Source organism: Saccoglossus kowalevskii, chromosome 20 (genome assembly GCF_978046115.1).
Source record: "Saccoglossus kowalevskii chromosome 20, keSacKowa6.1, whole genome shotgun sequence".
In the NCBI taxonomy this organism is placed as follows: Eukaryota; Metazoa; Hemichordata; class Enteropneusta; family Harrimaniidae; genus Saccoglossus; species Saccoglossus kowalevskii.
In genome coordinates this window covers 30,943,322-31,087,500 of record NC_140660.1, presented here as the reverse complement: position 1 = coordinate 31,087,500, position 144,179 = coordinate 30,943,322, and the positions used below count along the sequence as shown (strand labels likewise).

General features: G+C 38.0%; 1 protein-coding gene, 1 long non-coding RNA gene and 2 pseudogenes across 4 annotated transcripts; 2 read left to right on the top strand and 2 right to left on the bottom strand.

Annotated features, from left to right (window-relative positions):
* Positions 1-28,089: 28,089 nt before the first annotated feature.
* LOC146730211 (uncharacterized) lies at positions 28,090-107,986 on the bottom strand. Its single transcript, XR_014927927.1, has 2 exons — positions 107,763-107,986; positions 28,090-28,130 (listed from the first exon to the last, which is right to left on the bottom strand). It is a non-coding gene; the product is annotated as an uncharacterized LOC146730211 (long non-coding RNA).
* On the top strand, positions 30,151-35,912 carry LOC146730212 (uncharacterized; annotated as a pseudogene).
* On the bottom strand, positions 49,810-84,521 carry LOC102806629 (disheveled-associated activator of morphogenesis 1-like; annotated as a pseudogene).
* An 8,355-nt stretch (positions 107,987-116,341) lies between the features above and the next one.
* On the top strand, positions 116,342-143,786 carry LOC102808245 (bifunctional purine biosynthesis protein ATIC-like). 3 transcript variants are annotated; one of them, XM_085494329.1, is made up of 8 exons: positions 116,342-117,814; positions 118,134-118,210; positions 118,759-118,825; positions 119,472-119,560; positions 123,027-123,086; positions 123,578-123,731; positions 124,450-124,545; positions 142,052-142,096. In XM_085494329.1, exons 2-5 carry the CDS (start codon positions 118,165-118,167, stop codon positions 123,071-123,073), a joined length of 249 nt encoding a protein of 82 aa, XP_085350455.1. In that variant the 5' UTR covers positions 116,342-117,814; positions 118,134-118,164; the 3' UTR covers positions 123,074-123,086; positions 123,578-123,731; positions 124,450-124,545; positions 142,052-142,096. The 3 variants fall into 3 exon arrangements, with proteins under 3 accessions (XP_085350455.1, XP_085350457.1, XP_085350456.1); XM_085494331.1 differs by lacking the exon at positions 123,578-123,731 and having other exon boundaries at positions 142,052-143,786; XM_085494330.1 differs by lacking the exon at positions 142,052-142,096 and having other exon boundaries at positions 123,578-123,715; positions 124,450-124,535.
* The last annotated feature ends 393 nt before the right edge of the window (positions 143,787-144,179 follow it).

Below are 144,179 nucleotides of genomic sequence, written 5' to 3'. Positions count from 1 at the left end.
GTAGACATATGGCTGGCTAAAATGATTGGCATGCAGTTGACTGGCATAAATGACAGGTAGACAGGTGGCAGGCTAAAATGAGAGGCAGCCAGTTGGTTGGCATAAATGACAGGTGGACAGGCGGCTGGCTAAAATGAGAGGCAGCCATGTGGCTGGTTAAAATGACTGGTAGACAGGTGACTGACTAAAATGATGGGCATACAGTTTGTTGGCTATAAAATGATGGGCAGACAGGTGGCTGGCTAAAATGACAGGTAGACAGGCGGCTAGCTAAAATGAGAGGCAGCCAGGAGGCTGGCTAAAATGACTGGCAGACAGGTGGCCGACTAAAATGATGGGCAGATAGTTAGCTGGCTATAAAATGACAGGCAAACAAGTGTCTGACTAAAATGACAGGCTAGCAGGTGGCTGGGTAAAATGACGGACAGACAGTTGGTTGGCTATAAAACGATGGGCAGATAGGTGGCTGACTAAAATGACAGGCCCACAGGTCGCTGTCTAAAATGACAGACAGACAGGTGGCTGGCTAAAATTTCAAATAGATAGGTGGCTGGCTAAAATGACAAGCAGGCAGGTGGCTGGCTAAAGTGACAGACAGACAGGTGGCTGGCTAAAATGACAGACATACAGATGGCTGGCTGAAATGTCAGACAGACAGGTGGCTGTCTAAAATGACAGGTAGACAGGTGGCTGTCTAAAATGACAGGTAGATAGGTGGCTGACTAAAATGACGGGCGAATAGGTTTCTGGCTGAAATGACAGGCAGACAGTTGACTGGCATAAATGACAGGTAGACAGGAGGCTAGCTAAAATGAGAGGCAGCCAGGTGGCTGGCTAAAATGACTGGTAGACAAGTAGCTTGCTAAAATGATTGGCAGACAGTTGACTGGCATAAATGACTGGTAGACAGGAGGCTAGCTAAAATGAGAGGCAGCCAGGTGGCTGGCTAAAATGACTGGTAGACAGGTGGCCGACTAAAATGATGGGCAGACAGTTGGTTAGCTATAAAATGATGGGCAGACAGTTGGCTGGCATAAATGACAGGTAGACAGGTGGCAGGCTAAAATGAGAGGCAGTCAGTTGGCTGGCATAAACGACAGGTAGACAGGCGGCTGGCTAAATTGTGAGGCAGCCAGGTGGCTGGCTAAAATGACTGGTAGACAGGTGACTGACTAAAATGATGGGCAGACAGTTGGTTGGCTATAAAATGATGGGCAGACAGGTGGCGGGCTAAAATGACAGGCGAATAGGTGGCTGGCTAAAATGACAGACAGACAGGTGGCTTGCTAAAATGACAGGCAGACAGGTAGCTGTCTGAAATTTCAAGTTGATAGGTGACTGGCTATAATGACAGATAGACAGACACGTGGCTGGCATAAATGAATGCAGACAGGTGGCTGTCTAAAATTACAGGCAGACAGTTGGTTGGCTATAAAATGATGAGCAGCTAGGTGTCTGTCTAAAATGAAAGATTGACAGGTGTCTGGGTAAATGACAGGCAGACAGGTTGCTGGCTAAAATGACACGCAGCCAGGTGGCTGGCAGAATGACTGGTAGACAGGTGGCTGGCTAAAATGACAGGTAGACAGGTGGCTGTCTAAAATTTCAAGTTGATAGGTGGCTGGCTAAAATGACAGACAGACAGGTGGCTGGCTGAAATGACAGACAGACAGATGGCTGGCTGAAATGACAGACAGACACGTGGCTGGCTAAAATGACAGACAGACAGGTGGCTGGCTAAAATTTCAAGTTGATAAGTGGCTGGCTAAAGTGACAAACAGACAGGTGGCTGGCTAAAATGACAGACATACAGATGGCTGGCTAAAATGACAGACAGACAGGTGGCTGTCTAAAATGACAGGTAGACAGGTGGTTGGAAAAAATTACAGGCAGTCAAGTGGCTGGCTGAAATAACTGGCAGACATATGGCAGGCTAAAATGATGGGCAGACAGGTGGCTGGATGAAATGACAGGCAAACAATGAGCGGGCTAAAATGATTGGCAGACAGTTGGATGGCATAAATGACAGGTAGACAGATGACAGGCTAAAATGAGAGGCAGCCAGTTGGCTGGCATAAATGACAGGTAGACAGGCGGCTGGCTAAAATGAGAGGCAGCCAGGTGGCTGGCTAAAATGACGGGTAGGCAGGTGACTGACTAAAATTATGGGCAGACAGTTGGTTGGCTAAAAAATGATGGGCAGACATGTGGCTGGCTAAAATGACAGGCAGACAGGTAGCTGTCTAAAATTTCAAGTTGATAGGTGGCTGGCTAAAATGACAGATAGACAGACAGGTGGCTGGCTAAAATGAGAGGCAGCCAGGTGGCTGGCTAAAATGATGGGCAGACAGGTGGCTGGATGAAATTACAGGCAAACAAGTAGCTGGCTAAAATGATTGGCAGATAGTTGGCTGGCATAAATGACAGGTAGACAGGTGGCTGGCATAAATGACAAGTAGACAGGCGGCTAGCAAAAATCAGATGCAGCCAGGTGGCTGGCTAATATAACTGGTAGACATGTGACTAGCTAAAATGACAGGCAAACCGGACGCTCTCTAAAATGACGGGCAGACAGTTGGTTGAATATAAAATGATGGGCAGATAGGTGGCTGACTAAAATGACAGGTCCACAGGTCGCTGTGTAAAATGACAGGCAGACAGTTGGTTGGCTATAAAATGATGAACAGCTAGGAGTCTGTCTAAAATGACAGGTGGACAGGTGTGCTGGGTAAATGACAGGCAGACAGGTTGCTGGCTAAAATGAGACGCAGCCAGGTGGCTGGCAAAATGACTGGTAGACAGGTGGCTGTCTAAAATGACAGGCAGTCAGGTGGCCGGCAAAAATGAAGGGCAGATAGTTAGCTGGCTATAAAATGACAGGCAGACAGGTAGCTGTCTAAAATTTCAAGTTGATAGGTGGCTGGCTAAAATGACAGATAGACAGACAGGTGGCTGGCATAAATGAAAGGTAGACAGGTGGCTGGTTAAAATGACTGGTAGGCAGGTGGCTGACTAAAAAGATGGGCAGACAGTTGGTTGGCAATAAAATGATGGGCAGACAGGTGTCTGTCTAAAATGTCAGGCAGATAGGTGGCTGGGTAAAATGACGGACAGATGGTTGGCTATAAAACGATGGACAGATAGGTGGGTGACTAAAATGACAGGCAGACAGGTCGCTGTCTAAAATAACAGGCAGACAATTGGTTGGCTATAAAATGATGAGCAGCTAGGTGTCTGTCTAAAATGAAAGATGGACAGGTGTCTGGGTAAATGACAGGCAGACAGGTTGCTGGCTAAAATGACACGCAGCCAGGTGGCTGGCAAAATGACTGGTAGACAGGTGGCTGGCTCAAATGACAGGTAGGCAGGTGGCTGTCTAAATTTTCAAGTTGATAGGTGGCTGGCTAAAATGACAGACAGACATGTGGCTGGCTGAAATGACAGACAGACAGATGGCTGGCTGAAATGACAGACAGACAGGTGGCTGGCTAAAATGACAGACAGACAGGTGGCTGGCTAAAATTTCAAGTTGATAAGTGGCTGGCTAAAATGATGGGCAGACAGGTGGCTGTCTAAAATGACAGGTAGACAGGCGGGTGACTAAAATGACGGGCGAATAGGTGGCTGGCTGAAATGACAGGCAGACATGTAGTGGGCTAAAATGAGAGGCAGCCAGTTGGCTGGCATAAATGACAGGTAGACAGGCGGCTAGCTAAAATGAGAGGCAGCCAGGTTGCTGGCTAAAATGACTGGTAGACAGGTGGCTGTCTAAAATGATGGGCAGACAGTTGGTTGGCTATAAAATGATGGGCAGACAGGTGTCTGTCTAAAATTACAGGTAGACATGTGGCTGGCAAAAATGACGGGCGAATAGGTGGATGGCTGAAATGACAGGCAGACAGGTTGCTGGCTAAAATGACACGCAGCCAGGTGGCTGGCAAAATGACTGGTAGACAGGTTGCTGTCTAAAATGACAGGTAGACAGGTGGCTGTCTAAAATTTCAAGTTGATAGGTGGTTGGCTAAAATGACAGACAGACAGGTGGCTGGCTAAAATTTCAAGTTGATAGGTGGCTGGTTAAAATGACAGGTAGACAGGTGACTGACTAAAATGTTGGGCAGACAGTTGGTTGGCTATAAAATGATGGGCAGACAGGTGGCTGGCTAAAATGACAGGCGAATAGGTGGCTGGCATAAATGAAAGGTAGACAGGTGGCTGGCTAAAATGACTGGTAGACGGGTGGCTGACAAAAATGATGGGCAGACAGTTGGTTGGCTATAAAATGATGGGCAGACAGGTTTTTGTCTAAAATGACAGGTAGACAGGTGGCTGGCTAAATGTCGGGCGATTATGTGTCTGGCTGAAATGACTGGTAGACTGGTGGCTGACTAAAATGATGGGCAGACAGTTGGTTGGCTATAAAATGATGGACAGACAGGAGTCTGTCTAAAATGACAGGTAGACATACAATGTATGGCTGGCTAAAATGATGGGCAGACATGTGGCTAGATGAAATGACAGGCAAACAAGGAAAGGGCTAAAATGATTGGCAGACAGGTGGCTGGCTAAAATGACTGGTAGACAGGTGACTGACTAAAATGATGGGCAGACAGTTGGTTGGCTATAAAATGGTGGGCAGACAGGTGGCTGGCTAAAATGACAGGCAAATAGGTGGCTGGCTAAAATGACAGACAGACAGACAGGTGGCTGGCATAAATGAAAGGTAGACAGGTGGCTGACTAAAATGATGGGCAGACAGTTGGTTGGCTTTAAAATGATGGGCAGACAGGTGTCTGTCTAAAATGATGAACAGACAGTTGGTCGGCTAAAATGTGAGGCAGCCATGTTGCTGGCTAAAGTGACTGGTTGACTGGTGGCTGGCTAATAGGTGGTGGCTAAAATGACAGGCAGGCTGGTGACTGGCTAAAATGACGGGCAGAATGATGGATGGGTAAAATGACGAGCAGACCGTTGGTTGGCTACAAAATGATGGGCAAACAGAAGATTGACTGCAATGACAGGCAGTCAGGTGGCCGGCTAAAATGATGGACAGACAGGTGGTTGTCAAAAATGACAAATAGACAGCTGGTAGACTGAAATGACAGACAGACATGTGGCTGGCTAAAATAACAGACAGCAGACAGCCTGAGGTGGCTGGCTAAAATGACAGGCGAATAGGTGGCTGGCTAAAATGGCAGACAGACTGGTGGCTTGCTAAAATGACAGGCAGACAGGTAGCTGTCTAAAATTTCAAGTTGATAGGTGGCTGGTTAAAATGACAGATAGACAGACAGGTGGCTGGCATAAATAAAAGGTAGACAGGTGGCTGGCTAAAATGACTGGTAGACGGGTGGCTGACTAAAATGATGGGCAGACAGTTGGTTGGCTATAAAATGATGGGCAGACAGGTTTCTGTCTAAAATGACAGGTAGACAGGTGGCTGGCTAAATGTCGGGCGATTAGGTGGCTGGCTGAAATGACTGGCAGACATATGGCTGGCTAAAATGATGGGCAGACATGTGGCTAGATGAAATGACAGGCAAACAAGGAGCGGGCTAAAATGATTGGCAGACAGGTGGCTGGCTAAAATGACTGGTAGACAGGTGACTGACTAAAATGATGGGCAGACAATTAGTTGGCTATAAAATGATGGGCAGACAGGTGGCTGGCTAAAATGACAGGCGAATAGGTGGCTGGCTAAAATGACAGACAGACAGGTGGCAGGCTAAAATGACAGGCAGACAGGTAGCAGTCTAAAATTTCAAGTTGATAGGTGGCTGGCTAAAATGTCAGATAGACAGACAGGTGGCTGGCATAAATGACAGGTAGACAGGCGGCTGGCTAAAATGAGAGGCAGCCAGATGGCTGGCTAAAATGACTGGTAGACAGATGGCTGACTAAAATTATGGGCAGACAGTTGGTTGGCTATAAAATGATGGGCAGACAGGTGGCTGGCTAAAATGACAGGCGAATTGGTAGGTGGCTAAAATGACAGACAGACAGGTGGCTTGCTAAAATGACAGATAGACAGACAGGTGGCTGGCATAAATGAAAGGTAGACAGGTGGCTGGCTAAAATGACTGGTAGACTGGTGGCTGACTAAAATGATGGGCAGACAGTTGGTTGGCTATAAAATGATGGGCAGACAGGAGTCTGTCTAAAATGACAGATAGACAGGTGGCTGGCTAAAATGAGAGGCAGACAGATAGCTGTCTAAAATTTCAAGTTGATAGGTGGCTGGCTAAAATGACAGACAGTCAGGTGGATGGCTAAAGTGACAGGCTGACAGGTTGCTGGCTAAAATGACAGAGAGACAGGTGGCTGGCTAAAATGACAGGTAGACAGGTGGCTGTCTAAAATTTCTAGTTGATAGGTGTCTGGCTAAAATGACAGACAGTCAGGTGGATGGCTAAAGTGACAGGCAGGCAGGTGGCTGGCTAAGATGGCAGGCAGACGTGTGGCCTACTAAAATGACAGGCAGACAGGTGGCTGGCTAAAGTGAAAGGCAGGCAGGTGGCTGGCTAAAATGACAGGCAGACATGTGGCTGACTAAAATGACAGGCAGACAGGTGGCTGGCTAAAATGACAGACAGACATGTCGCTGGCTAAATTTTCAAGTTGATAGGTGGCTGGCTAAAATGACAGACAGACAGGTGGCTGGCTAAAATGACAGACAGACAGGTGGCTGGCAAAATGTTCAAGTTGATAGGTGGCTGGCTAAAATGACAGGCAGACAGGTGGCTGGCTAAAATGACAGACAGACAGGTGGCTGACTAAAATGACAGACAGACAGGTGGCTGGCTAATATGTCAGACAGACAGGTTGCTGGCAAAATTTTCAAGTTGATAGGTGGCTGTCTAAAATTACAGGCAGACAGGTGTCTGTCTGAAATGACAGGCAGACAGGTGGCTTGCTATAATGATGGGTAGACAGGCGGCTGGATGAAATGACAGGCAGACAGATGGATGGCTTGAATGATGGGTAGACAGGTGGCTGAATGAAAAAACAGGCAGGCAGGTGCCTGGTAAAATGACAGGCGGACAGGTCGCTGACTAAAATGATGAGCAGACAGTTGGTCGGCTAAAATGAGAGGCAGCCAGGTAGCTGGCTAAAGTGACTGGTAGACAGGTGGCTGGCTAATAGTTGGTGGCTAAAATGACAGACAGACAGGTGGCTGGCTAAAATGAGAGGCAGCCAGTTGGCTGGCATAAATGACAGGTAGACAGGCAGCTAGCTAAAATCAGAGACAGCCAGGTGGCTGATAGACATGTGAATAGCTAAAATGACAGGCAAACAGGAGGCTGGCTAAAATGCGAGTCAGCCAGTTGGATGGCTAAAATAACTGGTAGACAGGTGGCTCTCTAAAATGACGGGCAGACAGTTGGTTGGATATAAAATGATGGGTAGATAGGTGGCTGACTAAAATGACAGGCCCACAGAATGCTGGCTAAAACGATGGGCGGACAAGTGGCTGGATGAAACGACAGGCAGACAGATGGCTGGCTAAAATGATATGCAGACAGGTGGCTGGATGAAATGACAGGTAGACAGGTGGCTGGCTAAAATCACTGGTAGACAGGCGACTGATTAAAATGATTATCAGACAGTTGGTTGGCTATAAAATGATGGGCAGACAGGTGGCTGGCTAAAATGACAGGCGAATAGGTCGCTGGCTAAAATGACAGGCAGACCGGTAGCTGTCTAAAATAACAGGCAGCCAGATGGCTAGCTAAAATTATGGGCAAACAGTTGTTTGACTATAAACTGGCAGGCAGGTAGTGGCTGGCTATAATAACAGGCAGACATATGGCATGCTAAAATGATGGGCAGACAGGTGGCTGGATGAAATGACAGGCAAACAAGGAGCGGGCAAAAATGATTGGCAGACAGTTGGCTGGCATAAATGACAGGTAGACAGGTGGCTGGCTAAAATGAGAGGCAGTCAGTTGGCTGGCATAAATGACAGGTAGACAGGTGGCTAGCTAAAATCAGAGGCAGCCAGTTGGCTGGCATAAATGACATGTAGACAGGCGGCTAGCTAAAATGAGAGGCAGCCAGGTGGCTGGCTAAAATGACTGCTTGACAGGTGACTGACTAAAATGATGGGCAGACAGTTGGTTGGCTATAAAATGATGGGCAGACAGGTGGCTGGCTAAAATGACAGGCGAATAGGTGGCTGGCTAAAATAACAGACAGACAGGTGGTTGGCTAAAATGATGGGTAGACAAGTAGCTGGATGAAATGACAGGCAGACAGATGGCTGGCTAAAACGATGGGTGGACAAGTTGCTGGATGAAATGACAGGCAGACAAATGGCTGGCTAAAATGATATACAGACAGGTGGCTGGATGAAATGACAGGTAGACAGGTGGCTGGCTAAAATGACTGGTAGACAGGCGACTGATTAAAATGATTATCAGACAGTTGGTTGGCTATAAAATGATGGGCAGACAGGTGGCTGGCTAAAATGACAGGCGAATAGGTCGGTGGCTAAAATGACAGGCAGACCGGTAGCTGTCTAAAATAACAGGCAGCCAGATGGCTGGCTAAAATTATGGGCAAACAATTGTTTGACTATAAACTGACAGGCAGATAGTGGCTGGCTATAATAACAGGCAGACATATGGCAGGCTAAAATGATGGGCAGACAGGTGGCTGGATGAAATGACAGGCAAACAAGGAGCGGGCTAAAATGATTGGCAGACAGTTGGCTGGCATAAATGACAGGTAGACAGGTGGCTGGCTAAAATGAGAGGCAGTCAGTTGGCTGGCATAAATGACAGGTAGACAGGTGGCTAGCTAAAATCAGAGGCAGCCAGGTGGCTAGCTAAAATAACTGGTAGACATGTGACTAGCTAAAATGACAGGCAGACAGGAGGCTGGCTAAAATGCGAGGCAGCCAGTTGGATGGCTAAAATAACTGGTAGACAGGTGGCTCTCTAAAATGACGGGCAGACAGTTGGTTGGATATAAAATGTTGGGCAGATAGATGGCTGACTAAAATGACAGGCCTACAGGTCGCTGTCTAAAATGACAGGCAGACAGTTGGTTGGCTATAAAATGATGAGCAGCTAGGAGTCTGTCTATAATGACAGGTGGACAGGTGTCTGGGTAAATGACAGGCAGACAGGTTGCTGGCTAAAATGACACGCAGACAGGTGGCCGGCTAAAATGATGGGCAGATAGTTAGCTGGCTATAAAATGACAGGCAAACAAGTGTCTGACTAAAATGACAGGCTAGCAGGTGGCTGGGTAAAATGACGGACAGACAGTTGGTTGGCTATAAAACGATGGGCAGATAGGTGGCTGACTAAAATGACAGGCCCACAGGTCGCTGTCTAAAATGACAGACAGACAGGTGGCTGGCTAAAATTTCAAATAGACAGGTGGCTGTCTAAAATGACAGGTAGACAGGTGGCTGTCTAAAATGACAGGTAGATAGGTGGCTGACTAAAATGACGGGCGAATAGGTTTCTGGCTGAAATGACAGGCAGACAAGTAGCTTGCTAAAATGATTGGCAGACAGTTGACTGGCATAAATGACAGGTAGACAGGAAGCTAGCTAAAATGAGAGGCAGCCAGGTGGCTGGCTAAAATGACTGGTAGACAGGTGGCTGACTAAAATTATGGGCAGACAGTTGGTTGGCTATAAAATGATGGGCAGACAGGTGGCTGGCTAAAATGACAGGCGAATTGGTAGGTGGCTAAAATGACAGACAGACAGGTGGCTTGCTAAAATGACAGATAGACAGACAGGTGGCTGGCATAAATGAAAGGTAGACAGGTGGCTGGCTAAAATGACTGGTAGACTGGTGGCTGACTAAAATGATGGGCAGACAGTTGGTTGGCTATAAAATGATGGGCAGACAGGAGTCTGTCTAAAATGACAGATAGACAGGTGGCTGGCTAAAATGAGAGGCAGACAGATAGCTGTCTAAAATTTCAAGTTGATAGGTGGCTGGCTAAAATGACAGACAGTCAGGTGGATGGCTAAAGTGACAGGCTGACAGGTTGCTGGCTAAAATGACAGAGAGACAGGTGGCTGGCTAAAATGACAGGTAGACAGGTGGCTGTCTAAAATTTCAAGTTGATAGGTGTCTGGCTAAAATGACAGACAGTCAGGTGGATGGCTAAAGTGACAGGCAGGCAGGTGGCTGGCTAAGATGGCAGGCAGGCGTGTGGCCTACTAAAATGACAGGCAGACAGGTGGCTGGCTAAAGTGAAAGGCAGGCAGGTGGCTGGCTAAAATGACAGGCAGACATGTGGCTGACTAAAATGACAGGCAGACAGGTGGCTGGCTAAAATGACAGACAGACATGTCGCTGGCTAAATTTTCAAGTTGATAGGTGGCTGGCTAAAATGACAGACAGACAGGTGGCTGGCTAAAATGACAGACAGACAGGTGGCTGGCAAAATGTTCAAGTTGATAGGTGGCTGGCTAAAATGACAGGCAGACAGGTGGCTGGCTAAAATGACAGACAGACAGGTGGCTGACTAAAATGACAGACAGACAGGTGGCTGGCTAATATGTCAGACAGACAGGTTGCTGGCAAAATTTTCAAGTTGATAGGTGGCTGTCTAAAATTACAGGCAGACAGGTGTCTGTCTGAAATGACAGGCAGACAGGTGGCTTGCTATAATGATGGGTAGACAGGCGGCTGGATGAAATGACAGGCAGACAGATGGATGGCTTGAATGATGGGTAGACAGGTGGCTGAATGAAAAAACAGGCAGGCAGGTGCCTGGTAAAATGACAGGCGGACAGGTCGCTGACTAAAATGATGAGCAGACAGTTGGTCGGCTAAAATGAGAGGCAGCCAGGTAGCTGGCTAAAGTGACTGGTAGACAGGTGGCTGGCTAATAGTTGGTGGCTAAAATGACAGACAGACAGGTGGCTGGCTAAAATGAGAGGCAGCCAGTTGGCTGGCATAAATGACAGGTAGACAGGCAGCTAGCTAAAATCAGAGACAGCCAGGTGGCTGATAGACATGTGAATAGCTAAAATGACAGGCAAACAGGAGGCTGGCTAAAATGCGAGTCAGCCAGTTGGATGGCTAAAATAACTGGTAGACAGGTGGCTCTCTAAAATGACGGGCAGACAGTTGGTTGGATATAAAATGATGGGTAGATAGGTGGCTGACTAAAATGACAGGCCCACAGAATGCTGGCTAAAACGATGGGCGGACAAGTGGCTGGATGAAACGACAGGCAGACAGATGGCTGGCTAAAATGATATGCAGACAGGTGGCTGGATGAAATGACAGGTAGACAGGTGGCTGGCTAAAATCACTGGTAGACAGGCGACTGATTAAAATGATTATCAGACAGTTGGTTGGCTATAAAATGATGGGCAGACAGGTGGCTGGCTAAAATGACAGGCGAATAGGTCGCTGGCTAAAATGACAGGCAGACCGGTAGCTGTCTAAAATAACAGGCAGCCAGATGGCTAGCTAAAATTATGGGCAAACAGTTGTTTGACTATAAACTGGCAGGCAGGTAGTGGCTGGCTATAATAACAGGCAGACATATGGCATGCTAAAATGATGGGCAGACAGGTGGCTGGATGAAATGACAGGCAAACAAGGAGCGGGCAAAAATGATTGGCAGACAGTTGGCTGGCATAAATGACAGGTAGACAGGTGGCTGGCTAAAATGAGAGGCAGTCAGTTGGCTGGCATAAATGACAGGTAGACAGGTGGCTAGCTAAAATCAGAGGCAGCCAGTTGGCTGGCATAAATGACATGTAGACAGGCGGCTAGCTAAAATGAGAGGCAGCCAGGTGGCTGGCTAAAATGACTGCTTGACAGGTGACTGACTAAAATGATGGGCAGACAGTTGGTTGGCTATAAAATGATGGGCAGACAGGTGGCTGGCTAAAATGACAGGCGAATAGGTGGCTGGCTAAAATAACAGACAGACAGGTGGTTGGCTAAAATGATGGGTAGACAAGTAGCTGGATGAAATGACAGGCAGACAGATGGCTGGCTAAAACGATGGGTGGACAAGTTGCTGGATGAAATGACAGGCAGACAAATGGCTGGCTAAAATGATATACAGACAGGTGGCTGGATGAAATGACAGGTAGACAGGTGGCTGGCTAAAATGACTGGTAGACAGGCGACTGATTAAAATGATTATCAGACAGTTGGTTGGCTATAAAATGATGGGCAGACAGGTGGCTGGCTAAAATGACAGGCGAATAGGTCGGTGGCTAAAATGACAGGCAGACCGGTAGCTGTCTAAAATAACAGGCAGCCAGATGGCTGGCTAAAATTATGGGCAAACAATTGTTTGACTATAAACTGACAGGCAGATAGTGGCTGGCTATAATAACAGGCAGACATATGGCAGGCTAAAATGATGGGCAGACAGGTGGCTGGATGAAATGACAGGCAAACAAGGAGCGGGCTAAAATGATTGGCAGACAGTTGGCTGGCATAAATGACAGGTAGACAGGTGGCTGGCTAAAATGAGAGGCAGTCAGTTGGCTGGCATAAATGACAGGTAGACAGGTGGCTAGCTAAAATCAGAGGCAGCCAGGTGGCTAGCTAAAATAACTGGTAGACATGTGACTAGCTAAAATGACAGGCAGACAGGAGGCTGGCTAAAATGCGAGGCAGCCAGTTGGATGGCTAAAATAACTGGTAGACAGGTGGCTCTCTAAAATGACGGGCAGACAGTTGGTTGGATATAAAATGTTGGGCAGATAGATGGCTGACTAAAATGACAGGCCTACAGGTCGCTGTCTAAAATGACAGGCAGACAGTTGGTTGGCTATAAAATGATGAGCAGCTAGGAGTCTGTCTATAATGACAGGTGGACAGGTGTCTGGGTAAATGACAGGCAGACAGGTTGCTGGCTAAAATGACACGCAGACAGGTGGCCGGCTAAAATGATGGGCAGATAGTTAGCTGGCTATAAAATGACAGGCAAACAAGTGTCTGACTAAAATGACAGGCTAGCAGGTGGCTGGGTAAAATGACGGACAGACAGTTGGTTGGCTATAAAACGATGGGCAGATAGGTGGCTGACTAAAATGACAGGCCCACAGGTCGCTGTCTAAAATGACAGACAGACAGGTGGCTGGCTAAAATTTCAAATAGACAGGTGGCTGTCTAAAATGACAGGTAGACAGGTGGCTGTCTAAAATGACAGGTAGATAGGTGGCTGACTAAAATGACGGGCGAATAGGTTTCTGGCTGAAATGACAGGCAGACAAGTAGCTTGCTAAAATGATTGGCAGACAGTTGACTGGCATAAATGACAGGTAGACAGGAAGCTAGCTAAAATGAGAGGCAGCCAGGTGGCTGGCTAAAATGACTGGTAGACAGGTGGCCGACTAAAATGATGGGCAGACAGTTGGTTAGCTATAAAATGATGGGCAGACAGTTGGCTGGCATAAATGACAGGTAGACAGGTGGCAGGCTAAAATGAGAGGCAGCCAGTTGGCTGGCATAAACGACAGGTAGACAGGCGGCTGGCTAAATTGTGAGGCAGCCAGGTGGCTGGCTAAAATGACTGGTAGACAGGTGACTGACTAAAATGATGGGCAGACAGTTGGTTGGCTATAAAATGATGGGCAGACAGGTGGCGGGCTAAAATGACAGGCGAATAGGTGGCTGGCTAAAATGACAGACAGACAGGTGGCTTGCTAAAATGACAGGCAGACAGGTGGCTGTCTAAAATTACAGGCAGACAGTTGGTTGGCTATAAAATGATGAGCAGCTAGGTGTCTGTCTAAAATGAAAGATTGACAGGTGTCTGGGTAAATGACAGGCAGACAGGTTGCTGGCTAAAATGACACGCAGCCAGGTGGCTGGCAGAATGACTGGTAGACAGGTGGCTGGCTAAAATGACAGGTAGACAGGTGGCTGTCTAAAATTTCAAGTTGATAGGTGGCTGGCTAAAATGACAGACAGACAGGTGGCTGGCTGAAATAACAGACAGACAGATGGCTGGCTGAAATGACAGACAGACACGTGGCTGGCTAAAATGACAGACAGACAGGTGGCTGGCTAAAATTTCAAGTTGATAAGTGGCTGGCTAAAGTGACAGACAGACAGGTGGCTGGCTAAAATGACAGACATTCAGATGGCTGGCTAAAATGACAGACAGACAGGTGGCTGGCAGAATGACTGGTAGACAGGTGGCTTGCTAAAATGACAGGCAGACAGGTGGCTGTCTAAAATTACAGGCAGACAGTTGGTTGGCTATAAAATGATGAGCAGCTAGGTGTCTGTCTAAAATGAAAGATTGACAGGTGTCTGGGTAAATGACAGGCAGACAGGTTGCTGGCTAAAATGACACGCAGCCAGGTGGCTGGCAGAATGACTGGTAGACAGGTGGCTGGCTAAAATGACAGGTAGACAGGTGGCTGTCTAAAATTTCAAGTTGATAGGTGGCTGGCTAAAATGACAGACAGACAGGTGGCTGGCTGAAATAACAGACAGACAGATGGCTGGCTGAAATGACAGACAGACACGTGGCTGGCTAAAATGACAGACAGACAGGTGGCTGGCTAAAATTTCAAGTTGATAAGTGGCTGGCTAAAGTGACAGACAGACAGGTGGCTGGCTAAAATGACAGACATTCAGATGGCTGGCTAAAATGACAGACAGACAGGTGGCTGTCTAAAATGACAGGTAGACAGGTGGTTGGGAAAAATTACAGGCAGTCAAGTGGCTGGCTGAAATAACTGGCAGACATATGGCAGGCTAAAATGATGGGCAGACAGGTGGCTGGATGAAATGACAGGCAAACAAGGAGCGGGCTAAAATGATTGGCAGACAGTTGGCTGGCATAAATGACAGGTAGACAGATGACAGGCTAAAATGCGAGGCAGCCAGTTGGCTGGCATAAATGACAGGTAGACAGGCGGCTGGCTAAAATGAGAGGCAGCCAGGTGGCTGGCTAAAATGACTGGTAGACAGGTGACTGACTAAAATGATGGGCAGACAGTTGGTTGGCTAAAAAATGATGGGCAGACATGTGGCTGGCTAAAATGACAGGCAGACAGGTAGCTGTCTAAAATTTCAAGTTGATAGGTGGCTGGCTAAAATGACAGATAGACAGACAGGTGGCTGGCTAAAATGAGAGGCAGCCAGGTGGCTGGCTAAAATGATGGGCAGACAGGTGGCTCGATGAAATGACAGGCAAACAAGTAGCTGGCTAAAATGATTGGCAGATAGTTGGCTGGCATAAATGACAGGTAGACAGGTGGCTGGCTAAAATGAGAGGCAGCCAGGTGGCTGGTTAAAATGACTGGTAGACAGGTGGCTGGCTAAAATGATGGCCAAACAGTTGGTTGGCTATATAATGAGGGGCAGGCAGATGTCTGTCTAAAATGACAGGCGGACAGGTGGTTGAGTAAAATGACAGGCAGTCAAGTGGCTGGCTAAAAAAAACAGGCAGCCAAATGGCTGGCTAAAATGATGGGCAAACAGTTGTTTGACTATAAACTGACAGGCAGATAGTGGCTGGCTAAAATAACAGGCAGACTGATGGCTGGCTAAAATGATGGGCAGACAGGTGGCTGGCTAAAATAACTGGCAGACATATGACTGGCTAAAATGATGGGCAGACAGGTGGCGGGATGAAATGACAGGCAAACAAGGAGCGGGCTAAAATGTTTGGCAGACATTTGACTGGCATAAATGACTGGTAGACAGGTGGCTGGCATAAATGACAAGTAGACAGGCGGCTAGCAAAAATCAGATGCAGCCAGGTTCCTGGCTAATATAACTGGTAGACATGTGACTAGCTAAAATGACAGGCAAACAGGAGGCTGGCTAAAATGCGAGGCAGCCAGTTGGATGGCTAAAATGACAGGCAAACCGGAGGCTCTCTAAAATGACGGGCAGACAGTTGGTTGGATATAAAATGATGAACAGCTAGGAGTCTGTCTAAAATGACAGGTGGACAGGTGTGCTGGGTAAATGACAGGCAGACAGGTTGCTGGCTAAAATGACACGCAGCCAGGTGGCTGGCAAAATGACTGGTAGACAGGTGGCTGTCTAAAATTACAGGCAGACAGTTGGTTGGCTATAAAATGATGAACAGCTAGGAGTCTGTCTAAAATGACAGGTGGACAGGTGTGCTGGGTAAATGACAGGCAGACAGGTTGCTGGCTAAAATGAGACGCAGCCAGGTGGCTGCCAAAATGACTGGTAGACAGGTGGCTGTCAAAAATGACAGGCAGTCAGGTGGCCGGCAAAAATGATGGGCAGATAGTTAGCTGGCTATAAAATGACAGGCAGACAGGTAGCTGTCTAAAATTTCAAGTTGATAGGTGGCTGGCTAAAATGACAGATAGTCAGACAGGTGGCTGGCATAAATGAAAGGTAGACAGGTGGCTGTCTAAAATGACTGGTAGACAGGTGGCTGACTAAAAAGATGGGCAGACAGTTGTTTGGCAATAAAATGATGGGCAGACAGGTGTCTATCTAAAATGACAGGCAGACAGGTGGTTGGCTATAAAATGATGAGCAGCTAGGTGTCTGTCTAAAATGAAAGATGGGCAGGTGTCTGGGTCAATGACAGGCAGACAGGTTGCTGGCTAAAATGACACGCAGCCAGGTGGCTGGCAAAATGACTGGTAGACAGGTGGCTGGCTCAAATGACAGGTAGACAGGTGGCTGTCTAAAATTTCAAGTTGATAGGTGGCTGGCTAAAATGACAGACAGACATGTGGCTGGATGAAATGACAGACAGACAGGTAGCTGTCTAAAATTTCAAGTTGATAGGTGGCTGGCATAAATGAAAGGTAGACAGGTGGCTGGCTAAAATTACTGGCGAATAGGTGGCTGGCTGAAATGACTGGCAGACATATGGCTGACTTAAATGATGGACAGACAGGTGGCTGGATGAAATGACAGGCAAACAAGGAGCGGGATAAAATGATTGGCAGATAGTTGGCTGGCATAAATGACAGGTAGACAGGTGGCTGGCTAAAATTACTGGCGAATAGGTGGCTGGCTGAAATGACTGGCAGACATATGGCTGACTTAAATGATGGACAGACAGGTGGCTGGATGAAATGACAGGCAAACAAGGAGCGGGATAAAATGATTGGCAGATAGTTGGCTGGCATAAATGACAGGTAGACAGGTGGCTGGCTAAAATGAGAGGCAGCTAGGTGGCTGGTTAAAATGACAGGCGGACAGGTGGTTGGGTAAAATGACAGGCAGTCAAGTGGCTGGCTTTTATAACAGGCAGACATATGGCAGGCTAAAACGATGGGCAGACAGGTGGCTGGCTAAAATGACAGACAGACAGGTGGCTGGCTAAAATTTCAAGTTGATAAGTGGCTGGCTAAAATGACAGACAGACAGGTGGCTGGCTAAAATGACAGACATACAGATGGCTGGCTAAAATGACAGACAGACAGGTGGCTGTCTAAAATGACAGGTAGACAGGTGGTTGGGAAAAATGACAGGCAGTCAAGTGGCTGGCTGAAATAATTGGCAGACATATGGCAGGCTAAAATGATGGGCAGACAGGAGGCTGGATGAAATGACAGGCAAACAAGGAGCGGGTTAAAATGATTGGCAGACAGTTGGCTGGTATAAATGACAGGTAGACAGATGACAGGCTAAAATGAGAGGCAGCCAGTTGGCTGGCATAAATGACAGGTAGACAGGCGGCTGGCTAAAATGAGAGGCAGCCAGGTAGCTGGCGAAAATGACTGGTAGACAGGTGACTGACTAAAATGATGGGCAGACAGTTGGTTGGCTAAAAAATGATGGGCAGACAGGTGGCTGGCTAAAATGACAGGCGAATAGGTGGCTGGCCATAATGACAGACACACAGGTGGCTTGCTAAAATGACAGGCAGACAGGTAGCTGTCTAAAATTTCAAGTTGATAGGTGGCTGGCTAAAATGACAGATAGACAGACAGGTGGCTGACATAAATGAAAGGTAGACAGGTGGCTGACTAAAATGATGGGCAGACAGTTGGTTGGCTTTAAAATGATGGTCAGACAGGTGTCAGTCTAAAATGACAGGTAGACAGGCGGCTGGCTAAAATGACGGGCGAATAGGTGGCTGGCTGAAATGACAGGCAGACAAGTAGCGGGCTAAAATGATTGGCAGACAGGTGGCCGGCTAAAATGACATGCAGACAGGTTGCTGGCTGAAATGACAGAGAGACAGGTGGTTGGCTAAAATGACAGGTAGACAGGTGGCTGTCTAAAATTTCAAGTTCATAGGTGTCTGGCTAAAATGACAGACAGGCAGGTGGATGGCTAAAGTGACAGGCAGGCAGGTGGCTGGCTAAGATGACAGGCAGACATGTGGCCTACTAAAATGACAGGCAGACAGGTGGCTGGCTAAAATGACAGACAGACATGTGACTGGCTAAAATGACAGACAGACAGGTGGCTGGCTAAAGTGAAAGGCAGGCAGGTGGCTGGCTAAAATGACAGGCAGACATGTGGCTGACTAAAATGACAGGCAGACAGGTGGCTGGCTAAAATGACAGACAGACATGTGACTGGCTAAAATGACAGGCAGACAGGTGGCTGGCTAAAATGATGGCCAGATAGTTGGCTGGCTATATACTGACAGGCAGGCAGGTTTCTGTCTAAAATGACAGGCAGACAGGTGGCTGGGTAAAATGACGGACGGACAGTTGGTTGGCTATAAAATGATGGGCAGACAGGTGGCTGGCTAAAATGACAGGTAGACAGGTGGCTGTCTAAAATTTCAAGTTGATAGGTGGCTGGCTAAACTGACAGGTAGACAGGTGGCTGTCTAAAATTTCAAGTTGATAGGTGGCTGGCTAAACTGACAGGTAGACAGGTTGGTGTCTAAAATTTGAAGTTGATAGGTGGCTGGCTAAAATGACAGACAGACTGGTGGCTGGCTAAAATGACAGACAGACATGTGGCTGGCTAAAATGACAGACAGACAGGTGGCTGGCTAAAATGACAGACAGACATGTGGCTGGCTAAATTTTCAAGTTGATAGGTGGCTGGCTAAACTGACAGGTAGACAGGTGGGTGTCTAAAATTTGAAGTTGATAGGTGGCTGGCTAAAATGACAGACAGACATGTGGCTGGCTAAATTTTCAAGTTGATAGGTGGCTGGCTAAAATGACAGGCAGACAGGTGGCTGACTAAAGTGACAGGCAGGCAGGTGGCTGGCTAAAATGACAGACAGACAGGTGGCTGGCTAAAGTGACAGGCAGGCAGGTGGCTGGCTAAAATGACAGGCAGACATGCGGCTGACTAAAATGACAGGCAGACAGGTGGCTGGCTAAAATGACAGACAGACATGTGACTGGCTAAAATGACAGGCAGACAGGTGGCTGGCTAAAATGACAGGCAGACAGGTGGCTGGCTAAAATGACAGGCAGACAGGTGGCTGGCTAAAATGACAGGCAGACAGGTGGCTGAATAAAATGACAGGCAGACAGGTCGCTATCTAAAATGACAGGCAGACAGTTGGTTGGCTATAAAATGACAGGCAGACAGGTGGCTGGGTAAAATGACGGACAGACAGTTGGTTGGCTATAAAACGATGGGCAGATAGGTCGCTGTCTAAAATGACAGGCAGACAGGTGGCTGGCTAAAATGACAGACAGACAGGTGGCTGGCTAATATTTCAAGTTAATAGGTGGCTGGCTAAAATGACAGGCAGACAGGTGGCTGGCTAAATGACAGACATACAGGTGGCTTTCTAAAATGACAGACAGACAGGTGGCTGGTTAAAATCACATGCAGACAGGTGGCTGGCTAAAATGACAGGTAGACAGGTGGCTGGCTAAAATGACAGGCAGACAGGTGGCTGGCTGAAATGACAGGCAGACAGGTGGCTGGCTAAAATGACGGACAGACAGGTGGCTGGCTAAAATGACAGGCAGACAGGTGGCTGGCTAAAATGACAGGCAGACAGGTGGCTGGCTAAAATGACAGGCAGACAGGTGGCTGGCTAAAATGGCAGGCAGACAGGTGGCTGGCTAAAATGACAGGTAGACATGTGGCTGTCTAAATTTTCAAGTTGATAGGTGGCTGGCTAAAAGCATGCTGCTTATGTCAATCTATATTCACAATGGAGTTCAGCAAAGTTTGTCAAGTACTTTGTTGTACTGCAAAAGAGACGTTTTAGAAGGGTAACTAAACTAGTTTGTTAATAAAGTAGATTTGTTTAGTAGATCAGAATAATGATGAAACTCCTAAAAGTCTGATTACCGGTAGTTTTAATATAAATGACAATCATGAAATATCTTTAGATAAGGCCTTGCAAAATAAAAGTGTCTGGTCTAATTATTCAGTCAACTTTAAATGACTTTTGAACCAAGGAAGTGAAATGTGCACATTGGAAGATGTTTTTTATTATATATTTACTATTTGACTATTAATATATTAATTAGGGGAACTACCCACATGCTAGAATAGTTTGAATGGGTACGTGCAAGGTACTAGCATTTTTCCTGAATAGTAAAATTTAGAATGGTTTTGTAACTTGCTTCATCAATACACAAAATTAAGAGTCATGAAACATTAATGGTCCAAAGCCATACAGCTGATATAATTAGCCAATTAATATGCAAATTAGATAATTAATATGCATATATTTAAATCAAAAACTACTCAGGTCAGATCATATACCAGAACATTTATGTACCAAGTTTCATTTTAGATATCAGTGGGAGGGACACATACATACCGTTGCACTAACTGCAAAGACTCCCTTCACACATGCGAGTCAACAAGAGACTCAGGACCGTTGCAATGGTATGTTCATCATAACAATGTACACAAGTGTGTATTCCCATGTCAGTAATCTTGTATCTTATTTAATGAGATGCCAATTCACTGACATAGATCCATAATATGACAGAACCCCACACCCTCTCCGTGGCTTTCATTGCGTATGGAAATTATTTTCACAAGTGATGAGGAATATCCTGCGGCCGTGCTTTCACGAGCGAGGCGAGTACAGCAGAATATACCGCATCTCGAATAAAAATAACTGCCATATGCAACGAAAGCCACGGGGAGGGTGTGGGGTTCTGTTATTATTAAAAATATTCCATATTTGATTATTTCATATTAAAGAAAGAACGTGCAACAAACCAGGATGGAATTTAGGTCGGAGAACGCTATTGCCCATTAATATGTTCCAGAATAGTGTCTTGCCCTAGCAACGAGTGTAAGTGTAGAACGTGTGTCACTGTTTGTTATATACCCTATATATAAAATATGTTTTTAAAATGCACTCCCTCACATACGCAAATTCCTCCATAATGTATTCATAACGAAGCCTCTAGATTATGGTCTGGTACTGATCATCAGCACCGGACCATAACGGAGAGCCTCCTGTACTGGACCAGAATAATTGTTCTTCAGTACTGGTCCATAAACTCTTTCTCCTGTACTGGTTCATTATGGAGGGCTGTCATTATGGTCCATAGCTGATGATCGGTACTGGTCCGTTAATGGAGAGCTATCATTATGGACCAGTGCTGGACCATTATGTAAGGTTATCCTTCTAGAAAAAACAGCGCCCTCACACAAAGTGCTCAAGCTCTGTTTACATCAATCCGCCATTTTGAGGTGGCATATTACCGTCTGAACAACAATCGCTCTATGAGATAAAGGGACTGCGTTTCAATCAACCATTCATTCATTTACCGTTGTTTGATTTAGTGGAAACACATATTATTGGTCTACTCCACTCGTCTGAACAACAATCACTCTATGAGATAAAGGGACTGTGTTTCATCCAACCATTCATTCATTTACCGTTGTTTGATTTAGTGGAAACACATATTATTGGTCTACTCCACTCGTCTGAACAACAATCACTCTATGAGATAAAGGGACTGCGTTTCAATCAACCATTCATTCATTTACCGTTGTTTGATTTAGTGGAAACACATATTATTGGTCTACTCCACTCGTCTGAACAACAATCACTCTATGAGATAAAGGGACTGCGTTTCAACCAACCATTCATTCATTTACCGTTGTTTGATTTAGTGGAAACACATATTATTGGTCTACTCCACTCGTCTGAACAACAATCACTCTATGAGATAAAGGGACTGCGTTTCATCCAACCATTCATTCATTTACCGTTGTTTGATTTAGTGGAAACACATATTATTGGTCTACTCCACTCGTCTGAACAACAATCACTCTATGAGATAAAGGGACTGCGTTTCAACCAACCATTCATTCATTTACCGTTGTTTGATTTAGTGGAAACACATATTATTGGTCTACTCCACTCGTCTGAACAACAATCACTCTATGAGATAAAGGGACTGCGTTTCATCCAACCATTCATTCATTTATCGTTGTTTGATTTAGTGGAAACACATATTATTGGTCTACTCCACTCGTCTGAACAACAATCACTCTATGAGATAAAGGGACTGCGTTTCAATCAACCATTCATTCATTTACCGTTGTTTGATTTAGTGGAAACACATATTATTGGTCTACTCCACTCGTCTGAACAACAATCACTCTATGAGATAAAGGGACTGCGTTTCAACCAACCATTCATTCATTTACCGTTGTTTGATTTAGTGGAAACACATATTATTGGTCTACTCCACTCGTCTGAACAACAATCACTCTATGAGATAAAGGGACTGCGTTTCAACCAATCATTCATTCATTTACCGTTGTTTGATTTAGTGGAAACACATATTATTGGTCTACTCCACTCGTCTGAACAACAATCACTCTATGAGATAAAGGGACTGCGTTTCAACCAATCATTCATTCATTTACCGTTGTTTGATTTAGTGGAAACACATATTATTGGTCTACTCCACTCGTCTGAACAACAATCACTCTATGAGATAAAGGGACTGCGTTTCAACCAACCATTCATTCATTTACCGTTGTTTGATTTAGTGGAAACACATATTATTGGTCTACTCCACTCGTCTGAACAACAATCACTCTATGAGATAAAGGGACTGCGTTTCAACCAACCATTCATTCATTTACCGTTGTTTGATTTAGTGGAAACACATATTATTGGTCTACTCCACTCGTCTGAACAACAATTGCCCTATGAGATAAAGGGACTGCGTTTCAACCAACCATTCAATCATTTACTGTTGTTTGATTTAGTGGAAACACATATTATTGGTCTACTCCACTCGTCTGAACAACAATTGCCCTATGAGATAAAGGGACTGCGTTTTAACCAACCATTCAATCATTTACTGTTGTTTGATTTAGTGGAAACACATATTATTGGTCTACTCCACTCGTCTGAACAACAATCGCTCTATGAGATAAAGGGACTGCGTTTCAATCAACCATTCCTTCATTTACCGTTGTTTGATTTAGTGGAAACACATATTATTGGTCTACTCCACTCGTCTGAACAACAATCGCTCTATGAGATAAAGGGACTGCGTTTCAATCAACCATTCATTCATTTACCGTTGTTTGATTTAGTGGAAACACATATTATTGGTCTACTCCACTCGTCTGAACAACAATCACTCTATGAGATAAAGGGACTGCGTTTCAATCAACCATTCATTCATTTATCGTTGTTTGATTTAGTGGAAACACATATTATTGGTCTACTCCACTCGTCTGAACAACAATCGCTCTATGAGATAAAGGGACTGCGTTTCAACCAACCATTCAATCATTTACTGTTGTTTGATTTAGTGGAAACACATATTATTGGTCTACTCCACTCGTCTGAACAACAATCGCTCTATGAGATAAAGGGACTGCGTTTCAATCAACCATTCCTTCATTTACCGTTGTTTGATTTAGTGGAAACACATATTATTGGTCTACTCCACTCGTCTGAACAACAATCGCTCTATGAGATAAAGGGACTGCGTTTCAATCAACCATTCATTCATTTACCGTTGTTTGATTTAGTGGAAACACATATTATTGGTCTACTCCACTCGTCTGAACAACAATCGCTCTATGAGATAAAGGGACTGCGTTTCAACCAACCATTCATTCATTTACCGTTGTTTGATTTAGTGGAAACACATATTATTGGTCTACTCCACCCGTCTGAACAACAATCACTCTATGAGATAAAGGGACTGCGTTTCAACCAACCATTCATTCATTTACCGTTGTTTGATTTAGTGGAAACACATATTATTGGTCTACTCCACTCGTCTGAACAACAATCGCTCTATGAGATAAAGGGACTGCGTTTCATCCAACCATTCATTCATTTACCGTTGTTTGATTTAGTGGAAACACATATTATTGGTCTACTCCACTCGTCTGAACAACACTCACTCTATGAGATAAAGGGACTGCGTTTCTACCAACCATTCATTCATTTACCGTTGTTTGATTTAGTGGAAACACATATTATTGGTCTACTCCACCCGTCTGAACAACAATCACTCTATGAGATAAAGGGACTGCGTTTCAACCAACCATTCATTCATTTACCGTTGTTTGATTTAGTGGAAACACATATTATTGGTCTACTCCACTCGTCTGAACAACAATCACTCAATGAGATAAAGGGACTGTGTTTCATCCAACCATTCAATCATTTACTGTTGTTTGATTTAGTGGAAACACATATTATTGGTCTACTCCACTCGTCTGAACAACAATCACTCAATGAGATAAAGGGACTGTGTTTCATCCAACCATTCAATCATTTACTGTTGTTTGATTTAGTGGAAACACATATTATTGGTCTACTCCACTCGTCTGAACAACAATCACTCTATGAGATAAAGGGACTGCGTTTCATCCAACCATTCATTCATTTACCGTTGTTTGATTTAGTGGAAACACATATTATTGGTCTACTCCACTCGTCTGAACAACAATCACTCTATGAGATAAAGGGACTGTGTTTCTACCAACCATTCATTCATTTATCGTTGTTTGATTTAGTGGAAACACATATTATTGGTCTACTCCACTCGTCTGAACAACAATCGCTCTATGAGATAAAGGGACTGCGTTTCAACCAACCATTCATTCATTTACCGTTGTTTGATTTAGTGGAAACACATATTATTGGTCTACTCCACTCGTCTGAACAACAATCACTCTATGAGATAAAGGGACTGCGTTTCAACCAACCATTCATTCATTTACCGTTGTTTGATTTAGTGGAAACACATATTATTGGTCTACTCCACTCGTCTGAACAACAATCACTCTATGAGATAAAGGGACTGCGTTTCAACCAACCATTCATTCATTTACCGTTGTTTGATTTAGTGGAAACACATATTAATGGTCTACTCCACTCGTCTGAACAACAATCACTCTATGAGATAAAGGGACTGCGTTTCAACCAACCATTCATTCATTTACCGTTGTTTGATTTAGTGGAAACACATATTATTGGTCTACTCCACTCATCTGAACAACACTCACTCTATGAGATAAAGGGACTGCGTTTCAACCAACCATTCATTCATTTACCGTTGTTTGATTTAGTGGAAACACATATTATTGGTCTACTCCACTCGTCTGAACAACAATCACTCTATGAGATAAAGGGACTGCGTTTCAACCAACCATTCATTCATTTACCGTTGTTTGATTTAGTGGAAACACATATTATTGGTCTACTCCACTCGTCTGAACAACAATCGCTCTATAAGATAAAGGGACTGCGTTTCAACCAACCATTCATTCATTTACCGTTGTTTGATTTAGTGGAAACACATATTATTGGTCTACTCCACTCGTCTGAACAACAATCACTCTATGAGATAAAGGGACTGCGTTTCAATCAACCATTCATTCATTTACCATTGTTTGATTTAGTGGAAACACATATTATTGGTCTACTCCACTCGTCTGAACAACAATCACTCTATGAGATAAAGGGACTGCGTTTCAACCAACCATTCATTCATTTACTGTTGTTTGATTTAGTGGAAACACATATTATTGGTCTACTCCACTCGTCTGAACAACAATCACTCTATGAGATAAAGGGACTGCGTTTCAACCAACCATTCATTCATTTACCGTTGTTTGATTTACTGGAAACACATATTATTGGTCTACTCCACTCGTCTGAACAACAATCGCTCTATGAGATAAAGGGACTGCGTTTCAATCAACCATTCATTCATTTACCATTGTTTGATTTAGTGGAAACACATATTATTGGTCTACTCCACTCGTCTGAACAACAATCACTCTATGAGATAAAGGGACTGCGTTTCAATCAACCATTCATTCATTTACCATTGTTTGATTTAGTGGAAACACATATTATTGGTCTACTCCACTCGTCTGAACAACAATCACTCTATGAGATAAAGGGACTGCGTTTCAACCAACCATTCATTCATTTACCGTTGTTTGATTTAGTGGAAACACATATTATTGGTCTACTCCACTCGTCTGAACAACAATCGCTCTATGAGATAAAGGGACTGCGTTTCAACCAACCATTCATTCATTTACTGTTGTTTGATTTAGTGGAAACACATATTATTGGTCTACTCCACTCGTCTGAACAACAATCACTCTATGAGATAAAGGGACTGCGTTTCAACCAACCATTCATTCATTTACCGTTGTTTGATTTACTGGAAACACATATTATTGGTCTACTCCACTCGTCTGAACAACAATCGCTCTATGAGATAAAGGGACTGCGTTTCAATCAACCATTCATTCATTTACCATTGTTTGATTTAGTGGAAACACATATTATTGGTCTACTCCACTCGTCTGAACAACAATCACTCTATGAGATAAAGGGACTGCGTTTCAATCAACCATTCATTCATTTACCATTGTTTGATTTAGTGGAAACACATATTATTGGTCTACTCCACTCGTCTGAACAACAATCACTCTATGAGATAAAGGGACTGCGTTTCAACCAACCATTCATTCATTTACCGTTGTTTGATTTAGTGGAAACACATATTATTGGTCTACTCCACTCGTCTGAACAACAATCGCTCTATGAGATAAAGGGACTGCGTTTCAATCAACCATTCATTCATTTACCATTGTTTGATTTAGTGGAAACACATATTATTGGTCTACTCCACTCGTCTGAACAACAATCGCTCTATGAGATAAAGGGACTGTGTTTCAACCAACCATTCATTCATTTACCGTTGTTTGATTTAGTGGAAACACATATTATTGGTCTACTCCACTCGTCTGAACAACAATCACTCTATGAGATAAAGGGACTGCGTTTCAACCAACCATTCATTCATTTACCGTTGTTTGATTTAGTGGAAACACATATTATTGGTCTACTCCACTCGTCTGAACAACAATCACTCTATGAGATAAAGGGACTGCGTTTCAACCAACCATTCATTTTTTTACCGTTGTTTGATTTAGTGAAAACACATATTATTGGTCTACTCCACTGTCGAGCTAAGTTTAATGTCTTGTACTGCTTTATTAACCTCACTAGATCTTCACTGATTGTGTTAATAGTTTGGCGCTATTTTACGGCCAAGGAGATGGCTATTTATTCGTATAGTAAACCGAATGTGTGGGATTGCGTTAATAAATCATTTTCTGGATCCATACTCCTGACATTGTATTGGCTAGAACCATTGTTAAATTTTAAAAACAATTTTTTCGAGAGACCTTTCGATAAGTAATTGTTATTTTTCAATTGGCATATCAAAATTATGAACAGAACATGTTCTATATTCACCAAAAAATAATGTTGCACACATGAACTTGAAACAAAAGAAACGATCTGATTCAAATGACCTGTATCCATGACATTTATTGTATGCTAGATTATTAATATATACATTACTGATTTATTGAAATTAACAAATTTTAAGGATATTGAGATATTATAAAAATTTAAAATGTTATAAAATTTGATTGCGAAATTTAGGTATAATTATAATTAGATTTACAGTATTTTGTTAATTTTTTTTTGCTCAAAATGAAACTAAATAAATACATTATATTTACATAGTGGGAATGTAACTTTAAATGAACATATACAATTAATCACTAATGGAACCAACATTTCTTTATCTGTGTTCATTATAAGTTGCCACATATCTTCAGTCATAGTGTCTGCAGTGTAATTCTTTCGTGCTCTCCATGCATAATAAATCTGGCAAAATCCTCTGGTTCTAGAATACTCTGGTTTCTTTTTTCCTCCTCATAGATGTTTTTGTGGAATTGTCGCTGAGAATAAAAGGAAGTGAACGTAATGTGAATGATGCACATACACTGTACCTGTATAGCACACTTTTGATCAACAACATTGAAAACGTGTTATGTTCGAGTTAACATGCATAGTGATTAAATAGTTCTGGCCTCACAGTAACTATATTTTGTTTATTTATTGTGTCGTCAATTACAAGATCATATTTTACTATCAAATACATTTCATGTATTTTCATTTTTTTAGATTTTAGATGTCGTGCTCATTATGATCGCCATCTTTTGAAATCCACTCATTCTATGAAAAAAATACGTGATGACGCCAACTTTGAAAATAGTATCCCGGAAAGTTTCGTCAATACCCAGCAAAAACATATTACAGAGAAGTCTGCAGAAACAGCATCTGATGAAACTTTGAGTTGTAATGATGAATTTGGTTATAATGATGATTAAAGCTGTGATGATGAATTTATTTTGCGACAAAGCCAAGATGCACAAATGGATGACGATATGGAAAATGAGCAAGCTGTACAGAATGAGTATGCAGAATTCATGTCAGAAGAGTCTACAACTTTCCCTTTCAGAATGAGTATGCAGAATTCATGTCAGAAGAGTCTACAACTTTCCCTTTCAGAATGAGTATGCCGAATTCATGTCAGAAGAGTCTACAACTTTCCCTTTCAGAATGAGTATGCCGAATTCATGTCAGAAGAGTCTACAACTTTCCCTTTCAGAATGAGTATGCCGAATTCATTGTCAGAAGAGTCTACAACTTTCCCTTTCAGAATGAATATGCCGAATTCATGTCAGAAGAGTCTACAACTTTCCCTTTCAGAATGAGTATGCCGAATTCATGTCAGAAGAGTCTACAACTTTCCCTTTCAGAATGAGTATGCAGAATTCATTGTCAGAAGAGTCTACAACTTTCCCTTTCAGAATGAGTATGTCGAATTCATGTCAGAAGAGTCTACAACTTTCCCTTTCAGAATGAGTATGCCGAATTCATGTCAGAAGAGTCTACAACTTTCCCTTTCAGAATGAGTATGCTGAATTCATGTCAGAAGAGTCTACAACTTTCCCTTTTCCCAGTAAATTATTTTTCTTGTTATACTGTTATGCCAATAACCCACAACGTCCAAAGGTAAGTTCTCATTAATTACCGGGGATAATTGCTGAGATAGTGTGATGCCCATATAAGGGCTTTGATATGTATTTCAATGTTACATGCCCATACTTTTTGACGTTTTACGTTTTCTTTTGATGTTTGGTTGACTATTTAGTTATTTTATGTTGTCCCCAAATAACACTAGTGTAGGATCATTTAAAAACTTTGATGAATCATTATTGCTATTAAAAACCCCAATTATTTCCTGGGTAATTGACGGGTGTTCGTGAATACTCTTAATAGTAATATTCGCCAATAGATTATCACTTGAGTGCTATATTTACATGAAACACTAGTATATCACTAGAAACAAGCACAAGTGTTTGTACGAGTTTGAACCTTTTCACGTGAATTTATTCGTTATAGTATAGTATTGACAATACACTTTAATAATCTATAGTAATCATATATATCTATATATATACATTTTGTTTAACTCAAATTTGACAGATTTCCGCAAAACTTATTATGTTGTGTACAGGTCACGTGATTTGAACACGTACAATACCTTACAGCAACTCCAGGCACTGATTTGACGCCGAAGTAGTGCTAGATGTTGATAACTTACTACAATAGGTTACACACTTTGTTTTCACATTTACATTAGTTGTTACAAATAATGCAGACAGCATGTAGGCAATTTGAAGCTCACCGGAAGGAAAGCTCCGCCCATAAAAGCGGCGGTACATTAGTTTTGAATTTCTCCTCCAATAAACGATCGAGGCTCTCAACTTAGTTTCCTACAATTTGCGTCACGTTTTATTTCAGTGAGAGGGGCGCATAAAGTGGCGGCACTGTAAAGAACGTTAGTTAGAGCATGGTTCTTCTAGTAACCGTGGTTGGAGTTATTTTACAGAACCAGCTGACCGACTGATCATGGCAGAATTATTGATCAAAGTGCATTATTCCTACTATGGAAATATCCGTATCACGCCGATGTATATAACTGAAAGCTGTCTGCAACAAATGTCCTATGAAGACTTCATCCAGTATATCAATAATGAAATTGAATACATAAGTAGAATGGGTGCTATTCGGTTATTAGTTCTTGACGATGAGAACCAAAAGGTTGATATCCCACCCAATAATCGCTTTAAACAGCAACACACGATCATATGGAACAACATTATGTTCAAAGCTATTTGTTGTTGATGGCAACTCGCCGGCAGTAATAAAGGCAAGTGTTTCTGTAGGCGACAGTCATCCACTCACAGCTACTGGTCGAAAACGCAAACTCTGCTTTCAAGAAAAAGATTTAGAACAGATTCCGACAAGCAAAGGTCAAACATTGCTAGACCGAGAAGGCTAACTTAACGAGAAACTTGACGTACTTTCTCAACTTAAGACCGCCGTTGAACGAGAGTTGGCCGATTTAAAATCAACGACGCCACCATTGCCTGTATTGACACTCCCGGGTTTGAATGCTGTGGGGGCCACGTGCGCTCAATGTCACCATAAAGGCCACAAAGAATCTGAAAACAGGAAGAAAGCTGTCTGCTGTTATGAACCCTGCCCTGGATTCATGTATTGTGGGCGTCGTCTTGACAAACATAGAGAACATAGTGACTTGATACGGCAGGTAGATGTAAACATAGAGAACATAGTGACTTGATACGGCAGGTACATGTAAACATAGAGAACATAGTGACTTGATATGGCAGGTACATGTAAACATAGAGAACATAGTGACTTGATACGGCAGGTGCATGTAAACATAGAGAACATAGTGACTTGATACGGCAGGTACATGTAAACATAGAGAACATAGTGACTTGATACGGCAGGTACATGTAAACATAGAGAACATAGTGACTTGATACGGCAGGTACATGTAAACATAGAGAACATAGTGAATTGATACGGCAGGTACATGTAAACATAGAGAACATAGTGACTTGATACGGCAGGTACATGTAAACATAGAGAACATAGTGACTTGATACGGCAGGTACATGTAAACATAGAGAACATAGTGACTTGATACGGCAGGTACATGTAAACATGGAGAACATAGTGACTTGATATGGCAGGTACATGTAAACATAGAGAACATAGTGACTTGATACGGCAGGTACATGTAAACATAGAGAACATAGTGACTTGATACGGCAGGTACATGTAAACATAGAGAACATAGTGACTTGATACGGCAGGTACATGTAAATATAGAGAACATAGTGACTTGATACGGCAGGTACATGTAAACATAGAGAACATATCGACTTGATACGACAGGTACATGTAAACATAGAGAACATAGTGACTTGATACGGCAGGTACATGTAAACATAGAGAACATAGTGACTTGATACGGCAGGTGCATGTAAACATAGAGAACATAGTGACTTGATACGGCAGGTACATGTAAACATAGAGAACATAGTGACTTGATACGGCAGGTACATGTAAACATAGAGAACATAGTGAATTGATACGGCAGGTACATGTAAACATAGAGAACATAGTGACTTGATACGGCAGGTACATGTAAACATAGAGAACATAGTGACTTGATACGGCAGGTACATGTAAACATAGAGAACATAGTGACTTGATACGGCAGGTACATGTAAACATAGAGAACATAGTGACTTGATACGGCAGGTACATGTAAACATAGAGAACATAGTGAATTGATACGGCAGGTACATGTAAACATAGAGAACATAGTGACTTGATACGGCAGGTACATGTAAACATAGAGAACATAGTGACTTGATACGGCAGGTACATGTAAACATAGAGAACATAGTGACTTGATACGGCAGGTACATGTAAACATAGAGAACATAGTGACTTGATACGGCAGGTACATGTAAACATAGAGAACATAGTGACTTGATACGGCAGGTACATGTAAACATAGAGAACATAGTGACTTGATACGGCAGGTACATGTAAACATAGAGAACATAGTGAATTGATACGGCAGGTACATGTAAACATAGAGAACATATCGACTTGATACGGCAGGTACATGTAAACATAGAGAACATAGTGAATTGATACGGCAGGTACATGTAAACATAGAGAACATATCGACTTGATACGGCAGGTACATGTAAACATAGAGAACATAGTGAATTGATACGGCAGGTACATGTAAACATAGAGAACATATTGACTTGATACGGCAGGTACATGTAAACATAGAGAACATAGTGACTTGATACGGCAGGTACATGTAAACATAGAGAACATAGTGACTTGATATGGCAGGTACATGTAAACATAGAGAACATAGTGACTTGATACGGCAGGTACATGTAAACATAGAGAACATAGTGACTTGATACGGCAGGTACATGTAAACATAGAGAACATAGTGACTTGATACGGCAGGTACATGTAAACATAGAGAACATAGTGACTTGATACGGCAGGTACATGTAAACATAGAGAACATAGTGACTTGATACGGCAGGTACATGTAAACATAGAGAACATAGTGACTTGATACGGCAGGTACATGTAAACATAGAGAACATATCGACTTGATACGGCAGGTACATGTAAACATAGAGAACATAGTGACTTGATATGGCAGGTACATGTAAACATAGAGAACATATCGACTTGATACGGCAGGTACATGTAAACATAGAGAACATAGTGACTTGATACGGCAGGTACATGTAAACATAGAGAACATAGTGACTTGATACGGCAGGTACATGTGAACATAGAGAACATATCGACTTGATACGGCAGGTACATGTAAACATAGAGAACATATCGACTTGATACGGCAGGTATATGTAAACATAGAGAACATAGTGACTTGATACGGCGGGTACATGTAAACATAGAGAACATATCGACTTGATACGGCAGGTACATGTAAACATAGAGAACATATCGACTTGATACGACAGGTACATGTAAACATAGAGAACATAGTGACTTGATACGGCGGGTACATGTAAACATAGAGAACATAGTGACTTGAAACGGCAGGTACATGTAAACATAGAGAACATAGTGACTTGATACGGCAGGTACATGTAAACATAGAGAACATAGTGACTTGATACGGCAGGTACATGTAAACATAGAGAACATAGTGACTTGATACGGCAGGTACATGTAAACATAGAGAACATAGTGATTTGATACGGCGGGTACATGTAAACATAGAGAACATATCGACTTGATACGGCAGGTACATGTAAACATAGAGAACATATCGACTTGATACGGCAGGTACATGTAAACATAGAGAACATAGTGACTTGATACGGCGGGTACATGTAAACATAGAGAACATATCGACTTGATACGGCAGGTACATGTAAACATAGAGAACATATCGACTTGATACGGCAGGTACATGTAAACATAGAGAACATAGTGACTTGATACGGCGGGTACATGTAAACATAGAGAACATAGTGACTTGAAACGGCAAGTACATGTAAACATAGAGAACATAGTGACTTGATACGACAGGTACATGTAAATATAGAGAACATAGTGACTTGATACGGCAGGTACATGTAAACATAGAGAACATATCGACTTGATACGGCAGGTACATGTAAACATAGAGAACATATCGACTTGATACGACAGGTACATGTAAACATAGAGAACATAGTGACTTGATACGGCGGGTACATGTAAACATAGAGAACATAGTGACTTGAAACGGCAGGTACATGTAAACATAGAGAACATAGTGACTTGATACGGCAGGTACATGTAAACATAGAGAACATATCGACTTGATACGGCAGGTACATGTAAACATAGAGAACATATCGACTTGATACGGCAGGTACATGTAAACATAGAGAACATAGTGATTTGATACGGCGGGTACATGTAAACATAGAGAACATATCGACTTGATACGGCAGGTACATGTAAACATAGAGAACATATCGACTTGATACGGCAGGTACATGTAAACATAGAGAACATAGTGACTTGATACGGTGGGTACATGTAAACATAGAGAACATAGTGACTTGAAACGGCAGGTACATGTAAACATAGAGAACATAGTGACTTGATACGGCAGGTACATGTAAACATAGAGAACATAGTGATTTGATACGGCGGGTACATGTAAACATAGAGAACATATCGACTTGATACGGCAGGTACATGTAAACATAGAGAACATATCGACTTGATACGGCAGGTACATGTAAACAGAGAACATAGTGACTTGATACGGCGGGTATATGTAAACATAGAGAACATATCGACTTGATACGGCATGTACATGTAAACATAGAGAACATATCGACTTGATACGGCAGGTACATGTAAACATAGAGAACATAGTGACTTGATACGGCAGGTACATGTAAACATAGAGAACATAGTGACTTGATACGGCAGGTACATGTAAACATAGAGAATATAGTGACTTGATACGGCAGGTACGTGTAAACATAGAGAACATAGTGACTTGATACGGCAGGTACGTGTAAACATAGAGAACATAGTGACTTGATACGGCAGGTACATGTAAACATAGAGAACATAGTGACTTGATACGGCAGGTACATGTAAACATAGAGAACATAGTGACTTGATACGGCAGGTACATGCAAACATAGAGAACATAGTGACTTGATACGGCAGGTACATGTAAAAATAGTTACGTACGATATTTACGCAGTTACTAACAAAAACGCAGTTTACCCGTGTCATTAAGCCGTGTTTATTAAAAGTATTCCCCGGGCAGTATAACGGGACAGAGGGTCGAAGTAGAATGCTCCTTGATGTCAGATTATTGAAAGTAGCACTGAATGGACGACTACCTCCTGTCACCATGGACGCCTACCTCCTGTCACCATGGACGACTACCTCCTGTCACCATGGACGACTACCTCCTGTCACCATGGACGACTACCTCCTGTCACCATGGACGACTACCTCCTGTCACCATGGACGACGACGTCGAATTTCCCCGTTTATTGAAAATGGGAAAACTGAAATCAGGGTATGACGACAAGTCAGTTGATGAAAAACATCATGAAGAATGGTCTCCAGTCAAATCACAGTATGATAAAGACAATCAAATCAAAACTGGAACTACACCACATGCTGCTAACACCCCAACTCGGCCAGAAATCCATCCTGGATATCCCACCGACGTTTATGGTAGGACATTTCCATCGCCTGCAATGTCAACTCCTTATACTCAGTGGTTACCTCCACCCATTTACCCGAACCCATACAAGTATGGTATGTTGCCGGGCTACAATTGTACACCGTTTTCTCCCCCAGGACGAGCTACGGCGACTTATCAACAGCATACGCTTACACCAATGGATGTGAATCCCGATATGAATCGTCCAACTTCGATATATAACGCATTTGAAGCTAATCTACGACCAAGTGAGTATCATTCGACAACAACCCGTACTGAAACAAATCCACTGCCGAGCGTGTATCGTCCTACAACTACCCATAACGCGACTGGGACTAATTCATATAGCGACACACATACACCGGTAACACCGTTAGACTGTATTTATCATCCCCTACCAAAAATGCAAGTGAAGCCAATACACCGCCGACTGTGTACCATGCCAACACTCCGGTCTGTAGTAGCACTGAAACCGGCGTACCAACTTGTCGTGATTGAATTGTCTGTTAGTTTGTTTGTGAAACTATTTTGAGATTTGACTTGTGTTGGTATTTCTTATATCAATTTGTTTTATTCCACACGATGTTGTAAAATTTAATATTTTATCCGAAAACAACTACGATATTTATGTTCGAAATATTTGATCATTTTACGTCCACTTTGAAAACTACCTGATGCTAAAACATTTGATAATTTTGCATGAATCTTTTACATCATGATGATCATGCAGGATATTTAAACAGCACTGCCCAGGTTATCACAATTTGTCGAATTTGTACAATTAAAGTCTGGTACAACATTGCACTTTCTGTGATTGTATAAGCAGGGTATAGATGACGTTATGAACTAAAACAAATACACATTAGCTTGTAATTGAAATAACCCATATGGCGTTTTATTCAACAAGATTATATGGTGCTTTTTTCATGAAGAATACAGTGCATTACAATTTCAGAGATAATCCACCTCTGCTGAATCATTTAGCTCCATGGTTGAATGAAAAGAAAATACAACACATTAAAACACATGGTAGTATAAATGTGTGATTAACTTATACTTGATAAAAAGGTGTAGCTTCACACGTGACCGGCCTCTGTAGTGAACTGTCTACATAAAGTGAGACTGTGATTAACTTATACTTGATAAAAAGGTGTAGCTTCACACGTGACCGGTCTCTGTAGTGAACTGTCTACATAAAGTAAGACTGTGATTAACTTATACTTGATAAAAAGGTGTAGCTTCACACGTGACCGGCCTCTGTAGTGAACTGTCTACATAAAGTGAGACTGTGATTAACTTATACTTGATAAAAAGGTGTAGCTTCACACGTGACCAGCCTCTGTAGTGAACTGTCTACATAAAGTGAGACTGTGATTAACTTATACTTGATAAAAAGTTGTAGCTTTACACGTGACCGGCCTCTGTAGTGAACTGTCTACATAAAGTGAGACTGTGATTAACTTATACTTGATAAAAAGGTGTAGCTTCACACGTGACCAGCCTCTGTAGTGAACTGTCTACATAAAGTGAGACTGTGATTAACTTATACTTGATAAAAAGGTGTAGCTTCACACGTGACCAGCCTCTGTAGTGAACTGTCTACATAAAGTGAGACTATGATTAACTTATACTTGATAAAAAGGTGTAGCTTCACACGTGACTGGCCTCTGTAGTGAACTGTCTACATAAAGTGAGACTGTGATTAACTTATACTTGATAAAAAGGTGTAGCTTCACATGTGACTGCCTCTGTAGTGAACTGTCTACATAAAGTGAGACTGTGATTAACTTATACTTGATAAAAAGGTGTAGCTTCACACGTGACTGGCCTCTGTAGTGAACTGTCTACATAAAGTGAGACTGTGATTAACTTATACTTGATAAAAAGTTGTAGCTTCACATGTGACCAGCCTCTGTAGTGAACTGTCTACATAAAGTGAGACTGTGATTAACTTATACTTGATAAAAAGGTGTAGCTTCACACGTGACCAGCCTCTGTAGTGAACTGTCTACATAAAGTGAGACTGAGTTTTGTAAAGTCGTGAGCTATAACTAATTCTGTGTAATCGTGAACAAATCTATTATTCGGGTTACCTCTCAGCTCTGACTTTAAATGTCTGAAACATAGTTCACATACATTAAACTGATGGTTATAGGGTGGTTGAAATAATAATTAGCTCTGACTTTAAATGTCTGAAACATAGTTCACATACATTAAACTGATGGTTATAGGGTGGTTGAAATAATAATCAGCTCTGACTTTAAATGTCTGAAACATAGTTCACATACATTAAACTGAGGGTTATAGGGTGGTTGAAATAATAATCAGCTCTGACTTTAAATGTCTGAAACATAGTTCACATACATTAAACTGAGGGTTATAGGGTGGTTGAAATAATAATCAGCTCTGACTTTAAATGTCTGAAACATAGTTCACATACATTAAACTGAGGGTTATAGGGTGGTTGAAATAATAATCAGCTCTGACTTTAAATGTCTGAAACATAGTTCACATACATTAAACTGATGGTTATAGGGTGGTTGAAATAATAATTAGCTCTGACTTTAAATGTCTGAAACATAGTTCACATACATTAAACTGAGGGTTATAGGGTGGTTGAAATAATAATCAGCTCTGACTTTAAATGTCTGAAACATAGTTCACATACATTAAACTGAGGGTTATAGGGTGGTTGAAATAATAATCAGCTCTGACTTTAAATGTCTGAAACATAGTTCACATACATTAAACTGAGGGTTATAGGGTGGTTGAAATAATAATCAGCTCTGACTTTAAATGTCTGAAACATAGTTCACATACATTAAACTGAGGGTTATAGGGTGGTTGAAATAATAATTAGCTCTGACTTTAAATGTCTGAAACATAGTTCAAATACATTAAACTGAGGATTATAGGGTGGTTGAAATAATAATCTAACGCCTTGGTGGCTCAATAAATCCGAAATAGACAATTCCACCATAAAACGAACTATATAAATCCCAGATCCATTTCAGTACCGGATGATTAAATTTACATATAATCTGGTTGAACATTGGTTCATAAGTATGTCAGGCAACGGTTTTGTTGTGGTTATTCTCAGACAATTACCGAATACGATAGTGTGACGTCACAATAGTGGTTTAAGTATGTAATAATTCAGAGTGAACTCCATTACTCCTATTTGACTTGCAATATGTCAGCCACACTGAAAATATTAGCCAATCAGGTTAACATATTCTGTTGATATAAATCTAGACACATGTTTTGAGCTTTCTTTAATTGTTCACATATTTACATATTAAATATAGGGCTGGTTGAGTTTAAACCTACACAAGGGAGTTTTGTACCCTAACTTATAAATTTGCTATTTTGTATAATTTTCCATAAATATACAAAGGTCACAAGAATTTATATCTCAATAATGCCCCACATTAGCAAAGTTAGATCGTGCAGTGCTGTATTTACCATGTTATTTATATCTCAATAATGCCCCACATTAACAAAGTTAGATCATGCAGTGCTGTATTTACCATGCTATTTATATCTCAATAATGCCCCACATTAACAAAGTTAGATCATGCAGTGCTGTATTTACCATGTTATTTATATCACAATAATGCCCCACATTAACAAAGTTAGATCATGCAGTGCTGTATTTACCATGCTATTTATATCTCAATAATGCCCCACATTAACAAAGTTAGATCATGCAGTGCTGTATTTACCATGTTATTTATATCTCAATAATGCCCCACATTAACAAAGTTAGATCATGCAGTGCTGTATTTACCATGCTATTTATATCTCAATAATGCCCCACATTAACAAAGTTAGATCATGCAGTGCTGTATTTACCATGCTATTTATATCTCAATAATGCCCCACATTAACAAAGTTAGATCATGCAGTGCTGTATTTACCATGCTATTTATATCTCAATAATGCCCCACATTAACAAAGTTAGATTATGCAGTGCTGTATTTATCATGTTATTTATATCTCAATAATGCCCCACATTAACAAAGTCAGATCATGCAGTGCTGTATTTACCATGTTATTTATATCTCAATAATGCCCCACATTAACAAAGTTAGATCTTGCAGTGCTGTATTTACCATGTTATTTATATCTTAATAATGCCCCACATTAACAAAGTTAGATCATGCAGTGCTGTATTGACCATGTTATTTATATCTCAATAATGCCCCATATTAACAAAGTTAGATCATGCAGTGCTGTATTTACCATGTTATTTATATCTCAATAATGCCCCACATTAACAAAGTTAGATCATGCAGTGCTGTATTTACCATGTTATTTATATCTCAATAATGCCCCACATTAACAAAGTTAGATCATGCAGTGCTGTATTTACCATGTTATTTATATCTCAATAATGCCCCACATTAACAAAGTTAGATCATGCAGTGCTGTATTTACCATGTTATTTATATCTCAATAATGCCCCACATTAAGATAGATCATGCAGTGCTGTATTCACCATGTTATTTATATCTCAATAATGCCCCACATTAACAAAGTTAGATCATGCAGTGCTGTATTTACCACGTTATTTATATCTCAATAATGCCCCACATTAACAAAGTTAGATCATGCAGTGCTGTATTGACCATGTTATTTATATCTCAATAATGCCCCATATTAACAAAGTTAGATCATGCAGTGCTGTATTTACCATGTTATTTATATCTCAATAATGCCCCACATTAACAAAGTTAGATCATGCAGTGCTGTATTTACCACGTTATTTATATCTCAATAATGCCCCACATTAACAAAGTTAGATCATGCAGTGCTGTATTTACCATGTTATTTATATCTCAATAATGCCCCATATTAACAAAGTTAGATTATGCAGTGCTGTATTTACCATGTTATTTATATCTCAATAATGCCCCACATTAACAAAGTTAGATCATGCAGTGCTGTATTTACCATGTTATTTATATCTCAATAATGCCCCACATTAACAAAGTTAGATCATGCAGTGCTGTATTTACCATGTTATTTATATCTCAATAATGCCCCACATTAACAAAGTTAGATCATGCAGTGCTGTATTTACCATGTTATTTATATCTCAATAATGCCCAACATTAACAAAGTTAGATCATGCAGTGCTGTATTTACCATGTCTCGGCACCTGCCGAGATCCCTGATGTGAATGCCACTATTGAATTTATTTCGTTTAGTAGTTTTCCTGTCCTTTGAATTTATGTACTAACCAAATTTTTCCATTCTGAGGTATTGTACACGCTTCAATAACGTTAACGTTATCCAGGAACCACTTAGGACCGACTTGGCTTGTGCCGAAATCACGCCCTCATTCGTCGATCTGTTATTTGGCCAAAACATGAAAAAAAAAATGATACGCATATGATAATTGCTATACTGAAATGATATCCATTTGTTGTTATGGTATTTATTATGAGTCATCGTGCACATAAACGGCAAAGAAGATTGGAAAAACAATTATTTGTTCACGGCAATGTAGCATTTCAAGAAAATAACGGTTGCAGCAGCACATAAATATGCAATGTTGACATGGTCTGCACTCATTTCATTCATTACTATAGCAACCGACCATATATAGCTGCACTCCCCTTCATCGTCTTGTCATACCAGTATGAATCAGTGTATGTTCTCTTAAATTTACCACCGAGGGCGTGATATCGGCTCATGCTGAGTGTTCAGGCAGCAAATCTCAGTAGGTGCCAAGTTTTGGCACCAAGCATCCATCGGGACCGAGATCTATTTTTTTTTGGAACGTGCCGACTCAGTCCCAATCGTTCACACACAAGTTTCGGCACGTGCCGACTCGGTACCAAGTCTCGGCACCTGCCGAGATCCCTAATGTGTATGCCATTATTGAATTTATTTCGTTTAGTAGTTTTCCTGTCCTTTGAATTTATGTAACCAAATTTTTCCTTTCTGAGGTATTATACAGGCTTCAATAAACTTAAAGCCGATTAGTGTTATTTGCTCTATGTCAAATGTGTATTCAAAATAGTAGTTTAAAAGTGTTGATAGATTGTCATGGACATTACCAATACCATAAACAATTATTGTAACTTTTTTTTGTTATCAAATGTCAGGAGACAGATACAACTCCTCTTCTCATTTGTGTTTTCACTCTCAAACTCTTCTGACATTGTATTGCTATAGTATGTTAAAGGGAATTAAAGGCCACTTTGGGGGAGCATAATTTAATAGTAAACACACATTTATAAAAAAAAAACTTGCTTATTTATTGCATAATTTCTCAGTATATTACAAATGTGTAGTAAATTACAAAGGTAACAAAGACCTTAAATAATGGTTGCCTTGGTTACCAATCTTGGTACATGATGGTTTATACATGATAGTACACATGATATATTTTCTTTACCCGGTATGTTCAGATACAAAATGGCTGCCATATTTGACCCCAAAATAGAATAAAAACATACATTTTATATGTGTAGATTATCTTAAAGTTGTGCTGGTCAGTTGCATGTTAAATTGTCTGACAGTTCAAGTCATTAGTTCAGTGAAGAACTGCACTCAAAAAGAAGCATATAAATTTATTAAGGCTATTACTATAATTTTTTGTAGACCTAATAAAAACAACATAGAGTAACTATGACAACTTAGAATTTAGTTATTACAAAAAATAATTCATCTTGATATAGTCAGCAGGAATATGCAGTCACAGGTCAGACAGATAATTCATGATTCTAGCTTTAGTTTGGTTCTCATAATATTAATAATTAAATTTGAATAAATAAGCAATAACATGGTTTTTCATCAATAAAATCAGAAAATGAAGTTAAACAAAATATAATTCATGACATCCATTTGTGAAAATGAGTAGCAAATATTTCATAAATATTTAACTCTTCTGAAATCACTGACATACTGACTTATAAACGTTCATGGGAACTCATCTATAAAATTGTCTTTCTGATGAGAAATAACATATTTCACATTCAGTCTAGGGAGGACATCGAGTTTTTATGGTTTATTTTGGATCATGCTGGCATTCAAAACCTGCCTTCACTTCGAGCAGTTATGAAGTTTAACCAACTTGGCGACGACACCCTGAAACCAAAACAGGTAAGATAGTATTATTTTCAGACAGAATTGGTAAGATATAATCATGCCACATCTAGATTATGTACATTACATACATTAACAACAAGCAATCTTATCATGGGTACTTTATGATAACCGAGGCTTTCCCTTCAAAATGTGTATCTGCAGGGAAAAATATGTTGTACTATATTTAGGCAGAGGGTTCATCGAACCCGCCTATTCACATAGTTCATACCCACCATAGACTTCGGTCAGTCAAAATAACTATTTTGAACTGTAGGCATTAATCAGCGATTCTACCAATGACGGAGAGATAGAATCTAGGTCAGGGGAAGCCCCGTGACCACAAGATTCTTTTTCCTTACGTCACAAACCACGTGACCAAGCCCATATGGCGGCGCCATCAGGGCTGGATATCCACTCTGGTTCTTTTCTCTCCGCATCAAGGACTTAGACCAACGCTACGGAAAGAGTGGGGTGGTTGGTAGGGGACTCAGAATCTATGGTTGGTATGAACTATGTGAATAGGCGGGTTCAGAGAACCCTCTGCCTAAATTCACTACTTTCAATTACCCACCATAGACTCCGGTCAGTCAAAATGACTATTTTGAACTGTAGACAGAGTCAGACGCCGATAGGTGGCGGGTTTTCCGAGCAAACAGAAAATGATGAAAGTCTTTTCCCAGTCCGGGATGAAACAAACTACAATAAACTCAACACCTTAGTTAAGACCCAAAAAGGGTGGTGTCTTACCTTGCCTGTGCTGTCCCCTGAACAAGAAGCCAAAATGCTGCTACAGTGACAGGGTTCGGTGTGCCCGAGAAAGCTAGACCCCAACCCAATTCTGGGGGTAGTAAGCTTTCGAAGTAAAGACCGAAACAGTTCTGCATGAGGGCATAGGCCGCAAAGCGGGACCTGGGAGCTTCCAGGGAGTGCTGATGGTACAGAAATCTGTCCGCAAAAAATGCCGAGACTGACTTATTGCCTATGCGCAGAGGCCCCTGTGGTCGTTCGGGCTGGGTCAGCAAACCAAGACTGACCCACTATGACAGGACCCAACCTAAAGAAACCCTTCTCAATGGATTCGGTGTCTCTTAGGTGGTAGTTGATCAAGACGTTCTGCGTTCTCCAGAAGCCTGCCCTTCATGCGTGCTCTAGAGGGGGGGGCTCCTGACGCTAGCACTAGTGAGTTAGCAATCGCACAGACCTCAAGCGCTGGTACTTTGTGTCTCTGCAAGCTCTATGTCGAGGCAGTTAATGTATTATAGACCTCTAATACAGTTGCAGTAAATCACCTGGTTATGGAAGTTGGGGAGGCCGGCCTATCCTGCCTGCCTGGGCCATAACACAAAGATATGTGCCTGGCACCCCATCCTGAATCCTTAGTACGGTTTGGTAGCAACTCAGTGCTCGAACTGGGCAGAGAAGCAATTCCTCCTGACCCTCCGGGCAGACAAAATTTGACAGCCGGGGGATGACGATTTGGTGAGGATCGTGTCCTGGGATTTGGTTCTAGGCGAGAAACCTGATTCGTGTCTTTAGCACAACTTGATTGTCCATAATGGTGGTACATCATCCGATGCATTATGGGTCGGTCAATCCAACCCAACCGACCCTAAGTCAAAAGTCCCAACTTTAAACATTTCAAAGAAATTGAACAGATGCATTATCGGTCAATACAAACCCACCCAACCCTAGGTCAAAGGTGCCAACTATAAACATTTCACAGAAATTAAACAGATGCATTACGAGTCAAAGGTTTAAAAAATTTTACAAAAATTTAACAGATGCATTTTGGGTCAATACAAACCCAACCGACCCTAGATCAAAGATGCCAACTTTAAACATTTCACAGAAATTAAACAGATGCATTATGGGTCAATCTAAACCCAATCGACCCTAGGTCAAAGGTGCCAACTTTAAACATTTCACATAAATTAAACAGATGCATTATGGGTCAATCTAAACCCAACAGACCCTAGGACAAAAGTGACAACTTTAAACATTTCACAGATATTGAACAGATGCATTATGGGTCACTCCAAATCCACTTGACCCTAGGTCAAAGGTGCCAACTTTAAACATTTCACATAAATTAAACAGATGCATTATGGGTCAATACAAACCCAACAGACCCTAGGACAAAAGTGACAACTTTAAACATTTCACATAAATTGAGCAGATGCATTATGGGTCAAAGGTTTAAACATTTCACAGAAATTGAACAGATGCATTATGGGTCAATACAAACCCAAACAACCCTAGGTCAAAAGTGACAACTTTAAACATTTCACATAAATTGAGCAGATGCATTATGGGTCAAAGGTTTAAACATTTCACAGAAATTGAACAGATGCATTATGGGTCAATACAAACCCAACCGACCCTAGGTCAAAAGTGACAACTTTAAACATTTCACATAAATTGAGCAGATGCATTATGGGTCAAAGGTTTAAACATTTCACAGAAATTGAACAGATGCATTATGGGTCAATACAAACCCAAACAACCCTAGGTCAAAGGTGCCAACTTCAAACATTTCACAGAAATTGAACAGATGCATTATGGGTCAATACAAACCCAACCGACCCTAGGTCAAAAGTGACAACTTTAAACATTTCACATAAATTGAGCAGATGCATTATGGGTCAAAGGTTTAAACATTTCACAGAAATTGAATAGATGCATTATGGGTCACTCCAAACCCACCTGAAGTTATTCCTAAAATGCCCCCCCCCTATAATTCCAAATGAATGAATGAAATTTATTTCACCGAAAAAAAAAAAAAAACAACAACGGTAAAGGTAGAAGTTGCACAGGCAGTAAATACATATAAATAAATAAATAAATAATTAAATAAATAAATAAATAAATAAATAAACAAATAAATAAACAAATAAATAAATAACGATTTCTACTTAGATAACTTTTCTTTTTTTTGGTGGGGATTACAGATATAGTTCATCAGAACTAGTCCGTAACCCCCTGTATATATAATTTCATAGTTTAATCACACAAATCTCCAAATAAAGAAAGAAAGAGAAAAAATATTACAAATCAAATTTTTAAGAGATAGTTTTTTTAATTTTGCTTTGAATATATGTCTCTTAGTGATGGTTTTAAATGCATCAGGCAAAGAGTTCCAATGTTTTGTTGCAGAGTATTTAAGACTGTGTTGGTTGAGTGTAAGATTCAGCTTTGGAGTATAGTTGTTCAAGCTACATGTTAAACGGGTTTGATAATTATGGGACAAAGGATCCAAATAGTTGTAAATATCATGTACAAAATATTTATTGCTGAGATCAAAGACAAATAAACTGGTTTGTAACTTGCAGAGTGAAAAAATGTCTAGTATTCTTAGTTTTTTGAAAAGAGGAGCAGCATGGGAATACGAATCAAAGAAAGTGATGAGGCGTACTATTTTTTTCTGTAAGAGATATATTGGTTGCAGTAGAGTAGCATATGTATTACCCCAGATTTCCAGGCAATATGTAATGTGTGGTAGAATTAAGGAATTGTATAAGAGAATTAGGATATTCCTAGGTACAAAATGACGTAGTTGTGAAATTAATCCAGTTTTTGGTGCGATAACTTCGCAAATTTTATCAATGTGGGCTTTCCATGACATATTCTGGTCAATGGAGACGCCAAGGTAATTGACAACATATACGCCCTTTATCAGTGAGCCGTTAATTTCCAGGCTGCCCTCAGTAGTGACCGATCGTTGTGGTGTTTTAATTATCATGTAATTTGTTTTTTTCAGAATTAATAGTAAGTTTGTTAGCACTGCACCATTCACGAACCCTTTGAAAATCATTATCAATTTCTGAGAGATTGATTTTATTGTTTTGAATAAATTTAAATAGGTTAGTATCATCTGCAAAGAGTCGAAAATGAAAGGAATTGGTAGAGTTGGCTATATCATTTATATATATTAAAAATAAGATTGGGCCTAGAATTGACCCTTGCGGAACCCCGCAGGTAATAGGTCGTGGCAAAGATGAAGTGTTTTCAATACATACAAATTGTTGGCAATTACAAAAGTAGTTTTTAAACCATAATAGAGGAAGACCTCTAATACCATAGTGTTCTAGTTTGCAGCACAGTATTTCATGATTAATGGTGTCAAAGGCTTTTTTGAGATCGATAAAAATACCAAAGGTGATATGGCCGAGGTCCAGTTTGTCAGCTATGTCTGACACCAAGTCAGCCAAGGCAAGTTTTGTACTGTGTTTTTTACGGAAGCCAAATTGAGTATCAATGAGTATGGATTTTTTCTCAAGATATGTAATTAATTGCTTATTAACGATTGATTCGCATACTTTGCTAAAAATAGGTAGAATAGATATTGGACGGTAGTTGTTGACATCATTTGCGGAACCTTTTTTATAAATGGGAATGACCTTCGCTATTTTAAGAGCATTAGGAAATATACCTTGGCGAATTGAACAATTGATAATGTGGGCAAGGGGGTGAGAAATGATATGGCTAGCATGCTTGACAATTTTAGGGGGGACACCATCATGTCCTACTGATTTTCCAGGATCTAGGGCAGTGATTTCATTGAATATATCGCTCTCATTCACAGGACGAAAATAAAAAGAGTCACGATAATTGCCAGTAAAGTCGCCCGGGGCAGTAATGTTATCCCAGAGTTTTGATCCGATATTGGTGAAAAAATGGTTAAACTCTTCAACAATATCTGTTGTTTCTGTCAGGATTTTTTCACAGGGCAACTGACTAAATGAATTTAAAGTACGTGGTGATGTTTTAGTTGATTTATTTAAAATATTATTTATTACTCGCCAAGTTGTGTTAGTATTGTCATGCGCGGACTTGAATTTATTTGAATAATAGCGTTTCTTTGCTGACTTGAGGAGTTTAGTCAAAAGGTTTCTATATGTTCTATATTCCGTTTGTTTTTCAAAGTTGCCAGGATTTTTTTTCATCTTGGCAAATAATTTGTGTTTGGTTTGGACTGATTTAATTATACCTTTTGACAACCATGGTTTAGATGGATGTTTTAATTTCCTTTTGTTTAATTTGACCTGCAAATGCTTACACAAAACCGTATAAAATAAGTCATAAAATGTATTATATGCATCACTAGGGTTGGAGTGATCATACACTGGCTGCCAAGATATCTCGTTCAAGTCTGCAATAAACATGGATTGGTTGTAATTAGTATAGTCATACTTCAAGACCGTATCCTCTTTTTTAAAAGCGTGCTGAAAATTTTCAAAATTACAAAAAACGGGAAAATGGTCACTAATATCTGTGTGAATAGTTCCACTTTGTATAAAATAGCCGGATGCATTCGTAAGAACGTGATCAATTGCAGTACTAGAAGTATCAGTGACCCTAGTAGGTGTGGCAATAATTTGGAAAAAAAATTGTACGAATTGAGAATTGTGTTGTAGTGAGTAACAGGTGGGAAATCAACAGACGTGTCAATGTTCACGTCGCCAAGTATAATAGAATCAATAGCCTTGGCTGACAACTGGTGTAGACCTAGCTCTAAACTGTCAAAATATTCATGATATGGGGTGTTAGGTTTACGGTACTTAACGCTTATGATAATCTTTTTGTTGTTTATGCGGGTTTCCACAAAGATCGATTCACAGTGCGTAATTTTGAATGTGTTAATACGGGTAAAAGACAAGGATTCGTGAATGTACAGTGCTACGCCTCCGCCTTTTGAAATGTCATGGTTACATGTAATTAAATTATAAGACGGTAAATTATACTGAGAGCAGTTAGAGTTTGAATTCAGCCATGTTTCGGTCAGGCCAAGAAAAAGGAAATTATGTTTTATGACGTTCAAAAAAGCAATAAGTTCGTCAAAATGTTTAGATAAAGATCTGGTCTACCCCTGAACAATGTCAACAAGAGAATTATTGTCACCTGACAATGATAATGATATGGTATGTACCGCCATATCAGACAAATATTTATGGGTTTTGGGATCAATTACACGGTATCAAAATGCCCCCCCCCCATAATTCCAAATGGTCTACCCCTGAACAATGTCAACAAGAGAATTATTGTCACCTGACAATGATAATGATATGGTATTTACCACCATATCAGACAAATATTTATGGGTTTTGGGATCAATTACACAGTATCAAAATGCACCCCCCATAATTCCAAATGGTCTACCCCTGAACAATGTCAACAAGAGAATTATTGTCACCTGACAATGATAATGATATGGTATGTACCGCCATATCAGACAAATATTTATGGGTTTTGGGATCAATTACACGGTATCAAAATGCACCCCCCCCCATAATTCCAAATGGTCTACCCCTGAACAATGTCAACAAGAGAATTATTGTCACCTGACAATGATAATGATATGGTATTTACCACCATATCAGACAAATATTTATGGGTTTTGGGATCAATTACACAGTATCAAAATGCACCCCCCATAATTCCAAATGGTCTACCCCTGAACAATGTCAACAAGAGAATTATTGTCACCTGACAATGATAATGATATGGTATGTACCGCCATATCAGACAAAAATTTATGGGTTTTGGGATCAATTACACGGTATCAAAATGCCCCCCCCCCATAATTCCAAATGGTCTACCTCTGAACAATGTCAACAAGAGAATTATTGTCACCTGACAATGATAATGATATGGTATGTACCGCCATATCAGACAAATATTTATGGGTTTTGGGATCAATTACACAGTATCAAAATGCACCCCCCCATAATTCCAAATGGTCTACCCCTGAACAATGTCAACAAGAGAATTATTGTCACCTGACAATGATAATGATATGGTATGTACCACCATATCAGACAAATATTTATGGGTTTTGGGATCAATTACACGGTATCAAAATGTCCCCCCCCCATAATTCCAAATGGTCTACCCCTGAACAATGTCAACAAGAGAATTATTGTCACCTGACAATGATAATGATATGGTATGTACCGCCATATCAGACAAATATTTATGGGTTTTGGGATCAATTACACGGTATCAAAATGCCCCCCCCCCATAATTCCAAATGGTCTACCCCTGAACAATGTCAACAAGAGAATTATTGTCACCTGACAATGATAATGATATGGTATGTACCGCCATATCAGACAAATATTTATGGGTTTTGGGATCAATTACACGGTATCAAAATGCCCCCCCCCCCATAATTCCAAATGATCTACCCCTGAACAATGTCAACAAGAGAATTATTGTCACCTGACAATGATAATGATATGGTATGTACCGCCATATCAGACAAATATTTATGGGTTTTGGGATCAACTACACGGTATCAAAATACCCCCCCCCCCATAATTCCAAATGGTCTACCCCTGAACAATGTCAATAAGAGAATTATTGTCACCTGACAATGATAATGATATGGTATGTACCACCATATCAGACAAATATTTATGGGTTTTGGGATCAATTACACGGTATCACAAGTTTGGTTGCGTGTTCCATGCATACCCCCTTCCCCTAATTGTCACAAAGTTAGTTCTAACAGTCTTGAACTAGGTAGGGCATGCTAAACAGTACAAATATTCAGGACTCACTAGGGAAATGCCAGTTGCTTCCCACATAAATGTATTTCTGAACTTATTACGTCTTGAGTCACCAGGAACAGCACACGATCAAATTTATAAGTTCATGATATTACATGTATCGAATAAAAAATGAGTAACTATGCAAGGAACAATGGAAATGGTCGTATTTACCTTTTTCTGTAACGTTTCAATAATAAAATGTAATAATGTGATACTTCTGTCTATACTTGATTTGGTATCTATTATCTTGTTTGAACTGGATACTTTAAAACCGACAGCATTGCCCCTTTGCCCGCGATTCATGTAATTCCTGACTGCTAATACTACTTCCAATAGTTTATGCAATCTTTTACTTTTGATGACTTCCTTGGATGCATGGAGCACCGCTGATGGAAAAAAAAGAAAAGTTTATGATTAAATTATTTAAGGATATCAGTGTTTAAAATTTTTCAAAATTGTGTACAAGACACCAGGGTAGGTAAGGCCAGACTTTTTTTAGTCCTTGTTTCTCGAGTTTTTATGAGTTAATTTTTTTGAGGAGGGCGAAAAATAAGTAAAATTAATTATTTTTTTCCATTAGATTTGCGTGATTCTCAAAGAATTGTAAGTGAGATCATTGATCGAAGAGAAGAAATGAAATAAATTTTTATTCCATGTATAACCTGGTTGGCAATGTTGCCAATTGGGGCACAATTTTCAGCATTAATGAGTATTTCTCGGTTTTTGACAACAGATTTTCACAGCATGTCACCACAAACAACGCACATAAAGTATAGATCTGCGCGAGACTTCAGTACTTTGATCATGATAGTCCCATAAAAATGCAACTTGGATTTGTTAGGCGGCGGGCGGAAAAAAATAAAGATAAAAATATTTTTTTTAGCAGTTTTTTGCACTCATAAGTCGGCGGGCGCGAGAAATTACGCTGAAATAAAATTTTATTTTTATTTCATTTTCGGCTCTTTTTCATTCGGCGGGTTCGCGAAACAAGGAATAATGAAAGTCTGGCCTAACTTTCAAATTTTACCAGCCGTCAGAAAGTTACCCGCCATGCATTAAAAATCATTTTTAAATACTTTTGTTATCATTTCAAGTAAGCACGACAGAAACTTGGCATTCCACTAATACACACACACAACAAACAATATCAATTTAAGCAATTTTCCCAATTTTGGTTTTCCTAATTTTTATGATAAGCTACAGAGGATAATGTTGTTAAAGTTCAAGGACAGTTCAAATTGTTTATTGAAGAATAGAATGAACAAATTTGACCAGATCAACAACATGCAAGTTTAAATTTTTATTGGCCTGACTGACTGACCCATCAAAATACCCATCTTGGGCATCCATGCAGGCAGTAATTTCAAACACTCAAGATATTTGTGTTGATAAAATTGCCTGAAAGTGATGGTGCCACTCTGTCTCAAGGAACACCAGTCTACGAGCAATTTTCCTTACAGGAATTTGTCTCTTGTGAAATTGAAGCAGACTTCCCCATGAAACTAGACATACATGTAGGACACAATTTGTGCTTTTAACAAATAATAAATGCCATAATGAGGAAAGTTTATTCTATTTAAATTAGAAACTCTACTTTGATCGATGTCAGTCCTACTTGGCAATGCTAGATTACTACCTTAAATACACATGATTGGTTATACGATAATTCAATAAACATTACACTACATTAAAAGAAGCTAACCACATGTCAACTTTGAGGCTTATATTACAGTGGAGAAACTGATCTTCAAAGGACGTGCGCTAAAAATAAATTTGCAGCAATTACACAATTATTAACTCCACAGGGGGATAACTTTAGTTCAATAGCTCAAGAGAGGTGACTCGTAATTATGCCAACTCTGGTAGACACATATCTGTCATTTTATACACACAACGACATACTGCAAAATACAGCGGGGTGCCCGCATTCAGCAAAAATGCTACATTTTTTTTTCAACAGACAGTATGGCTAATCAGACAAATACTATGATGAAGTTGATGATCACTCACCTTCAACTTTAGGTTTACATTCGGCCATTCTTTCTGCAAATTTCTTTTTATAAAACAACGCTTTCAACCGCTGCTCGTAATGTGTTATTCTGAAAAAAGGTGATGGCAATCACAATGTTATTAGAGCCAATTATACCGCAGACTTGTATAAACACATTTTACACACAATCTATATGTGGGACAACCACCACCACCACCACACTATACACCACAACCCTGTAAAAGACTGATAACATCAAATATTTCTATTTTTTAACACATTAGTTTAGAATGACTGATTTACAAAGAGCTACGTTCACAATTGCGTTTATCATGCCACAAATCTCATGAAGACAAATTTGTATGATAATATGTATGAAAATGTTCTAATGCCCATGTAATTAATATGGAACACATTATTAAAACAAATCCTTTGAATATCTTTGTCATAGACTCCAGTATACAAACTGCATAATAAGGACAGAATAAATACAAGATTTTCATAACAAGTCATTGAAAATGACACAGTCCCCGTTAAATTTTTGAAAGTTCTCTTTGTGCTCGTCATATTAAAGCGGAGGGGTTGTCGCGAGCGTGTCCTTGAAACTTGAGTTCCAAGTGGCGTATACAACAGATTGTATATTTACAATATATATCAAAACACGTATTCCGTGTAGTAGTAATATGGCCAAAAATAAAAACAGCCGTTATTCGGCCATCTTTGATCTGATTATGAAACACACTGATATGTACGATGTATGTGCCAAATATGAATGAAAATGGTACTTAAATTGAGAAAATAGTAGTCGTAAGGCCAAAAAGTCAGATGGCTGTCAATCGGCCATCCTTGACCAGATTTTGAAACAAATTGTCATGGACATGCATCCTAACATGTATAAAGTACATGTATGTATCAAATTTGAATGAAAACTGACAGAGCACGTCCAAGATACTGCATAAAAAAAAAACAAGATGCCTGCTAGTCGATCATCTTTGATCCAATTGCAAAATAAATCGTCATGGACATGTATCCTAACATGTATAATCCATGTACCAAGTTTGAATGACAACTGACAAAGCATGTCCAAAATACAACATTTTCAAAAAACAAGATGGCAGCCAGTCGGCCATTTTGAATCGAATCGCTAAACCACTGCATGTGCATATGTCCCACATAAGGAACTAGGCACATGCAAAGAATGAACGGAATCGGTCCACATGATTCTGAAATATGACTCTGGACAGACTGACGCACAGACGGACGGACACACGGACGGACGGACAGACTCAGGAACTCACAGATGGTCGGGGACATGTATCCTAACATGTATGATCTATGTACTAAATTTGAATGAAAACTGACAAAGCATGTCCAAAATACGACATTTTCAAAAAACAAGATGGCTGCCAGTCGGCCATCTTTGATCCAATTGTGAAATAAATCGTCATGGACATGTATCCTAACATGTCTAATCTATGTACCAAGTTTGAATGAAAACTGACAAAGCATGTCCAAAATACAACATTTTCAAAAAACAAAATGGCTGCCAGTCGGCCATTTTGAATCGAATCGGCAAACCACTGCATGTGCATATGTCCCACATAAAGTACTAGGCACATGCAAAGAATGAACGGAATCGGTCTAAGGGATTCTGAGATATGACTCTGGACGCACGGACGCACAGACGCACGGACGCACGGACGGAGGCCAAATTATAAGTCCCCGTTTTCGGACTTCGTCCGAACGGGGACTAAAAAGGCCGCTGTGCAACAATGAAAACTGAGACTGACGCATAATTGTACATACTTGCTTAATTCATACAGGAATCTATCTGCCCTGGCCATCTGATCAATTTCATGCTTGTGTTCTTCTAATAAGCTGACTTCTTCCGCTGTGGGTACATATTTCAGGAGCTGTGCAGACACAATAATATGTCAACTTTGTACATTACACACTACAACTCACTAAGCGGCGTGTCACTGTCAATGCGTTTAAATATTATAAACCACTAAATTTTCATTTCCCAGGAAAGTTCTGGATTTGATTATTTGGAAATGTTTGAGGGGGCTTAAAGACCCAGTGAAATGTTCCCAGACTTGTGAAAATTTGTCTTTTGTAAAATTCACAGTAATGCACATATGCGCAAATGAACACACTAGAATTACACACAAGAATTAGTTTAAATAAGCTCAAAGCAAAACTTGAAAACTAACTCACAGTATGCATTAAAGCTTATTCAATCTTAAAAATAAGTTAAACTGAAAATGATAAATCATTATAAAGATCACAAAAGTACAATACATATGAACATGCACATGGTACATTTTCAGTGTATTGTACTGGTACTAATTCTAACCTGTTCTAGCATATCTATAGGAATGTCTTCCTTCTGGTCCATCAACATCAGGACTTTTGCAATTTCATCATTTGTCATTTTCAATTTGGACAATAAGATGATGCAGTTCTGAGCTCGTCTCCCGTCAATCACTGAGAGTTCCTTAGCTTTTGGTTTGATTATCGTCATTTCGTCATCTTCCACTTTTGTCCTCTGGTACGCCGAAAACGTCTTTTAAAATTCATCAAGGTCTATCACTTTCACAGCCTGTAATATTCAATGCAAAAACATTATCACGATTCTTGGAAAGTTTGCAAGTGAAATCAGGGATGTGCCACAACCATACAAAAACGATGGTCATCAGTATTTTGAGACCAGGAAGTAGAAATGAATTGACCAAATCCTTGTAGTAATACAGATAATTGGTTACATTAGTATAATATAAAGTTGAATATACAATTGATTACGGTTGACTTTGAAGTTGTAACTAACTGGATGGATTGTTACTGTTGATGCACAATTTTGTGTATAATAATGATAAAACATAGAGTTGAGAAAATTTCGTTCCCATAATCAAGACAATTATATTTTACGATGTCACGATGGCATATATGAAAGTGGTTAGAATACATACCTTAGACTCGTCGAGGTCTTGCCATAATGTGCCGACTGCATCTCTTTCTGGCATTTTAGACCAATTGAAAGACTTCAGCGCAGTAACGGGTTTAGGTAGATCTTTTCTTCTTTGTGGAAAGGCATTATTCATCGAGCTGCTATATAACGGAGGGCCACCCGGAGGAGGTGGAGCTCCTGTAAGAGACACAGCAAAAAGCACAATTAAGTTGATTGTACAAAGTTTGAGTAAAACATGAAAGTATTATATGCATTGTAACTTGTCATTGCTTCATTAAAATTGACAGCTCAAAAGATTTACAAAGTTTATACATCAAAATCTAATACACGAGTCAAAATATTCTATATATGCTAATTAGGATGTCCCGCCAACAAACAAACCCAATACGTGTCAACTCAAAATAAACTAAAATGTCAGGGGTTAAACTGTGTAAAATTATTTTTGGTTTCGACAAATTATGGATCAACTGTCATACAAGTTCAATAATAATTTACAAATTTACACATTTAATTTACAAATTTAATTTAAAAATTACGAAAGTTCATAGTTGTTTAAAAAGACTTCTCAGATCTTTATTTGTACGTTCATTGCCATCATTGTCAAAGTCAAAACCCTCAAAGTCCAAGTCGGTGTCACTGTTGCAATCGAACAAAATTACGTCCTAAAGTTCGTTGGGGGTGGGCGTTAGCCCAGGCATAAGCTCTTACCCGAATAAATACAGTAGTTCTGAAAGAGAAACACTACATGAAACTTACCTGGTGGTGGCGGAGGTGGTGGTGCCGCACCAAAAGATGGTAGTGGTGGCGGGGGCGGAGGTGGAGGTAATCCTGTTTGCAGCAGTATTGGTCCAGGTCCAGGTGGTGGTGGAGGGGAGCAGGTTGAAATGTGGGAGGAGGTGGTATTCCACTTTGTATTCCCACACTGCTTTCTGGTAGAGGACCACCTTGGCTAGCCTAATTAGCAATTGCAAACAACACAAGTTATTCATATGAGCCAAATAAACAAAACAAAAACATTATTAACATTACATTAAAATTAATGAGAGATCAAAGCACCCATTTCTCCACTGCTCCAATGCATATATTACACAATCTGCTCCAACGCTTGAAATTACAAAATGTATTTTGTCAACATATTAAGTCATTCTAATCGATCAAGTAGAAAATAAACGTACAATCGAAGGAATAACTTCAAAAGCAAAGATGGTGTTTCATTCTCATCTAAACATTCCACGTTCCATGCACTTTTTAACATTCTGTGGCTACTTCATTTCTATTATTAGTATTAAATCTACGCATTTGTATAACATAATGTCATTTCTAAACTTCAATTAGTAAAACATGTACATTCTGGTTATGTACAAACAAAGTTGTGAATGAATAAATAAATAAAACGTGCAGCATGACACGCGTTTGGGGAGGTCACTTACCGCAACTCTGACATTAGTAAGCTCATTAGATAACAAATCATTCTGATGCTTAGCATCTATTAATGCAGAGGTCTCTCTTTCTAAATTAGCTTTCATTTTATTTGGCGTTCAAAGCATTAACAACCCAACATAACAGTAAGAATGACAAAATCAGTATTTGCTAAAATTGAACACTGAGTTTTGAACAGGATTTGGTTGGCATGCAGATATTAGAGTAAATCACATGCATTAACAACCCAACATAACAGTAAGAATGACAAAATCAGTATTTGTTAAAATTGAACACTGAGTTTTGAACAGGATTTGGTTGGCATGCAGATATTAGAGTAAATCACATGTATTAACAACCAAACATAACAGTAAGAATGACAAAATCAGTATTTGTTAAAATTGAACACTGAGTTTTGAACAGGATTTGGTTGGCATGCAGATATTAGAGTAAATCACATGTATTAACAACCAAACATAACAGTAAGAATGACAAAATCAGTATTTGTTAAAATTGAACACTGAGTTTTGAACAGGATTTGGTTGGCATGCAGATATTAGAGTAAATCACATGCATTAACAACCCAACATAACAGTAAGAATGACAAAATCAGTATTTACTAAAATTGAACACTGAGTTTTGAACAGGATTTGGTTGGCATGCAGATATTAGAGTAAATCACATGTATTAACAACCAAACATAACAGTAAGAATGACAAAATCAGTATTTGTTAAAATTGAACACTGAGTTTTGAACAGGATTTGGTTGGCATGCAGATATTAGAGTAAATCACATGCATTAACAACCCAACATAACAGTAAGAATGACAAAATCAGTATTTGTTAAAATTGAACACTGAGTTTTGAACAGGATTTGGTTGGCATGCAGATATTAGAGTAAATCACATGCATTAACAACCCAACATAACAGTAAGAATGACAAAATCAGTATTTGTTAAAATTGAACACTGAGTTTTGAACAGGATTTGGTTGGCATGCAGATATTAGAGTAAATCACATGTATTAACAACCAAACATAACAGTAAGAATGACAAAATCAGTATTTACTAAAATTGAACACTGAGTTTTGAACAGGATTTGGTTGGCATGCAGATATTAGAGTAAATCACATGCATTAACAACCCAACATAACAGTAAGAATGGCAAAATCAGTATTTGCTAAAATTGAACACTGAGTTTTGAACAGGATTTGGTTGGCATGCAGATATTAGAGTAAATCACATGTATTAACAACCCAACATAACAGTAAGAATGACAAAATCAGTATTTGTTAAAATTGAACACTGAGTTTTGAACAGGATTTGGTTGGCATGCAGATATTAGAGTAAATCACATGCATTAACAACCCAACATAACAGTAAGAATGTCAAAATCAGTATTTGCTAAAATTGAACACTGAGTTTTGAACAGGATTTGGTTGGCATGCAGATATTAGAGTAAATCACATGTATTAACAACCCAACATAACAGTAAGAATGACAAAATCAGTATTTGTTAAAATTGAACACTGAGTTTTGAACAGGATTTGGTTGGCATGCAGATATTAGAGTAAATCACATGCATTAACAACCCAACATAACAGTAAGAATGTCAAAATCAGTATTTGCTAAAATTGAACACTGAGTTTTGAACAGGATTTGGTTGGCATGCAGATATTAGAGTAAATCACATGTATTAACAACCCAACATAACAGTAAGTATGACAAAATCAGTATTTGTTAAAATTGAACACTGAGTTTTGAACAGGATTTGGTTGGCATGCAGATATTAGAGTAAATCACATGCATTAACAACCCAACATAACAGTAAGAATGGCAAAATCAGTATTTGCTAAAATTGAACACTGAGTTTTGAACAGGATTTGGTTGGCATGCAGATATTAGAGTAAATCACATGCATTAACAACCCAACATAACAGTAAGAATGACAAAATCAGTATTTGTTAAAATTGAACACTGAGTTTTGAACAGGATTTTGTTGGCATGCAGATATTAGAGTAAATCACATGTATTAACAACCCAACATAACAGTAAGTATGACAAAATCAGTATTTGTTAAAATTGAACACTGAGTTTTGAACAGGATTTGGTTGGCATGCAGATATTAGAGTAAATCACATGTATTAACAACCCAACATAACAGTAAGTATGACAAAATCAGTATTTGTTAAAATTGAACACTGAGTTTTGAACAGGATTTGGTTGGCATGCAGATATTAGAGTAAATCACATGCATTAACAACCCAACATAACAGTAAGAATGGCAAAATCAGTATTTGTTAAAATTGAACACTGAGTTTTGAACAGGATTTGGTTGGCATGCAGATATTAGAGTAAATCACATGCATTAACAACCCAACATAACAGTAAGAATGACAAAATCAGTATTTGCTAAAATTGAACACTGAGTTTTGAACAGGATTTGGTTGGCATGCAGATATTAGAGTAAATCACATGTATTAACAACCAAACATAACAGTAAGAATGACAAAATCAGTATTTACTAAAATTGAACACTGAGTTTTGAACAGGATTTGGTTGGCATGCAGATATTAGAGTAAATCACATGTATTAACAACCCAACATAACAGTAAGTATGACAAAATCAGTATTTGTTAAAATTGAACACTGAGTTTTGAACAGGATTTGGTTGGCATGCAGATATTAGAGTAAATCACATGTATTAACAACCCAACATAACAGTAAGAATGACAAAATCAGTATTTGTTAAAATTGAACACTGAGTTTTGAACAGGATTTGGTTGGCATGCAGATATTAGAGTAAATCACATGTATTAACAACCCAACATAACAGTAAGAATGACAAAATCAGTATTTACTAAAATTGAACACTGAGTTTTGAACAAGATTTGGTTGGCATGCAGATATTAGAGTAAATCACATGCATTAACAACCCAACATAACAGTAAGAATGGCAAAATCAGTATTTGCTAAAATTGAACACTGAGTTTTGAACAGGATTTGGTTGGCATGCAGATATTAGAGTAAATCACATGCATTAACAACCCAACATAACAGTAAGAATGGCAAAATCAGTATTTGCTAAAATTGAACACTGAGTTTTGAACAGGATTTGGTTGGCATGCAGATATTAGAGTAAATCACATGCATTAACAACCCAACATAACAGTAAGAATGACAAAATTAGTATTTGCTAAAATTGAACACTGAGTTTTGAACAGGATTTGGTTGGCATGCAGATATTAGAGTAAATCACATGCATTAACAACCCAACAAAACAGTAAAAATGACAAAATCAGTATTTGCTAAAATTGAACACTGAGTTTTGAACAGGATTTGGTTGGCATGCAGATATTAGAGTAAATCACATGCATTAACAACCCAACATAACAGTAAGAATGACAAAATCAGTATTTGTTAAAATTGAACACTGAGTTTTGAACAGGATTTGGTTGGCATGCAGATATTAGAGTAAATCACATGCATTAACAACCCAACATAACAGTAAGTATGGCAAAATCAGTATTTGCTAAAATTGAACACTGAGTTTTGAACAGGATTTGGTTGGCATGCAGATATTAGAGTAAATCACATGCATTAACAACCCAACATAACAGTAAGAATGGCAAAATCAGTATTTGCTAAAATTGAACACTGAGTTTTGAACAGGATTTGGTTGGCATGCAGATATTAGAGTAAATCACATGCATTAACAACCCAACATAACAGTAAGAATGGCAAAATCAGTATTTGCTAAAATTGAACACTGAGTTTTGAACAGGATTTTGTTGGCATGCAGATATTAGAGTAAATCACATGCATTAACAACCCAACATAACAGTAAGAATGGCAAAATCAGTATTTGCTAAAATTGAACACTGAGTTTTGAACAGGATTTGGTTGGCATGCAGATATTAGAGTAAATCACATGCATTAACAACCCAACATAACAGTAAGAATGGCAAAATCAGTATTTGCTAAAATTGAACACTGAGTTTTGAACAGGATTTGGTTGGCATGCAGATATTAGAGTAAAACACATGTACAATGAGGGGTAAGTAATGGTGTGTTGTTTGTTGTGGGTATAATTTGGGCTTACCTCCTAGATAGACAGGAAACAGGGTAGAATTGGACAGGAACATACAAGGTAGAGAACACAATACAAATTGAAATAGTAGAAAAGATAGAAAAAAAGAAACAGAATATAAAGGTAAGTGGGTAAGTTATTATTTTATTTTTCTAATAAAAGAAATATAATTAAGTGATGAAATCATGAATTGAATGGTCTGATGTACTGAATATGTGTTGTTGTTGTTTTTAAAATCCATCACATTGCCAGACAGTCACTAGAAACGAATTTGTTCTGGCTGTCATGATTACCTGACACGAGATCACCATACATGTTTTGATTTTTTGACAGTATTTCACTGCTACAGTTGACATGAAATGAAAAAGCTGCATTTTACATTATTGAAATGTCATAGCAACGACTCCGATGGCATGATTCAAATAAAAATAGCATCTCAAGCAGAAGCGCACACAAAAACGAAAAATTGCATTTATTGTATGCTGGATCATCAAAATATAACTTATTTTGATTGTAGACACACCTCAGTCATTTACGTAGATACACACACTACTAATAGAGTAGAATAACGCAAACCCGGAGGATCAATGTGCCCATAATCACGTATGCTGGATCATCAAAACATAACTTATTTTGATTGTAGACACACCTCAGTCATTTACGTAGATGCACACACTAATAATAGAGTAGAATAACGCAAACCCGGAGGATCAATGTGCCCATAATCACGTATGCTGGATCATCAAAACATAACTTATTTTGATTGTAGACACACCTCAGTCATTTACGTAGATGCACACACTACTAATAGAGTAGAATAACGCAAACCCAGAGGATCAATGTGCCCATAATCACGTATGCTGGATCATCAAAACATAACTTATTTTGATTGTAGACACACCTCAGTCATTTACGTAGATGCACACACTACTAATAGAGTAGAATAACGCAAACCCAGAGGATCAATGTGCCCATAATCACGTATGCTGGATCATCAAAACATAACTTATTTTGATTGTAGACACACCTCAGTCATTTACGTAGATGCACACACTAATAATAAAGTAGAATAACGCAAACCCGGAGGATCAATGTGCCCATAATCACGTATGCTGGATCATCAAAACATAACTTATTTTGATTGTAGACACACCTCAGTCATTTACATAGATACACACACTAATAATAGAGTAGAATAACGCAAACCCGGAGGATCAATGTGTCCATAATCACGTATGCTGGATCATCAAAACATAACTTATTTTGATTGTAGACACACCTCAGTCATTTACGTAGATACACACACTAATAATAGAGTAGAATAACGCAAACCCGGAAGATCAATGTGTCCATAATCACGTATGCTGGATCATCAAAACATAACTTATTTTGATTGTAGACACACCTCAGTCATTTACGTAGATGCACACACTAATAATAGAGTAGAATAACGCAAACCCGGAGGATCAATGTGTCCATAATCACGTATGCTGGATCATCAAAACATAACTTATTTTGATTGTAGACACACCTCAGTCATTTACATAGATGCACACACTAATAATAGAGTAGAATAACGCAAACCCGGAGGATCAATGTGTCCATAATCACGTATGCTGGATCATCAAAACATAACTTATTTTGATTGTAGACACACCTCAGTCATTTACGTAGATGCACACACTAATAATAGAGTAGAATAACGCAAACCCGGAGGATCAATGTGTCCATAATCACGTATGCTGGATCATCAAAACATAACTTATTTTGATTGTAGACACACCTCAGTCATTTACGTAGATGCACACACTAATAATAGAGTAGAATAACGCAAACCCGGAGGATCAATGTGCCCATAATCACGTATGCTGGATCATCAAAACATAACTTATTTTGATTGTAGACACACCTCAGTCATTTACATAGATACACACACTAATAATAGAGTAGAATAACGCAAACCCGGAGGATCAATGTGTCCATAATCACGTATGCTGGATCATCAAAACATAACTTATTTTGATTGTAGACACACCTCAGTCATTTACGTAGATGCACACACTAATAATAGAGTAGAATAACGCAAACCCGGAGGATCAATGTGTCCATAATCACGTATGCTGGATCATCAAAACATAACTTATTTTGATTGTAGACACACCTCAGTCATTTACGTAGATACACACACTAATAATAGAGTAGAATAACGCAAACCCGGAGGATCAATGTGCCCATAATCATGTATGCTGGATCATCAAAACATAACTTATTTTGATTGTAGACACACCTCAGTCATTTACGTAGATGCACACACTAATAATAGAGTAGAATAATGCAAACCCGGAGGATCAATGTGCCCATAATCATGTATGCTGGATCATCAAAACATAACTTATTTTGATTGTAGACACACCTCAGTCATTTACGTAGATACACACACTAATAATAGAGTAGAATAACGCAAACCCGGAGGATCAATGTGCCCATAATCATGTATGCTGGATCATCAAAACATAACTTATTTTGATTGTAGACACACCTCAGTCATTTACATAGATACACACACTAATAATAGAGTAGAATAACGCAAACCCGGAGGATCAATGTGCCCATAATCACGTATGCTGGATCATCAAAACATAACTTATTTTGATTGTAGACACACCTCAGTCATTTACGTAGATGCACACACTAATAATAGAGTAGAATAACGCAAACCCGGAGGATCAATGTGCCCATAATCACGTATGCTGGATCATCAAAACATAACTTATTTTGATTGTAGACACACCTCAGTCATTTACGTAGATGCACACACTAATAATAGAGTAGAATAACGCAAACCCGGAGGATCAATGTGCCCATAATCACATATGTTGGATCATCAAAACATAACTTATTTTGATTGTAGACACACCTCAGTCATTTACGTAGATGCAGACACTAATAATAGAGTAGAATAACGCAAATCCGGAAGATCAATGTGCCCATAATCACGTATGCTGGATCATCAAAACATAACTTATTTTGATTGTAGACACACCTCAGTCATTTACGTAGATGCAGACACTAATAATAGAGTAGAATAACGCAAATCCGGAAGATCAATGTGCCCATAATCACGTATGCTGTAAACACACCCAGCAAACAGGTAAGCTATGATGCATTCTGTCACCAGCTGCCAGTGCATAAATTGTATATGTTGCAAAACTGAGACACAGAAGCTTAGTTTATGTAACACATGGATTTATAAATAACAATTCGCTCACACTGTAGAGCTGGGTGTAGTTACCGTATATGTACTACATGAACACCTTCATTGTCAACTAAGAGGCAAGTAGAAAGCCTCTATGGATAACCAACATGAATGGTATATAACACCGTTAGTAGGTGGCATTAAATGACATTTGATAGATAAACTAAATGAATATTTCTCTCTTTACATTACATCTAAGAACCAAAAAAAAATTAGAAAAAAAAGTTGTGCAGCAAGTTACACTGGGTTTAAAAAGGGTATTATATTACACATGTATACCTTTTCTTCTGCTCTTGCCTCACACTCTCTTTTGACTTTTTCCAACTGAGCCCTCATTTCCTCTCGTTCTGTGTAAAGGCAAATATAGGAATAAGTTGCAGTATTATGATAACAGTATACATCAGAATACATATCTTTATTTATATCACTGAAGAACAAAAATCAATGAAAGTCAAATTTAGAAAAAATTATTATTATTTTTCCTATTTTTAGTTTTGCATGTAATTTTATTTTTTGATAAATCAGTCAACTTAAATTTGAGGTTTTCAGTAAAAATAAGTTAAGTATAAAAATCAAGATATCTACACAGTAAACTGGAAATCTTTATAGCATGTATAATACATGTATGATTGCTTACAGATTTTATAAAAATTTGGATAATAGGTTACTTAAACACTTTTACATCGTGGGTATATGAAGTTTGATGACAAAAGTTTTTCATTTACTGAACTGGAAATTTTCTCTTGGCACATAAAATTAACAAATTTTTTTTATTATCTGACCCTTTTCGAATTCTTCACTTTGTTTTTTTCAATACTTCATCCTCATTGGACATTGGTTCCATCAACTGGTTCGTGTTCAATTCCAACGGTGCAACGTCTGGATCTTCACCATTCTCATACTCTAATACGACTTGCTGGACAAGTCGGTCAATCAGCATCCAATAATGCGGACTGCTGGAATTTTCTTCAAAAGAGACAAATAAATAACGTTGATTAAACTGACAGGTGTGAAAAAAGAGATTCATTAAATTCATCCAAACATGATATAAATTCATATTTGAAGTTCATTGACCTCTTCATTGAGGAAATCGCTGTGATTTATTTTTCGATTTTTTATCTATCACGCAGACGTTCCTGTAGTGTTCATTTCAGCTTCTGTCCTTACTGAATGATAATTACAGCAGGAATCAAAACAATCAATCAACACAGCCCGGCAACCAGTATTTCCTATAATGGAACCGTAAGTCATTCGTACTATTGACTTAATCGCATGGTGCAACTTGCCAATTAAACTGGTATACTTACTCGGTAACAGAAGAAAGTGCTCTAATAAGGACAATAGGTGTGGATAGGCAGCGGTATGTGCAAGTTTCTTCCGAAGTAATTCAAACATACTAGTTGCACTTCTGGTATCTATATGAACCTATCAAACGAAAAAAACAAAAAAAAACATTAAGTGCACCTACATATGTTTTCAAATTTATGAAAGTTAATCTAACACGCACACTATATCAACACTATTTTCTCAATAAAATATTGATCAAAGAAAGCATAGAAAGAACTCCCATGTGCTGAGAGTATTGGAAACACATTAAATATAATTCGAAATTACTTAGCTGAAAACTAAATATGCAAATCAGAAAATTAATATGACCAGATTTGAGTGTAAAACTAATGAGGTCTACGCAATGTAACAGAAAATCTATGTCTCCAAGTTTAATTGAAATGTGATTAGAACCAAAAAATTATGAATTATTATGCTTATTAGGGAATTAATATGAACAGATTTTTACCCCAAACTAATTAGGTTTGTACATTGTCCTAGAGCATCTTTGTACTAAGTTTCATTGAAATGGAATAATTAGTACCGTGAAAACTCCAAAATTTCGACCCCTCTAAAAATTCGGTCGCCTATTTATTTGCCGGGTTTCGGTGTTTTATTTACCTCCAAATTTTCGACTCCACTAAAAATTGCCGACTCATTCTTATTCGAAAATTGCGACCAGTTTTAGTTTTCCCCCAAACGAAAAAAACCCCGATGTGAGCGTTCAAACGGGACCTTCCTCGAAGGCATGAATCCGGGTTTCTGATTGACTGAGAGATTTTTATTTTATTGGTAACGAAAATATATTCTAAATCAACGAAGTTTCAAATAAAAACGAACACAAAAATCTCGGCATGCTGCGTTTCTGAATTGTTGATTATTACTGTACTCAGTAGTGATTATAATAATGTACACAAAATAAATTTGTTGAATGGTTATGAAATACAAATAAAAGTCAACTTAGTTTCATCGTAAGCGAATGATTCCGGTCTCGTATAAACGTTTGATGCTGTAGGATATCCGCCATGTTCTCTTAGGTCAAATAGGTCAAATTGCTAATTAACCAATCAAAAAGCTGGATGATGCCAACGTGTTCAAATTACCATAGCTTATTTAAATATGTTAATGTTATTGAACGCAATGCGGAAAAGATTGATGTTGTAGTACGATATTTTGGCTTGGATTTTGATGCGAAAACGGCATGATTTTTTTTAAATAAAAAAATTAGTTGTTTTTAAAAAATAAACTGGTCATCTGAAGAATAATTTAACATTGTTCACAGTGATAACAGCTCATTCTCGAAAGGAAGCTTACCCGCTCACGCTAGTCACGATAAAAATCATACACGTGTACTCTTGAATAGACAGACGTCAATGACTACGGTAAAACTTACTCTATTTTAGCCGGCAGGATTGATTGAAATGTCCGAAAAATGACGCCAAAATACACCTTAAAAGTCCCATTTTATTTTCTTAAATCCCATTTTATTTTTTAATCCAAGGGCGAATTTACGGCAGAATTTGGTCCCTCAAGTAAGGGACACGTGAGCTTTGATTCTAACCGGATACATTGCACTGGGTCGGGGAGATAGTTTGCTAAACTTCCATGTATCTTTTGTCCAATGGGTACCTGTACTTCGAACATTCGCAAGTTTTCCTAGGTAGTGCGAGACAGCTTTGTCTTTTGACCTATTAGTTTTGTGCTGACCTCTTCTCCGCGTCTTGATGTTTTGTTTTGCTTGTCATAATACTCACTGATTGATGACTTTGTTTAGATTTTGAGTTACAACTCGGCCACGACCTTTGCTTTTACCGTGAAACATGAGGAAGTTTACGTCAATTGACGGACATTGCATTTTTTAAAAACTAATGAAGCACACTGTCTATCATCCCCATTTTTTCATTTGCTGATTTCTATTCTGAAAAATTCGACCGTCCGAAAATGCACCTTAATTTTGACTCTAAAAACACGTCACATTTCTAACACCAATTATTTAAAACCGGTCGAAATTTTGGAGTTTTTACGGTACTTTAGATATCAGTGTGAAAGCTTAAAATTGGTTAATTATGCAAATTAGGTAATTAATATGTACAGATTTTAACCCACAATTATTCAGGTCTGTCTATTGTCCTACAGCATCCATGTACATTCATTGATATGTGATGTATAGTACCTGAGATATCAGTGTGAAAGTTGGTTAATTATGCAAATTAGGTGATTAATATGCACAAATATTTACCGGAAACTAATTGGGTCTGCATAATTCTAGATTCATTGAAATGTGATGATTAGTACTTTAGATATCAGTAGAAAAGCTGAAAATTAATTATGCAAATTAGGTAATTAATATGCACAATTATTTACCCTAAAATTAATCAGGTCTCTGCATAGTCCTAAAGGATCTATGTACCAAGTTTCATTGAAATGCGATGATTAGTACTTGAGATACCCGTGGAAAAGCTGAAAATTAACTAATTACGCAAATTAGGTGATTAATATGCACAAATATTTATCGAAAACAATCAATCTCTGCATAGTCCTTGAGTATGTAAGTACCAAGTTTCATTGAAATGTAATGCTAACTACTTATATCAAATGCTGAAAATTAATTAATTATGCAAATTAGGTAATTAATATGTACTGATATTACCATAAAAACTATCAGGTCTGTGCAGTGTCGTATGACATCTATGTACCAAGTTTCATTGAAATGTGATGATTAGTACTTGAGATATCAGTGGAAAAACCGAAAATTGACTAATCATTATGCAAATTAGGTAATTAGTATCCACGGATTATTACCAAAAACTAATCAAAACCTAGCATTAGTTCAGAGCATCTATGTACCAAGTTTCATCACAATCCAATGAGTGGTTGTTTAGATATCAGTGGAACAGTCATGGAACCACTAAAAAATAGCTAATTATCATGCAAATTAGGTAATTAATATGCACGGATTTTTACCAAAAATTAATCAAATCTGCGCATATGTTCAGAGCATCTATGTACCAAGTTTCATCAAAATCCAATGAGTGGTTCTTTAGATATCAGTGGAACAGTCATAGAACAGCTAAAAATTAGCTAATTATCATGCAAATTAGGTAATTAACGAGATTGGATTTTTACCAAAACCTAATCAAATCTGCGCATTGGCCCAGAGCATCTATGCACCAAGTTTCATCAAAAACCGATGTATGGTTCTTGAGATAGCAGTGGAACAGTCGGACACACATACACACACACATACACACATACACACATACAGACACACTAACTGCAAAGACTCCCATTTTGTGCTTCGCACATGGGAGTCAAAAACCAACATTTTCGTTTAATTTTCGACAATTTCTTTGTTAATTTTGACCTAAATAAACAACAATAAGCTGTATGTCTTTATCATAAGTTTCAGGAAAAAAAATAAGTTTTTGTCTCGGGTTGTTTAATACACAACTACACTGAAATACAACATAGACCCGAAATATGGTATACAAGTTTTTGTGTTCATCCTAAACATTCTAAGGCATACAAAGCCAATAAATAAAACAAATGTACTTACTGTATCAAACCTCTTGGATAGTTCCCTCTCATCCTCATTTCAAACCATCTCAAAGAAATTCAAATGCCTAGGGAAAGCAAACAAACATCAAATACATATACTAGATGTATAATAGGAAATAAATTAAAGAAAGTTAAGACACCCATAAAAACACTGCTGTACTGTAATTATATCAGTTTAAGCACATCATCTACTATACAACAGACTTACCTGTCTAGAGTTGTATTTTCATGTTATCCAAGTTTGTCTATTATAGGTTGTATACCAAGCATTAGTAGCTCATATCGGAGGTGAACACCAAACTCTAAGTTATCCTGAAAAGATAATAAAACTAGTCTTATTAGACAAAATTAAAATATCAAACTTATTAGCCCCCACACACGTACATGATATCAAGGCTACAATATTATTAAATTTTACAATGTTAAGGTACAGTTTAAAAGCTCCCTTTGACATCTACTCTTATGGATGGACTTATATTGTAAGTCTATAAAAAAAGGTTGAAGCAAAAAACAAGAAAATATCTTTCAAAAATAAATATTTAAAACCAAAAACTAGAAAACAAGCAATGATGTTCCTACCTCACCAGCACTGTATTTAAGAGCAGCGTTCACAAAAGACATAATAGTGGTTTTGAGATTCACTTTTTCACGATATTTACCAGTGCTCTTGTCTAGATCATTGGTGAGAGTCTATAACAGGCAAAAGGAAATAATACAGTTTTATATAAAAGACACAAGTCCCACACAGGAAGTTGGAGATTCTCATTACCTTCCAGTCTAGTTCCTGTGTCCACCACACAGTTCTATATTGGATGTGACATCAATGTCCGATGGGTGAAATACCTTTGGATGTGTTAATAAGTAAATAACTATGTAAACCTGATTTAATTACATACAAATAATAACATTTACTTCTTGAACTGGCAACCCGGGCAAAGAGGACATATCATAGATTCTCGTGTCTGTGAGATTTGTTTTTCCGGTGTCACAAATGTGGTTGTGTGTTGATGACTCCAAACAGATGGAATGAATTGAAGATTTACTCAGTACAAAAAACTCTTTCTAGAGTACTAGCAAAGCAATTATAAATGTTATCTTTACCTGGAACCTGGTTCTCTCAGCGGCATACTTCTGATAGTGGGATATGGCTTGTAATACTTTCTTATGTCAATTTGGAACAAGGCAAACTGCACCTAATATTTCTAATACTGCAGTCTTGGTTTTGATGCTGTCAGAACTCAGCGACTCGGCTATAGCATTGATACTATGTGGATGTGATAGTACATGTTGTCTCCCATGATGCAAGTGTCATAACTCAGCTACTCAGCTATAGCATTGATACTATGTGGATGTGATAGTACATGTTGCCTCCCATGATGCAAGTGTAAGAAACATTCAGCTACTCAGCTATAGCATTGATACTATGTGGATGTGATAGTACATGTTGTCTCCCATGATGCAAGTGTAAGAACTCAGCTACTCAGCTATAGCATTGATACTATGTGGATGTGATAGTACATGTTGTCTCCCATGATGCAAGTGTAAGAACTCAGCTACTCAGCTATAGCATTGATACTATGTGGATGTGATAGTACATGTTGTCTCCCATGATGCAAGTGTAAGAACTCAGCTACTCAGCTATAGCATTGATACTATGTGGATGTGATAGTACATGTTGCCTCCCATGATGCAAGTGTAAGAACTCAGCTACTCAGCTATAGCATTGATACTATGTGGATGTGATAGTACATGTTGTCTCCCATGCTGCAAGTGTAAGAACTCAGCTACTCAGCTATAGCATTGATACTATGTGGATGTGATAGTACATGTTGTCTCCCATGATGCAAGTGTAAGAACTCAGCTACTCAGCTATAGCATTGATACTATGTGGATGTGATAGTACATGTTGCCTCCCATGATGCAAGTGTAAGAACTCAGCTACTCAGCTATAGCATTGATACTATGTGGATGTGATAGTACATGTTGTCTCCCATGCTGCAAGTGTCAGAACTCAGCTACTCAGCTATAGCATTGATACTATGTGGATGTGATAGTACATGTTGCCTCCCATGATGCAAGTGTAAGAACTCAGCTACTCAGCTATAGCATTGATACTATGTGGATGTGATAGTACATGTTGTCTCCCATGATGCAAGTGTAAGAACTCAGCTACTCAGCTATAGCATTGATACTATGTGGATGTGATAGTACATGTTGTCTCCCATGATGCAACTGTCAGAACTCAGCTACTCAGCTATAGCATTGATACTATGTGGATGTGATAGTACATGTTGTCTCCCATGATGCAAGTGTAAGAACTCAGCGACTCGGTTATAGCATTGATACTATGTGGATGTGATAGTACATGTTGCCTCCCATGATGCAAGTGTAAGAACTCAGCTACTCAGCTATAGCATTGATACTATGTGGATGTGATAGTACATGTTGTCTCCCATGATGCAAGTGTAAGAACTCAGCGACTCGGTTATAGCATTGATACTATGTGGATGTGATAGTACATGTTGTCTCCCATGATGCAAGTGTAAGAACTCAGCTACTCAGCTATAGCATTGATACTATGTGGATGTGATAGTACATGTTGTCTCCCATGATGCAAGTGTAAGAAACATTCAGCTACTCAGCTATAGCATTGATACTATGTGGATGTGATAGTACATGTTGCCTCCCATGATGCAAGCGTAAGAACTCAGCTACTCAGCTATAGCATTGATACTATGTGGATGTGATAGTACATGTTGCCTCCCATGATGCAAGTGTAAGAACTCAGCTACTCAGCTATAGCATTGATACTATGTGGATGTGATAGTACATGTTGTCTCCCATGATGCAAGTGTAAGAAACATTCAGCTACTCAGCTATAGCATTGATACTATGTGGATGTGATAGTACATGTTGCCTCCCATGATGCAAGTGTAAGAAACATTCAGCTACTCAGCTATAGCATTGATACTATGTGGATGTGATAGTACATGTTGTCTCCCATGATGCAAGTGTCAGAACTCAGCTACTCAGCTATAGCATTGATACTATGTGGATGTGATAGTACATGTTGTCTCCCATGATGCAAGTGTCAGAACTCAGCTACTCAGCTATAGCATTGATACTATGTGGATGTGATAGTACATGTTGTCTCCCATGCTGCAAGTGTAAGAACTCAGCTACTCAGCTATAGCATTGATACTATGTGGATGTGATAGTACATGTTGTCTCCCATGATGCAAGTGTAAGAACTCAGCTACTCAGCTATAGCATTGATACTATGTGGATGTGATAGTACATGTTGTCTCCCATGATGCAAGTGTAAGAACTCAGCTACTCAGCTATAGCATTGATACTATGTGGATGTGATAGTACATGTTGTCTCCCATGATGCAAGTGTAAGAACTCAGCTACTCAGCTATAGCATTGATACTATGTGGATGTGATAGTACATGTTGTCTCCCATGATGCAAGTGTAAGAACTCAGCTACTCAGCTATAGCATTGATACTATGTGGATGTGATAGTACATGTTGTCTCCCATGATGCAAGTGTAAGAACTCAGCTACTCAGCTATAGCATTGATACTATGTGGATGTGATAGTACATGTTGTCTCCCATGATGCAAGTGTAAGAACTCAGCTACTCTGCTATAGCATTGATACTATGTGGATGTGATAGTACATGTTGTCTCCCATGATGCAAGTGTAAGAACTCAGCTACTCAGCTATAGCATTGATACTATGTGGATGTGATAGTACATGTTGCCTCCCATGATGCAAGTGTCAGAACTCAGCTACTCAGCTATAGCATTGATACTATGTGGATGTGATAGTACATGTTGTCTCCCATGATGCAAGTGTAAGAACTCAGCTACTCAGCTATAGCATTGATACTATGTGGATGTGATAGTACATGTTGCCTCCCATGATGCAAGTGTCAGAACTCAGCTACTCAGCTATAGCATTGATACTATGTGGATGTGATAGTACATGTTGTCTCCCATGATGCAAGTGTAAGAACTCAGCTACTCAGCTATAGCATTGATACTATGTGGATGTGATAGTACATGTTGTCTCCCATGATGCAAGTGTAAGAACTCAGCTACTCAGCTATAGCATTGATACTATGTGGATGTGATAGTACATGTTGTCTCCCATGATGCAAGTGTAAGAACTCAGCTACTCAGCTATAGCATTGATACTATGTGGATGTGATAGTACATGTTGTCTCCCATGATGCAAGTGTAAGAAATCAGCTACTCAGCTATAGCATTGATACTATGTGGATGTGATAGTACATGTTGTCTCCCATGATGCAAGTGTAAGAACTCAGCTACTCAGCTATAGCATTGATACTATGTGGATGTGATAGTACATGTTGTCTCCCATGATGCAAGTGTAAGAACTCAGCTACTCAGCTATAGCATTGATACTAGGTGGATGTGATAGTACATGTTGTCTCCCATGATGCAAGTGTAAGAACTCAGCTACTCAGCTATAGCATTGATACTATGTGGATGTGATAGTACATGTTGCCTCCCATGATGCAAGTGTAAGAACTCAGCTACTCAGCTATAGCATTGATACTATGTGGATGTGATAGTACATGTTGCCTCCCATGATGCAAGTGTAAGAACTCAGCTACTCAGCTATAGCATTGATACTATGTGGATGTGATAGTACATGTTGCCTCCCATGATGCAAGTGTAAGAACTCAGCTACTCAGCTATAGCATTGATACTATGTGGATGTGATAGTACATGTTGTCTCCCATGATGCAAGTGTAAGAAACATTCAGCTACTCAGCTATAGCATTGATACTATGTGGATGTGATAGTACATGTTGTCTCCCATGATGCAAGTGTCAGAACTCAGCTACTCAGCTACAGCATTGATACTATGTGGATGTGATAGTACATGTTGCCTCCCATGATGCAAGTGTAAGAACTCAGCTACTCAGCTATAGCATTGATACTATGTGGATGTGATAGTACATGTTGTCTCCCATGATGCAAGTGTCAGAACTCAGCTACTCAGCTATAGCATTGATACTATGTGGATGTGATAGTACATGTTGCCTCCCATGATGCAAGTGTAAGAACTCAGCTACTCAGCTATAGCATTGATACTATGTGGATGTGATAGTACATGTTGCCTCCCATGATGCAAGTGTCAGAACTCAGCTACTCAGCTATAGCATTGATACTATGTGGATGTGATAGTACATGTTGTCTCCCATGATGCAAGTGTAAGAACTCAGCTACTCAGCTATAGCATTGATACTATGTGGATGTGATAGTACATGTTGTCTCCCATGATGCAAGTGTAAGAAACATTCAGTGACCAGTCAGATTGGTAATCATGTGTGTATGCCGTTATAATGAGGTGAATACCCTCATATGTCAAAGTCATTGTCACATTTTATGATTGTTTCAACAAAGATTCCAACATAGCATTACCGGTAATCTCACGTTCATAATGTTTCCACAGATTTCCGGACTGACATGTTTTATTTGTAAACTGTCAAGACCAAAGCATACATGTACTTCACAAACCAGATTGGGAGAGGGGCAATGATTTATTACATTGCCTCCTAAAAACCTCCATAGATATCAGACAATACTGGTACACATGTTTAATGGTGACACAAGACGATGTGTTAAGTTGAAATTTACATCAACATTAATCAAAAGGATGCGCACATGTATCATGGTAAATAACTCAATTTAAAATTAAACTAATTGTATATTTTATTAAATTTAATATGAAAGCTTGTTTCATTTTAGTTTGATAATGATATTCAATTGAATATCATTTACACCTAAAACTCCTAGAGTAAAACATATCTTGATGTGCCGTGTATTGGAGTCAATATCCTGTGAAAAATGCAGCTAAGAGTGGAATTATCAACTAACGTGATGATAAGTTACGATAATATTCTATCTATGAATACAGATAATAATAAACCTCATGACCTATTTTAACACACAGCTGAGAAACTAACTGGCTAGATTACGAATACCACAGGTCAACCATGTCAAAGACTTTTTTTTTTTACTATGTGCTATTGACCTGATATGCATGTTAAGATTCTTACGCAATTACCAGTCACAAGATAATAATTTCCACTAAAATAAACATTGTGGTTTTATTTTATGCAGGATATGGCGATTTATTATTAAGATGTGTTTTATAGTTGATCCTCATAGAGACGATCAAAGTTTGTGATGCTGTTTATGCTTTGTGGTATTTCTAACCAAGTTAAAAATAAGTAGATTATGGAGCTTTTCCCAGACGAGTTAAGTGTATCTATTATTTATCTTGCCAACATCGGTATTAATAATAAATTCATTATTTCACATTTTATTGTAGATATTACTAATTCAGGGAAGTGGAACACGCAACACGGTTAATCTTATAAAACTAATTGTAAAGCATTTTAATAACAGTAGTTTTTCTTTTCATTTAATAATTATTTCTGGTGAACTCCGAGTAGAATCATGCAGTTGCTGTATATTGATACCTGACAAGTAAATGCTTAGCATTCCATTTGTATAGACTGATTGAAGAAGAAGAAAAACTTGCAGAATATCAATTTGGTTTACAGCTTGCTAATGTACTACAACACAACTAAAGCCAGCTTGGTTAAACTCGTCTTCAGCATACATGTGTATATGTGCTGTGTCCACAAACATTTATTTTTAATAAAAGTTAATCATTTAGTTATTATATATGAATATGTAAGAGATTGTACAATTCATATCCAACACACAAAGTGGCTGAGTGAGTTTAAACTGACCAATCACCAGTCAACACTTTCCAGAATGTTTAAAATATTATTTATTCATTATAACAGAACAGTAATTATGTGCCTGCCTCCATTGAAAAGTCTGGGTGCTAGTGTGGCCTACAATCATTCCACATGTAGAGCCATACTAGTGTTCATTGTACACCAAGACAAATAAATAGAAAGTCAAAATGATGAAATGTATATACTTACTGAGTTATTCATCAAGGCTTTAATGCAGCCAATTATGGAGGTGTGGATTGCACTTTCTAAGGTGTCATAGTCCATTTTACTTAGAAAATTAAGCAAACACGTCAACCCATCGAGCTCAATAAATCTTGTCACAAACCTACAAACATAATTGGTGAAAAAAGATCTGTTACAGAAAAGTTTTTATATAACAATGTATTGTGATTGCTCTATCATATATATATATATCAGCTTGAAAACAGTAGAATTCTGAGACCATCACAGAAGACGGAAAGCTGTACATACCGCATAGGTTGGGTTATAACAATGTATTGTGATTGCTCTATCATATATATATATCAGCTTGAAAACAGTAGAATTCTGAGACCATCACAGAAGACAGAAAGCTGTACATACCGCATAGGTTGGGTTATAACAATGTATTGTGATTGCTCTATCATATATATATATATATATCAGCTTGAAAACAGTAGAATTCTGAGACCATCACAGAAGACAGAAAGCTGTACATACCGCATAGGTTGGGTTATAACAATGTATTGTGATTGCTCTATCATATATATATATATATCAGCTTGAAAACAGTAGAATTCTGAGACCATCACAGAAGACAGAAAGCTGTACATACCACATCGGTTGGGTTATAACAATGTATTGTGATTGCTCTATCATATATATATATATCAGCTTGAAAACAGTGGAATTCTGAGACCATCACAGAAGACAGAAAGCTGTACATACCGCATAGGTTGGGTTATAACAATGTATTGTGATTGCTCTATCATATATATATATATCAGCTTGAAAACAGTAGAATTCTGAGACCATCACATAAGACAGAAAGCTGTACATACCGCATTGGTTGGGTTCTCAGAGCAGTTTTCAGACCATCAATCAATTTACTACGCACTTCAATCTCTTCATCATCTGGAGCTATAAGTGTTAACTATTCATAGAAAAGAAAGTTGAAATTAAACATTGAGATGAAATTTGCATTTATTTCCAAAACTATATTATACTTTCTACAATTTCAAGATGTACACTGAGAATTCATATAGTGATTCATTGGAGTAGTGGTACAACTATGTGAAATAGCTGGTGATCTGAATTGGCCAAAATTGAGTGAATATTAAATGTTCAATTATTCTTTTTTAGGATGTCCAAATGTTTGCGATCGTTTCGTCTTCCCATTTGATTATGTGCTCAAATTTACTCTGATAGTGCTTGCAAATCAAGTACTTGAAATAATTTATTTTAGCTAGACTTAATTTTTGCTGAAAAGACATTTCAACTGTTTTGTATGAAGTTTATTTTCTATGATTTTTGAGTTTGATTTAAAAATATAAGAAAAATGTTATTTTCACTGGCTTTTATTTTAACTGATGCATTCCTTCAGCGAAAATAAACTGCTAGTGAAAATAAAGTATTTTACAGTATATCACTTTATTGCCAAGACCCTGAATAAATTCTCTGAAAGTGTAAATTTAAGAGTAAATACCTGTAGTATACTCACTGTGGACATAGAGTTCAACCTATCAATATAGTTATCTGGTCAGCTGGTGGAGCTGAGATCCTCTTGTTCCTAATAAAGAAACAACATTGATTATGATACATGTACATATCATAAGAATATTTATTACATATCCTGTCAGAAAATACAAAAATTATGATGAAATTTTGTTATTTTTTTTATATCTTACAAAGAAATAAAAACACAATAAAACATCCAGAAATAGATGAATTTAAAAAGTATTTATTAATGCAGCATTTTATTTGTCAAGTGTCATACTATACGTGTATTTGTGCTGAAATGGATTTTATCCTTGCTTGTGTACATGTCCCATATAACCTGTCATCTATTGCTGCCTATCAGCTGTTTATTTGTCTTCTTAATCCTATTTGTTAAATTCTATAAGCTACATTTTATACTAGTATTAGGATAATATCTTATTTATGATGGTAGGTAATGGAACTACAGTAAATGTATCCATTTTGACAGGGTTTATAATTTTCCAGTTTCAACAATGTAGGAGGATACACTACATGTATGTACATGTAGAGTCACTAGGATTTAATTTAATTCACTAATCTGACTGTAAAAAAGTAAGCTACTGTAAAACACATGGAAATAGTGACATGCCATTTTAGTGAATTAGACTCAATACACAAATTAACAGAATCCTAATTTAGCTAAAGTACCAACAATCTCATTGTGAGATTATACTAAATTAGCGACATCTTGAATTAGCAAAATTATAAAATAGATAAATTAACATGTTGGCCATGTTTTACAGTATACTGTGATTGACATGTTTTAAAGAAGCAAATTTCAAAAATTGAAAGCAGAAGAGCAATTGAAATTATCAACTGAACCACTACAGGTAACCTATTATTACGTAAAATACCAAACAAAAGAAATACATGGTATTCTAAATACAAGTCATTGAAAATGACACAGTCCCCGTTAAATTTTTGAAAGTTCTCTTTGTGCTCGTCATATTAAAGCCGAGGGGTTGTTGCGAGCGTGTCCTTGAAACTTGGGTTCCAAGTGGCGTATACAACAGATTGTTTATCTACATCAAAACACGTGTTCCGTGTAGTAGTAATATGGCCAAATATAAAACCAGCCTTATTCGGCCATCTTTGATCTGATTATGAAACACACTGATATGTATGATGTATGTGCCAAATACGAATGAAAATGGTACATAAATTGTGGAAATATAGTAGTAAGGCCAAAAAGTCAGATGGCTGTCAATTGGCCATCCTTGACCAGATTTTGAAACAAATTGTCATGGACATGCATCCTAACATGTATAAAGTACATGTACGGTATGTGCCAAATTAGAATGAAAACTGACAGAGTACATGTACGTCCAAGATACCACATAAAAAAAAACCAAGATGCCTGCCAGTCTACCATCTTTGATCCAATTGCGAAATAAATCGTCATGGACATGTATCCTAACATGTATAATCTATGTACCAAGTTTGAATGACAACTGACAAAGCATGACCAAACACAACATTTTCAAAAAACAAGATAGCTGCCAGTCGGCCATTTTGAATCAAATCGCTAAACCACTGCATGTGCATATGTTCCACATACGGTACTAGGCACATGCAAAGAATGAACGAAATCGGTCCACAGGATTCTGAAATATGACTATGGACAGACTGACTCACGGATGGACGGACACACGGACAAACGGACAGACTCAGGAACTCACAGATGGTTGGGGACATGTCTCCTAACATGCATGTACTAAATTTGAATGAAAACTGACAAAGCATGTCCAAAATACGATATTTTCAAAAAACAAGATGGCTGCCAGTCGGCCATCTTTGATCCAATTGTAAAATAAATCGTCATGGACATGTATTCTAACATGTATATTCTATGTACCAAGTTTGAATGAAAACTGACAAAGCATGTCCAAAATACAACCTTTTTCAAAGAACAAGATGGCTGCCAGTCGGCCATTTTGAATCGAATCGCTAAACCACTGCATGTGCATATGTCCCATATAAAGTACTAGGCACATGCAAAGAATGAACGGAATCGGTCCAAGGGATTCTGAGATATGACTCCGGACGGACGCACGAACGCACAGACGCACAGACGCACGGACGGAGACCGAATTATAAGTCCCCGTTTTCGGACTTCCTCCGAACGGGGACTAAAAAAAGGCATGATCATTTGAACACTGCAATTACAAGACTGGTAGGAGGTAATAAATTTGGGCGTAAGTATTCAAAAAACAGATTTTGGCTGTTGCCATGGTAGTGGTGGGTCAGGATTGTTTTTCCAATTAGTAATGGTACGACCTACCTGTCAAGTACGAGCAAAATCAGCCAAGCCAAAAAAAATCACAGAAGAGTTAGTTAAAAAGCCATACCTGGTGAACATGAATAGTTACTCTAAATTTGGGATCAACTTTCTCATTGATGAAAAAAGATATCAAAAATTCAAATAGTAACTTTGTGCCCACACTCAAGCCGAATACAATGAGCTATGTCTGAGGTGTTGTATCCTAAATTTGTAGGAGATACAATGTACATTTAGCTCAAAGCTATCCAAAAATCATTTTTTTTGACCATTGATATGGTAACCCTTAACCAACATTTTTTTGCAGATTTTTCCTAATTAGGGTGAAGGTGTGACCTACTGTACCTGCCATGTTTGAGCGAAATCGGCCAAGCCAAAAAAAAATCACAGAAGAACTAATACGTGAAAACACTGGAAATCACACACACAAATGATTTGAGAGGCAATCCTAGTGGAGCGGATCGCCAATACCATGTTCATTTGCATATTGACCGTGTAAATACCGAAAACATTATTGCATGGTGATATGCAAATTAGTTTTAGTCAAAATAAGTGACTGTCTAGAAGTACCATTACTGTTGTTCAAATTTCATTTCACTCGGCAAGTATATTCATGTACCCCAAGGGTAAAATATCGTACTTCTAAATATTGTTTATTTCTGCTATGTTTCGAAAATGCTACTCTTGAAAGGACTACATATGGGGTGTGGAAATACCGATTTCATAGACGAATCAAAATAAACTGCAGTACATATGTAATAATGTGGTATAATACCGTAAAATCTGTATTAGAAGCCGCATCCCTAATAGAAGTCGCATCCATTCTATTTGAATAATTGAGAACCAAAAATTCATCATTTCTCATATGTGTAGATGCTCTAATAGAAGCCGCATCCCTTCTGTTGCATTGTACCATTTTAAAAGCTGCGGCTTCTAATACAGATTTTACAGTACTTCATTTTTACTGAAAACATTTTTCCCCTGAAATAAATTCCAGTGAAAATGCCATTTACCCCATACTCTACTGAGACACAGCACAAGGAAAATCGGATTCACATGTATTGCTTGAAAATGTTTCAGCGAAAATAAATTAAGTGAAATTCTATGTGACTTCATAAGAGTTGGAAATGAACAAATTATATGACACCGGACCTTACCACTCCATACACAATGTAAACTATACTCCCAAAACATCCTTTCACTCATGGTTACTACCGTGTTTCACCAGTGTATTCTATTTGACTTCAGAAGAAATTGAAATAAACAAATTATATGACAACGAACTTAATTATAATTTCAGCCTCTAGTTCAGCACTGATTAAATAAACTACCTCGTCTTTATGCCAACTTGAAGTTATCATTCATTGCCTACATCAGTGACTTAAAAATACATGTTTCAATCCCAGGAATTTCACTTGCTATTAATTGCATGGGACTGCCAGTCTTTTATGATTTTCTATTGTAATATCAATTTTGCGATTACTCTGAATATGAAGCTGTAACCACAGACCTTCTTGGTGCTGTAATTAAATCCTTGTGTAAGCACTGGTTAGGCAGGCTTGAACTATGCATGTGAAGCCAGCTGAGAGGTATATTCAATCCTATAGATTTCTCATTGTTTGGTAACTATTTGCTGCAAATGCAACAAAAATCAATATAAAGATATTACCCACACAGCATTCTATAGGTTACTTGTATATTACTAGTTTTTGATACATGTATTAGCATACAGTCTTGGCAGGATATCGCCATAGACTGCGTACATCACATGTGTACACTTACAACAAAAAGATTTTATCATTGAGGTAATCTGACCTTACATGTTACAATATACATACTGTCAATAATTCCCTGTACTGCCCTCTGTAGGTGACATACTGTCAATCATTACAGAGTAATAAATACACTAGGCAATACTGATTACCGGTAGTGTTGGTTTCAGTGAGTTGATGTGTACTGCCCTCTGTAGGTGACATACTGTCAATCATTACAGAGTAGTCTTTAGGGCTCATACCACTAATTGAATTTCCATAGACGATAATGTTAACATATGACGAGATTGCTATATGAAAATGACGAAGAAAGTTGAAAATATGGCTCAAAAATGGGAAATCAACGTGCCAGTAATCAACCATATGAAAAAAACTAACATGTTGGCCAGCTAAAACTCTTGCAAATCTCAAGTAAACAAGACACACCTACCGTATTTGGATTGCACCAAGAGAAATCACTGGAAAAACACCAAGATTAGAACATCCATTAACACACAGAATAAACCCACAGGTACACAGCCGCTAAGTAGTAAACAAAAGACCACATGTTGGTCTCACCTCTGACCCAGGTGATTACGCCCTCAAACAGGGAGCACCTGAGAAAAATAATATTTAAAAAATTTCATTGGTCCTTGCTAGGCATTTAAATTGAGGGCTACGAGCAGCCATTGGTTAATTAGTGGCATGAGACCTTCAGAGAAATAAGAAGGTTTAATAAAGTTCTTGTTGATCTTATATATGATGGAATATCATTAGACGAGTAATTTCCCATGCAAAAAAAATTCCCAAAATTTAAACCCTGGGAGTTATTTATCAAAATCTACCACTTGGTGGCGCCCTATACCCAGACAATTAGTTGTAGAAAGTGGCAACATACACACTCAGCATAACACCAAAATAGATGGTAGGCAATGAATATAAGCCTGATTATTAGATGCAGTAGTGTAAGGTATAATGTTCTCATTCACCACAAACAAGTACAGACCAACGTTTGGCATGATTAGTAATTTTAATTAATTTCTAGAAATAATACATAGAATAATGACAATTAAATGTAGTTTATCACTATAATTTAAAAAAAAAAAGAATTCTACTGAATCAAAAGTCTCAATTCATCAGCTCATTATTTCTCCAATTAATTAAAAACAAAAAAACAATTCCACGGTATCTGCATTTAGGCCGGAGACCTGTGACGAGCAACCTTGGATATACCAAAACACAACAGTGGTTTGATTTACCATGGCCACATAGAATTTGCTCAACATAAAAAGCTTAATCAAATATTATGTGAAAAAAAGTAGTTCAACGAAACAATTTTATGATTTAAAAAGAAATAAAAATAACAAGTCATTGTCAATGACACGTCCCCGTTCCGTTCATATTTGAGTGACATATACATTCAAAGCAGATCATGACCGAAATGCACCTGCATATGTACAACACATTGTGCTAAATCTGAACAAAATCCATCCATGCATGACTGAGATCCGGTTCTGGAATTGTGGAAATACGTGATTTTGATGCATTTTCGGCCTTAAAATGGCCATCATTCCGCTTTTGTTAAGCAGATCATGAAACAAATGCACATATATATTTGTGACATGATGTACCATGTGTGTGTGAAGTTTGAACTTGATCAATCCAGACATGTCTTGGATACGGATCCAGAACTGAATTCTTTAACAAAATGGCCGCCAGTCGGCCATTTCGAACGTGATCCGAAAAAAAAAGACGTGCATCAAGGTCCTATTATGTTTAATGTATAATGTACCAAATTTGAACAAAATCCATCCATGCATAACTGAGATACGGGTCCGAAATGGTGAAAATGTGCGATTTCAATGCATTTTCGGCCTTAAAGCGGCCCCCATTTGGCTATCGTTAATGAGATCATGAAACAAATGCACATACATATTTGTGACATGATGTACCTTGTGTGTGTGAAGTTTGAACTTGATCAATCCAGACATGTCTCGGATACGGATCCAGAACTGAATTCTTTAAAACAAAATGGCCGCCAGTCGGCCATTTCAAACTTAATCCGAAAAAAAAATGACGTGCATCAAGGTCCTATTATGTTTAATGTATGTACCAAATTTGAAGGAAATCCGTCCATGCATAACTGAGATCCAGGTTCGGAATGGTGAAAATGTGCGATTTCAATGCATTTTCGGCCTTAAAGCGGCCGCCATTTGGCTATCGTTAATGAGATCATGAAACAAATGCACATACATATTTGTGACATGATGTACCTTGTGTGTGTGAAGTTTGAACTCGATCAATCCAAGCATGTCTCAGATACGGATCCAGAACTGAATTCTTTAAAACAAAATGGCCGCCAGTCGGCCATTTCGAACCCGATCCCCCCCAAAAAATGAAGTGCATCAAGGTCCTATTATGTTTAATGTATGTACCAAATTTGAGAAAAATCCGTCCATGCATAACTGAGATCCGGGTCCGGAATGGTGAAAATGTGCGATTTTGATGCATTTTCGGCCTTAAAATGGCCGCTATTCGGCTATCGTTAATCGGATCATGAAAAAAATGCATGTGCATATGTCCCATATAATGTGTGATGTATGAGTGAAGTTTGAACTTAATCGGTCCATGCATGTTCGAGATACAGGTGATCACGGACGCACGGACACACACAGGGCAAAACATAAGTCCCCGAACGGGGACTAAAAACTAGAAAACAAGCAATGATGTTCATACCTCACCAGCACCGTATTTAAGAGCAGCGTTCACAAAAGACATAATAGTGGTTTTGAGATTCACTTTTTCACGATATTTACCAGTGCTCTTGTCTAGATCATTGTTGACAGTCTTTAACAGGCAAAAGGAAATAATATTACAGATTTATATAAAAGACACAAGTCCCACACAGGAAGTTGGAGATCCTCATTACCTTCCAGTCTAGTTCCTGTGCCCACCACACAGTTCTATATTGGATGTGACATCAATGTCCGATGGGTGAAATACCTTTGGATGTGTTAATAAGTAAATAACTATGTAAACCTGATTTAATTACATACAAATAATAACATTTACTTCTCGAACTGGCAACCCGGGCAAAGAGGACATATCATAGATTCTCGTGTCTGTGAGATTTCTTTTTCCGGTGTCACAAATGTCGTTGTGTGTTGATGACTCCAAACAGATGGAATGAATTGAAGATTTACTCAGTACAAAAAACTCTTTCTAGAGTACTAGCAAAGCAATTATAAATGTTATCTTTACCTGGAACCTGGTTCTCTCAGCGGCATACTTCTGATAGTGGGACATTGCTTGTAATACTTTCTTATGTCCATTTGGAACAAGGCAAACTGCACCTAATATTTCTAATACTGCAGTCTTGGTTTTGATGCTGTCAGAACTCAGCTACTCAGCTATAGCATTGATACTATGTGGATGTGATAGTACATGTTGCCTCCCATGATGCAAGTGTAAGAACTCAGCGACTCAGCTATAGCATTGATACTATGTGGATGTGATAGTACATGTTGTCTCCCATGATGCAAGTGTAAGAACTCAGCGACTCAGCTATAGCATTGATACTATGTGGATGTGATAGTACATGTTGTCTCCCATGATGCAAGTGTAAGAACTCAGCTACTCAGCTATAGCATTGATACTATGTGGATGTGATAGTACATGTTGTCTCCCATGATGCAAGTGTAAGAACTCAGCTACTCAGCTATAGCATTGATACTATGTGGATGTGATAGTACATGTTGTCTCCCATGATGCAAGTGTAAGAACTCAGCTACTCAGCTATAGCATTGATACTATGTGGATGTGATAGTACATGTTGTCTCCCATGATGCAAGTGTAAGAACTCAGCTACTCAGCTATAGCATTGATACTATGTGGATGTGATAGTACATGTTGTCTCCCATGATGCAAGTGTAAGAACTCAGCTACTCAGCTATAGCATTGATACTATGTGGATGTGATAGTACATGTTGTCTCCCATGATGCAAGTGTAAGAACTCAGCTACTCAGCTATAGCATTGATACTATGTGGATGTGATAGTACATGTTGCCTCCCATGATGCAAGTGTAAGAACTCAGCTACTCAACTATAGCATTGATACTATGTGGATGTGATAGTACATGTTGTCTCCCATGATGCAAGTGTCAGAACTCAGCTACTCAGCTATAGCATTGATACTATGTGGATGTGATAGTACATGTTGTCTCCCATGATGCAAGTGTAAGAACTCAGCTACTCAGCTATAGCATTGATACTATGTGGATGTGATAGTACATGTTGTCTCCCATGATGCAAGTGTAAGAACTCAGCTACTCAGCTATAGCATTGATACTATGTGGATGTGATAGTACATGTTGTCTCCCATGATGCAAGTGTCAGAACTCAGCTACTCAGCTATAGCATTGATACTATGTGGATGTGATAGTACATGTTGTCTCCCATGATGCAAGTGTCAGAACTCAGCTACTCAGCTATATCATTGATACTATGTGGATGTGATAGTACATGTTGTCTCCCATGATGCAAGTGTCAGAACTCAGCTACTCAGCTATAGCATTGATACTATGTGGATGTGATAGTACATGTTGTCTCCCATGATGCAAGTGTAAGAACTCAGCTACTCAGCTATAGCATTGATACTATGTGGATGTGATAGTACATGTTGCCTCCCATGATGCAAGTGTAAGAACTCAGCTACTCAGCTATAGCATTGATACTATGTGGATGTGATAGTACATGTTGTCTCCCATGATGCAAGTGTCAGAACTCAGCTACTCAGCTATAGCATTGATACTATGTGGATGTGATAGTACATGTTGCCTCCCATGATGCAAGTGTAAGAACTCAGCTATAGCATTGATACTATGTGGATGTGATAGTACATGTTGTCTCCCATGATGCAAGTGTAAGAAACATTCAGTGACCAGTCAGATTGGTAATAATGTGTGTATGCCGTTATAATGAGGTGAATACCCTCATATGTCAAAGTCATTGTCACATTTTATGATTGTTTCAACAAAGATTCAAACATAGCATTACCGGTAATCTCACGTTCATAATGTTTCCACAGATTTCCGGACTGACATGTTTTATTTGTAAACTGTCAAGACCAAAGCAAACATGTACTTCACAAACCAGATTGGGAGAGGGGAAATGATTTATTACATTGCCTCCTAAAAACCTCCATAGATATCAGACAATACTGGTACACATGTTTAATGGTGACACAAGACGATGTGTTAAGTTGACATTAATCAAAAGGATGCGCACTTGTATCATGGTAAATAACGCAATTTAAAATTAAACTAATTGTATATTTTATTAAATTTAATATGAAAGCTTGTTTCATTTTAGTTTGATAATGATATTCAATTGAATATCATTTACACCTAAAACTCCTAGAGTAAAACATATCTTGATGTGCCGTGTATTGGAGTCAATATCCTGTGAAAAATGCAGCTAAGAGTGGAATTATCAACTAACGTGATGATAAGTTACGATAATATTCTATCTATGAATACAGATAATAATAAACCTCATGACCTATTTTAACACACAGCTGAGAAACTAACTGGCTGGATTACGAATACCACAGGTCAACCATCTCAAAGACTTTTTTTTTTACTATGTGCTATTGACCTGATATGCATGTTAAGATTCTTACGCAATTACCAGTCACAAGATAATAATTTCCACTAAAATAAACATTGTGGTTTTATTTTATGCAGGATATGGCGATTTATTATTAAGATGTGTTTTATAGTTGATCCTCATAGAGACGATCAAAGTTTGTGATGCTGTTTATGCTTTGTGGTATTTCTAACCAAGTTAAAAATAAGTAGATTATGGAGCTTTTCCCAGACGAGTTAAGTGTATCTATTATTTATCTTGCCAACATCGGTATTAATAATAAATTCATTATTTCACATTTTATTGTAGATATTACTAATTCAGGGAAGTGGAACACGCAACACGATTAATCTTATAAAACTAATTGTAAAGCATTTTAATAACAGTAGTTTTTCTTTTCATTTAATAATTATTTCTGGTGAACTCCGAGTAGAATCATGCAGTTGCTGTATATTGATACCTGACAAGTAAATGCTTAGCATTCCATTTGTATAGACTGATTGAAGAAGAAGAAAAACTTGCAGAATATCAATTTGGTTTACAGCTTTCTAATGTACTACAACACAACTAAAGCCAGCTTGGTTAAACTCGTCTTCAGCATACATGTGTATATGTGCTGTGTTCACAAACATTTATTTTTAATAAAAGTTAATCATTTAGTTATTATATATGAATACGTAAGAGATTGTACAATTCATATCCAACACACAAAGTGGCTGAGTGAGTTAAACTGACCAATCACCAGTCAACACTTTCCAGAATGTTTAAAATATTATTTATTCATTATAAAAGAACAGTAATTATGTGCCTGCCTCCATTGAAAAGTCTGGGTGCTAGTGTGGTCTACAATCATTTCACATGTAAAGCCATACTAGGGTTCATTGTACACCAAGACAAATAAATAGAAAGTCAAAATGATGAAATGTATATACTTACTGAGTTATTCATCAAGGCTTTAAGCAGCCAATTATGGAGGTGTGGATTGCACTTTCTAAGGTGTCATAGTCCATTTTACTTAGAAAATTAAGCAAACACGTCAACCCATCGAGCTCAATAAATCTTGTCACAAACCTACAAACATAATTGGTGAAAAAAGATCTGTTACAGAAAAGTTTATATATAACAATGTATTGTGATTGCTCTATCATATATATATATATATATATATCAGCTTGAAAACAGTAGAATTCTGAGACCATCACAGAAGACAGAAAGCTGTACATACCGCATAGGTTGGGTTATAACAATGTATTGTGATTGCTCTATCATATATATATATCAGCTTGAAAACAGTAGAATTCTGAGACCATCACAGAAGACGGAAAGCTGTACATATCGCATAGGTTGGGTTCTCAGAGCAGTTTTCAGACCATCAACCAATTTACTACGCACTTCAATCTCTTCATCGTCTGGAGCTATAAGTGTTAACTATTCATAGAAAAGAAAGTTGAAATTAAACATTGAGATGAAATTTGCATTTATTTCCAAAAATATATTATACTTTCTACAATTTCAAGATGTACACTGAGAATTCATATAGTGATTCATTGGAGTAGTGGTACAGTTATGTGAAATAGCTGGTGATCTGAATTGGCCAAAATTGAGTGAATATTAAATGTTCAATTATTCTTTTTTAAGATGTCCAAATGTTTGCGATCGTTTCGTCTTCCCATTTGATTATGTGCTCAAATTTACTCTGATAGTGCTTGCAAATCAAGTACTTAAAATAATTTATTTTAGCTAGACATAATTTTTGCTGAAAAGACATTTCAACTGTTTTGTATTAAGTTTATTTTCTATGATTTTTGAGTTTGATGTAAAAATATAAGAAAAATGTTATTTTCACTGGTTTTTATTTTAACTGATGCATTCCTTCAGTGAAAATAAACTGCTAGTGAAAATAAAGTATTTTACAGTATATCACTTTATTGCCAAGACCCTGAATAAATTCTCTGAAAGTGTAAATTTAAGAGTAAATACCTGTAGTATACTCACTGTGGACATCGAGTTCAACCTATCAATATAGTTATCTGGTCAGCTGGTGGAGCTGAGATCCTCTTGTTCCTAATAAAAAAACAACATTGATTATGATACATGTACATATCATAAGAATATGTATTACATATCCTGTCAGAAAATGCAAAAATTATGATGAAATTTTGTTATTTTTTTATATCTTACAAAGAAATAAAAACACAATAAAACATCCAGAAATAGATGAATTTAAAAAGTATTTATTAATGCATCATTTTATTTGTCAAGTGTCATACTATACGTGTATTTGTGCTGAAATGGATTTTATCCTTGCTTGTGTACATGTCCCATATAACATGTCATCTATAGTGGCGTTCACGTTGGAGATCTCGGCACGTGCTGAGACTCGGGAACGAGTCGGCACGTGCCGAAAAGTGTGTGTGAACGGTCGGGACCGAGTCGGCACGTGCCGAAAAGAACTCGATCTCGGTCCCGATGGATGCTTGGGACCGAAACTCGGTACGTGCCGAGATTTGCTGTCTGAACGCTCGGCACGAGCCGAAATCACGCCCTCGGTGGTAAATTTAAGAAAAACATAAGTTGATTGATACTAGCATGAAACGACGATGACAGGAAATTCGGATATACTAGTAGATGGTCGGATGCTGTAGTAATGAATGCAAACCGTCATCAGCGACGCATATTCATGTGCTGCTACAACCTCAATTTTCTTGCACATTTTACATTGACGTGACAAAAATAATTGTGTTTCGAATCTTCTTTGCCGTTCATGTGCACGATGGCTCGTAATAAACACCATTGCAACAAATGGATATAATTTCACTATAACAATTATTATTATCATCATATGCGTATCATTTTCCATGTTTGGGCCAACAGATCGACGAATGAGGGTGTGATTTCAGCACCCAGTGGGTCCTGAATAACGTGAACAGAACTGCTGTAATCCCTCTGCAAACACAACTGATTAAAAATTTCGGCACGTGCCGAGATCCCGTAACGTGAACGTAGTATATTGCTGCCTATCAGCTGTTTATTTGTCTTCTTAATCCTATTTGTTAAATTCTATAAGCTACATTTTATATTAGGATAATATTTTATTTATGATGGTAGGTAATGGAACTACAGTAAATGTATCCATTTTGACAGGGTTTATAATTTTCCAATTTCAACAATGTAGGAGGATACACTACATGTATGTACATGTAGAGTCACTAGGATTTAATTTAATTCACTAATCTGACTGTAAAAAAGTAAGCTACTGTAAAACACATGGAAATAGCGACATGCCATTTTAGTGAATTAGACTCAATACACAAATTAACAGAATCCTAATTTAGCTAAAGTACCAACAATCTCATTGTGAGATTATACTAAATTAGCGACATCTAGCAAAATTAGAAATTAGATAAATTAACATGTTGGCCATGTTTTACAGTATACTGTGATTGACATGTTTTAAAGAAGCAAATTTCAAAAATTGAAAGCAGAAGAGCAATTGAAATTATCAACAGAACCACTACAGGTAACCTATTATTACGTAAAATACCAAACAAAAGAAATACATGGTATTCTAAATACAAGTCAGTGAAAATGACACAGTCCCCGTTAAATTTTTGAAAGTTCTCTTTGTGCTCGTCATATTAAAGCGGAGGGGTTGTCGCGAGCGTGTCCTTGAAACTTGAGTTCCAAGTGGCGTATATACAACAGATTGTTTATCTACATCAAAACACGTGTTCCGTGTAGTAGTAATATGGCTAAAAATAAAAACAGCCTTATTCGGCCATTTTTGATCTGATTATGAAACACACTGATATGTATGATGTACAATGTATGTGCCAAATACGAATGAAAATGGTACATAAATTGTGGAAATATAGTAGTAAGGCCAAAAAGTCAGATGGCTGTCACTTGGCCATCCTTGACCAGATTTTGAAACAAATTGTCATGGACATGCATCCTAACATGTATAAAGTACATGTATGTGCCAAATTAGAATGAAATCTGACAGAGCACGTCCAAGATACCACATAAAAAAACCAAGATGCCTGCCAGTTGACCATCTTTGTTCCAATTGCGAAATAAATCGTCATGGACATGTATCCTAACATGTATAATCTATGTACCAAGTTTGAATGACAACTGACAAAGCATGACCAAAACACAACATTTTCAAAAAACAAGATGGCTGCCAGTCGGCCATTTTGAATCAAATTGCTAAACCACTGCATGTGCACATGTTCCACATACGGTACTAGACACATGCAAAGAATGAACGAAATCGGTCCACAGGATTCTGAAATATGACTCTGGACAGACTGACTCACGGATGGACGGACACACGGACAAACGGACAGACTCAGGAACTCACAGATGGTTGGGGACATGTCTCCTAACATGCATGTACTAAATTTGAATGAAAACTGACAAAGCATGTCCAAAATACGATATTTTCAAAAAACAAGATGGCTGCCAGTCGGCCATCTTTGATCCAATTGTAAAATAAATCGTCATGGACATGTATTCTAACATGTATATTCTATGTACCAAGTTTGAATGAAAACTGACAAAGCATGTCCAAAATACAACCTTTTTCAAAGAACAAGATGGCTGCCAGTCGGCCATTTTGAATCGAATCGCTAAACCACTGCATGTGCATATGTCCCATATAAAGTACTAGGCACATGCAAAGAATGAACGGAATCGGTCCAAGGGATTCTGAGATATGACTCCGGACGGACGCACGAACGCACAGACGCACAGACGCACGGACGGAGACCGAATTATAAGTCCCCGTTTTCGGACTTCCTCCGAACGGGGACTAAAAAAAGGCATGATCATTTGAACACTGCAATTACAAGACTGGTAGGAGGTAATAAATTTGGGCGTAAGTATTCAAAAAACAGATTTTGGCTGTTGCCATGGTAGTGGTGGGTCAGGATTGTTTTTCCAATTAGTAATGGTACGACCTACCTGTCAAGTACGAGCAAAATCAGCCAAGCCAAAAAAAATCACAGAAGAGTTAGTTAAAAAGCCATACCTGGTGAACATGAATAGTTACTCTAAATTTGGGATCAACTTTCTCATTGATGAAAAAAGATATCAAAAATTCAAATAGTAACTTTGTGCCCACACTCAAGCCGAATACAATGAGCTATGTCTGAGGTGTTGTATCCTAAATTTGTAGGAGATACAATGTACATTTAGCTCAAAGCTATCCAAAAATCATTTTTTTTGACCATTGATATGGTAACCCTTAACCAACATTTTTTTGCAGATTTTTCCTAATTAGGGTGAAGGTGTGACCTACTGTACCTGCCATGTTTGAGCGAAATCGGCCAAGCCAAAAAAAAATCACAGAAGAACTAATACGTGAAAACACTGGAAATCACACACACAAATGATTTGAGAGGCAATCCTAGTGGAGCGGATCGCCAATACCATGTTCATTTGCATATTGACCGTGTAAATACCGAAAACATTATTGCATGGTGATATGCAAATTAGTTTTAGTCAAAATAAGTGACTGTCTAGAAGTACCATTACTGTTGTTCAAATTTCATTTCACTCGGCAAGTATATTCATGTACCCCAAGGGTAAAATATCGTACTTCTAAATATTGTTTATTTCTGCTATGTTTCGAAAATGCTACTCTTGAAAGGACTACATATGGGGTGTGGAAATACCGATTTCATAGACGAATCAAAATAAACTGCAGTACATATGTAATAATGTGGTATAATACCGTAAAATCTGTATTAGAAGCCGCATCCCTAATAGAAGTCGCATCCATTCTATTTGAATAATTGAGAACCAAAAATTCATCATTTCTCATATGTGTAGATGCTCTAATAGAAGCCGCATCCCTTCTGTTGCATTGTACCATTTTAAAAGCCGCGGCTTCTAATACAGATTTTACAGTACTTCATTTTTACTGAAAACATTTTTCCCCTGAAATAAATTCTAGTGAAAATGCCATTTACCCCATACTCTACTGAGACACAGCACAAGGAAAATCGGATTCACATGTATTGCTTGAAAATGTTTCAGCGAAAATAAATTAAGTGAAATTCTATGTGACTTCATAAGAGTTGGAAATGAACAAATTATATGACACCGGACCTTACCACTCCATACACAATGTAAACTATACTCCCAAAACATCCTTTCACTCATGGTTACTACCGTGTTTCACCAGTGTATTCTATTTGACTTCAGAAGAAATTGAAATAAACAAATTATATGACAACGAACTTAATTATAATTTCAGCCTCTAGTTCAGCACTGATTAAATAAACTACCTCGTCTTTATGCCAACTTGAAGTTATCATTCATTGCCTACATCAGTGACTTAAAAATACATGTTTCAATCCCAGGAATTTCACTTGCTATTAATTGCATGGGACTGCCAGTCTTTTATGATTTTCTATTGTAATATCAATTTTGCGATTACTCTGAATATGAAGCTGTAACCACAGACCTTCTTGGTGCTGTAATTAAATCCTTGTGTAAGCACTGGTTAGGCAGGCTTGAACTATGCATGTGAAGCCAGCTGAGAGGTATATTCAATCCTATAGATTTCTCATTGTTTGGTAACTATTTGCTGCAAATGCAACAAAAATCAATATAAAGATATTACCCACACAGCATTCTATAGGTTACTTGTATATTACTAGTTTTTGATACATGTATTAGCATACAGTCTTGGCAGGATATCGCCATAGACTGCGTACATCACATGTGTACACTTACAACAAAAAGATTTTATCATTGAGGTAATCTGACCTTACATGTTACAATATACATACTGTCAATAATTCCCTGTACTGCCCTCTGTAGGTGACATACTGTCAATCATTACAGAGTAATAAATACACTAGGCAATACTGATTACCAGTCGTGTTGGTTTCAGTGAGTTGATGTGTACTGCCCTCTGTAGGTGACATACTGTCAATCATTACAGAGTAGTCTTTACTAGACTCGTCACATCCGTTAATGTACAACACACACTTACATAAGGTAAGGTTCATGCCAGGTTCGGCCACGTATGTGCAGTCGATCTGGCGAACCATTTATTTAACAAAAATACTAATAAAGCCGACTAAAAACGGCTGCCATTACATTGCATGTAGTGTTCAAATTGAAATAAACTAAATGAGAGAAAAAATAACTTACATGAACTGCAAAAAAGATCGACTATTGATGCTCGAAACATTACTCGGTTAAAGAAACATTTAAAATAACTGACAAAAAACATCGACAAAATAGTAATCCCCGTTACTGGCACACCGACCGCCCAGGAAAAACCAGAAATAAAACCCCCTTTGAGGAAAAAATACCTGGAAACCTGTACCCGTCGCACTGTCGATCGTGCCCAGGGGAAGGTGGCGGGTGTCGCCCTGTATTATACAACAAACTTACAAAACAACAAGTTGAAAACTGCACTGTAGCGAGACTGGCCTAGATTGACATTCAACCTTCTGTCCTCCACTTAAATACCCCTTGTCACATGACCCCACATACCATACCCATCTGTTTCCCATCTCGAACAGACAATAGTTAACTGCTATACTGCGAAACGCGGTTAACAATATATAAATACATTAGGCAATACTAATTAGTGTTGGTATCAGTGAGTTGATGTGTACTGCCCTCTGTAGGTGACATACTGTCAATCATTACACAGTAATAAATACACTTGGCAGTACTAACTAGTGTTGGTACCAGTGAGTTGATGTGTACTGCCCTCTGTAGGTGACATACTGTCAATCATTACAGAGTAATAAATGCATTAGGCAATACTAATTAGCGTTGGTATCAGTGAGTTGATGTGTACTGCCCTCTGTAGGTGACATACTGTCAATCATTACGCAGTAATAAATACACTTGGCAATACTAACTAGTTATGGTATCGGTGAGTTGATATGTACTGCCCTCTGTAGGTGACATACTGTGAGGTAGCACCATTAATTTATGAGGTGTTAATTGTCGCAGGAAAAAAAAAAAAAAATCAATCCTGTATGCATTGAGTTGTATGATGTGAGTGGTGTTACAGTCACTCCACTATTCGACTGACTTACTATTTTAAGATTTGTGTCCCTTTGCCAGTGACTATTGTGAGCAGGTTTAGAGTTGCGGTAATTTGTTTGTAAAGTGACAACCACTTGGTCTCAAGTGTTGGATGTGTGTGCCGTTTATGATGGCTACTTCTCCACGGTATTTATTTGCGTCAACCGAAATTGATAGATGGATCTGGGAGGGAAGTATTGAAGGTATTAGAGTAGACTGTAGGAACGTTATTTCTTTGTCCTTGTTCAAGTTCAACGTTCATTGTTAAGATGCGTCTCTCGCTTGACAATTATTCGTTCGTTTGGATCATTTAATTACTTTTTACATTAAGTCCACGTACCATCACATCACGATTATCTGGAAACATCAGTCAGGCCTATTTTGGATTCTCCTAAGATTCTAGTTACAGTCGTAAGTATTGTTTATCCAAGGCGTTTAGCTTTGGAATTCGACATTTCCATCGCGCCATGTTTATTTACAAAAATATCAAAGCAAAGGTAAGTTGGTGGTCAGTTGAGTGTGTGTGACTAGGTTATTGGCGAGCTTGCATCAACGTATCGATGAAATCAAAGCTGGTAACGGTCTATTTAAATCTAGGGCTCTGTCATACTGTGCATGTTTGAAGGAATCAGTAAAACACTGCAATTCCACAATAGGTATATTTGTGCCTGTTTTCATCTTGTTAGATAAGCGAGTTAGGAATTTAATGCGCATGAATGGGACTACACCATGCTTCAGTACATGACGGCTATGGTGGTTTATAATGTTAAACAAGAAGGTAAGAGTGTGTGTGGTAAGTGTTCTGTATTGCATTGTTGAAAGTTCAACCTGGTCAGCACTCATTGAAGCTCACTGTATGTTATTATAAAAGATTGGAGCGGATAACCAGAAAGTGGTGAGGATTGTATGTAACAGTAAATACTTTGAAGTCTTACAGGAGAATACTTGTAAAATCTAATTTCAGCGTACAGTTGTTTACAGAAATATTTAATACATAGTCTATTAGTGATGTCGGCATACAGTTGTTTACAGAAATATTTTATGCATAGTCATTCTGTGGCAAAGATCATATTACCATTGAACTCTACTTAGGCCAAAATGTCCACCTTGGTCAAAACCTTTGGCCGAAACGTCCCAAATGTCCGGCATTCCTACAATCACTCTCAATAAATCAGGTATTCAAAACTGTATGTATTAAAATCCAATAGTGTGGAAAGCACCATGGAAGAAAGAATATATTAAACATCTAAATCTCCTAATTAAACAAACTAATCACTAAAAAATTAAATTACTAAATTTGAAGTAAATACCCAAATCACAATAAAATAATATACAAGTAATTAACCACAAAAATAATCTTTGTAGATACACACATGTCATGTATGTGTATTGACTGCTAAAACAATTCCAAGTTTAAAAAATATCAAAAATTAAAAACCCATCCAGTTCACATGTTTTACAGATAGGAGATACCGGTAGGTATATATTGCAATGACCCAAGTGACTGAAATATCAAATCTGTGATGAAAGTGAAATCAATAAATTATTCACAAGTGAGAGAAAATTTCTCGTAAGTGAAGCAGAACAATTTATAATGAAGTATCACATCAAATAGAACCATTAACCATAGAAATGCATTACTAAAATTGAGAACAAGCACACACAAACTTGAAATTGAAAAGGGCAGGTACACACACCCTAAAACACCAGTAAATGAAAGAAAATGCAAACAGTGCAACATGAATGTGATTGAGAATGAATTTTACTTTCTCATGATCTGTCCAAAATATGGAAACTTGCGCCAACAACTTATGTCTGAATTTAATTTTCTATCACATGATGCACACAATACATTCATTCGATTGCTCAGTGCAGATGATTGTGAAATTATAAAAAAGGTTTCACAGTTTATTTACAAACCCTTTCAAGAAAGAATAGATAGTTGATAGCTTTGAATTATTATTAGTCTTAGTTTTATTATTATTAAACTTATTAGTATTAGTAAAAAATTTAACACATTACATTTTACTTTTATACTTAACATTATAATATTTTCTCTTTCTTTATTATTTCATTATTATTATACTTTTATTGCTACTGTACTGATAGAAATACTGTATTTCTAAAGATGCAATAAATATTATTATTATTAATAGAGAGAAATATGAAAGTCATCATGACCAGTGAAAATGAGGGAGTACTATCTGTTTTAATTTACAGGGAGAAAAAATAAAATTGTCAGCTTCCTCATAATAATTTTGCCATGTTATTTATCTTTCCTAGATTTATTTTCTATCATTTTTCTGATATGTATTTTGTTGATTTTGTCTCGTCTTTTGATTGTCATCTCATGTTTAATTCAATAAAGATTATTATTATTAAAAATGGTAATTTATATACTTGTATACCTTGAAATGGAAAATTAATTAAATACAGACTTTCATCATTCTTAGAACGTGCATGGAACATGGAAGGTACTAACTAGGTACCTTCCATGCTTAGAACAAACAAAAGGTTTATTATTTTTATAGCTTACTAAAACAATACAATGTAGTTGAAGGTTAGTTTGATTTGCCAGTACTTAATCCATTTTTAACACCTTGGTTGACATTGGCTGTTTATTCTACTGATGTAGTTCTTGAGCTAACTGATAACAGATTTTCATAATTAATTATAAGATAGCACCCTGGTTTAGAATGCATTCAAGCACAGTCCCTCTATCCTTGGTCTGGAAACAGTCATTGTATTAGGTGTGAATTGGCCTCCTTCCCTGGCAAAGGCACATTGTGGGTATGGGCAAAGCATTGTCACGTGATCAGTACGCAGCCGGCCACTATTTTTGACATCGTCAGTGTTATGTTTTTTTTTTACAACTTAGTTGTTTATTCCAGAATTCATGCTTTTTCACATAATTTTTTAATCAGGATATCTGTATAAGGTCTATTTTCATCTATTTTACCAGCAGCAACACATTTTCTCAACAAATTTTCAAACCTTTACCCAGATATTTGTTTTTATATTTTGGGGTGATTGAAATGAACTCTATTTATCATACTTCTCGGCATGAAACCAATATTTGTCTTTGATTTTGACATTTTATGATCGAAACATATCATTAAAAATTGGTGGGCTGATTTGTTATTTGTCACACCGCATTTTATTAATGTTAAATTGAGCGACTTTTATGGATGCTTTTTAGATCGTAAATGCAAATGGCGACGTTTTGAAATTACAATGTACTCAATTCTGTGCTAAAAAAATCATTTATATACAAACATTGAAGCACTGTTATATACTTTTGCATAGAATAAAGTCATTAGTTGTTCTATAGTTGACTTGAACTGTTATGAACCCCCCCAAGAATCAGAAATATCACAGGTTTTTCGATCGACTACGTTAACATGAACGACACCATTTTGACAAGATTTGTTTAGCGATGTCGCATGTTGGCATGCGAAGTTTTTTCCCAATCAAACGAGAACATTAACATAATTCCCGATACTAATCTTTGCATTGCAGGAACTGGATGTTTATAAGTTGGTAGGCTGGTTGTGATGCGTATCAGGGTTCAAAAAACCCAAATTTCATAGTGATAATTTTGTTTACATGTTTGTTTACAGTGGGGTTGCCCGAATTTGAAGTCAAAGTGAAGTCATACAATGAGATATCACTTTGCATGATGGTAAATTTTCTGGTATTGTAATCTGTCTGACTTCCTGACTCCCTCGGCCCAGGTGTGAACGGTTTGTTTACCCGCACCTTGGTTCGAGACAAAAGAACGCTAGTTGTTTCCAGACCGGGGATAGAGGGACTGTGATTAAAGAAATAGCTTATAAGGGTGTTTTCAACTCATGTAAATTTCATGTTTACAACACTATTTTGCAATTACATACAAATGTGTGCGCCTGAACAGAGGTAAGACAGTCCAGTCCAGCCATATTGCATGCACATCACATTATACCATAATTAGATAAAATAATACTGGGTCCAGAAAGTGTTGATACCCGTAATATAGCCCTGCGTACAGTGCTGTGTGTACGGGACGCGTTCGGTTGATAGATGTCCCCACCACAGCCCTGCGTACCTTCATAGACAAAGTACGGGACTTTGAAAAATATAATTTTTTTAATGAAATAACATGCCCAGGTACCAAAAATGATGATCGATCACCAGATATATCCAGAACTCCCAGTTCGGAGTCCAATTGTGGATGAAATCGGCTACTTTGACCTAAAAACAAACACATTCTCTTGCGTGAATGAAATTAAAAATGGCGGCGCTTGGTGGATAATTCCTCCGGTATCAACGCGTTTACATTTTGTCCGTCTTTACTGTTGACGCAATAATTCCGGTTGGCGATTGCACTACTGCATCTACATAGAGCCTGTATGTTATCTGACGAAGGGCGGGTGGAAGCTACGTTACAGCAAAAACCGTCAATATGTTCGATAATACTCACGCGATTCCAAACACAACAGTGTGTACGTAAATATATAGCAACACAAGCAGTACCAAGAAACTTCAGTCTTTAATACATACGATTAATTGCATACTTCAACTTGACAACTTCACAAACCCTGCCACTGTTCTTTAAGTTTCCGTAAATAATCATACAAGTCCGTGGCCTAAAGATTACCAAACGCCAACTTGCCGTCTATTTTCATCTGACCTTTCCTAAAACCTGACGTGTTTGTTCGCCCTGTATTACCTCCACTTACAATTAAATGAACTGTGGTGGCGCCCTACCGACCTGCCAACTAATAGTCAATTTTGGCGTCTACATACCAGCCCCCAAATGGACATATAAATCAATATGGACATTTCCTAAACTTAATATAACTGACGCCAACTAAATTACAAATACATTCAAATACAATACACAAACCTTCATATAAAAGCGAAGTAGTATGTAAAAGGTAATCGAGAATAACAACTATTCAAAAATGCAAAACATCTCATGAAAATACATAACAGTAAAGCGAAGAAATTTGAAATCTATAAACTAAACTTGCGCTTGATCTGATCATCTATATATTCTATATAATGTTAATAGAAGAATCAAGTCATCACTTTTGAGACCCTCTTCACCATACACGTTCATGGTATGGCCGCCCTATAGACATAGGGCTCACTAATGTTGGTCCACATAATACAGGACACCATTCACCAAACGTTGAACACAGCAGAGTAAACTCTACTGCGTGAGAATTTTGTTATTCTACATACTAAGAAGCCTTGGGTTTAATGAACCCAAAGGTAAGCTAGTAAAATAATAAAGCAAACCATGCAGAACATCACTGCTCACAAGGACTACAATGTTGTAATAAACCACCAATATCTACCATTAGTCTTCTGCTTCTAACAATGTGCAAAGCTTATCATGAGGACGCTCTAGTACATTGTTCCTAGTCTTCACTAGTACTCTACGCACTAGACCTTTTCTGTCAGGCATCACCTTGACTATCCTGCCCAGGGGCCATACACATCTAGGAGTGTTATCGTCCTTAATGATAACCACGTCACCAACCTTCAGATTTTGTTTTGGTCTCAGCCACTTCTGGCGTTCTTGGAGGGTGGGTAGATATTCCTTCTTCCAGCGTTTCCAGAAAAGCTCAGCTAGATACTGGACTTGCTTCCATCGGTTAACTGGATACAAATCATTTTTATCTGTTAGACAAGGTGGTGGGGATAAACCCTTCATGGTAAGTAGCATATTTGGAGACAATGCTAGCATATCTTTAGCATCATCCGATGACCTTGTTATGGGTCGACTGTTGATTGTATGTTCAACTTCGCAGAAAAACGTCTCCAAGCTCTCATCTGTCAGTAACTGCTGCTTTGTAATTACCAACAAGAGCTGCCGTATGGTCCGGATCTGGCGCTCCCAGACACCACCAAAATGAGAGCCTGACGGTGGGTTGAACTTCCACTGAATTCCCTTTCTCAACATGCTGTCACTTATTTTGGACTGGTTCCACTTGTCTATCTCTTCTTTAAGGACACGTTTGGCACCAACAAAGTTACTACCGTTGTCTGATCTCATCTCTTTCACAGCTCCTCTGCGAGATACAAACCTCCTTAAAGCATTAATATAAGAATCTGTGGATAGGGAATCGGCTTTCTCGATGTGAACTGCTCGTATGGATAAGCACGTGAAAATTACACCATACCGTTTCACAGTGCTCCTTCTCTGTTTAACTTCAATGGGGCCAAAATAATCCACGCCTACACTAGTAAATGGTGGTTCACCTGACCTAACACGATCAGCAGGTAGATCCGCCATCTTCTGTTCTCCTACTTTGGCCTTTTGTCTGCGACATATAACACACTTGTTAATCAATTTCCGTGCAGCTGCATTGGCACTTACTATCCAATATCTTTCTCGTAACTTAGAAAGCATATACATCCTTCCAAAGTGTTGACCCTGTTCATGGATATCACGAAGAATCAGCATGGAAACATGGCCTTCCTTAGGTAGTATTGCAGGATGTTTTGACTCCTCAGGAATCAAAGCCAGATCAAGTCGTCCTCCCACGCGTAGTATGCCATCTTCTCCTACAATGGGATCCAACTTGCAGATTGTACTCTTAAGTTTGTGTGACCTCTTACCACTACTGTCTGCAGACTTGCAGACATCCAGCTCCTTATCAAACACCTTCCTTTGAACAAAAATGATGATGGCATTTTCTGCTTCTCGTAGATCACTTAAACTCAACACTTGAACATGTGTCACATTCTCCTCATCCATACTTCTACTTCTGATCTTCTGTAAAAGGTGTTTCTTTACCTTTAGAATCCATGCAACAGCTTTTTTCAGACTGTACCAACTTGAGTAGTGCTCAATCAGGTCATTTACTGGACTCTGCAAATTATCTACATCTATCTTGTGTACACTGGCATTCTGTTTCACTTCTGGATCATCTGAGTCTAATGGTGCATCACAAAGGTTGTTTGGCCATTCCTCCTTTGGTTTCCATAAGAACTCTGGGCCTCTGAGCCATCGCTTGTTATTCAGAAATGTACCAATTGGCTGCCCTCTTGAGCACTCATCAGCAGGATTGTCGTTGGTACTCACATAAAACCACTGTCTTGGTTCAGAACCTTCATGAATAACAGATATTCGATTTGCCACAAATGTGTGAAATCTAGCAGTCTTATTGTTGATATATCTTAATACAGTTTGGCTGTCTGTCCAATAGTAAGATTCGGTAATTGGTAAATCCAATTCTCTCTTCAGAAGTCTGTTCATACGTATAGACACTGTGGCAGCAGTTAACTCCATACGCGGTATAGTAATTGTCTTCAGTGGTGATACTCTCGCCTTACCACTCAGCAGGGCACAATGGACTTCATTCTTCTGGTTGACCATTCTAATATAAGTCACTGTCCCATAACCAGACTCACTGGCATCTGAAAAGTGATGCAGCTGAGTGTTAGTTAGCTCACCAAATTCTTCTGGTTTAATACACCTACTGACTGCGAAGCTCTCTTCTAGTCTGGGTAGATCATGTAACCATCTGTTCCACTGCTTACGTTGCTTGTCGGGAATCTCTTCATCCCAATCCAATTTATCTCTGGACAAATTCTGCAGTATTATCTTTGCTGGCAATACTGCAGGAGCTGCTAGACCTAACGGATCGTAGACTGAACTCACCATTCCCAGCACACCTCTTCTAGTTGGAGGCCTTTCTTTAATGCCATTCCGGAATCCAAGCTCATCTGTTTCTACGTTCCACTGCATTCCTAATGCATGTTCTATAGGTAAGCTATCCTGTTCCAAATCCAGATTCTTAACCTCACTGGCTCTTTCCTCTTTAGGGATAACTTCTAAAACGTGTCTTTCATTACTCATCCACTTTGTAAGACGGAACCCACGCTTCTTACAAGTATCTATTAAACCTTCAGCCAGAGCTCTTCCCTCTGTCACTGTTGGAACTGCTTTCAGCATGTCATCTACATAAAAGTTATGCTGAATAGTGCTTCTAACATTAGTATCTTCACTGGAATCAGCAGACTTTTTTAAGGCGTAATTAGCGCAACCAGGAGATGATGTTGCACCAAAGATGTGAACCGTCATATGGTATTCTGCTACAGGTTGAGTTACATCACCATTTGGCCACCATAAGAATCTTTGGTAATCTTGATGCTTCTTGGGTACCATTACTTGCGAAAACATTGCCTCTATGTCTGCCATGAGAGCAACACGGTCCTGGCGAAATCGTAACAAGACTCCCACCAGTGAATTTGTTAGGTCGGGCCCTTGCATTAATTGCTTATTCAAACTGGTACCACCATATTCAGCACCACAATCAAAGACAACTCTAATCTTTCCCTTTTGCGGATGGTAAACCCCATGGTGTGGTAGATACCAAATCCTTCCATCTATAGCTTCATCTTCTGCAGGAATCTTCTCAGCATACGACTTGTCTATGATAACATTCATAAATTTTGTGTACTCATTGCGATACTGTGCATTCCGTTCAAACTTTCGCTTCAGATGTCTTAGTCGTTGCTCTACCATGTTTCTGTTGTTTGGCATCACAACATCTTTATCTCGAAATGGTAGTTCAACTTGAAAGTGACCATTAAGAACTTCTGTCCCAGAATCCACAATCTTCCTAAAACGTTTATCTTCAACTGAATCTTCGGGCTTGTCATCTATCGCTCTCTCGCTAAATTCCTGGTTAAAGTAATTAGCTAACTGTGCATCTACCAATGGACCAACTTGTATCCTGTTGACACATACTGGTGTAATAGAGTCATCCTCGTCTCGTCCAGCCCCCATAAAGGATCCACCGACCATCCAGCCTAGCACTGTACGTACAGCAAAAGGACCATTGTCACTACTGTTGATCACCTGATGTGGTTCAAAGGCCTTAGGGACGTTATTACCAATGAGAAGACCAATATCTGATTCTATATGCGGCAAGTGCACTCCACTCAGATATGGAAAGCAAGATATGTCAGCTTGAGTCAGGATGTCCTTCTTAGATACAGGAATTTTATCTTGAGTATAAACAGTTGGAAGCTTTATGACTTGATTTCCTTCTAAATCTGTAACCTCCAGTCCTTTAATCATGCGACTCTCCATGATTCTGTTTCCTGTTATGGTGTGTAAGTTCAGCTTGGTCTTTCTACCACCAACATTTAGTCGCTGTCTGACATCTTCAGTACAAAATACACTATCGCTTCCATTATCTATGAAGGCATAGGTCTGTATACTTGCTCCAGTAGACTTACATCTGATACCAACTGGTATGATGACTGGTCTGCAGGTAATCTCTGTTGACACTGCTGCCCGGCAATCTGCATCAATCATACCAACGGAAGTAGAAACAACCCTCTCTTCTGGTTTGAACTCACGGTGCAGCACTGAAGGATGTTCTCCATTACACTTGTCACACACCAACCTCTTAGGACAATTCTTTACAAGATGGTTCTCATTTCTAAGACACCCATAACAGAGCCCTTTAGATCTGATGAACGATTTTTTGTCTCTATATGTTTTGCGTTCAAAGGATTTGCATTTCTGTATCCCATGAGTCTTCTCGTCACAAAACACACATGATCCGTCTGATACACCACCTGTATTTGTACTAACAGCAAACGTTGTATGCTTCCTTGAAGTGTTGTCATTTTTCTTGATATTCTTTGAAAACTTCCCGCGAGCTCCATTTAAGTCACCAAACAACACATTAGACATCACTTTAGCTTCTTTATTCACATATTCAACTAAATCATGGAATTGGACTGGTCTATGCTGAAGTATACCATATGATATTCTACGCCATGCCTCTTTCATTTTAAATGGCAATTTTTCAACCAACATTCCGATATTTTTAGGATGATCTAGCTCTCGCAGGTATGATTCACCTTTCATCGCACTATCACATTTAATAAGAAATAAAGAGAAATTCTTCAAGGCTGTTTTATCTTCAGATTTTACTTCAGGCCATTTCTCTGCTTCTTTCATGTAAGCTGTAGCTATAATATAATGATCACCGTATTCATCTTCTAGTAGTTTTCTAGCTCTTTGGTATCCATCAGACGGTTCCATGTGAATGCAGCTACCTACAATTTCCTTTGGTTCACCTTCAGTAAATTGCTCTAAATAATATAAACGGTCTTCTGGATCCTCTGTGTTCAGCTCAACACCATGTTTGAAGGCTCTAATGAAGGCTTTGTACTTCAAAGGATCCCCTGAAAATGGAGTTATTTTCTGCGGTGGCAATGAGGCTCGCTTGTTGTGATCAATTAACATCTTTGTCACCTCATTTTGTTGATGTATAACTGCTGAGAGATCCTCATTACTGCCTGAGCTGGAACTGCTGTGATGACTAGTACTTGATTGTGTTTCCAGTTTCCTGTTGTCACCATTACTGTTGTGTGTCTTTGAATTATCATCACTAGGATTTACCTCATCATTGCCTACACTGGTTCTTAGTCCATCACATGGGTAGAAACTTGCCTTGTTAGATATAGCAGTGCTAACTCCTTGTTTAACAACACCCACATCTGGCAAGGGTTTCCGTGGAAACAAACACTTTGCGATGTCACCTGGATTGTCCCCATCTTCATGTTGTTGATATGTTTCAATTTTTGCATTCTCTGCTGCAATTTGGGTTTTCAAATCTAACATTTCCCTTTTCTTGCGTAATTCCTCGAGCTGGTATTTTTCTTGCAAGTAACGCTCTTCTGTTTGTCTTTTTAACTGAGCTTCCTGCTGCTCCAATAAATGCTTTTCTTCCAAAGCTGCCATGTACACCAGCAACTCTGCTCGCCTAACTGCAGCACTGACCTTTGAAGTTTCAGACTTCACACTACTGGTGCATGACACTTTACTACTATGGGACTTTGGTGTAGTAGATGTGTTTCTATGTAGACTAAAACCGACTTGTGAAGCACTGTCTTCAGGCTTGATATCATCAAAACTCAAATTCATGTCATGGGAAGTATTATCATGAAGCCAGCCTTCAGTATGTACCCGAAACCTATCAAATTCCACCAAACGGGGCATAGACCAATCAGCATAATCAGTCTGACCTGTTGCTTCCTCCAGAACACTGCGGTATTTATTATCAGCTTGTCTGAAGCATTCATAGGTAGACTCCCATTCCAGCAACTTGTGTTTAACCTCCAGCACATTGTTTTTATCCTTAACCAGCTCATTAATTTCGTTAGTTTTTTGCGTAACTTTACCACACAAGGCTGCTCTACTTAACTTCAAACGATCTCTCTCCGCCTGTAAAGCCTTTTCAGTCATGGCTGGTACACGCTTGTCAGTTTGAGACGTTAATAATGGACTGTCATTACCAGGAGAAGCCATCTTAATTATGCTGACAAGTATAAACTTAATACAATTTCAAATCAATGATAGAATAAACAATGCCTGAATTCCACCACCAAATTGTAAACAAACAAATACACACCTCTAGTGGAAATAAATACCAAACAGATTTAATGTCACTTGTGGACCAGTCTAGCACTAACGGTGCTGTGAATAAATACCCTACACTATTAAGAAAACAGAAAGCTGAGACAGATGGGAAATGACTCTGCCAAACACCAACAGCAGTGAAAAATGCAATTAAATTTAACTAATTACACTGCAGCCTAAAAAAGCACAAACACAACAATACTTATGAAGTTCGTGCGAAATCCTGGATTTTCAATATCGCCAAGACTGGGTTCACATTCAAGTTAATAACAAATATACAATTTACTTGAATTCTTCCTTTGTTGACCTCGATTATTTACCATATGTTGACGCAATAATTCCGGTTGGCGATTGCACTACTGCATCTACATAGAGCCTGTATGTTATCTGACGAAGGGCGGGTGGAAGCTACGTTACAGCAAAAACCGTCAATATGTTCGATAATACTCACGCGATTCCAAACACAACAGTGTGTACGTAAATATATAGCAACACAAGCAGTACCAAGAAACTTCAGTCTTTAATACATACGATTAATTGCATACTTCAACTTGACAACTTCACAAACCCTGCCACTGTTCTTTAAGTTTCCGTAAATAATCATACAAGTCCGTGGCCTAAAGATTACCAAACGCCAACTTGCCGTCTATTTTCATCTGACCTTTCCTAAAACCTGACGTGTTTGTTCGCCCTGTATTACCTCCACTTACAATTAAATGAACTGTGGTGGCGCCCTACCGACCTGCCAACTAATAGTCAATTTTGGCGTCTACATTTACTAGTCGCATTTTAAAGACATTTCAGTTTCAGATAACTTTGTAATGGTTGTTACAGATAACTATCGTCATTTCAACCGATTTCGGCTGGGAAACTACTTATTTTTAACTTGCGCACCAATTACGGTGCGCTCCCTCCCGGACTTTGTCTATGGAGGTACGCAGGGCTGTGGTGGGGACATCTATCAACCGAACGCGTCCCCGTACACACAGCACTGTACGCAGGGCTACCCGTAATACCGATATACAACAAACATACAGTTACTGTCTAGTGTTATTTTTGCCTATTTTATCCACGGATTTAAATTTCCCTAAATACCATCTATAGGGTATTACTCAAAAATCACAGTGTTGACGTAATCCAAGGGGTACCTCATCATTGAAAACTGGATCAAGAATGTCGTCAATGATTTTATAATAATGACAGCTGTCGTCTGCACATCGTGCAATTACTGTCAACTTGTACTTATTTGTGTGGACTTTACTAAAAAGAGAATATTTACTACCACCAAAGAAGAATGCAAGACAAGAAAAATAGAAAGTCCCCCGAGTTCACGCAATAAATGTTCATGTGAGAACAGTTCACAAATAACTTTGGATCCCTTTCAGAATAAGTTACTCACCAAGACACCATTTCAGCTAAATAATATCCCGGGTTTATCTGGCAGTCAATCCAGCGAGGCGCCAATCACAAAGGCGTAACTTTCTGCACCACTATCTCTCAGAGTTTCGAAGTATTCCACGCAGGTTTAGATGTTCCAAACAGTTGTATTACTCCTTTAAAGACAATGAGTGTCCTCGTTGCATGTGATACATTTTGTAAACCGCCATGACTCAATGACTATTCTTCCACTGCTGTTAGAGCATTTGTTGTTTCTCTCCTCCAATGTAACGTCTTCAAAGATCTCAACAAAGTGGCTCTTCACACGTTCACATGATAACGCACAATACGCCATAAATCCCAAAACTATGAATTTACAAGTTTTGTTCGTGACTGAAACAATTAATTAAATAAAGTACTCATTATTAAAAATCCTACAGTATTTGCATAACAGTACCACAAGAGGGCGTTATGTCACACAAACTGTACCTGTGCATATCAAAGTTGGGTTTGAAGTTACAGTTTCATTTTTGTTTTTTGTGCAGTTGTGTGAGCAAGTAATAAGCTATTTCGATTCATTTTTGAAAGTTCAGAATTCAGAATAAAAATGAACTATAATTATTTTAATATGGCTATGTATGCATTCATGCGTGCGATAAACTAAGATCCATAAAAATACAGTTTTCATCACAATATTTCATTATATTGATTTTTTTTAATCAAATCCTATTTCTAATTGCGTTTTTTGATCGCCCTTTCTCCCTCCATTGTTCGCCATAGAGTCACGTGTATTAGCGTAATCTGCAACGCATATATTTTAGCCAATCATATACCCTCCTTATTGACCTATCACAAACATGTAAATATCCCCTTCCCGCCTAAATTCAAAAATGCATCATTCCCCTATAAATTGAGAAATTGTCCTTGTACTTGTGGGATGCTGTGTTATGTTAGTATAATAAACCTCGTTAATTCTTCAAACCACTGTTATCTCGCCTCCGTTATCTCTATCCCCCCGAATATCTTCTATATAATTCTACACACAAACATACTCTTCGGACTTTAGTTACTCTCTTCGGTTATTCTGTATGAAATCAGAGAAACTGTGAAATCGACCACGGCTTCCCTGGTCGCACATCTATCATGGCCACGAATGGGGCTCGAATCCATGTACATTCACTTCCGATAAGCAGGCAGTTTCATTTGTTTAGAAAATGTTATTCTGCATTGCGCTACCGGACAACTGTTTATAAAATCGACATATCTTTCTGTACTGAGAACACAGTTAGAAGGAAGGCGCGACATTACACTTTTTAACGTTATCCGATATTATCGTTTAAAAATGTCAAAGTTAGACAAGCCTTTTTTAGGCAACTATTGGGACAGTTCGTTTTTCTCCGATATTATCGATAATATCGTCTAACAATATCTAAAAATGTCTAAGTTTGACAGGTCTGTCTGGGCAACTATTGGGACAGTTCGTTTTTCTCCGATATTATCGATAATATCGTCTAACAATGTCTAAGTTAGACAGGTCTGTCTGGGCAACTATTGGGACAGTTCGTCTTTCTCCGATATTTTCGATAATATCGATAAAATCGTCTAATAATGTCTTAAAATTTCTAAGTTAGACTGGTCTGTCTGGGCAACTATTGGGACAGTTCGTTTTTCTCCGATATTATCGATAATATCGTCTAACAATGTCTAAAAATGTCTAAGTTAGACAGGTCCGTCTGGGCAACTATTGGGACAGTTCGTTTTTTCCCCGATATTATCGATAATATTGATAAAATCGTCTAACAATATCTGAAAATGTCTAAGTTAGACAGGTCTGTCTGGGCAACTATTGGGACAGTTCGTTTTCCCCCGATATTATCGATAAAATCGTCTATTAATGTCTAAAAGTGTGTGTCTAACTTATACATTCTTAGACGATAATTTTGATATTACCGATAATATCGGATAAAACTTACTTACCCAATGGTTGCCCGCACATGGTTGTCAAACTTAGACTTTATTAGACGATAATATCGGAGAAAACCAGTAACACGAGGTATTGATGCGAATACTTCATTAGATTTTATTAGACGATATTGTCCGATAATATCGTAGAAAAACAATCTTCCCAGTAGTTGCCTAGACATGGGTGCCTAACTTAGACTTTATTAGACATTATTAGTGGGACAGTTTGTTTTTCTCCGATATTATCGATAATATTGTCTAACAATGTCTAAAAATGTCTAAGTTAGACAGGTCTGTCTGGGCGACTAATGGGTCGGTTCGTTTTTATTCGATAGTATCGATAATATCGTCTAATAATTTCTAAAAATGTCTAAGTTAGACAGGTCTGTCTGGGCAGCTATTGGGACAGTTTGTTTTTCTCCGATATTATCGATAATATCGTCTAACAATGTCTAATAATGTCTAAGTTAGACAGGTTTGTTTGGGCGTCTAATAATGTCTAAGTTAGACATCTCTGTCAACATTTCATAAGATTTTATTAGACGATAATTATCCGATAATGATTTATATGACATTGTCGCGCCTTCATGACAGTTAGTAACGTAGCAACCATGTGAACAGGAATTCGAAACTCAGCGGCGAATCATCTGGATCTCTAGATTTTTTTAGTGACCCTGTGGTAAAACAGAGAACAGAACACGGACGCATTTCCCATCATAATGTATTTTTTACAATTCATCTTGGAATGTTTCGTAAATTAAAACAAATCTCAATTTACTTCATTTACTGTTGACAAAGAGCAAACTGTGTTTTGTCATGAATTTCTTCAAGTATGCCAAGTATATCTCTGGAATTTGGGTGACCTCGAAACCATGGATACGTAATTTAGTGTGACGAGGCCACAATCGACACTTAACATCAAACAGTCTCAGAAAAAAACGTGTTTAGTTTAGTATTAGTCATAATAGGAAATATACCGCTATACCGATTGCCTTTGGTGAATTTCCTATGATGCCACCGGGGTGACAACCTGACAGTCCGAAGAATACTGATTGTTCGCTGTACATCACTGATAGAAACCTCATTCACTTCACATTAAATCGATAATATTGTCCCCATATTTTTTATAAGAGATTTACGTCATGTTTCGTTGAACTTCAACAACACAAAAACAATATTGCATATTTCTAGAACTCATCCACAACAGATATCCATGTTTTTCACACACCTTAGATTAATCCAATAATCTTACTTAAGAGTTCATAAGCTTTATCTTTGATGACTCAGTTTAACCATAGTCCCACGGAGCTAGAAAGCGATCTGTATTCTATGAACATATTCTACGCTCACTGAAACGTCTGACCTGGTTCAACGTAAAACTATACTCGATAATATTTCTTGTACAACTACATTCTATATTTATATGATGCGGTTGTCATTGCATTTTGAATTGCGAGAAAAACCCACTTGATTCACTCAATCTCCTTGCAATATGATGAAGGAAATACATAGTGAACGGTCGATTGTCCCAAAGTCGATTCTATCCAAATTTATTCGACATTTCACCTGATTTAAGGTTAGTCCGGATAATAAAGTCCGCAGTGAATTGTGGGTCAGTGCGGAACTGACTCTGAACACTCGCTTAAAATGATGAATGATGAGTTGAGGAATTAAAAAAAGAATGTTGTTGTTGTTGTCGGCACTACTTTGTTAATTGGAGGTATAGGTAGGAAAATGTCTGAGACTGTTTTCTAGAAGTTATATTGTTCGGTTTTGACACAGGCAACTAATAGTTGTCTGAGGTATTGAGTTCTGAAGGAAACCAACAATGAAAATAGCTGTGATATCGTGTGTGATGTGCTACTGAATTGTGGGTAAGACATTTGATCGAAATCGTACATCGTGTTCCTTTACGTGCAGGTGATAATAAAGACCCGGATGAAACAATACCACGTCACATCACGGCAAAATCTAACAAAATTATGAAAGTAAAGACCGCCCTGAAATAATCAGTCATGTTTATCGCCGAGGACTATTTTTAAGAAGGTTGCAAAATAAAAGGCAACTCTATGCTGTTATTGATAGCGCATATAAAAGGAACAATAAGCCACAATTTATGATCAAAGGACAGCCTGTTCATTGACAGTAAACTTTATCGCAAACATTCAAGTTGAATATGTAGGTATTCTTGCAAATCGCCTTCTAGCTAGTCCAGATATCGTGATTTGGGAAACTTGGATATCCTGGAAAGTGGTCATGGGAACTTCACAAACACGATTTAAACAAAGAATTGTGAAATTTATAAAACGGTTCTTGGCATGGATTCACGATGAAAATACTATTTTGTATAGATTTGCGTTTCATAAAACGGTTGTCGTTTCAATGTTGTCGCCAAAGAAAAATGTACAAAATGATGTCTATAAAAACATCCACACATCCTAGTAAATATGTTTGAATATACCTGTCATGGTAAATGTATGATTTTTGATTACAATATTACTGCTGTTTTATTTTTTCGTTGTCTACTGTGTTCCAGAGGAGTGATATATTATTAACAGCGCCCTCTATATGCAGAGATGATTATGATCGCATGTAGGAATCATAATCATCGCATTTAGGATTAAAATGGTCGCATGCCGTAAGAATCGAAATCATCGCATTTAGGATTAAAATGGTCGCATGTAGGAATCGAAATCATTTATAATCAAAATGATTGCATGTAGGGATCAAATTCATCGCATTTAGAATAAAAATGGTCGTATGTAGGAATCGTAATTGAAAAATATATAGGACGTTAATGTTGGCATGGACACCGCACCATATTATGGACGTTAATTTTGGCATGGATACCGTGCCATATTATGGACGTTAATTTTGGCATAGATACCGTGCCATATTATGGACGTTAATTTCGGCATGGATACCGCACCATATTATGGACGTTAATTTTGGCATGGATACCGCGCCATATTATGGACGTTAATTTTGGCATGGATACCGCACCATATTATGGACGTTAATTTTGGCATGGATACCGTGCCATATTATGGACGTTAATTTTGGCATGGATACCGCGCCATATTATGGACGTTAATTTTGGCATGGATACCGCGCCATATTATGGACGTTAATTTTGGCATGGATACCGCGCCATATTATGGACGTTAATTTTGGCATGTATACGGCGCCATATTATGAACGTTAATTTTGGCATGGATACCACGCCATATTATGGACGTTAATTTTGGCATGGATACCGCGTCATATTATGGACGTTAATTTTGGCATGGATACCGTGCCATATTATGGACGTTAATTTTGGCATGGATACCGCGCCATATTATGGACGTTAATTTTGGCATGGATACCGCGCCATATTATGGACGTTAATTTTGGCATGTATACGGCGCCATATTATGGACGTTAATTTTGGCATGGATACCGCGCCATATTATGGACGTTAATTTTGGCATGGATACCGCGTCATATTATGGACGTTAATTTTGGCATGGATACCGTGCCATATTATGGACGTTAATTTTGGCATGGATACCGCGCCATATTATGGACGTTAATTTTGGCATGGATACCGCGCCATATTATGGACGTTAATTTTGGCATGGATACCGCGCCATATTATGGACGTTAATTTTGGCATGGATACCGCGCCATATTATGGACGTTAATTTTGGCATGGATACCGCGTCATATTATAGACGTTAATTTTGGCATGGATACCGCGTCATATTATGGACGTTAATTTTGGCATGGATACCGCGCCATATTATGGACGTTAATTTTGGCATGGATACCGCGCCATATTATGGACGTTAATTTTGGCATGGATACCGCGCCATAATATGGACGTTAATTTTGGCATGTATACCGCGCCATATTATGGACGTTAATTTTGGCATGGATACCGCACCATATTATGGACGTTAATTTTGGCATGGATACCGCGCCATATTATGGACGTTCATTTTGGCATGGATACCGCGCCATAGGAAGGGTTGTTGGCTGGTCCCCGCCTCTACGCGCAAGCTCAAAGAGGCAGGTAATGGGAATACGCCATTAATAAAATATGAAATCTGATTGGTCGGGACATGGATTCTTCTAATTGGCTATTCAATAGTACTTCCGGGGCACTTGTTCAAACATGTCGGCAAATTTCAATCTGATGTTGTCGACGAAAATTGCCCTATCAAAGAGGAATATTTGCCAAAAAGGAGGCACTCCATGGTCTGACTCAGCAGAATCTAGGAACGCACCTTTCGCGGCTTCATTGGGGAGCCCGACGTACAATCCCTCATTTTAAAAGTGCAAAATAAAGTAATAATTTAATAAATAAAGTAATAAATACTAACATGTATCAGCAGTGTGGTAAAAATAATGTCAAATAATAACTTAGCACTTACAAATAATAACTTTTTTTTTTTACACCTATTCATTGGGTTTTTGTGTTTATATTCAGTTTATAGTTTTTTGTTGGTGTTTCATTTTACTTTATTATATATTTCCGTTACTAACTTCAATTTAGTCTGTTTTTGGTTGTCTTTAAACTATTAGCCATTGTAATGTGATTAATTTTTATCTGTAATTTTTGTTGTTGTAACCTTTAACCTCCTTCAGTAGATTGTTATGAGTTAATAAATTGTTGTTGGGTACTATGTAGCACTTTTTTTAATGTTACATGTACAGCCAAAACAAAGTCAGCTTGGACGTTCAGTTGCGAGACATGACAAAATAAACGCAGCGAGTGCTACGTTTCGAAAATAAAAATACAAAATAAACGCGCCGGCCATGCGCGTTGGAAATAAATAGAACGCGTTGTGAAACAGTCTCAGCAGCCACTCACGCAATATAATTATGCTATTTTAAAACGCATTGTGCATGTGGGAAATCGATGAGTGAACTCGAGCAAAATTATGCTAGTGCGAGAATTCGCTATATACCCGACGGAGTACTCGCTAAAACATCGAGAAAATTTGCCATTTCGAAGGGCACCCCTTACAAATAATTTTGTGAACATGACGTGCAAACAAGGATATAGCAAATTATCTTTTTTTCTGTAATATTCGTGTGTAATCAGTAATTATGAAAATAATTCATGGGTGCAATCAATTATTCTTAATATAAATTTCTGAATTATCTTGTCCAAATCATTTTTTTATCAGTTTTTTTTCTCCTAAAAATCGAAATAATTTCACAATGTCAAGAACTAAAAGTAGTGTTCAACAATGTAAAATGTTGACTTCATGACACAGCAAACTCATGACATGACATGACTAATTACGTTTTTATCGTTTTACTCGCACGTGTCGCATGTCCTTCGTCTTGGCCACATAACCGCCGCAGTTCGCTTCATGGGGGGGGGGGAGGGTTATTTTCGTTCAACGTAATTGCAATGTTTTTTTGTTCGTACAACGTAAATAGAAAAAATAAATTCCGTGATTCTGTAATCACAGGCTAGACGTACAACGTAAGCAATCAAATATTTTTTTCGTACACTGTAAAAATGTGTAATTTTTCTCGTACGTACAAAAATTCAAATCCAAATAAAAAAATCGTAAAGAATAATCCAGGGAAATTACATTTTAGAAACTGTAAAACGACTAGATGACACAATTCACTACAAAATTGAATGTCAAGACGTAAAAGGCCCTCTAACCGAATGAAGAGCATTACGAGGGTAATGTGCGCATGCGTCTCTTCACACGGCGCAGCAATGGTGGAGAATTTGAGTCGGAGAGCTCTTCGGACCATTCAATGTTCCATTTGTTAACACTGTAAACTGTAAAAACGTCTTTTTTCTTCTTCGTAAATTGTGAAAAGCCCTTTTTGTTTCCCGTAAAACCGTACCTGCTACCCCCCTTGCCTCCCCTCCTTCATGTATGTAACATCGAATATTTAGTTTGATGATTGATAAACTTATATTCACCGCTGCTTTCATGTTACGTTAATACAAACATGATTTAAACTTGTCCCTTCCGGTGTTTTTTTCTTAGCCGAAATATACAGAAATAGCACGTGCGTGTGCGTAAAAGAGGCAGGTGAGACTCCTTGCCGCAATGCGTTCTATTCATTTCCAGCGCGCGTGGTCGGCGTCTTTATTCTCGAAATGTATCACTGGCTGTGTTTATTTTGTCACGTCTCACAACTGAACGTCCACGCTGACTTTGTTTTGGCTGTATAATCACCGCCTGGACATACGTCCAGTCGAGCGTCTGCTTCAGGATCACCTGATCTCATTGTCAAAACACATGCGCATTTAGGAACTTCCGGAATCACATTTTTATGCTCATTGCAGAATGGCGGTTTGTCAGTATCTGCGGTCAATCACGCCCAGCCGGGTCACGTGATCTGACGCACAGTTCGGAAGGGTTGGAGGAATTTGGTATTTACAATGTTTACACATATGATTAACAACATTTTCTGAATTTTCATTTGTTGTTCATTATGTTGTTGTCATGAAAACTGCTATTTGTTTATTTTGTCCCTCCGAAATTTATTTATTAACAAAAATCCCAGCCCACACCGGTTTTTGAAAAATGGATAACCCCTCACATCTCATGACCTCAGGCATGACCTCAATTCACCCATGTGTTTCCGGTCAGTCACCAGACGAGAAAATGTCGGCGGTTGAAATTGGTGAGTTTGTATTGGCAGTGTTTCTCATGTTTGTCTCTTTATTTCGTATCGTTTCTAATTCTACGCGACTTTTAAATGTAAAATGGATCGTTGAAATGTGTTTTCACATGGCGATTCATTTGGTGGCGTGTTCGCCGCAAATGCCATGTGTGTTGTGTTTTCGGAATCGGGGATTGCCAACCGTGGCTAGCATTGGCTGTATGTCTAGCCACAGTCCCTCTATCTGATAGAGGGACTGTTTACCGTAGCCGTGGCTATTGTCTAGTATTGGGACATCAATCAGAGAATGAATGAATAATACAAGACATTATTGTTGAATAGTACGATGTAGAATGGGGTGCATATTTCTATATATCTACTGGTACATGTATTGAAACAGTAGCTTTTAGCAGCGTGCATAGAATTACCTGTGGGCTGTGACTAGCTTAGTGTATATCAGGATTCCCATCACGTTGTAGAGTAGGCATTGATTACATTCAGTCATCCACTGCCCAATCAAACACTGTCATGGATTAAAAGTATTTGTAATTATACTGGTAAATATTTAAAATGATTTTCAACAATGTTCCAATTTTAAACCATTACAAAACCAAACCCTTTCACTAATTCCTAATTTTTACTTTATTAGATGATCATCTATACATGTTCCAAAAGCCCAAAAAATTGTATTTATTGTATTTTATGCTGGATTGTTAAAATCTGACTTTGATTCATTCCTAGTGATTGACCATGGTAGACATACCTCTACACATGTGGTATTAATAGAGTAAAAACAGTATTGTATGTTGTAATAATAATCTTTATTGTTGTCATATCCTCTATGGGACTTTGATTATAAATTACAATAAAGTATAGCAATGAAAAAAATTTAATGAAATTAAAAGAGTAGAAAACAAAGTTATTAATAAAATATAATAAATTAAAGTAAATGTATTATTGATATTGAGGCAGCTCGTAGTACTTTTTTTAAGTTGTTCTCTCAGATTTTAAAACAATCACGTATGCACTTAGCAATTTGAGGAACCAATTTTATACTACCATTGTTTAGTATTGCAACTATTTTTTATTTGTTAGAAAGTTAGGGAGATAGCAGCAATTTTTTGAGAAGCTCATTTCTTTCTTTTTTATAAAGACCACTTTTAAGAAGGAAGTGCTCTTCATTTTCTATTTCGTTGTATGTGTTCAGTTATGGTGCTGTTGGTGGAGGGGGTGTCATTATTACCGTAGATCATTACATTATGAGGTACATGTACTGTTGCCATGGACACCTCTACACATTTCTACTAATCAATATCGTGTTATAATAATATGACACAAATATTTTCTATTTGTATCTTTACTGAGTGTGTCTGACAAGACAAGATTGGTGTCGTTTGCTGAGAAGCTGCACAACCTGGGACTAAAGTTGATTGGATCCGGTGGTACAGCGAAAGCCATCTGAGATGCTGGTATTCCAATCAGGTGATGTCTTATTTTTTGTCAAAATAATATCTTGTCACATTGTATAAATACTGACAAGCATTATAAATTGAGACTTTAGGGAATTTAGTTTTAACTTTCACAATCAACAGAACAAAAATTGTAATGAGAATCTCCTTAAAAAATGTTTACAGCGGACACAAGATATTTAAATACTCCCGCACCTGGTAGGCAATTACTGAGGGACTTAGCAACATCCCCAGACACTTTCCTAGACACTCCAATGACCGTTGTAGACGCAATTAAGTTACATATCCGCTCAATAATAATAATTTTTCATTTTATTGTTTTTGTATTATAGCGATGTGTCTGATGTAACTGGTGCACCTGAAATGTTGGGAGGTAGAGTTAAGACGTTACATCCAGCTGTACATGGAGGTATGACAGTAAATGATAATTTCATTAGATTTTGTGATAACGGGAAAACAGCAGCTGTTGTTGTGATGTCTGTGTGTTGTACACAAATGTCAGGTGATTATGGGGTAAACCACATCACCAATATTAAATACGTTATGTCACATTAGAACACTTTCCTGTGTTTACATTGGACACAGAAATGTATACATGTAACTCGTAATAAAACCATAATCCTGTCACTGATCACAAATGTTCACACAGAGATAAACAATTTTCATCAGCATTTTTTGCTATCATCTTTTAGTAAATTACATTTATTAGTACAAACAGACAATCATTCCGCAAAGTATGGACTGGAGCAGTACTGACTCGCAACGATCTCTGCTGTGTGTTGGTCGATAAATGTGCTTTGTTGTATTCAAATAACCTCATTAATATTCATAGTTTAAATTTTGATGGCATAACATATGTAGGAATCAGAGAACACTATTGGCTTTAGTTAACATGTAATGTAATATTTCTCATAATTTATGTTCTGTTACTATTTATTATGTGTTATGTTTTTGCAGGCATTTTGGCACGTAATTCAGAAAGCGACCGTGCTGACATGGAAAAACAAGATTTTAAATACATCAAGTAAGTTATGACAGAATGCCAAACGCTTATAAAAAATGCATCTCATTGGTCATTCAATCCTTCATACCTACCAGCTAACCAATTACAGAACACCTTTCTATTTGCTCTCATTGGTCATTCAATCCTTCATACCTACCAGCTAACCAATTACAGAACACCTTTCTATTTGCTCTCATTGGTCATTCAATCCTTCATACCTACCAGCTAACCAATTACAGAACATTTTTCTATTTGCTCTCATTAGTCATTCAATCCTTCATACCTACCAGCTAACCAATTACAGAACATTTTTCTATTTGCTCTCATTGGTCATTCAATCCTTCATACCTACCAGCTAACCAATTACAGAACACCTTTCTATTTGCTCTCATTGGTCATTCAATCCTTCATACCTACCAGCTAACCAATTACAGAACATTTTTCTATTTGCTCTCATTGGTCATTCAATCCTTCATACTTACCAGCTAACCAATTACAGAACACCTTTCTATTTGCTCTCATTGGTCATTCAATCCTTCATACTTACCAGCTAACCAATTACAGAACACCTTTCTATTTGCTCTCATTCACAATTTGATTTGAGCGTTGACTGTTAAATATTATAAATATCTATTTGTCTCATTACCATTATGCTGTTTACCTGTAGGTTGATTGCTTGTAATTTGTATCCATTTGTAAACACTGTATCAAAAGAAGGTGTGACTGTAGCGGAAGCTGTGGAACAAATTGATATTGGTAAGTAAAGAAGTGATGGCAGTTTAGCTAATATGACTCAGTATACGAGGCAATGTAAATGTATATAAATATGGGTATATAAATGGCATGTGTGGGTATACTTCACATGGGTGGGTATACTAGGCAATGTAAATGTATATAAATATGGGTATATAAATGGCATGTGTGGGTATACCTCACATGGGTAGGTATACTAGGCAATGTAAATGAATATAAATATGGGTATATAAATGGCATGTGTGGGTATACCTCACATGGGTAGGTATACTAGGCAATGTAAATGAATATAAATATGGGTATATAAATGGCATGTGTGGGTATACTTCACATGTGTGGGTATACTAGGCAATGTAAATGAATATAAATATGGGTTTATAAATGGCATGTGTGCGTATACCTCACATGGGTGGGTATACTAGGCAATGTAAATGTATATAAATATGGGTATATAAATGGCATGTGTGGGTATACTTCACATGGGTGTGGGTATACTAGGCAATGTAAATGTATATAAATATGGGTATATAAATGGCATGTGTGGGTATACTTCACATGGGTGGGTATACTAGGAAATGTAAATGTATATAAATATGGGAATATAAATGGCATGTGTGGGTATACTTCACATGGGTGGGTATACTAGGCAATGTAAATGTATATAAATATAGGTATATAAATGGCATGTGTGGGTATACTTCACATGGGTGTGGGTATACTAGGAAATGTAAATGTATATAAATATGGGTATATAAATGGCATGTGTGGGTATACTTCACATGGGTGGGTATACTAGGCAATGTAAATGTATATAAATATGGGTATATAAATGGCATGTGTGGGTATACTTCACATGGGTGGGTATACTAGGCAATGTAAATGTATATAAATATGGGTATATAAATGGCATGTGTGGGTATACTTCACATGGGTGTGGGTATACTAGGAAATGTAAATGTATATAAATATGGGTATATAAATGGCATGTGTGGGTATACTTCACATGGGTGGGTATACTAAGCAATGTAAATGTATATAAATATGGGTATATAAATGGCATGTGTGGGTATACTTCACATGGGTAGGTATACTAGGCAATGTAAATGTATATAAATATGGGTATATAAATGGCATGTGTGGGTATACGTCACATGGGTGGGTATACTAGGCAATGTGAATGTATATAAATATGGGTATATAAATGGCATGTGTGGGTATACTTCACATGGGTGTGGGTATACTAGGAAATGTAAATGTATATAAATATGGGTATATAAATGGCATGTGTGGGTATACTTCACATGGGTGGGTATACTAGGCAATGTAAATGTATATAAATATGGGTATATAAATGGCATGTGTGGGTATACTTCACATGGGTGGGTACATTTGTATACTAGGCAATGTAAATGTATATAAATATGGGTATATAAATGGCATGTGTGGGTATACTTCACATGGGTGGGTATACTAGGAAATGTAAATGTATATAAATATGGGTATATAAATGGCATGTGTGGGTATACCTCACATGGGTGGGTATACTAGGAAATGTAAATGTGTATAAATATGGGTATATAAATGGCATGTGTGGGTATACTTCACATGGGTGGGTATACTAGGCAATGTAAATGTATATAAATATGGGTATATAAATGGCATGTGGGTATACTTCACATGGGTGTGGGTATACTAGGAAATGTATATAAATATGGGTATATAAATGGCATGTGTGGGTATACTAGGCAATGTAAATGTATATAAATATGGGTATATAAATGGCATGTGTGGGTATACTTCACATGGGTGGGTATACTAAGCAATGTAAATGTATATAAATATGGGTATATAAATGGCATGTGTGGGTATACTTCACATGGGTGGGTATACTAGGCAATGTAAATGTATATAAATATGGGTATATAAATGGCATGTGTGGGTATACTTCACATGGGTGGGTATACTAGGCAATGTAAATGTACCGTACTCGACCGCGTTAGCGCCCATGCCCGGGCAAGCGCCCACCCCCTACTTTCGGGCAATTTTTATATTTGGGGTGTCATTCGGTAAAGCGCCCCCCCTTCAAAATGCAACTAATTTAAAACTTGGTCTTGCGTAACGAATCTTGGTAATCGTTTTTGTATGATACAGCGTGGACATCGATCGCTGTGAACATGTTGTGAATGCGTAGAACACGGTAACCGTGCGTAAACTACGCTTCGACAATGACCTGTTAATACAAGTAAAATGCGATAAATATTTCATGCCATATTCAGTTTACCTCTCAAAAATGGCTAGTTACTAGTTTTTTGGAAAAACCATGTCGTTTATTCGCTGAAATCAATTCCAACAGATCGTACTTCGACATCGATAATTCACTTCGGCATTGCGTTACCGGAAAGTCTTCGGGAAATTCCGAAGAATTGCGTCAGTACAACACAGCATTCTGATTAGTTAATAACCAACTTTGACCCATTAGGTCAAACGACGCTGCTGTAGGTCAAATCTGCAATTGCATCATGGCGGAAAGTGATTTTCATCGAGAGTTTGCGTACGATCCAACAACTTCGTCAGTGGAAATAATATGACAATTTTGACTTTGACTGTGTTCCAACAGACTCAAATGTTTTGAATTCCGTAAATTATGGTGGTACGTAATTAATATTGTAATAAAATGTGCATATTTTTTGTGATCATTTCTGTTTCTTCATTGTGAAAATCAATGACGACGCAAATTAATTTAGTAATTTGATTTTCCCTCAAAGACGTAATCTGTCACTTGATGAATCAAAATTTTCATTTGCACTCTTTTTCGAAGGGCGTGCTCGGGTAAGCGCCCACCCCTACAAAATCGTGATTTTCTAAGTTGAGGCCCCTGGGCGCTAACGCGGTCGAGTATGGTATATAGAGACATGTTGTTTTTACTCAGGTATTAACATCCAAACATTTGAAATAAGGCTACATTAAAACAAATTATAGTTGCAAAAAAAACGAAGAACATTGTACATGAAGCACCCCTCTATAATATTTACATAAAAAAATATATTCAGTCGTGCTGCAAATTAATTATTAATTGCGTCATTAACCGTTTTACTCCATTTTTGCATATTCTTGTGATCATGTGACTTTGTATTTGCATAATTTAAAAAAATTGCCATATTTCCAAAGTTTGAAACAAGATCTTTATTATGGTATATGTATGGGTAAAATATATGTTTCAATCTGTAAATTGAGGCCAAAAAATTGAACCAGCGAACGTATGCTAACCCCTTAACTTGAACAAAGCTTTACTATTAAATAAATGTCAGGGAAAAAACAAACTTAAACAGTTCAAGATAAATGTCAATCAAAAATAAACCACTCTGTATATTCACTTAAATACTGTAATGTAATTTAGAAATTAACATAAATATAATTATGACTTCTCTTTATGATTTCTTGAATATTTTAATAATTATTTTTTTTGTAGGACATGGAGACATCTGCATGGGAGAGTATGCTAGAGAAACCACCTGAACAGTTAACACAGGTACTAACTGCATTTATACCATTTATATTTGTTGATTTTTTTAATCAGCCTCACTAACAGTTTTGATTTGTGCATATGAAGTAAAGTACATAATTTTAAATATCAAGCATTTCTGAAGTGTAGTGCTTGGTCAATTGTCAAGGTTTGGAACTTTAGAAATAAATTAGAGTTCTTTGGCAATAACTGAAAATTTGGCCAAGCAGGGTTTGAACAATGACTTTGTTATTGAGAGACAGTTGCTACATTTACACAACTGCATTTTATCGGAGCCCATTCAGCTCCAATAAACCCTTGGGATTGAACTCTGATAGGGTTGAGCCCTGACATGGCTCCGACCGTGTATACATGTATACACCCTACTATCGGAGCCGAAATCATGCCCTCAATCGTCATCTTCAAGTAAACTCCCACTTCAATTATGACGTCATTTGTAATTTTACGTAATTTTTGGCTTGACAAAGAGGTAACTGGCCCTAATATCTATTTGGCAGAGTGAAGAAATACTGCAATAGATTGATAGCTCATGGAGGAACAGAATATAATGGGGTACAAAGTTATGCGACAAAAACTTGAAAGAACAACTGAACAAATCCAATGAAAATTGTTTAAAGACACCAAAGATAAAAATCGTAGAAGGCAGTCATGGTACGGCGACGTGTTCCTACTAGGTTTAAGTTGACAATTGTTACACATATCTTAACAGTTAAACAATTACAAGATGGTAATTTTGCATGACAATAACTTAAGTGAATAGACTGTTACACATTCAGCGTATTTTAGCGTATTCAAGATACCTAAATCATAACACCAGTGCATTGTCTCAGACTGATTACTGTTTTTATTTTTTCTCCTAGCTTAACAGCATCATGTCATATAAAGAAACATCACAAGCATGACACCAAAATCATTTTCAGCCATGTTGTTTTCATATTAAGTATTTGAGGGCACTTTTCCCTGCGGCTCTGGTCAAACTGAATTGAACTCTGACAGATGTCTGCTTTCGTTTGGCACCCTCGACTGTGTAAATGCATTGGAGATAATTTCCCGTTATTCGGTGGGAAGAGCAGTAGTTCGGCTCTGATAGAATGCTGCCGTGTAAATGTAGCAAGTACCTATAACCTCTACTCTATCAGGGATTAGATTGGAATGGTGAATAAAGATGTTTGAAAAATACTTTGTCTCCAATGCATGACAAGGTCACGTCAATTTACTCAAAGAGATTTCACTTCTGGAGAGTTCACTCATCTTCTTCAGAATACATTGTGGTTATTTACATATTCTGAATTCATTGTTTGTATTGAATACAGTATTTTGAAATCAATTTTCAAATTTATCAATTATTGCTTTGTTATTCTTACTGCAGTCCGAGCGTGAGCAGTGGTTATCAAAACTGAAAGGTGTAGCACTAACTTCTGATGCATTCTTGCCATTCTGTGATAATATTGACAGAGCGTATCAGGTGAGTCTTTGATATGTCTACCAATACTACGCAGGAAATGTTTGTATTCAAGGTTTTAGATCAGTTTGGACAGGTTGGCAGTTTATACAGGTTATACTGGTTTAGACAGGTTGAAAGTTTACACAAGGTTAGATCAGTTGCTAGTTTATACAGGTTAGACTGGTTTAGACAGATTGAAAGTTTATACAGGGTTAGACTGGTGTAGACAGATTGAAAGTTTATACAGGGTTAGATCAGTTGCTACTGTATACAGGGTTAGACTGGTTTAGACAGATTGAAAGTTTATACAGGGTTAGATCAGTTGCTACTGTATACAGGGTTAGACTGGTTTAGACAGGTTGAAAGTTTATACAGGGTTAGATCCAGTTGCTAGTGTATACAGGGTTAGACTGGTTTAGACAGATTGAAAGTTCATACAGGATTAGATCAGTTGCTAGTGTATACAGGGTTAGACTGGTTTAGACAGATTGAAAGTTTATACAGGGTTATATCAGTTGCTACTGTATACAGGGTTAGACTGGTTTAGACAGGTTGAAAGTTTACACAAGGTTAGATCAGTTGCTAGTTTATACAGGGTTAGACTGGTGTAGACAGATTGCTAGTTTATACAGGGTTAGACTGGTGTAGACAGATTGAAAGTTTATACAGGGTTAGATCAGTTGCTACTGTATACAGGGTTAGACTGGTTTAGACAGATTGAAAGTTTATACAGGGTTAGATCAGTTGCTAGTGTATACAGGGTTAGACTGGTTTAGACAGATTGAAAGTTCATACAGGATTAGATCAGTTGCTAGTATATACAGGGTTAGACTGGTTTAGACAGTTTGCTTGTTTATACAAGATTAAACTGGTTTAAACAGGTTGACAGTTTATACAGGATTAGACAGATTGAAAGTTTATACAGGGTTAGATCAGTTGCTAGTGTATACAGGGTTAGACTGGTTTAGACAGATTGAAAGTTTATACAGGGTTAGATCAGTTGCTAATGTATACAGGATTATACTGGTTTAGACAGATTGCTAGTTTATAAAGGGTTAGACTGGTCTAGATAGATTGAAAGTTTATACAGGGTTAGATCAGTTGCTAGTGTATACAGGGTTAGACTGGTTTAGACAGATTGCTAGTTTATACAGGGTTAGATCAGTTGCTAGTGTATACTAGGGTTAGACTGCTTTGGACAGATTGAAAGTTTATACAGGGTTAGATCAGTTGCTAGTGTATACAGGGTTAGACTGGTTTAGACAGATTGAAAGTTTATACAGGGTTAGAACTGTTGCTAGTGTATACAGGGTTAGAATGGTTTATACAGGGTTAGATTAGTTGCTAGTGTATACAGGGTTAGACTGGTTTAGACAGATTGAAAGTTTATACAGGGCTAGAACTGTTGCTAGTTTATACAGGGTTAGATCAGTTGCTAGTGTATACTAGGGTTAGACTGGTTTGGACAGATTGAAAGTTTATACAGGGTTAGATCAGTTGCTAGTGTATACAGGGTTAGACTGGTTTAGACAGATTGAAAGTTTATACAGGGTTAGAACTGTTGCTAGTGTATACAGGGTTAGAATGGTTTATACAGGGTTAGATTAGTTGCTAGTGTATACAGGGTTAGACTGGTTTAGACAGTTTGCTAGTTTATTTGAGGTTAGACTGGTTTAAACATGTTGTCAGTTTGCCAGTTTATACAGAGTTAGACTGGTTTATACAGAGTTAGCAGGGTTCTCCCCAGGGCTTTTTAGCGCCGCGGCGCTATACCTGTGAATCTCGGCGCTTCACTTGGGACCTCGGCGCTATGTGTTCCCACCTCGGCGCTTGATTTCATATTTGACATGCCAATATCAGATGTGAAAAAGCTTTGTTCGCCACGCCGGTCGGCCCCGACCGTCACTCAAAATTAGTGACCACCACGGAAATGCTTCCGACAAGGACTATTGTCTGATTGTTGGTATAATTACGTACCGACCGACATGCATCCTGCCAGTCGTGGGTTATAATTTATAAACAATAGACCTAGTCGCACGATACGTAGCGGCTAGTCAAATTTGTGGAATTAGCACCTCTTTGTTTGTAAGTAAATACTTTCTGCGATAGACACAGTCTTTAGATTGAAAGCTAAAATTATTTCAAAATCAATTCCACCTCGATATAACATGGTCAAATTGGAGTTCACGATCAGTTCACGCTACTCAAGAAAAAACAACGTGTTTATTGCGTGATTTGGTAAAATACATTTGAACTGTTATCATTGCGAATCATGTAAAAACTCTTCTTTCAAGACCTAATTTACCTTTTAAAAATTGCAAATCACCTCTTTCGAAAGCTGTCATGCAGTTTTCAATTGAAATCGATGCCAAGACATCGTGCTACGACATCGCTTTACTTCCACAATGTAATTTTTATGATCACTACCATTCGTAAAACTTTGGGTTCTACCGGCATTACCATGCGGCATTTTGATTGGTTAATGGAATTCTTGACCCATCGGGTCAAAGGACACATGCTAATGTTTCACAAACATCATGGCGGGTCTGTTTTTTTTTACCGAAGCGATCAAGTGATCAAAAATAATCGCTCCCGATAAAAATAAGTCGGATTTTACTTGCATTTCATATAAAAAAAAAAAAGAAGTAAAATTTGTTGAGGAATTATTGCTATAACTGGTGTATAACATGGCCAAGTAAGTTATGTCACGTCGTAACTTTGATGATCGTTTTGAAGCTTTATTTGTTCGCTCATTACTGTAATTGTAAACGTTTTAGAAGTTGATGGTACGAATAATAAATTACAACAATACGTCAATTAATTACGTGATCGATTTTTTGAAGGAGAATGTTTTTGGAGTGAATAAAATTATGAGATTCGTGAACATAAATCTGGCTTAACGTTTTGAATGCGTTTCCTTCAACGTTTTACAAAACAATTAAATTGCAACAATAATGTATTTGTGTTTGTTTTTAGTCTGTAGCATTTGTATTTCGAGAATGTTTCAAACTCTTCTAAATTGTGAAACATAATGCGTTGATTCCATTAAAAAAAATATTTGCCCTGTTACTGAGCTTACTAATATTCATAATTGTAAAAAAGTTCTGTTAATCAATGAAGGAAAGATATGTAAATGATATGCAAATTATTATGCAAATTAGCCTCGGCGCTATGCATTTTTTCTGGGGAGAACCCTGGTTAGAATAGTTGCTAGTTTATAGGAGGTTAGACTGGTTTAAACAGGTTGTCAGTTTATACAGGATTAGACTGGTTTATACAGATTAAACGTTTTTACAGGGATAGATCAGTTGCTACTGTATACAGGGTTAAACTGGTTTAGACAGATTGAAAGTTTATACAGGATTAGATCAGTTGCTAGTGTATACAGGGTTAGACTGGTTTAGACAGTTTGCTTGTTTATACAGGATTAGACTGGTTTAGACAGATTAAAAGTTTTTACAGGGTTAGATCACTTGCTACTGTATACAGGGTTAGACTGGTCTAGACAGATTGAAAGTTTACACAGGGTTAGGTCAGTTGCTAGTGTATACAGGGTTAGACTGGTTAAGACAGATTGAAAGTTTATACAGGGTTAGGCTGGTCTAGACAAATTGAAAGTTTATATAGAGTTAAATCAATTGCTAGTTCATACAGGGTTAGACTGGTTTAGACAGATTGAAAGTTTATACAGGGTTAGAACAGTTGCTAGTGTATACATGGTTAGACTGGTTTAGACAGATTGAAATTTTATACAGGGTTAGAACTGTTGCTAGTGTATACAGGGTTAAAATGGTTTATATAGGGTTAGATTAGTTGCTAGTGTATTCAGGGTAAGACTGATTTAGACAGTTTGCTAGTTCATACAGGGTTAGACTGGTCTAGACAAATTGAAAGTTTATACAGGGTTAGAACAGTTGCTAGTGTATACAGGGTTAGACTGGTTTAGACAGATTGAAAGTTTATACACGATTAGATCAGTTGCTAGTATATACAGGGTTAGACTAGTTTATACAGTTTGCTTGTTTATACAGGATTATACTGGTTTAGACAGATTGAAAGTCCATACAGGGTTAGATCAGTTGCTAGTGTATACAGGGTTAGACTGGTTTAGACAGTTTGCTAGTTTATTCGAGGTTAGACTGGTTTAAACATGTCAGTTTGGTAGTTTATACAGGGTCAGACTAGTTTAGACAGATTGAAAATTTATACAGGGTTTGATCAATTGCTAGTTTATAAGGGTTGGACTGGTTTAGACAGTTTGCTAGTTTATACAGAGTTAGAATGGTTGCTAGTTTATAGGAGGTTCAAACAGGTTGTCAGTTTGCCAGTTTATGCAGAATTAGACTGGTTTAGACAGATTAAAAGTTTTTACAGGGTTAGATCAGTTGCTAGTGTATACAGGGTTAGACTGGTTTAGACAGATTGAAAGTTTATACAGGGTTAGATCAGTGGCTTGTGTATACAGGGTTAGACTGGTTTATACATATTGCTAGTTTATACAGGGTTAGACTGGTCTAGACAGATTGAAAGTTTATACAGGGTTAGATCAGTTGCTCGTGTATACAGGGTTAGACTGGTTTAGACAGATTGAAAGTTTATACAGGGTTAGAATGGTTGCTAGTGTATACAGGGTTAGACTGGTTTAGACAGGGTTAGATTAGTTGCTAGTGTATACATGGTTAGACTGGTTTAGACAGTTTGCTAGTTTATTTGAGGTTAGACTGGTTTAAACATGTTGTCAGTTTGCCAGTTTGCCAGTTTATACAGGGTTAGACTGGTTTAAACAGTTTGGTAGTTTATACAGGGTCAGTCTGGTTTAAACAGTTTGCTAGTTAGTCCCCGTTCGGACGCAGTCCGAAAACGGGGACTTATGTTTTGACCTCCGTGTGTGGGTGGGTGTGTGCGTGCGTGCGTGCGTGCGTCTGTGCGTGCGTCCGGACCTGTATTTTAGAAATGCCTGGACAGATTGAAAGTTTATACAGGGTTAGATCAGTTGCTCGTGTATACAGGGTTAGACTGGTTTAGACAGATTGAAAGTTTATACAGGGTTAGAATGGTTGCTAGTGTATACAGGGTTAGACTGGTTTAGACAGGGTTAGATTAGTTGCTAGTGTATACATGGTTAGACTGGTTTAGACAGTTTGCTAGTTTATTTGAGGTTAGACTGGTTTAAACATGTTGTCAGTTTGCCAGTTTGCCAGTTTATACAGGGTTAGACTGGTTTAAACAGTTTGGTAGTTTATACAGGGTCAGTCTGGTTTAAACAGTTTGCTAGTTAGTCCCCGTTCGGACGCAGTCCGAAAACGGGGACTTATGTTTTGACCTCCGTGTGTGAGTGGGTGTGTGCGTGCGTGCGTGCGTGCGTGCGTCTGTGCGTGCGTCCGGACCTGTATTTTAGAAATGCCTGGACCAATCACAATCAAACTTCACACATACATCATACATGATAGTATACATATGCACATCAATTTGTTTCACGATCTGATTCAAGATGGCCGAATAGCGGCCATTTTTGTGCTAAAAATCATCAAAAACAAGCATTTCTCAGCCATTAACAGATGGATTTTGTGTAAACTTGGTATATACATTAGACATTATAGGTCCTTGATGCACATCATTTTGTTTTACGATCTGATTAAAGATGGTCGAATGGCGGCCATTTTTGTGCTAAAAAATCATCAAAATCAAGCATTACTCAGCAGTTTACAGATGGATTTTGTTCAAACTTGGTATATACATCAGACATTATGGGACCTTGATGCAAATAATTTTGTTTTTCAGATAAGTTTCAAAATGGCCGACTGGTGGCCATTTTGTTTTAATGAATGTTGTTCTCGTTTATACATAGTTAGACTGGTTGCTAGTTTATAGGAGGTTAGACTGGTTTAAACAGGTTGTCAGTTTGCCAGTTTATACAGGATTAGACTGGTTTAGACAGATTGAAAGTTTATACAGGTTAGATCAGTTGCTAGTTTATACAGGTTAGACTGGTTTAGACAGGTTGAAAGTTTACACACGGTTAGATCAGTTGCTAGTTTATACAGGTTAGACTGGTTTAGATAGATTGCTAGTTTATACAGGGTTAGACTGGTCTAGACAGATTGAAAGTTTATATAGGGTTAAATCAGTTGCTACTGTATACAGGGTTAGACTGGTCTAGACAGATTGAAAGTTTATACAGGTTAGATCAGTTGCTAGTTTATACAGGTTAGACTGGTTTAGACAGGTTGAAAGTTTACACACGGTTAGATCAATTGCTAGTTTATACAGGTTAGACTGGTTTAGATAGATTGCTAGTTTATACAGGGTTAGACTGGTCTAGACAGATTGAAAGTTTATATATGGTTAAATCAGTTGCTAGTTCATACAGGGTTAGACTGGTTTAGGCAGATTGAAAGTTTATACAGGGTTAGAACAGTTGCTAGTGTATACATGGTTAGGCTGGTTTAGACAGATTGAAAGTTTATACAGGGTTAGAATGGTTGCTAGTTTATAGGAGGTTAGACTGGTTTAAACAGGTTGTCAGTTTGCCAGTTTATACAGAGTTAGACTGGTTTAGACCAGTTTCAACAGGTCCAGAACGGTTGCTAGTTTATAAAAGGGTTAGAGCGGTTTAAACAGGTTTAGGCCAGTTTGAACAGGTTCAGAACGATTGCTAGTTTATAAGGATTAGACGGGTTTAGACAACTTGCTTGTTTATATGAGGTAAGACTGGTTTGAACAGGCTTAGACCCGTTTGAACTGGTTCAGAATGGTTGCTAGTTTTTACAGGGTTAGACTGTTTGCTAGTTTAGACCTGTATTTTAGAAATGCCTGGACCAATCACAATCAAACTTCACACATACATCATACATGATAGTATACATATGCACGTCAATTTGCTTCACGATCTGATTCAAGATGGCCGAATAGCGGCCATTTTTGTGCTAAAAATCATCAAAAACAAGCATTTCTCAGCCATTAACAGATGGATTTTGTGTAAACTTGGTATATACATTAGACATTATAGGTCCTTGATGCACATCATTTTGTTTTACGATCTGATTAAAGATGGTCGAATGGCGGCCATTTTTGTGCTAAAAAATCATCAAAATCAAGCATTACTCAGCAGTTTACAGATGGATTTTGTTCAAACTTGGTATATACATCAGACATTATGGGACCTTGATGCAAATAATTTTGTTTTTCAGATAAGTTTCAAAATGGCCGACTGGTGGCCATTTTGTTTTAATGAATGTTGTTCTCGTTTATACATAGTTAGACTGGTTGCTAGTTTATAGGAGGTTAGACTGGTTTAAACAGGTTGTCAGTTTGCCAGTTTATACAGGATTAGACTGGTTTAGACAGATTGAAAGTTTATACAGGTTAGATCAGTTGCTAGTTTATACAGGTTAGACTGGTTTAGACAGGTTGAAAGTTTACACACGGTTAGATCAGTTGCTAGTTTATACAGGTTAGACTGGTTTAGATAGATTGCTAGTTTATACAGGGTTAGACTGGTCTAGACAGATTGAAAGTTTATATAGGGTTAAATCAGTTGCTACTGTATACAGGGTTAGACTGGTCTAGACAGATTGAAAGTTTATACAGGTTAGATCAGTTGCTAGTTTATACAGGTTAGACTGGTTTAGACAGGTTGAAAGTTTACACACGGTTAGATCAATTGCTAGTTTATACAGGTTAGACTGGTTTAGATAGATTGCTAGTTTATACAGGGTTAGACTGGTCTAGACAGATTGAAAGTTTATATAGGGTTAAATCAGTTGCTAGTTCATACAGGGTTAGACTGGTTTAGGCAGATTGAAAGTTTATACAGGGTTAGAACAGTTGCTAGTGTATACATGGTTAGGCTGGTTTAGACAGATTGAAAGTTTATACAGGGTTAGAATGGTTGCTAGTTTATAGGAGGTTAGACTGGTTTAAACAGGTTGTCAGTTTGCCAGTTTATACAGAGTTAGACTGGTTTAGACCAGTTTCAACAGGTCCAGAACGGTTGCTAGTTTATAAAAGGGTTAGAGCGGTTTAAACAGGTTTAGGCCAGTTTGAACAGGTTCAGAACGATTGCTAGTTTATAAGGATTAGACGGGTTTAGACAACTTGCTTGTTTATATGAGGTAAGACTGGTTTGAACAGGCTTAGACCCGTTTGAACTGGTTCAGAATGGTTGCTAGTTTTTACAGGGTTAGACTGTTTGCTAGTTTAGACCTGTATTTTAGAAATGCCTGGACCAATCACAATCAAACTTCACACATACATCATACATGATAGTATACATATGCACGTCAATTTGCTTCACGATCTGATTCAAGATGGCCGAATAGCGGCCATTTTTGTGCTAAAAATCATCAAAAACAAGCATTTCTCAGCCATTAACAGATGGATTTTGTGTAAACTTGGTATATACATTAGACATTATAGGTCCTTGATGCACATCATTTTGTTTTACGATCTGATTAAAGATGGTCAAATGGCGGCCATTTTTGTGCTAAAAAATCATCAAAATCAAGCATTTCTCGGCAGTTTACAGATGGATTTTGTTCAAACTTGGTATATACATTAGACATTATGGGACCTTGATGCAAATAATTTTGTTTTTCAGATAAGATTCAAAATGGCCGACTGGTGGCCATTTTGTTTTAATGAATGTGGTTCTCGTTGATACAGAGTTAGACTGGTTGCTAGTTTTTAGGAGGTTAGACTGGTTTAAACAGGTTGTCAGTTGCCAGTTTATACAGGATTAGACTGGTCTAGACAGATTGAAAGTTTATACAGGTTAGATCAGTTGCTAGTTTATATAGGTTAGACTGGTTTAGACAGGTTGAAAGTTTACACACGGTTAGATCAGTTGCTAGTTTATACAGGTTAGACTGGTTTAGATAGATTGCTAGTTTATACAGGGTTAGACTGGTCTAGACAGATTGAAAGTTTATATAGGGTTAAATCAGTTGCTAGTTCATACAGGGTTAGACTGGTTTAGGCAGATTGAAAGTTTATACAGGGTTAGAACAGTTGCTAGTGTATACATGGTTAGGCTGGTTTAGACAGATTGAAAGTTTATACAGGGTTAGAATGGTTGCTAGTTTATAGGAGGTTAGACTGGTTTAAACAGGTTGTCAGTTTGCCAGTTTATACAGAGTTAGACTGGTTTAGACCAGTTTCAACAGGTCCAGAACGGTTGCTAGTTTATAAAAGGGTTAGAGCGGTTTAAACAGGTTTAGGCCAGTTTGAACAGGTTCAGAACGATTGCTAGTTTATAAGGATTAGACGGGTTTAGACAACATGCTTGTCTATATGAGGTAAGACTGGTTTGAACAAGCTTAGACCCGTTTGAACTGGTTCAGAACGGTTGCTAGTTTTTACAGGGTTAGACTGTTTGCTAGTTTATACAGAGTTAGACTGGTTTAGACCAGTTTGAACAGGTTCAGAACGGTTGCTGGTTTTTACAGGGTCAGACTGGTTTAGACAGTTTGCTAGTTCATACATAATTAGACTGGTTTAGACAGTTTGCTAGTTAGTCCCCGTTCGGACGTAGTCTGAAAACGGGGACTTATGTTTTGCCCTGTGTGCGTCCGTGCGTGTGTCTGTGATCACCTGTATCTCGAACATGCATGGACCGATTAAGTTCAAACTTCACTCATACATTGCACATTATATGAGACATATGCACATGCATTTTTTTCATGATCCGATTAACGATAGCCGAATAGCGCCCATTTTAAGGCCGAAAATGCATCAAAATCGCACATTTTCACCATTCCGGACCCGGATCTCAGTTATGCATGGACGGATTTTGTTCAAATTTGGTACATACATTAAACATAATACGACCTTGATGCACATCATTTTTTTTTTGGATCAGGTTTGAAATGGCCGACATTGACAATGACTTGTTTATACAGAGTTAGACTGGTTTAGACCAGTGTGAACAGGCTCAGAACGGTTGCTAGTTTCTACAGGGTTAGACTGGTTTAGACAGTGTGCTTGTTTATAGGAGGTTAGTCTTGTTAAAACAGGTTGTCAGTTTGCCAGTTTATAGAGGGTTAGACTGGTTTAGACCAGTTTGAACAGGTTCAGAACGGTTGCTAGTTTTTACAGGGTTAGACTGGTTTAGACAGTTTGCTAGTTTACACAGAGTCAGACTGGTTTAAACAGGTTTAGACCAGTTTGAACAGGTTCAGAATGATTGCTAGTTTATAATGGTTTAGACTGGTTTAGACAACTTGCTTGTTTACATTAGGTTAGACTGGTTTGAACAGGTTTAGACCAGTTTGAACAGGTTCAGAACGGTTGCTAGTTTTTACAGGGTTAGACTGGTTTAGACAGTTTGCTAGTTCATACAGAATTAGACTGGTTTAGACAGTTTGCTAGTTTATACAGGGTTAGACAGTTTGAACAGGTTTAGAACAGTTGCTACTGTATAGAGGGTTAGACTGGTTTAGACAGATTGAAAGTTTATACTGGGTTAGATCAGTTGCTAGTGTATGCAGGGTTAGACTGGTTTAGACAAATTGAAAGTTTATACAGGGTTAGAATGGTTGCTAGTTTATAAAAGGGTTAGACCGGTTTAAACAGGTTTAGACCATTTTGAACAGCTTCAGAACAATTGCTAGTTTATAAGAATTAGACAATTTTAGACAACTTGCTTGTTTACATGAGGTTAGACTGGTTTGAACAGGTTTAGACCAGTTTGAACAGGTTCAGAACGGTTGCTAGTTTTTACAGGGTTACACTGGTTTAGACAGTTTGCTAGTTCATACAGAATTATACTGGTTTAGACAGTTTGCTAGTTTATACAGAGTTAGACCACTTTGAACAGATTCAGAATGGTTGCTAGTTTATACAGAGTTAGACTGGTTTAGACAGATTGAAAGTTTATACAGGGGTAGACTGGTTCAGACAGTTTGCTAGTTTATACAGAGTTAGACTGGTTTAAACCATTTTGAGCAGCTTCAGAACAATTGCTAGTTTATAAGAATTAGACTGGTTTAGACAACTTGCTTGTTTACATGAGGTTAGACTGGTTTGAACAGGTTTAGACCAGTTTGAACAGGTTCAGAACGGTTGCTAGTTTTTACAGGGTTACACTGGTTTAGACAGTTTGCTAGTTCATACAGAATTAGACTGGTTTAGACAGTTTGCTAGTTTATACAGGGTTAGACTGGTTTAGACAGATTGAAAGTTTATACAGGGTTAGAATGGTTGCTAGTTTATAAAAGGGTTAGACCGGTTTAAACAGGTTTAGACCATTTTGAACAGCTTCAGAACAATTGCTAGTTTATAAGAATTAGACTGGTTTAGACAACTTGCTTGTTTACATGAGGTTAGACTGGTTTGAACAGGTTTAGACCAGTTTGAACAGGTTCAGAACGGTTGCTAGTTTATACAGAGTTAGACTGGTTTAGACCAGTTTGAACAGGTTCAGAACGGTTGCTAGTTTATAAAAGGGTTAGACCTGTTTAAACAGGTTTAGGCCAGTTTGAACAGGTTCAGAACGATTGCTAGTTTATAAGGATTAGACTGGTTAAGACAACTTGCTTGTTTATATGAGGTAAGACTGGTTTGAACAGGCTTAGACCCGTTTGAACAGGTTCAGAACGGTTTTCTAGTTCATACAGAATTAGACTGGTTTAGACAGTTTGCTAGTTTATAGGAGGTTAGTCTTGTTAAAACAGGTTGTCAGTTTGCCAGTTTATAGAGGGTTAGACTGGCTTATAAAGGGTTAGACTGGTTTGGACCAGTTTAAACAGGTTCAGAACGGTTGCTAATTTATACAGGGTTAGACTGGTTTAGACAGTTTGCTTGTCTATAGGAGGTTAGTCTTGTTAAAACAAGTTGTCAGTTTGCCAGTTTATAGAGGGTTAGACTGGTTTATAAAGTGTTAGACAGGTTTAGACCAGTTTGAACAGGCTCAGAACGGTTGCTAGTTTATAAAAGGGTTAGACTGGTTTAAACAGGTTGGCAGTTTGCCAGTTTATAGAGGGTTAGACTGGTTTATAAAGGGTTAGACAGGTTTAGACCAGTTTGAACAGGCTCAGAACGGTTGCTAGTTTATAAAAGGGTTAGACTAGTTTAAACAGTTTGCCAGTTTATACAAGGTTAGATCAGTTGCTACTGTATACAAGGTTAGACTGGTTTAGACAGATTGAAAGTTTATACAGGGTTAGATCAGTTGCTACTGTATACAGGGTTAGACTGGTTTAGACAGATTGAAAGTTTATACAGGGTTAGATCAGTTGCTAGTGTATACAGGGTTAGACTGGTTTAGACAGATTGAAAGTTCATACAGGGTTAGACTGGTGTAGACAGATTGAAAGTTTATACAGGGTTAGACTGGTTTAGACAGATTGAAAGTTTATACAGGGTTAGATCAGTTGCTACTGTATAAGGGTTAGACTGGTTTAGACAGATTGAAAGTTTATACAGGGTTAGATCAGTTGCTAGTGTATACAGGGTTAGACAGATTAAAAGTGTATACAGGGTTAGATCAGTTGCTAGTGTATGCAGGGTTAGACTGGTTTAGACAGATTGAAAGTTTATACAGGGTTAGAATGGTTGCTAGTGTATACAGGGTTAGACTGGTTTAGACAGATTGAAAGTTTATACAGGGTTAGAATGGTTGCTAGTGTATACAGGGTTAGACTGGTTTAGACAGATTGAAAGTTTATACAGGGTTAGAATGGTTGCTAGTGTATACAGGGTTAGACTGGTTTAGACAGATTGAAAGTTTATACAGGGTTAGACTGGTTTAGACAGATTGAAAGTTTATACAGGGTCAGAACGGTTGCTAGTTTATACAGGGTTAGACTGGTTTAGATAGATTGAAAGTTTATACAGGGTTAGAACAGTTGCTAGTTTATACAGGTTTAGACAGATTAAAAGTGTGTACAGGGTTAGATCAGTTGCTAGTTTATACAGGGTTAGACTGGTTTAGATAGATTGAAAGTTTATACAGGGTTAGATCAGTTGCTAGTTTATACAGGGTTAGACTGGTTTAGACAGATTAAAAGTTTATACAGGATTAGAACAGTTGCTAGTTAATACAGGGTTAGACAGATTGAAAGTTTATACAGGGTTAGATCAGTTGCTAGTGTATACAGGGTTAGACTGGTTTAGACAGATTGAAAGTTTATACAGGGTTAGATCAGTTGCTAGTGTATACAGGCTTGGACTGGTTTAGACAGATTAAAAGTTTATACAGGTTGTCAGTTGCTAGTGTATACAGGGTTAGACTGGTTTAGATAGATTGAAAGTTTATACAGGGTTAGAACAGTTGCTAGTTTATACAGGGTTAGACTGGTTTAGACAGATTGAAAGTTTATACAGGGTTAGAATGGTTGCTAGTGTATACAGGGTTAGACTGGTTTAGACAGATTGAAAGTTTATACAGGGTTAGAATGGTTGCTAGTGTATACAGGGTTAGACTGGTTTAGACAGATTGAAAGTTTATACAGGGTTAGATCAGTTGCTACTGTATACAGGGTTAGACTGGTTTAGACAGATTGAAAGTTTATACAGGGTCAGAACGGTTGCTAGTTTATACAGGGTTAGACTGGTTTAGATAGATTGAAAGTTTATACAGGGTTAGATCAGTTGCTAGTTTATACAGGGTTAGACTGGTTTAGACAGATTAAAAGTTTATACAGGATTAGAACAGTTGCTAGTTTATACAGGGTTAGACTGGTTTAGACAGATTAAAAGTGTATACAGGGTTAGATCAGTTGCTAGTTTATACAGGGTTAGACTGGTTTAGACAGGTTGAAAGTTTATACAGGGTTAGAACAGTTGCTAGTTTATACAGGGTTAGACTGGTTTAGATAGATTGAAAGTTTATACAGGGTTACAACAGTTGCTAGTTTATACAGGGTTAGACTGGTTTAGACAGATTGAAAGTTTATACAGGGTTAGAACAGTTGCTAGTTTATACAGGGTTAGACTGGTTTAGACAGATTGAAAGTTTATACAGGGTTAGATCAGTTGCTAGTTTATACAGGGTTAGACTGGTTTAGATAGATTGAAAGTTATACAGGGTTAGAACAGTTGCTAGTTTATACAGGGTTAGACTGGTTTAGACAGATTGAAAGTTTATACAGGGTTAAATCAGTTGCTAGTTTATACAGGGTTAGACTGGTTTAGATAGATTGAAAGTTTATACAGGGTTAGAACAGTTGCTAGTTTATACAGGGTTAGACTGGTTTAGACAGATTGAAAGTTTATACAGGGTTAGAACAGTTGCTAGTTTATACAGGGTTAGACTGGTTTAGACAGATTGAAAGTTTATACAGGGTTAGAACAGTTGCTAGTTTATACAGGGTTAGACTGGTTTAGATAGATTGAAAGTTTATACAGGGTTAGAACAGTTGCTAGTTTATACAGGGTTAGACTGGTTTAGACAGATTGAAAGTTTATACAGGGTTAGAACAGTTGCTAGTTTATACAGGGTTAGACTGGTTTAGACAGATTGAAAGTTTATACAGGGTTAGAACAGTTGCTAGTTTATACAGGGTTAGACTGGTTTAGACAGATTGAAAGTTTATACAGGGTTAGATCAGTTGCTAGTGTATACAGAGTTAGACTGGTTTAGACAGGTTGAATGTTTATACTGGGTTAGAACAGTTGCTAGTTTATACAGGGTTAGACTGGTTTAGATAGATTGAAAGTTTATACAGGGTTAGAACAGTTGCTAGTTTATACTGGGTTAGACTGGTTTAGACAGATTAAAAGTGTATACAGGGTTAGATCAGTTGCTAGTTTATACAGGGTTAGACTGGTTTAGACAGGTTGAAAGTTTATACAGGGTTAGAACAGTTGCTAGTTTATACAGGGTTAGACTGGTTTAGATAGATTGAAAGTTTATACAGGGTTAGAACAGTTGCTAGTTTATACAGGGTTAGACTGGTTTAGACAGATTGAAAGTTTATACAGGGTTAGAACAGTTGCTAGTTTATACAGGGTTAGACTGGTTTAGATAGATTGAAAGTTTATACAGGGTTAGAACAGTTGCTAGTTTATACAGGGTTAGACTGGTTTAGACAGATTGAAAGTTTATACAGGGTTAGAACAGTTGCTAGTTTATACAGGGTTAGACTGGTTTAGACAGATTGAAAGTTTATACAGGGTTAGATCAGTTGCTAGTTTATACAGGGTTAGACTGGTTTAGATAGATTGAAAGTTATACAGGGTTAGAACAGTTGCTAGTTTATACAGGGTTAGACTGGTTTAGACAGATTGAAAGTTTATACAGGGTTAAATCAGTTGCTAGTTTATACAGAGTTAGACTGGTTTAGATAGATTGAAAGTTTATACAGGGTTAGAACAGTTGCTAGTTTATACAGGGTTAGACTGGTTTAGACAGATAGAAAGTTTATACAGGGTTAGAACAGTTGCTAGTTTATACAGGGTTAGACTGGTTTAGACAGATTGAAAGTTTATACAGGGTTAGAACAGTTGCTAGTTTATACAGGGTTAGACTGGTTTAGATAGATTGAAAGTTTATACAGTGTTAGAACAGTTGCTAGTTTATACAGGGTTAGACTGGTTTAGATAGATTGAAAGTTTATACAGGGTTAGAACAGTTGCTAGTTTATACAGGGTTAGACTGGTTTAGACAGATTGAAAGTTTATACAGGGTTAGAACAGTTGCTAGTTTATACAGGGTTAGACTGGTTTAGACAGATTGAAAGTTTATACAGGGTTAGATCAGTTGCTAGTGTATACAGGGTTAGACTGGTTTAGACAGGTTGAATGTTTATACTGGGTTAGAACAGTTGCTAGTTTATACAGGGTTAGACTGGTTTAGATAGATTGAAAGTTTATACAGGGTTAGAACAGTTGCTAGTTTATACAGGGTTAGACTGGTTTAGACAGATTGAAAGTTTATACAGGGTTAGAACAGTTGCTAGTTTATACGGGGGTAGACTGGTTTAGACAGATTAAAAGTGTATGCAGGGTTAGAACAGTTGCTAGTTTATACAGGCTTGGACTGGTTTAGAAAGATTGAAAGTTTATACAGGGTTAGATCAGTTGCTAGTGTATACAGGGTTAGACTAGTTTATACAGAGTTAGATCAGTTGCTAGTTTATACGGGGTTAGACTGGTTTAGACAGATTGAAAGTTTATACAGGGTTAGATCAGTTGCTAGTTTATACAGGGTTAGACTGGTTTAGACAGATTGAAAGTTTATACAGGTTCAGAACAGTTGCTAGTGTATGCAGGGTTAGACTGGTTTAGACAGATTGAAAGTTTATACAGTGTTAGAACAGTTGCTAGTGTATGCAGGGTTAGACTGGTTTAGACAGATTGAAAGTTTATACATGGTTAGAACGGTTGCTAGTGTATACAGGGTTAGACTGGTTTAGACAGATTGAAAGTTTATACATGGTTAGAACGGTTGCTAGTGTATACAGGGTTAGACTGGTTTATACAGATTGAAAGTTTATACATGGTTAGAACGGTTGCTAGTGTATACAGGGTTAGACTGGTTTAGACAGATTAAAAGTTTATACAGGGTTAGAACTGTTGCTAGTTTATACAGGGTTAGACTGGTTTATACAGGGTTAGATCAGTTGCTAGTGTATACAGGGTTAGACTGGTTTAGACAGATTGAAAGTTTATACAGGGCTAGAACAGTTGCTAGTTTATACAGGGTTAGACTGGTTTAGACAGATTGAAAGTTTATACAGGGTTAGATCAGTTGCTAGTGTATGCAGGGTTAGACTGGTTTAGACAGATTGAAAGTTTATACAGGGTTAGCTCAGTTGCTAGTTTATACAGGGTTAGACTGGTTTATACAGGGTTAGATCAGTTGCTAGTGTATACAGGGTTAGACTGGTTTAGACAGATTGAAAGTTTATACAGGGCTAGAACAGTTGCTAGTTTATACAGGGTTAGACTGGTTTAGACAGATTGAAAGTTTATACAGGGTTAGATCAGTTGCTAGTGTATACAGGGTTTGACTGGTTTAGACAGTTTGCTATTTTATACTGAGTTAGACTGGTTTAGACCACTTTGAACAGGTTCAGAACGGTTGCTAGTTTATACAGGCTTAGACTGGTTTAAACAGGTTGCCAATTTATACAGGGTTATACTGGTTTAGACCAGTTTTAACAGGTTGCTAGTTTATACTTAGTTAAATCAGTTTATACAGGATTATACCAGTTTAAACTAGTTGCTTGTTTTGACAAGTTTATACCAGTTTCTAGTTTACACAGGGTTACTGTTAAATGACTAATTTTCACTGGGTTTAAATTTCGCTGATTTACCATTTCAGGGATATTCAGTGGGTTTTAAATTCATGGTTTTATCATTTAGATAATGTGTTCTATGCGTAATTTTACATATTCACTGTGTTTTAATTTAGCGCATTTTCAGTCAGCTAAATAAGCAAAATTAAAACCCAGTGAATAATTAACCCTTTTACAGTATATTGGCTCTGGTAGGTTGCTAGTTTATGCAGTGTTAAACATATTTAAACAGGTCCAACTGGTCCAGAACAGGTATAACTATGAGTGGAATTTTTTTATATTTTCAGAGTGGTGTTCAATACATTGCTTCACCATTGGGATCAACTCAAGACCAGGTTATAACGACCATTCCATTGAATTAGTATTCACAAATACCAGAGTATTCAATCACTAGATATGACATCATGTGATGTCATACAACACTGGATGAAATGACTGAAATAGAGGCTGTGGATCCAACAACTAAATGCAATATTACCGGATTCTGCCGTAAATTCGCCCATCCGAAAAATCACCCTGGGCAGTTTCACGGCTAGTGGGTCTTTATTTGGGGTTCAAATTTTCAAAAAAATTATCATTAAATATTTTTAGGGGCTTATATTTTCATTGAAAAATCCACCTACGTTGACTTTCAATACCGGCAGTTGGACATCCCAAAACGAAAGAAACTAAAATTGTATACATTTTTTTGCTAGTTGGATTAAAAAGTAGACCACGCATCATTCTCCAAAAAAAATCACATTAACGAACCTTGTGCGCCAAATACAATTATTTTGTTTCATTTTATTAGTAACGAAAGTATATTCTAAAAGAAGTTTCAAATAACAACGAACACAACTGCATTGCTTAGTAACAAATGATCGTGGTAGCGCAAATCCGGTCATGCTGCGTTTTACAATTGTTGATTATACGCTCGATGCTATGGAAATGAATATCCGCCATGTTTTGACCTGACCTGACAGGTCAAATCGATAATTAACCAATGAAAACGATGGATGATGCCAACGTGTTCAAATTACCATAAAACATTTCTTTTTTGTGTGTCATCTCTTATTTTAATTTTTATGAAAACAATACGAAATTAACTTTTACTACTTCCCTCAAATCAAATGACTTGTGTTTCCAGTTTATTTTTTAATAGTCAATCGTCCTCATTTCCAAATATTGCCACTATGTGTGAAGTTAGTTATTTTATATTTTTTTCTGCATCCCATTATTAAATATTGTGCTTTTGAAATATTTAACATTTTCTGAACTGGTGCGAGAAGTTAATACAATAACTGAAGTTGGTGATTCCCAATGAGCAGCCATTCCATGGATACCGTCATTTTTAGCCAAACTGTTCTGTAGTAAAAATTAGAGATGTATTCTGGGCCAAAAGTTAAACATTTTTTGTGATTTCTTGTGCACATTTGCCCTGAAAAATTCCCATATTTTATGCAATGGAACAGTTTTGCTGAATTGTGATGATTTCCTCAAAAACAAATTACTGTAAGTTCATTCATTTTTTACTGATATCTTAGTTTATGTGACCAGGGAAAATAATGTAACTCATCGTTTCCCTGCCAAGTTAGATTCCAATGAAAATAAATGGTTTTACAATATTAATTCAACATATAAAATTAAATTGTGGTTTTGATTTACAGGGTTTATACAAATATATGCAGCCCGAAGTTTGGTTTTGACATTTGCTATCTTTATCATAATTTTGACATTCATGTATTCTTGTACTTAGTGTAAGAGGTTGAAATAAAAATAAGTTAACAGTTTATCAGACAGGTAGGAAAAAAGTGATTGTGCTATTCAGCAAAGTATGTAAACAAATTTGTGGCAACAGTTAGTTACAGTATACACTAATGGATACGTAAACATGTAAATATCAATCTAGGGTTACTATGGTTACTGGTTGAGAAACTAAAAATGTTATTGCTTTATGTCACTGCTAACCTGCTTCTGTTATTTAACTTTGTTGTTAAATTCTGATCTGAATTCTCATTAAATACTAAAGCAATTTCAATTGCACAGACTGGCGTATGGTTGTTATTATTACCCACAATGCATCACTGCTGAGACTTGTAACTTGGTAACTATACTTTCCCCATGCATAGTTGTGCAATGAATCCTGTACCAAAGTATATGTTGTATATGTGATTTGTGTGTTGGCAGAATGTCAAGTTATTGTGGTGGTACACTATTAACCAGCGATGAAAATGCATGGATGTCCACCCTGAGAATAGAGCAAATACAGTATTGTTATAGTGGATTATTTTGACCACAGACACTCGTCATTTATATACTAAGTACATACACTATTAACAGAAAGATAAGTCATACTAATGTTATATACTGGGACAAACCAAAGATTATTTGACGATGTCGTACTTTAAAGTCAAGGACTGAAATTAAAAAAACATT

Bases quoted from the DNA above. Each gene is read 5' to 3' on its own strand.
- LOC102808245 (XM_085494331.1), top strand. From the start codon at position 118,165: ATGTTGGGAGGTAGAGTTAAGACGTTACATCCAGCTGTACATGGAG. The intron at 118,826-119,471 runs GTAAGTTATGAC...GTTTACCTGTAG, and splicing joins CAAGATTTTAAATACATCAA to GTTGATTGCTTGTAATTTGT. The intron at 119,561-123,026 runs GTAAGTAAAGAA...TTTTTTTTGTAG, and splicing joins TGTGGAACAAATTGATATTG to GACATGGAGACATCTGCATG.